This window comes from Garra rufa, chromosome 6 (genome assembly GCF_049309525.1).
Source record: "Garra rufa chromosome 6, GarRuf1.0, whole genome shotgun sequence".
Lineage (NCBI taxonomy): Eukaryota > Metazoa > Chordata > Actinopteri > Cypriniformes > Cyprinidae > Garra > Garra rufa.
The window spans coordinates 28,091,275-28,225,078 of NC_133366.1; the positions used below are offsets into that span (position 1 = coordinate 28,091,275).

A 133,804-nucleotide genomic window follows, 5' to 3' on the forward strand; every position below is an offset into this window, starting at 1 on the left:
CAAAGATGAACAAAGGTCTTACGGGTTTGGATCGACATGAGGGTGAGTAATTCGTTTTGGGGTGAACTATCCCTTTAAAAATGTATTTTTCTGACTGGTTCAGAAATGATTAGCTCATTTAACTGGAAGGCAGAATTTCCATTTCTACTGCCACCATATTGAGTGTCCTGCCATTTTTCCATCTTTTAGTCCATCTCTTTCTCTATATGCAAGACTTATCACATACTTAGCTAAATACATCTACTGTTAGCTTCTTTGGTTTATGAATACAATGAGATGTCTTTGCAATGCTTTAAATAGAAGGACAGAGGTGAATAAGAACTTGATTAAGAAACAGAAAAACAGGAAAAGTCAATTTATCAATAAAAGGAAACATACACATAATGGGTTACAGTTAGCAAAACTGTACATTGCAAAAAGTGGTAACCAGCAATTGTTACTTTAAAGAGATAACTTCCGTCATTACAAACCACTTTTTTTTTTTTACTTCCAAACAGTGGAAGTCAGTGATTACCTTTTTGGCTGTGCCAAAATTCTTTCAAATATCTTTTTTTTAATTTGTCTTATTTTACACATGTACTCACTGTAATAGTTTACATGCAACTAACCTTAAACCAAACTCTAACCCTAATTAAATGTTATTTAATATTGCTCAGTACTTATTTGTTCAGTTACATAGATGTTATTTTTGTAATTACAATGTAAAAAGAACACCTTAAAATAAAGTGTAATCAAATAAAGAATGTCATACAGGTTTGGAATGAGGTGGGTGAGTAAACTATGACAGCATTTTTATTTTTGGGTGAACTATCCCTTTAAGTGCAAGCAATGCAGAGCCAGGTGGAAGATGATGAGGTTTAAACCTTCACAGGCAGATGCAGTGAGACAGGCTTCTGGTCCTACAGGCAGACAGAGTGAGATGAGGATAGACTCTTGCTGGCATATACAGAGTGAGACAGGAGGAGGGGGGAGAGCTGAAGCCCTGCTGCTGTGAGTGTGACCTTGAGTGAAAGAGAAAAAGAGAGAGAAAGTTACTCAACACATTTCTCAGGCTTGCTCAGGCTTAAGGCCAAGTTAATGACCACGCTTATTGCTGTTGGCTACTGTTAGCTTGAGATCTGCAGTTGTATGGTTTATAATGTCATTTCCTCCCTCTATAAAGGTCTCAAATTATTGTATCTGTACTGTTTATCCTGCAGAAAAACGAAACATCTACCAAAAACATAAACATTTGCTTCCACATGAACATTCAGTCTAAACCCACACCAAGGGATAACTCTGTTTGTTTTGACTAGACAAAGTCTTGTTTAGGTTTGGGTTGATATGGAATTGAGCAATCATGAAATTTGGTGCAAATATTTCATGATAATCCTGCTGTTGTTGTCATTATTTAGCATGTTTTTACATTTTTAAGTAGGTTCTGTAATCTGTAGCTTTGTTTCACGTCTATATTACACAATGTTGTACATGCTTCATTTATTTATAATGTTTAATTATATAATGTAAAATAAACATTGTTTATGTGTATTTGGTACATAAACACAAGAAGCATGTCACAAAAGTGAGTACACCCCTTACATTTCAGCAACCATTTTAGTATCTTCTCAAGAGGCAATACTATAGAAATTAAACTTGGATATATTTTAGAGTAGTCAATGTGCAGCTTGTATAGCAGTATAGATTTATTGTCCCCTGAAAATTACTCAACATACAGCCATTATTGTCAAAATAGCTGGCAACAAAAGTGAGTACACCCTCAGTGAACTTGTCAAATATGTCAGTATTTTGTGTTAGCACTATATTGTTATCTGGCACTGCCTTAATCATCCTGGGCATGGAATTGACAAGAGCTTCACAGGTTGTTGCTGGTGTCCTCTTCCACTCTTCACGGAGCTGCTGGACATTACCACCTTCCACCTTACGCTTGAGGATGGCCCACAGGTGCTTAATAGGGTCCAGGTCTGGAGACATACTTGGCCATCCCATCACTTTCTCCTTCAGCTTCCTCAACCACACATGCTGGACACCATCTGAGCCAAACAAGTTTATCTTATACAGAGGTTTTCCAAGATGGCTTCCAGTTGAGTTGAGCACTAGTTCTGTGCGTCAGAACCTGTGCAGAACCTGGCTTCAAAAAACAGATGCATGAGTGCTGCCAGCATTGCTTTAAAGGTTGCAGAAGTAGAAGGCCAGCTTGTCAGTACTCAGACCATACACCGCACACTGCAACAAGTCGGTTTGCATAGGCGTCGTCCCAGAAGGAAGCTTCATCTGAAGCTGGCTCACAAGAAAGTCCCCAAACAGTTTGCTGAAGGCAACCTGTCCAAGAGCATCAATTACTGGAACCATGTCCTGTGGCTTGATGAGACTATATGACCCTGACCACAGAAGTGTAACTCGGTTTCAGGGTGTTACTAAACCTCTAATAGCCTTGGCCATCTTTGTAACAATTCTAATTCTCAATTCCTCAGAGAAGTTTTTGCCATGTTGAACATCCAGTGGTCAGTATGAGAGAACTGTACATAAAGCACCTAATTGTAACTGCTCTAATACAAGATACAGAACTTTGTATGGTCTTGTCAAGCAGACAAAAACATAAACATGATGAATAGGACATGTGGCTTTGCATGGTTAAACAACATACTGCTGTTATCACTTAGGGTGTATTCACTTTTGTTGCCAGCTATTTTGACAATAATGGCTGTATGTTGAGTTATTTTCAGAGGACAGTAAATATATACTGTTATACAAGCTGCACAATGACTACTCTAAAATGTATCCAAGTTTAATTTCTATAGTATTGTCCTTTGAGAAGATATACTAAAATGGTTGTTGAAATGTGAGAGGTGTACTCACTTTTGTGGGATATTGTACATTGCAACATTCACATACATCTCAACATTCAGTTTTGAACCTATACAACAATAAATATACTACACAATCACACATTGTGGTCCACCCGGAACAGTTAATTACCCCAGTAGTAAAAATGTCTACTGATAGCAAAGTTCAGAAAAGGAGGTTGTAGAGCTATAATAAATATATATTAGTCTGAATTCAACTCTTAAAGATTCTCTATTTATTCAAAATGTTTTCTAATTTCAGTACTATAATACTAATCTGTAACAATAAAATGTTGGTGGTTCTGACTCAATACAAGGCAAAAAAGAACAAGTGGCAAATCTTATGTTCTGTAACACTTTTTGTTCTCAAAATGTGCTGGTGTCTCGCCGCCTCCTCAAGATTTCACAACAGTTTGCATGTCTCCTTTTCCCCTCCCTTATCTTTATCTAGTCTGATCAGTGAGTTATTAGACATGACAGAATTAGTTACCCTGCTCTGAGAGTGAAAGAGTGAAATAGGATGAAAAGGAGAGAGAGACTATTTAAACGAGAGGGAGAGAGTGACAGTTAATTCAGATGCTTTTATATGACTGATTTGTGAAAGAAAAAAATAGGATTTGTCACTAATAAACTAAAACATACATACGTGCACACACACAAACACACTCGTATTTGGTATTCCCTACATTATGAGGACCAAATGGGGGACAATAGTAATACCAGTAAATTTTGACTTTGTGGGGACATTTTTGTTCCAAGTTTATAAATCATACAGAATTAAGTGTTTTGAAACTCTAAAAATGCAGAAAGTTTTGTGTGAGGTATAGGGTTAGGGTAAGGAGATGAGAATAATGAAGAAGATAAGAATAATGAAGGTATTTATTTTAAAATGTATTTGTGTTTCAGAATAATTAGAAATGTTAATTGAGCAGCAAATTAGCATATCAGAACGATTTCTGAAGGACCATGTGACACTGAAGGCTAGAGTAATGGCTGCTAATAAAAATTCAGCATTCCATCACATAAATAAGATGTTTAAAATGGATACAGTTTTTTTTTACTGTTAATTGTAGTGATGTTTCACAATTTTCACAATATTACTCACATAAATAAGATGTTTAAAATGGATACAGTTTTTTTTTTTACTGTTATATTGTAGTGATGTTTCACAATATTACTGTTTTATTTGTGATCAAATAAATGCTGCCTTGGTAAGCAGACTTCTTTCAAAAACCAAAAATCATATAAATTGTCTAGCAGATTTGTAGAGGAAGTACGTTTTCCACCTTCATAGTAACAGATTCCCTGTTCGTTGACCTGCCTGAATTTCTTACATAATGTTTCAGTTAATGGGGTTGGGGGATGGGAGGAACAAAAAAGGGAGAAAGAAACAAATCGGAAGAGGGACATATTATGTAATTTCTGCAAACACCTTACACAAACATGCAAAACTGTAACTGTACATTTTCATATAAACAATGGAAAACTCCTGAAGTCATTATATTTCAGCTGATGTAATGAGATGTTTGCCATATTTGGGAGCATGGCAGAAATAGGGAGAAGGGGATATGTGGCCAAATTCCACAGACGGTTTTTATAAAGTTGAGGCTGAATCATGAGAATACCAGCAATGACCTGTGCCTGTTTGAATGTACAAAAGAAAAAGGCAGAGATTTAATTTAAAATTAAAGTGTTTAAAAGAAGCAAAATGTTTCTAAGAAAATAAAACTAAATTATAGAATTAGATTCATTAACTAAACCTAGATTTGTTGTCATATTTTTATCCATGTGCACAAACACGTTATATGAAACAAGTAAATAAAAACATGGTGTTAAGAAATGTCCAACAGCTTGTTAAAAGAAAAAAATATATATTTATCTCGTTAAACTTGACTTGTACATTAGAGATGAGAGCACGTACCAGTTCATTGGTCTTCTTACCCATTGTAAAGAGGCTTTAAACTCACATCAGATCTGAAACTGTTTAACCAAAGGTACACATAATTTTGCATTTCCCTTTTCTAAGAGATGATTGCAGAAGTGCTCAACTCTCAGCAAACCTTGTGACAGAAGGGAACTTGACTCAGTAGAAGAAGAACTCTTTTAGTGCTGTGTGTCTTTCTTCCTCTTCTGTTGCTTCAACTTGGACTGATACAGTACTGACAGTGTTTTCATGTCCACATAATGTAATTTAATAATAGTCATAGGCTGTGGCAATAATATGTCTCTGTTCTGCCAGAAATTTAAAAGTATCATTACAGGAACCAGCGTAACTAAATGATACCAATGTTTTTTGTTACTGAAGTCACAGTTTTAATAAAAAGCAGATCAAGGCTAAAGCCTGACTCAAGTGGGGACTTTTTCTTTAAAATGACATAATACTGATATTAATGCTCTGTGGATAAGCTATTATTAGCATTGTTACACCTTGCCCTTCTCCAGCTCTCTAATCACTAAGGTTTTGTTTGAGAGACATTGTAATGTTGCATTAAGGTAATAAAATCAGTAAGAAAATTGATGAATATTGGAAGTTTTGCTGCATTTGAAGATTAAAAGCCTCGTCACTTAACAAACATTCAGTGGTTTTGGAAGAGTCGATAAGAGGATATGTTCTGTGAAAAACTTCCTCTTCAGAACTAATGACCAAACAACAAATCACATTGTGTATGAGTGGTTTTTCGGGGGCCTGACTTAGATTTGACTACTTTGTAATCACAACCGAAACACATAACATTCTTTTTCTTGAGCTGCACAAAAATGCAAACACACACATACACAAATGCACGCTTGTGTCTGGTTTCCAGCTGTCACATAGAGAAATACCAATAGGGATCTGTTATCAGCAGACTGGGTGAGTGAGTTTGATAAGACTGAATAGGGGAATTTTAGCACAAGAAAAACGTTATGGTTCCTCACATCCTTATATAGCACTGATCTAGCAATGAGGAAAAGACATTACTAATCTAAGGTCACTTTTTGTGAACATGCAGGTTATGAGCATTCAAAGCGGACCTCCCACAACCTCCATTTTTAACTATCCTACTTTCACGTCTCACCATTGAAAGAGCGCAGGGCCCCCAGCAGCATTGTTGAAGAGCCACAATAATGCTGAAAGAACGCTGAGAAGCTGAATGTCTTAAATGCGTGTTCTGTGTGTATAGCCCATCTGTTGCATACTTTGAGTTTTGTGTTTGCCAGGAAAGCGCCAAAAGGAGCTTTGCATTTTTGCCAAGACATTTATAGACATCTGCTCTCTTCAGTCAGTTTTCTTGCTTGTTCACACCTCTCTCTCTCTCTCTCTCTCTCTCTCTCTCTCTCTCTCTCTCTCTCTCTCTCTCTCTCTCTCTCTCTCTCTCTCTCTCTCTCTTCCTTTCTCTTTCTCTCCCCTTAAACATAAATGGACAGAAACACACTTGGACTAGACAGAATTAAGGCAGAATTGGGATGCCAGCAAACTTTAAATATTTGCTTGAACTTACATTAATTTTTGTTTTAATTTACATTCATTTTGACAGTAACACTTTATACTAAAATTTTATTAGTTCACAGTAATTACAGTTAAGCATTAAGTATCATGAGGTCACTATACACAAATTTATCTAGATTAAATTTCCATATATGAAATATATTTTCAAAATAAATTGGCACACAGAACATTTGACACTCTTTAGAAGACATAAAGTAAATAATTACTATTTAAAAGGGAAAAACTTAAGTGAGAACAGAAATACATTTTCCCATTTCCAAAATTATCATTCTAAATGTTGAATTTTGCATGTTTAACAAGAATGTCAGAAAGTGACACTGTAAATACAAGTACTATTTAAAGGGATTGTTCACCCAAAAATGAAAACTGTGTCATTAATTACTCACCCTCATGTCATTCCAAACCCGTAAGACCTTTGTTCATCTTCAGGAATTACGGTTGAACCACTAATGTCACATGGACCATTTTAACAATGTTGTTAAGTTTCTGTGCCTTGACCATGGCAGGACCCTTGCTGAGGGTCTGAGAGCTCCCAGATTTTATCTAAAATATCTTAATTTGTGTTCCGAAAATGAACGAAGGAATTAATGACAGAAATTTCATTTTTGGGTGAACTATCCTTTTAAGGCAGAATTGGGATGCCAAATAACTTTAAGCTTTTGCTTTAACTTACTTTAATTTTGGTAAATGAGTGACCAGTGGTTATGATTTACTATAAGATTCAATTTGTTACAATAAATAAAAATTGTAAAGTATTTATCAATCTAGATTTTAACTTCTAATTGTATTTTGAATAATATATTTATAGCTTAATAATTGCTCATATTATGCTCTTATTATTAGGGCCTCGAGCCCAGAATTCTATATATATATATATATATATATATTTTTTTTTTTTAAACCTTCCGGGCACTTAAGGGGGTCTTAACATGCTCAAAAACTCTTGAAAATTTGCACACACGACGGAACCTGCAGCCATCAGGACGCCACAGAGGCTGGGACCTGGGTGTGGTACAGGGCCTCTACAGCGCCCCCTGGAACACATTTAGAAAACTTGATGTACTGCGCACACATACTTACACGTATTCATATGAAACTCGATACACATATAGATCTCACTGAGCCAAACAACTTTTGTACTCTATATCATGGGCTCCACGCAACAGGAAGTGAGATATTTAGGGCTGTGTAAAAAGCGCATGCTGTGGAATTTGATATATTCCTCCCAGGAATTCCATGGGATTGTCACCAAACTCGGTCAGCATGATCTCAAAATATTGGGGATGCTAAATTGCGAGGGGATTTTTGATATCTCGAACGATTTGGCCGTGGCAAGGCGACAAAGTTATGGCGAGAAATGAGAAAGAGGAAGTGTCTAATAACTGTTGCACACATTGCCTGATTCTGATGAAACTTCACCAGTTTGTTTGTTGTATGATGCCAATTACATAAACGTGACTATTATGTGTCAAAGTTATAGCGCCACCAACTGGCAGCAGGAAGTGTGTCATTTTCAAAATGCTTTGAAATCAGCCTCTTAATTTTACTCGATTTTCTTCAAACTTCATCAAAATAATGTCAAAACATGACCGATGAGAATATGTAAAGGGGTCGATGATAAATCAAATGCTGTTGCCATGGCAACGTGTCAAACTTTAAAATTAGGTTCCTGTCTTTTCGAGGCAGATAAAATGCTTAGAATTTCATGAAACTCAACACACACATCAATATTAATGATAGTTAGACACTGGCAAAAGGCCATAAATGGGTGTGGAGCAGGCACTCTATAGCGCCATCTTCTGACAAAAGTTGGGGGGTTAGCTTTTCCTACAGTCACCAAACTCTGTACATATATTGTTCTCATCAATCTGGACAACTTTCTAAATTAAACTCATTAGCTAAGACCAACAGGAAGCCGGCTATTTTGATTTGAATGTGGATTTTTGGAAAAATCAGGCTGTAAACAAATTCATACTCCTCCTAAGAAGAACAAGCTGTTCACACTAAACTTTTTTAACATGAAGAGAAGATTCTGAAGATGCTAAATTGCGAGCGGATTTGGGATATCTTGAACGGTGTTGACGTGGTGATTTTTTTAAAGATAATAGTAAAAAAGATAAGTGTAATTTTTTTATATATTTAAAGTGCAGCATCCAAACTCTTTAAAACTTTTTTCACACAGAGATCTAATCATTCTGAGCAAGTGCTGTTAATATCAATTTTATACAAGCTTCTATGAATTAAAGAAAATTTTAAAAAAGAAATCAGAAACCTGCTCTCACTCTGCTTGACTGTCTGTGTTGAGACACTACAGAGTGACTGAAGGGGGGAGGGGTGAAAGGGAGAGAGGGAGAGAGAGTGAAACATGCTGTTTTGCAATAGACCATCTTTGAGGAAGAAATGTACATTGATGTAGTGTAATCGACATGAATATGTCTGATCTTTGAAAGTCTGATATTTTAAGAAAATATAAAGGGTCAGTAAGTCTTTCATTGTTTGTATTTTGCAGTTGTTGTTTTTTTATTTATTTTTTACTGAACTGTACCATGAACTTGTCCTATTCAGTCACATAGCAAAAGATTAAGAAAAATACAACTTTTTAGCATGAGCGATTTATCTTCATTGATAGACATTTATTTTCATAGTGTTATTTATTGAATATAAAATTTAAATTAACAATTTCAAGACAAACTTTGACAACAAAACAAACTTTGCTGTTATCTGTTCAAAACATCTGAAAATTTTACCATTTTAAGATGAGTTATATATATATCGCCCCCTTACAATTCTCAACTTGATTTTTAAAGATATTTTGAAAGAATGAAGCGTTTATAGAGCACTTTATTGTGTATTGCTGTACACCCACATGAACTGTGTTCATGTTCATGTTAATTCACAGTACATAAACTAATGTTAAAAGATACTAATTTACCTTTAAACAATATTTTTTTAGGTTAATATTAATTAACATTAATAAATGCTATTTAATTATTGTTCATGTTAACTAATATAGTTAATATTAACAAATGAAACTGGATGGCAAAATTTTATATATTGTGTGTATGTGTCTGTGTGTTGATTTTAAAGTTTAACCCTTTCAATTCTGTAAACTTTAAATCCAAACTGGCAGAGGGTTACTGTGAATGCATGTGCCAACTGGGCACAGTTTTCCTAATTGATTCTTAGTTATGTAGCACTTAAGAGTGATGTCTTATAGCAGGAGTCACCAGCAAAGCAATATCCACACACAAATTGTACAGATAGGTAACGATGACATTTAAGCAGAAATGGTGGACGTAATGCAAGCAATAATAACATTTTGTTATCATCATGAATTACATGTTCTTATCATCATCATCAGAATATAGGGAAAATGTAGCATATTGGTTCACGGTTGGCATTATTTGAAGTCCTTGCAGGGGGTTAGGTTTATAGCAAACTCCTCCTAGAGATTTAATGATATCAACATTATATTTGGTCAGTCTGATCTAGAGGCCTTAGAGATGTTAAATTGTGAAGATCTTGAGTTTTCGTTAAAGGGCGTGTCCATGGCGGTGTGACAAAATTTGATGTTTCGACATAGACATAGAAGTTGTTATAACTCAGCCATAAAATGTCCGATCTGCCTCAAACTTCACAGGTTTGGTAAGAGTCCTGGCCTGAAGACACCAAAAGGACAATATTCAGATATTATCATAGCGCCACCTGTTGGCAGCAGGATATATCATATCTTTCACTAACTCAAACATACCAAGGTCAATCTGCACCAAACTTCATATGTTTGATAATAGTGCTGGCCTGAACACATCTACATGCCAATAATCAGTTATAGGCATAGCGCCACCAGCTGGCAGCGGCACATTTAAATGACTTATGACATATTTCTCCTATATTTACTGTATTAAAAGCATACTGCCCACCGTTTGTAAGTTCATGATACTCAATGTTAATTAATTGACCCCTATTGAAATGTGTTGCTGTTTTCTGTACAGCAGCAAGAAAAAAAAGTACAAAGACATGGAAAATAGTAAGGCTTTAGAAACAGAACAACGTATTTCCATTTAAAAAGACAAGCATATGGGCACAGAATTGCCTACAGGACATAAAGATTATTCACAGACTCTAGTGTATGAGTCCAAATGGCTTTATATTTGTTTGGAAATATCAGCCTAGTTCTACTTGGCATTTTGTTGTAATGAAAGGATTACTGGATGATAATCTGTATAAATATGCATAACACTATGCTGGAGATTTAGTTTTGTGACATAACTTGCACCGAGGATTTTAAGACTCCACTCACACGCTGCCGGGTGAGAACAAGAGAGAAGGTAATAGAGTTGACGTCAGTGGAATCTCTGTCTCTAATATGTAGAACTCACTTGAGGAATGTTTGTAATTATAGTCAGCACTGGCTCCAGCCTCACTTCTGGCTGCTGCTCTGTTTTAGATTTGAACGTTTTGAATGTTTTTTTGCATGATATCTGGGGGCCTCTATTATGTAAGCACAGCTTTGACTGTTGGTTCAGCTTTCATGCCTGCATGCAGTGGTATGTCAGACAGCATCTTTTAAGCCAAACCGATGGGGATCAAGGAATTTTCTGTATGTTGGGAGGACGTGAGTGGTTCCTGTAAGAATGTGTTCCAGCCTAAGTAACAAAAACATTTCCTCTCTAAAAGACATAAGAGGCAAGTAAACATGCTATTGGTTGATTTGACATCAGCATGTGTGTCTGTCAACGTAGTTGTTGATAGATATTTTGTATAAAGATAAAGATGTTTTGGTGTGTAGTAACTCATTGACCAGGTAGTCTTTTTCTCTTTTTCAATCTTTCATTCTTTGGCATGTACTCTATGGCTTAAAACTCTTTTTACAGGCCGTTGTAAAAGTCATGTCAGCAGCGATTTTTCTGGGACAGTGGGTGTATCTATGTTCAGCTCAGTGTGATCTTTGAACCTTTGGCATGTTGATTTTGGGTGAGCCTGCCAGAACAAGATGAGTTTCTTAGTGTTTAAAACATGCATCATTTTTATAGACCTCAATACATGGAGTACTGAAATTCATTCCATGAGTGGATTGACCACACATAACAAGCATATGCTGTATAATTTTACTTTGCATTCTTGGATTAATGTCTATGAGAGAAAAAGCACAAGTGAGTGTTTATGCATTTATTCACAAATTAATGGGTGAAACATATTTTTGGCATAATATAAAAACAATAAAAATTATTTCCCATTTAATTATGATCAGGAATATTTCAATATGTTTCAATATATGTTTATATATATATTTATTTTTTATCATGATTATGGTCAAAACATTTCAGCTTGTGTTTTTTCAAGTGACTTGCAGTGTATTCATTGACAGCATCACAAAAAAAAAAAAACTGACAGCAAGATCTCAAATCTTCAGCTTGCAATGCAGAGACTTTGCATTGGTTTCTTCCTACAGATTTTATTCTGCTATACAGGCATTTTTCTTAATCCACTCATAACCCAGGCTAAACACACCTAATACTGTATAATGCTTGTCTGTGGCGTCAGTTCTGACCTTCTGACAGTCTTTGCAGTACAGTACTATGGCCAATACAGCTCTCAGCATTGCTGGCATTTTTTGCATGTCAAAACAAAGTGGGAGATTACAATGGACAAGTCTGAGCATATTTGTGTGTAGTTTTTGTGGGTGTAAATTCCTGAGCGTCAGTGTGTAGGACTTTAAAAGGGTTTTTTGTTAGTTATTGAATGGAACATTATCACTCTCTGCAGTTTCCTCTCTGTTCTAACCTACAACGTGTTTAGTATTTTCCAAGCAAGTTCTAAACATTTTGCACCAAAATATCTTGTTACATAATAGATTGCAGATCTGGCACTTAAACCACAGAAGACAGATTCAATTGAGCATACATAAATAGTTTAAATGTTATTTTTGAACTTTTTGTTTTGTTCCATTTACAACAATCTGAAAACAATGGTAGATTTACAAGCATAATTTGTCATATACACTGCATAATCTTAAAATTCAAGGTGATTCATGGTTCTTCAGGGTGTTATTTTTAGAGAATAAAACTAGAGAATAAAAACTTTCATTTGCACAGCAGTTTTGGCAATTATTATGGACTCTGGTATTTCCTGTGATTGTAAAGTTTCAAGTGCTCTTTAATAACAGATCCAAAGCTTCCGCATTAAACTGGATTCTCAAGCCTGGACATGAGAAAACTATCTTTCCATCAGTCTTGTTTTTCCTTGCTCTTCTCAGAACTATAGGGGAAATTCTGAGTGCATTTGTTTGAACAAAGAGGTTTGAGCAAAGGTTCATAAATCATATGGTGACATTACTGCATTCATAAATTACCAAATGCATGTATTGGGTCAGTTGTTACATGTTAAAAGCAATGTAATGGGATGAATAGCAAATACCTAGCTCTGTGGTTTCTAGTCTTCCTGAGTGTGTTTATAATCCCACATACAGTAGGTCAACATTTAGATCTGATATACAGTTATTTATAGAGCTTCTTACTGTTCAAAAAAAAAAAATTGACTTTATACTTGCCAAATTGTATAAAAGAATTGCTTGATAAAGGTGGTTGTTCATAAGCACTTAAGTTCCTTCAGTGCATATAAGCTTCTTGCTTTTAACAATAACACACCTATTTTGTGATTGAGTATTTTTAATTACAAATGGTCACATTAGTAAAAATCTGTAAAATCAGTAAAACTACACTGGACATAACTAAAAAGTGTATCAGATGTCATAATTTTCTTTCTTTCTTTCTTTCTTTCTTTCTTTCTTTCTTTCTTTCTTTCTTTTTCTTTTTTTTTTTTTTTTTTTTTCTTTCTTTAAGACTGTCAAATGCAAAATTGCCCCTCTGGGTATAAAATAAGATATTCTGTTATCTCTCTGAAAAGGTTAGAAAGTGGTTTGATATGTTTTGTAATAGCTTGAGTATTTGGTGGGTGTGTGTGTGCTGGCCTGCAAGGTTTTTGAATCTGTTGTGATTATTGCATAACCAAATCATGTCGACCTTAGTCAAGATCTGCAGAACAGGAATGATGGGCCTGGAGGCTCTGCCTCTGCCTGTTTCAGCACAGCACTTTTACGCCAACACGCACACTTCTGCATTCTCACTGTGTGTGATGACAAGATCAAATCAGGATGAAGTGAGAAAGCAGTAAAGCCTATCAGCAGTACTTCTTGTGTGTATTAGTGAATCTATGAAGATGCAGTTCTAAGGAGTGAGATTATCATATTCATCACCATAACTATAGTATATATGTGTAGCCATATAATCTTTCAAGACACCAATAAATGCCAAATCTTTGCTATTACCTTCTTTATACATGGACATGGAAACTTCAGTTAACTTCAGTTTATTTCAAGCTCTGGAATGTAACACTAACTAATCACATTTTCAATAGCCTTTTCACACCTGCATTCAAATTGATTTCAGTCTAATCTAACTTTTTTTCTGTATCTACAACATTACAGCTGATGCATGGCTTAATTTTCTTTTACATTTTGTTATGTTGCTGCCTTATGTTAAACTGCTTTAAATTACTTTTTTCCCCACATCAATCTACAGTCCATACACCATAATGGCAAAGCAAAAAAAAAAACAAAAAAAAAACAAACAAAAAAAAAAGATATTTTTTTTTACATTTTTGCGAATTTAAAAAATAAATAAATAAATAAATCACTCCATTGCAGAAGTATTCATACCCTTGAAATTTATCTCAGGAGCATGTAGATGTTACTACAATTCGAGTGAAGTTAACCTGTTGCAAATTCAATTGAATAGGTATGATTTGGAAAGGCACACACGTCTTAATAAAAGGTCTAACAGCTGAAAATGCACATTAGAGCAAAAACCAAGCCCTGAGGTAAAATTTAAAAAAAAAAACTGCCTGCCTGCTCAGAGACAGAATTGCATCAAGCCACACATTCAGAAAAAAGTTCAGAAAAAAAATCTGCTGGATTGAAGGTTCACAGAAGCATGAAGTCTCTGTTACCCTTAATGGAAGAAGTTTGAAACAAGGGCCTTGGCTAAAGTGCTGACCAAGAACCTCATGGTCACCTAGTTGAGCTCCATGATCATATACGCAGATGGGAAAAAACTTGGTGTGGCAAGACTCAATTCTCTCCTCAGTAAAGAAAACACACTTGGAATTAGCAAAAAAGCACCTAAGGGACCCTCAGACTGTGCGAAACAAGATTCTGTGGTCTGATGAACCTCAATTTCAAACGTCATGTTTGAAGGAAACCAGGCACTGCTCATCACCTGCAGAGTACCATCCCAAAAGTAAAGGGTGCTCGTAGCAGCCTCATGCGGTGGGACTGTATTTCAGGAAAGGAAAGGAAAGGAGGTGACGTGAGGCCAAGTATGGTGACCCATACTCGGAATTTGTGCTCTGCATTTAACCCATCCAAGTGCACACACACAGTAGTGAACACACACACACACACACACACACACACACACCATGAACACACACCCGGAGCAGTGGGCAGCCATATTGCTATTGCTGCGGTGTCCAGGGAGCAGTTGGGGACTCTGTGCTTTGCTCAAGGGACTCACTCCAGTCGTGGTATTGAGGGTGGAGAGAGTGCTGTCAATTCACTCCCCCCACATACAATCCCTGCTGGACCGACCCCTACAAGTCTGAATCTCTAACCATTAGGCCACGGCTGCACCAGTGGTAGAGACTGAGGGACTCGTCAGAGTAGAAGAAAATGCACCAAAATATTGAGATAGCCTTAATGAAAAACCAGTCCAGAGCATTAAGAAACTCAGAATAGGCAGAAGGTTTGAACCTAAGCACACAGCCAGAGTGGCTTATAGACAACTCTGTGAATGTCCTTAAGTGGCCCAGCCAGAGCCTGGGCTTGAATCCAATCAAACATTTCTGTAGAAACCTGAAAATGTCTGCCAGACCCCATCCAAGCTGACAGAGCTTGGCAGATAATTGCCAAATGTTGAAATGTTGCAAATCTGGTTGCATCATACCCAAAAAGACTTGAGGCTGTAAAGGTGCTTCAACTAAGTACTGAGTTAACGGTATGTATACATATGCAATGTAAAAAAAAAAATCTGCTGGATTGAAGGTTCACAGAAGCATGAAGTCTCTGTTACCCTTAATGGAAGAAGTTTGAAACAACCACGACTCTTCCTTCCTAGAGCTGCCCCCCTGGCCAAACTGAGCAACTGATAGAGAAGGGCCTTGGCTAGAGTGCTGACCAAGAACCTCATGGTCACCTAGTTGAGCTCCATGATCATATACGCAGATGGGAAAAAACTTGGTGTGGCAAGACTCAATTCTCTCCTCAGTAAAGAAAACACACTTGGAATTAGCAAAAAAGCACCTAAGGGACCCTCAGGGATTTTTTTTACTTATTTCGTTTTTTTTTTAAATACATTTATGACGTTGTGACAGTTCTGTTTTTGCTTTGTCATTATGGTGCATGGAGTGTAGATTGATGTGGGAAAAAAGTAACTTAAAACAGTTTAACATAGGGCAGCAACATAACAAAACATGAAAAAATGAAGGGCTATGAATACTTTCACAAGGGACTGTATATTTTCTTTAGGCAAAAGTCAAAATGTTACTTAATACAGGTCAGTATAATCATTTTTATAAATAAAAAATATATAAAAAATAACACCATATAAAATATATGTAAAAACACCAGAAAACAACAAAAAAAGCGCACAATAATTTCTGCAGTGTGTAAAGCCAGCCAGTATGTGTGTGTGTATTTGTACCTTTGGCCAGTTTGCTCAGTGGGACTTACCAAGCACTTAACAGTTTTATGAAGAGAACTGTAACATAATGCTTTGCTTTCTGATACTACCATATTCAAGTGCTTTAAAGATCTCAGTATTACATTATGGTGATGTCATGAAGATGTTATGAGTCATTTCCAGAGACAGAGGCTCAGCTTTCAGTATGTCTAGAAAAAAAAAAGAAAGAAAGAAAAACTTACTGACTTGGTGTTGAAAAAGTGGTCAATTTCACTCCAAGTTACATGTATGTATCTAAATTAATGTTGTAATGTTATTTATGCAATGTTTTCATAATAACTAATAACTAAAATATAGTTAAAGATGTGGGGTGTGGCAAATGATCTATAGGTAATTGTAAATAGGAGTTCCCTTATTATAATTTTGCCCCGTAGCAGGACACTAGTGCATGCACTAAATATAATTTGAGTTGTATTGGTGTCACAATCACAAACTCCATTCACCATGCCTGTCACCTTAGCACACTATATCTGCCATAATTCTGCATAATTCTCATAATTCAGACTACCACCTGTCCGCCATCAACCTGATCAGTTCCTCCATATCCACCTTATTTTTCAATGCAGAAGTAAGCTGTTTTCTGGTAATGTGTGAGACCATCATAAGCCGCCATAGGGAAATAACGAGAAGAATAACAAAGTGCAGTAAACTGTAAAACTGTTTGCATAATGAACCATTATGTTTATAATAAAGATAATGTATTAATATAATATGGTAAGACACACCCGTTTGCAGTATCAAGCAGCAAAACAAGCTGTTTTGTACAGCTAAAAATAGCTGGTCGCGGATGAGACCGGAAGCCAGACACATTAAATTTACAAATAAATTTAATGGGAAAAATAAGGCGGATAAGCCAGCACAAAACACACCTGCTTTCATGTCATCTGGTAAAAACCTGCAAACATAAGAGACATTGTTAACACTCATTGCATCTATCAGAAGGTGTGTGTGATGCTACTTACCCCATTGGATTGTCTTTATTATTCACCCACTTAGGTTGTTTATAATTAGTTTCATCAAATTTCATCATATACTGTGTTCCATGACATTTGGAACTTTCCAATACTAATACCTCCAATACTAATAGCACAAAATTATTAAACAAGTTTGCAGATACTCAGAAACAATGCCAGGAAAGAGGTTAACAATTACATCCAATATGTCATGAGTGATGGGAATTTGACCTCATACCACACCCAGCAGTCTATGCAGGTCATTTTAGTGCAGTCTGAAAATTAAAAGATTCACGCATGAGCAGACAAACAAACAAAAACATAAAACTTAACAACAACTGTCAACCACAGGATTGTCAACCATTCCTTTAACATTGTATGGGTGTAACTTTTTGACCCGATTTCCGATGACCTGAATTACATGCAGTATAAATATTATTTTGATACTTTGCTCACCAAGATAAAGTATGAGTCATGTACGGTTATAAACAAATGCCAAGTTGACATATGTCCAACAGAGTAACTGAATGTTATGAAGATTTGTTTTGAAACTTTGTAGATGCTTTGGCCTCTAGTAAAGAGCCTTAAATTTGACCCATGCTGAGGGCAAGAAAGAACGGCTGTAGAGATTTTGGAGAGGGACCACCAGCTCCCTCCCTTACCCTTACTTTCATTTTCTCATAATCCATTGGTATTTCCTTTTTGAGTTTCTGTCTGAGCAAAAAGACTCTGCACTTAGTCTTCAAATGTCCATTTAATCTATCATAAAAGTCATTGCCAGATTGTTTTAAAAACTGTTTTGCCAGAAAACATATACTTTATACACACTTCTTGAATGCAGATAAAAATAAAAATAATCTATTTATAAAACTGCTGTTCTAAATGTACTCAGCTACATTGTGAGTTTATGAACAAAAGTAATGGAAATCCTGGATTCACTGTTGCAGGTAAAGTAAAGAAATACAATCCATTTTATGATGAACTAATGTTTTGTTTAGGTTGTTTTGTTATTCATTTTACATATTAAGCAATCCTTATATATGGTATAAAGGTTTTAAACAGACTTCATCAAAGCAGTTGTGTTTTTTTTAACAAAAATGTAATGAACTGTTACAGGTCAAAGAAAATAAACCTTTTGATCAGTAATACATAAATTATCTTTTTTAAATGAAAACTAAAATTTAATGTAACATTACTGTTAGATAAATTAAAGGAATAGTTGACCCAAAAATGATTATTTGTTGAAAATATCCTCACCCTCAGGCTATCCAGTATGTAAATGAGTTTATTTTTCATGAGAACAGATTTGTAAGAAACAAATCCATCAAGATGTTTTTAACTTTAGTTATAATAACATTTTTTTAAAGCAACAATTGCTGGTATGCAATTTCTTCAAATATGTTCCCCTGAAGAAATGTATCTAAAAATTGGATGGCCTAAGGGTGAGTACATTTTCGGCACATTTTCATTTTTAGGTGAACTATTCATTTAAGATGACAGTTAGGCCCTGGTATTTATAGACACAAATCTGTATATCAGCCATCTTTTACTTGATGAAAGCATAATAGACTGAGCTAGCAAGTAGAATGGGCACACAGCAGAGTTTAGATGCCAGAGCCAGGCATGTGCCAATTGTAGAGAGACAGAAGGCAGGAATAGGCAAAGAACTGGGCGAAGAGCCAGTAAGACTCAAAGCAATGGTGTGTTTACTTCTTTTGATTTTTGGATCAGCCATTCAGAAAGACACACGTGCGGTTAAGAGGCTCTGCTTTGGGGAAAATGAACAATGGACAAAAGGGGACACAAGGCAGAGCTGTGTCCTCATCACCCCAGAAATGTGTGCCAGAAATCTAGTTTTCTCAGTGGGTGAGCAGCTGCTACCGGTGGTTGATTTTTCGTTAGATTATTTTCATAAACCAGCTGCAAAACTGTTTTCATCCTTATTATAGTGTGTGTGTGTGTGTGTGTGTGTGTGTGTGTGTGTGTGTGTGTGTGTGTGTGTGTGTGTGTGTGTGTGTGTGTGTGTACCTGGTATTCATCACGTTGTGGGGACCAAATGTCCCCACAAGGATAGGAATACCAGTAGATTTTGACCTTGTGGGGACATTTCTCAGGTCCCCATGAGGAAACAGGCTTATAGATCATGCACAATGAGTTTTTTTGATGAAGTAAAAGTGTGCACAATCTCCTGTGAGGGCTAGGTTTAGGTGTAGGGTAGGTGTAGGGCGATAGAAAGTACGGTTTGTACAGTATAAAAACCATTACGCCTATGGAATGTCCCCATAAAACATGTAAACCCAATGTGTGTGTGTGTGTGTGTGTGTGTGTGTGTGTGTGTGTGTGTGTGTGTGTGTGTGTGTGTGTTTAAAACATACAGAAAATATGCCCAACTCCTCTATCTAACATGTCTTAATTAAAACCTTGCAGTCCCACACAATTTTATGGGTGAAACAGTTTTACAAACCTCTTTCATCTCGGCCTCACTTTTGATATACAACGTAGCAGGGAGGGCAAAAAATAAGAACAGTAGACTGTTCAGCTGCCAAAGAATGCTCAGAAAAACAGGAAGTGCAATCAATTCACTCCAAGCACACTTCCTGCTTTAAAGGCAACAATAAAAGCCAGGTCTACAAAACGGAGTTGTTTGGAGGGTGATTTCTTATGGCCATCACTGTGCTTAGAGGCTCTTATTTACAAGAAAGTTTAACCTCTGCAGATAAGAACAGTTAGTAGTTTGTATTTAATAGTGGGCATGTTTCATCTTGTTCTACAAAATTAGAGACTGAAGGAGAAGTAAGGAATGAACATACTTTCATTTTGAAAGGGCAGACAAGTTTAGCAGGACTGAAACTAGCTGTTATCCGTACAGCTAACAAAAACGTGTGCCTTTTTGCAGTGAACTGAAATCTGTAAATCAAAACATAAAATAAAATAATAAATAAATGAAAAATGCAAATAATAAATATAACATTTTTTTAAAGATGCATTTCTACATGATTAAACAAAAATTAGTTTTGTTGATATACATTTATGTATTTAGGTTGATTCAATTATTTACATTATAGATAGATTTTTAGGTTAACTGACCTAACCCATATTGTGATGTCTACATTCATATTTGATAACAGTCTAGCAATAGCTATAATTCAGGTTTATTACTGTTTTATTGCATTTGTTTATCTACAGGTTTGAACATGTTAGATTTATTTGTTACCTTTTATTTCTTTTCATAGGCAGAGTTTGTTGATGTCATGTATTTGACCCAGTTCCTATGATTGGCACTTCTGAAAATATGGATCATTGTTTATATGACCTTCACTTGTTGCAGTTCAACTGGAGATCATGTGAGCATGTCACTAATCTCATGATGAGAACGAATGACTACTTCCAATAGACTGGAAGTGTTCTATTTTTACAACTGAACATGCACTGGCTTCTATTGAAAAGATGACACTTGTGATGTTGATGAAATAGGACAAACTCTTGTCAGATTTGTGTTTTATGTAATCACTCATGATTTTGCTAAGATAAGTCTTTAATAACATGCCACTTACTGAAGAATGAATAAAACAATTAGTCTTTAGCTCTTTTATACTGGACTTGACCTCAGAGTTGAGGTCAAACTGGTAATTCTGCCATCAGCTGCCATGGCAACAGCATCCAAGCCAGCCGCCTTGAGGAAGCTAAGACAGTGAGACAAGAGACCACAGCAGGAAAACACAGAAATACTATCAAAGGCACTATTCTGCATTAGAGCCATCTAAACTCTCTGTTCCTCTTTGACCTCTTCTAACAGAGCATCCTTTGAGAAGATAATAAGGCCCAACACACACAAACACAGTCAGTCACTACAATAACACAACTGCAAATGATCAAAGGCAGTTCTATAAAACAGTTACTGTAATACAGAGGAAGTAGATCATGCTATCACTGTTTGTGAAAGACAAGCTAACAGAATTTGAAGATTAAAAAAGCACAAAGCAGTGAAGCTAATTTTACAGCTCACAAGACAATCATAACACTGTAGACTCTTAAAACTAATGGTTCTTTGTTGGCATTGACGCACAGCAAAAAGTGGTAAACTGTAATTGTTACTTTAAAGAGATATTTCTACATGATTTAACCCAAATAAAGTAGTTCTGGTTGTATAAATATATATTCTGGTAGTATAAAAATATTTTTAGATTAATACAACTATAATACATTACATTTTGACTTAAAACCAGTTAATTTAATTTTTATTTTTTTCAGTGCATGAGGAACCTTCCATCATCCATTGAATCTTTCCAATGCACAAACTTCTTTATAGTGGAAAAACTTCTTTTGATTATTCAAATGTTCTTTAAAATTAAAAAAGGTCAAATAAAACCTCCTTTTGAAAACTTTCTTTTGTTGGTGGTTGTTAGTGCACAAGATAAAATGTTTGGACACTCAAAGTAAATCACGGCAGTAGAGTTAATTTTAATGGATTTAAACAACTAATCATTACAACTAAGCACTGCTGTAGGCGTAACATAAAAGTATTTTCTTAACTCCTCCTTGCTTAAGTTCAGATGGAGACAAATGCTAGAGTATGCACTGCTGTGGTGTGTGCAGCTTTGTGACTATTGATGCTTTGGGTGTCAAGACTGTCATTAAGTGTGTCAGTGAGCGAATTCACCCCTTCCTTATACAAAATAACATCTGTGTTCAAATACCTTGCCTGCCCAGACATGTAAATTCAGTTGTGTGTATCTGTGTTTAGAATGTCTTTGTCTATACATGTTTGTCAACTTTCTTGCGTACTTGTACAGTATATTGTAGTGCGTTTATTACTTGATCAGGCGTAGACAAGTGCTACTTAATATTCATATTTTTACACACTTATATGACTTTTAGCTTTACTGAATATTAATAATCAAAACTAAATTTAAATTCAATCTAGCTACAAGTATCCCTTTAATTTTAACAAGGGCAAATTTAGCATGCAGTCCTCAGCCATAGCTGTCTCTGTTGGTGGTCGCCTCATTATGAAGTAATGAGTGCAATAAGAGAGCTTTGGAGCAGTTCCTCTTCCTGTCCTGGTGCCAGACATTAAAAGAAAAACAACACAAGGTGATGAGATTAGCAGACTTTAAATAAGCTTTGCATATAAGCCAAGCTTTCACTCCTAGGCACATATTTATGCCTGAACTCATCGGTTTGTGCATTAAATGTATGTCTGTACTTGACAAATTAGAACGCTCAGTAAAGACTTTTAATCTGATTCATACTTTTGGTTTGTATTTTGACCGACACCTCAGGGCAATTACTAAAGCCTTTACTAAAGCCTGTGATCCTACCTCTCCCACAAGCTTTGATACCTTAATATAAGAAATGAATTATGACCAGTGATGATTAAGACCAGTGACTAGTCTGAAATCAGATTTGCAGACAGATTTGTAGCACGGTCGTTGTCTGGCCTTAACTAGAGATATTGCCATTGTAATGTTTGACTGTGATTCCATGAGCAATCACTTAGTCATCACCTTCTAATTCCAAAGTCAACTCCATCTCCTGGTACTTCTCTTTGTGTTCCTTGTCTTGTCTGCTCCCCAGTGTGTTTGTGTGTCTACCTGGTATTCGGACCAAATGAGGATATTTGTATCTCTGTGCTGCATTTTTAAATAAAGAGTCTAAAACTGATTTTATTGAAATAAACCGATGGAAATGATTAAACCCAGTTCATGTGATAAATAAGTTTTTTCAGTTCAGAAACCTTTTGTATTTTAAACAATACAGAGGGAACTAGCGCAATTAAAACAGGAAGAAATTGCAGTTGCAGTGCTTGAACACTATTAAAACCATTTTGTAATCTATAGTTAAAAGAAGTTTTCTTTGGAAACCTAATATACAGAAATCAAAATGTAATTATAAATCATTGGACTTTCAATCCAGTGATAAGATATGAGCTAAAAGGGGAAGACAGGCTTTTCTCAAAACTATTACACTAAGATGTTCATGTTTAATTTAATGTGTTACTTGCTATTTCTTTGTAATTATCTGCGGGCTATAAGAAAGATATTATGTATTACCATGCATTACTGTATTTAGGCAGACAATTTTAGCAGAGTACAGAGAGACATTAATCTGTAGCAAAATATAATTGCTACCTTCCAGGTGTTGACATCAAGATAAACATGTTTCTGACATGAGTAAATATGGAGCAAATAACAAATCTCGTAGGGGAGTTACTGGCTAGAGATATAAGAACCCCAATTAAGACCAGATAATTTCTTTCTGCCTGGTTGAGAAGCAGGGGCATAAATGAGGAGTTAAGAACTTGACTCATTACCAGAGTTACCGCTGATCTAGGGTCAGCAACACATAGGATGGATCGTAGATGGTGCAGAATGCCTTGTGCTAATTAAAGTCTTCTCAACATGAGACTGGCATGCACCGTTATTAAAAGGCCTGTGGTTAATTAAGCTGCACTCTCTCTTCCTAGACACTTTTTCAATGTAATTAACATGCATTACATTGTGGCTCACACTTTAAAGAGGTCACTGCAAATGTGCTTCAAATATTTTGGTAGACTCAAATACAACAATATTTTGCGAGACAAACATATGAGGATTTCATAATACGTGATGGAATAGCCATAGGCGTGTCTACCTTTTAACAAGTCAAGTCACCTTTATTTTATAGCATGTCATATTGTGTCAAAGCAACTTGTATTGAACAGGATAATAACAGAATCAATGAAGCACTCCATTAAATATGATACAAATTCAGATTCAGGTGTAAAACAGCTCTAAGACAATAGTGTCCTTATTTAGATCAATTCAGATCAGTGTTGTTTCAGTTTAGTTCAATAACGATGTGGAGTTCATGGTTTACTAAATGAATTTAAACACTCATCAAGGGTAACCTGCAATTGTTACTTTAAAAAGATATTTCTAAATGATTTAACCCATATAAAATAGTTTTGGTAAAAGAATATAAATGAATGCATTTAGTTAGATTCAGCAAAATGTAATAATATTTACTTTAACTTTAGATGTTACAATTTTTAGGTTACCATTTTTTTCAACGCAGAAGGAAGGGGCAGTTTAAAAATTGAGAACAGTGCATGTTTGTGTTGTCATGTCACTATGAGGAAGGAGACAGTTGTCTTAGTGGTCAGCAATGAACTGCGTCCTACATGCACTCTCACTCACACGCATTGCACTACAGAGTGAAATTGTAGTTGTTCTAGTAAATGTCATTGCAGCTACTGACTCATGGATTTCTGAGAACTAACAAGTGCTATTACTGCTAATCTTGAGGAGAAGCAATGATGAAGCAACTTTTAATGGTGTGGGATTGAGAAAAGCAGACATACACTTTTGGCCTGTATTTTGCGACTCCATAGTGGGTGAGTCTCTCACCACAGTACTGGCTTTGAGTCTGTCAAAGCAACATTATTGATTAGTCATCCTGACAGTCAGTGCATCAGTTCAATACATTAGTGTCCATTTAACAGCTGCTGCACTGATATATGTTCAGATGGCAGAATTTAAGACACTCTGTTTGTGATGGACTGTATCAGTATTGATCTTACATCTTCACACATAATACCTCAAAGCTTTCTGTGCCTCTCCCATTTTGGGAAACGTGAAGCTGCTTGGCTGGCACATGGTATTAAAAACACACTATGAAGCTGGAGAAAAATTATGTCACTATGACAACAATGACTGGCTGATGTGTCACCTCAAGGACACGCATCATCCCAAGCACTTCACTAGTGACAGTCCTGCCCATTTCATGAGATGTGATTTTGGGAAGCGGGGAGGGGATATTCATTTTGCAAGTTTAATTTTATGATGAAACGGAAGCAGCATCAGATCTTCTGTTCCATGTAATGTATATCTGAGGATTGTTGATTGGCTGTTGAGATGTGGGCGTGGCTCTTAGTAGTGTTTGCAGATGAATATGAGTTTGCAGGGGCAGAGGTGATGAGCATTAAATGATTGAAGAGGTCCTGAAGAGGTCCAGCAAATGTCTCCAGAGAGAAGACTGATATTTTACTGGAAGATCCAGAATAGAAAATCAAGCTTCTGAACAAATTGTATAAGATTTATAATATGCATGCAGAAATTAGGGGTGAATTTTTTGGAACATTCCAAAACAATATACCAAAACAAATACAATCCAGATTCCAGAAAAGTTGGGACGTTTCGTTCAGTGCCATAAAATCAAGAATATGTTATCTGTTTATTCTTAACCTTCATTTAATTGAATAGTACAAAGAAAAAAAATCCAGTGTTTTCAGTGGTCAGATTTGCATATTTTATATACATTATATATATTATATATATATAGATTTTATATATTATGCCTCTGTCCCAACTTTTTTGGAGTGTGTTGCAGCCATGAAAATCAAAATTGGGTTATATTTACAAAAAAAAAGTGAAAGTTGGCCACTTTTTGTACTTTAGTCAATTAAATAAAGGTTAAAGAGAATAAACAGATAACATATTCTTGATTTATATGGCATTTCACAAAACGTCCCAACTTTTCTGTAGTTGGGGTTGTACTATAATATTTGTGATATGTTTGTAAAATATGTTTATTATAAGTTTATTTATGGCATCTACCAGTGGATTACAATGTATTTATGTAATTCCTTTAATCACTAAACCACAAGGTTTTTCTATATACACTCTAACACAAGTCTGTAAAAATATGGGCCAATAAACTGTGTTATGAATGGATTTTGTGTTCATTTTGGCTATATTTTGAATTACGCATTGCGTTGTATTGTGTTTTAGAGTTGAAGGAAATGTCCACAAACTTAACAGAGAAGTTACTAGTCATTTCTTCCAAGGCTTTACCAGTTTTTCTCTTTTACACATAAAAACATTCATGTATAGAACACCAATACACTAACTTTGGATGCTAGTGATTGAGCAAAGTCTCTTGGCTGTGGTTGTGGTCATTATTGCACATATTTTAGAATGTATCTCTTGCCTAAAAGGGAGGCTATAGTAAGCAGAACAAAAGAAACCACAGGAATGATATTGAGGTTATGAAACATGAGCAGTGTAAATGTCATATTAGTCTATTAATTGTATGATTTGTGTAAAAGAATATTGCAGTTTGCTGTGGTGTTTCTAGATCAGATAATAAAAAACAATTGGACATGGAATGTTGCTCAGATATGGAATACTTGAGCTCCAACTACCATGAACTGAAGTGTTATCTTGCTGTTTACAAGCATAGCGATTTGCAATACTAAAACTGTAACCATTGTTAAGACTTTCACAATATTACACAATACTAGTCCAGCACATGAGTCAGGCAGTTAAATAGAAGAATATGGCTGGGAGACTATTATGTTTCATATCTGAGAGGATTCAATTACTGTGAATTCTTACAAAGAAAAGGCAAAGTGACACCAAACATATAGACTCTAAGCACTCTAATGTTTTTCATTCTTTAAAAGTGACTACAATACTGATACTTTCTCATGTAAGTCTGGTTACTGTGGAAACAGCAGCGCAGGCCTCTGTTTACCTCAGCTAATATTGGAAACAACTGTGATCAACAGATGGAACACAGCAGTGATTGGATATGTTACTGTCTCATAATGGCTGTTGAAGATACATTATGGAGCTAACTTAACTATTTATATCTTTATTCTAATTAATAAGAATGATCTGCCATGCAATTGTTAATTTGCCCATTTAAAATTCTGCTATTTAAAACAATGTGAAATCTGAAGGTTTAAAATAATCCCCTTGGAGGTCCCTTTCCAGTCCATTCTTCATTAAGTCATCTAGCATCCCAAAGGCTCAACTTCATTTGTCTGTTTGAGCCAAGCACTGAGACATGAAAGATCACTGAACCACAATTGTATGTGCAACGGCTTGTAAAAAGCTAATTGGCTTCAGTCGGGAGTCGGGACACACTGGAACGATCAATGGGCCAGTCAGGCTTCAGCTTTCTGCTGAGGTCACACAGTGGGGCAGCTTTGAGATGGTGCCTCAACAGATGTCAGTAACATTAAGGCAGACAGTTGGGAGAGAGGAGGCTTGATACAGCATTCCACATGTAAGAACTGTAGGTCTTAATTAATAATATGGATACACATGCAGTTTAAGTAAGTGGTCATGCTTCTCTTGAAAGGTGTCATAACATTCCTAGCATTATACTGTACACTGTTATTATTCTCCTAATCACCTTAACTTTAATGTAAAAATTGCTCTGCTCCTGGTGTCAAACTCTTCTAGTTATCTTAGCTGTACAAAAACAGTCCTCTATGCTGTTTGATATTAAAAACTAGTATTTCTTATATTATTTGAGTTTAATCATGAACACTTTATAGCACAAATATATATATATTTTTTTACAGTTTACTTCTTCTAGTTACCTGGCAGCAAATAAATTAGAAGTCTTCCACATTCACAGAAAATAGCTTCTGCATTACAAAGTCTTGAGTGATCAACAGTGAAACACTTTTTCAGTGGCGTTGGCTCCGGAAGTGTTTTTCCTATTCATTTTTTCTTATGGGGATTTAAAAAAAGTCTTCAAGCCATGAACCAAACCAACCAGCTATGCAGAGAATCACAACATTACAAAAAGACAAAGATGCACATCTGTGACCTTAATGATATTAATAAGGGAAAGAACTGCATTGCAAATGACATAATCAAAATAAAAGCAATGTATAAATATGAAATTATTGATTTAATGATATAGATTTCACTTATATTAAAAAATATACAGTATATTTGACATTTATGGCAAAATATGAGTGTTGCATCTGAAATCTCGTACTTCTCTACTATATAAAGCAAGCAATAAATAAATAACAGTATGTGAAGAGAAGTAGTATGCCCAAATGTACAGCATCCATTAAATAATATGCAAAAAATAGCCAGATGACTAACTACTCAAGACAAGAATCTAAAGTTCATCTGATAAAGAATTTGTGAATGACAGTAAAGCAACACAACTGATGCTGGTACGTCACTTGTCAATGACAACATGATGAATGTAGTATGTCTGGATTACATTCATACTAAACTTAATCACATACTTTTAACAGTCACAAATAGTTATTCATTTAAGTACCTACTCAGAGAGTATGCTATTTTGGATGTAGCCAGACTATATTATGTCATTTTTATGATGTTGTATCACAGTGATTCTTGGGAATGGTATGGGTTCTTTTGTTGTGATTTGCTTGTTTCGATTCTCTAACTGGTGGAGATTTCTTTGCAGAATCATGGGTAATGTTGTTTTTCACATGGAATTCTGCTGTTGAAAACTTGAACTTATTAAAAATAAGTTGAAACAATTCAGACTGATGACTTCAACAAAAATCATATAACATCGATTAAATACCTCTGTGACCAACTTTATAGTAGTTCTGTCTTTAAAAGTTTAAAATCAATTCCACTATATGGGGAAAATGAATGGCATTTTTACTTCAAGAATCCAATTGTTACACTATAAATTACATTCTCACACATTCATGGCAAACATCAGCTTATTAAACAAAGCCCACTTAGGCTTTATTCGACAGAGTCGAATGAATGAACTATAAGTTATGTAACAGAAGCCCTGAGGAACTAGCCATTAATATACTCTGCTCAAACAGCTATTGTCAGATTCTGTGGCATGCCTGAATTTGCACTTCATTTAAGCATCAGCCTTTAGCATTTCTCGTTTTTACTAGGACAGGAATGCTTTTTTATCCTTGTATATGACATGATGTATAATTGATTGGCTAGAATGATCTAATATGTAGCCTAAAGCTCATTTTTGATTAAGATCTTAGAGGGAATGGATACAATGGATTAAGAGAGAGAGAGAGAGAGAGAGAGAGAGAGAGAGAGAGAGAGAGAGAGAGAGAGAGATGGTGAGAGGTGGGGGAAGAATTAGAAAGAGAATTAGGAAGACTTACAGATGTAGAAGAGCTTTATGAATGTATCTGCTTGTCATGTCACTGACATATAATGGACACAAACACGGAAGTCTGTCACTTCCAACCAGTGCTTTTCCTAAGAGATTAATACAGTATTAAGTGTAAATGACTTAACACCAATCCACTTACAAGAACACATGCTAAAATCCTGGTTGTTAGAGTGCTGACCACAGTTCTACTGTAGAGAAAATCACCAGAGAATGAGTTGCTTGTTCTACCAAGGAAGTTGTGGCTATTTTAATTTCACATTAAGAGGAAACACTATGCCCACTGTACTCTTTAATTAGATGCATACTTAGATTGTCCATGAATACAGGAGAGTAATGATAGTAATAACAGTTATGGTGTGGATTAACAAGTCTAAATATTATTGAGACAAGCTGATTGTGATTATTCAATGTCAGATATAGCTAAAATGGTTTCACTTTTGGTTTCACTGATATCTACTGTACTGCATGTACTTTTTACTTGTAACTTTTGAGGTTGGTTTTATACCTATTGATATATGGAATCTGTGTCACCATGCTAATGTAATTAGGTTTCAGAGGCAACACTAATCCATGGTGCAGGAGGCAGCTTTAGAAATCCCCACCACAATAGATCATGATCACAAGCTAATTGCATAGTAAGTGGATGAAGGATGAATATTCACACAATGCATTCTCATTGAACTTGATCTATCTTGCATAAGGCCAAATGACAACAAATTAAGACTAAACACAAGAAAATCCTGATAACAAAGTTTTTTTATTACAACAGTTTCAATTTTCCATTATTGATAAATGGTTTGTGGCAATATAACATGGTTGCTGAGGTTTATTTCTTTTACAAAACCCAAGAAAAAAAACTGATCTACAGCTGAAAGCGATCACATTGAATTTACATTTTGAAAGGTGATAACCGCCATACAACAAGACAACCAAGACAGGGTGCAACACATAGCAACCCCAAAACCACATCAATAAAAAGGGCACAATCAATTAAAATACAACACCAGGTCCTTAGAAGTGTTTTCACATCTAGACTGAATTTGCTTTTTTTTCTTCCTCTTTCTTACCAATTAAAAAAGCATTTCACTGAAGCAGCACTAACAAGAAGGTGTTAATCATTACCGACAAAAAAAACAAAAAACAAAGATTGTGCAGTGTATCCTAAAATTTGAAATAAAAAAATATGATGCCATAACTTTGTGAGCTGGTCACTTGTCGACAAAAAGCCACGCCTCAATCGGATGATGAGAATTTGGGGATATCCGCTAGGCCACGCCCCCTTGTCCTATGGCAACAGTAGAAACCAATGCAAAACAGCCCACGGTGGGCACCAGATGAATCCATGCCACATGCTCCTGGAATTAGAAGCGTTCTGTTCTTCTCATCGCTGGACTGGACAAGGGAGGCGGTCCGGATGCATCTAGGTGTTGCTAGAAGGGTCGGCTCATCCCATCTGACAGTGATGCAGCTTTTTTTTTTCTTTCATATTTTCTTTTTTGACATTTTGGTTACAAAGTTATACTGCTAAAAGAAGTGAATGAAAAGAAGGCAATGCAGGGAAGGGAGTGTGCACAGTGCATGATGGCAGCTTCACGAGGCCGCCTGCTTCTCCTGTTCAATGGCTGCAGACAAAGAAGAAAGAATAGAATTCACTCAGATTCTGTGTAAATTTGATAGCATTCTAGGAGAAAACTACAAATTATAACCTAAGGCCACAGATATCACAGCTTATTGTAGTTACGTAATAACAGACAGAAAAAGTACAGTTTTATGCTGCAATACTTACTTTCTTTAGATGGCAGTGGGTTTTTCTCCTGAGTCTCAGTCTTCTTCAGCTTGCTTTTGTCAAAGCTGGTGACCTCATCAAGGTTTGGTTTGTCAGACATGATTGGTTGTTTTCTCAAGGAACAAAAGAGAATACAAATGTCATTTCTTTTCCCTCTTTTTTGTCTGCAAAAGCATTTATGCAATAGCGAGGGTTGCTCCTCTAAAACACCCGAGGCTCTAGAAATCTATTGTTCATTTAGAGAAGATTTGCATCACATCCCGCTGATGTTCATGACACTGCCACACAGAACTGAACAAAACCGCACCCTTTCTGAATGGCGTCTGAGGCAGCAAAAATTGAATATTTACATAACAATAGCAGTTCCCACGCTGAGGTTACAATATGAATAATTAAACGCGACAGTATTTGTGTTTTTCTTTTAGTTGTATTTTTTCTATACTAAAAATCCTACATACTTTTGCTCATGATTCCATTTCTTTCGAGTGCACGGTCAGGCAAACCATTCAAGGCTGCCTTTTGCAGAATGTGATTGCATTCATGAAAACCACCGCCCTGTACTGACTGCTTTATCACTCTCAGCACACAATGCTGCCGTTTCTTTCAACGCCCTCTTCACCAATCACACGTTATAACACATTAGCCAACTGTGCTTTTGATACAAGGCAGCAAATGTGCCAAGTGACATAACGAGTCACATCCTTATTAATGCATTTGCAGCACAAAGAGGCTTAACAAAGGAAAATAGGTTAACCGCCTTGATCGCCTGAAGGTATCGACTTTAAAGCAACATTTGCCTATTCGTTTTTACTATTTGTAACATTCTAAAGATGTTTGAACACACCGCATTTTCAAATAAGGCATATGCTTTGTATCCCAGTATTATTTGGAAAAGATTTCACGTTCAATAAAAATTGTGATATAACGGTTTGCATTTTTACCAATTGTTAACACTGTACCAACAGCATTATTAAATATGCGTAGCTCTAAAATACATACCTTTGTAGACGGATTAGAGTTTGAAGTCTTACGCTGAATAACGTTGCAGTACTGTGGCGCGCCAATGCGCAAGCATGAAATATATAGAGGGAGATATGCTAATCAAACGCTGACGTCACTTCTCTCGTTCTCTTGGAGAACAGAACAGGGTTCAGGTAAAAGGAATTTAATATTATCCAAAGTATTCGTTTTAATCAGAGACATTCACAAACTGAAAGAAAGAAGTGACGTGGTTTATGGCAAGGAGGTCAATTCATCGATCATTTATTTTTATTTTTGAGTTTTGAGTTTTGCGTTGAAATGATTTCAGTATCGTGCCGACACCATCTGGTGGACATGTTGGACTGTAACTTTTAATTTCATGCAAACTCTTTATTTATTTATTTATTTATTTAGTTAGTTAGTTAGTTAGTTGTCAGATAGCAAAATAAGTTGCATCGCGTTAGATATGTGTATACGCGTTTTTTAATAAATAAAAAAGTAGTTACTTAGCGTCTACAAATGATATATTAAAATTAGGAGTGAAATTCATGTTCCATATGCAATGTAAACATTGAATCTTTATTTTTTTGTCCACCGTTTGTACTTATTTTCTCAATATTTTTATTTTATACCTTTCGCAATAACTTTGGGGAGATTTTTATGTGCCGATGCTGGGTGCTTTTAATTTGGTATTGACCCGGAAGTGTTTTTGAACCCATGTGCGTTCATGTATTTAGAATTGTTCACGTGTGGAACGATGGATTTGTGATGTTATTGGATATTTTGTAATATAGCATCTCAGAAAACATGAAGTTTGCATACAAGGTACTACAGACACTATTTTACTTTTGATGCTATTCTCGTGAATAATTGTATTTTTTGTTAGACATTTATGTGAGACCTTACCTGCTGGTTATCATATAAGCAAATAAACCTGATCGTTTGTTTGTGAATATTTTAATTTAACGTGTTCGTGTTTTCTTCTAGTTTTCCAACTTATTAGGGGCATTTTATCGCCATGGGAACCTTTGTTTCTCTAAAGATGGGAATTCTGTCATTAGTCCTGTTGGCAACCGCATCTCCGTATTTGATCTGAAAAAGTGAGTATAAGGCCATTTCATAATAACACTGATTTAATTGCCAGGCTAACTACGTTTGTACGTTGAAAATGCTCACTGAGTTAAAAATCTCATTCGCAAATTTTACTGTTTTAACTGACGAAATGTTGTGTTTTGTATTTCTTCAGTAACAGATCAGAAACCTTACCAGTGTCCACCACAAAAAACATCAGCTGTTTGGGAATCTCTCCTGATGGGAATCTTGCCATACTTATAGATGAAGGTATGGAAAAGTCCACCATTCTCCATTGCATATTTTTTTCTGTCATAAATACTTGGAGACCATTTTAAAAATAATTGAATCTAATTTAAAGAGTTAAATGTTGTGATGTAAAATCTTAATCACAACAACAGAAATGATAATTGTTGATAAGTGGAGTAATTTTTCATTATGAATTCTCACCAACAGTGACATTTCAGGCCATATGGCTCTTCTTCAGACAATAAAAATATTAAAAAGTAGGCACATAAATGCATCATTTTATGTGATTGTTTTTTGTGGTTAAGCTCCCTCATTGAGCTTTTTTTGCCTGCTGAATGTGCACACTTTTTGTCTCATTTTTGCTAATGCAAATTCAATTTCATATTACAGATCCCATACCTTTTCTGTGTCAACTTTGTGACACATGCCATTTTAACTTTGTACAGAAGATCAGATTTCCTTGCTTCCAGTGAAGCACACTTTGCTGTATTAAGATGATGGCACTACTGTCTTCTGTAAAGCTGCTTTATAGCTGAATCAAATTTTTGCAACATCAGCACTGTTATTGAACTTAATTAAGCTAACACTGAATATTGACACTGTTGCTTTTAGAGCTGCTTTACAGCAAAATTTGAACTGTTTCCGTTGATGAATTTCCATAATTAATTCTGCTATTTTCCTGTTTATCACTGTGAAGATTGCTTTGACACAATCTGTATTGTATACAGCATATAGCAATAAAGATGACTTTTTTTTTGGAACATGCTGGATATCATGGGTCCGCAGTTTTTTTCACAAACTTGTGGCTTTGAAATGTTGTTTAAGTAAATGCTAATGGGAGATTTTGAATTTAATGTTAATATTTTAATTCAACTTTCATCTGTAAAGGAAAACAGATAATGAAATAATAAATGACAATAAATGAGAAAACAGAAAGATTTTACAAGTGGATTTTTGAACCTCACTTTTTAAATTGCTATTTTTTTTTTTTTTTTTTTGCTGAGAGAGTTTTAGATTTAACACTGTTAAATAAATGTGTTTCAGATGGAGCAGCCATACTGGTCAGTTTGGTCACTCGGGCAGTACTTCACCATCATCACTTCCACAGTCCTGTTCACAGCGTGTCCTTCTCCCCTGATGGAAGGTCAGCTATTACACACAGCACTTATTATCTTTGTAATATGATTTTATTACAGCTCTTATTACATTTTCCCTGGTCTTGTTTCTTTGTTTTTAAAGGAAATTTGTGATAACAAAGGAAAACGTGGCTCTAATGTATCATGCACCTGGAAGAAACCGAGAGTTTAATGCATTTGCATTAGACAAGAGTTATTATGGACCATTTGACGAGACAACATGTATCGACTGGACAGATGATTCCAAGTGCGTAACAGCTTTTTTCCTCTATCATTTGATGTATGAATGCTGCTAAAAAGAGCATTCTCTTTTTTAACAGCATACTGTGAATTTTAGACTTCCTTGGACTCTTAAAGGAATAGCTCAGCCAAAAATGAAAATTTGCTGAAAATGTATTCACCCTCAGGCTGTCCAAGATGTAGATGAGCTTTGTTTCTTCATTGGACACATTTGGAAAAATTTAACCTTAGATCACTTACTGGATCCTCTGCAGTGAACGGGTACCATCAAGAGTCCAACCAGCTGATTGTAAAGTAAAAAGCTGTATGTTTGAAAAAAAAATGCATCCATCATTTGATGTTTTAACTTTAAATTGTTGCTTATGGCCAAGTCCATCATAAATTCATCTTAAATAATAAAGCTTCCTTCAGTGTTTTCCTCTCATATTAAAATCCACCACATATTTGTTTAGAACTGTTGTACCTTGTAAGCAGTGCTTGATCTGTGCATATTTCTTTCCTGATTAAGATGAGGCATCTTTTTCACTGGAGAAAGTAATGTTATAATAAGATGACTGGAAATAATGGTTAAATGTTAAAATGTCTTAATGATGGATGTTTCTTAAGCTTCACAAGATGTAAATTCATTGACCATGTGGATTGCTTGTGGATTATTGTGATGTTTTTATCAGCCGTTTGGACACTCATTCTGATGCCACCCATTCACTGCAGAGGATATATTAGTGAGCAAGTGTTGTAATGCTAAATTCTCCAAATGTGTCCAATGAAGAAACACAACTAATGTACATCTTGGATGGCCTGAACTGTTCCTGTTAGGGATCTTCATAGAGCATGTATAAAAATTTGTTTAATGTATTAATATAAACAAATCACATGTTCAGTGTTTGTTCATTTTTAATACTGATTTCCCACATAATGCTTTAGCCCTGATTTTTCTGTGAATTTCTGTAGTAATGTGTTTGAAATTTAATGAACTGCAAACAGTGCAGATGGAAATAATTAAAACATTTATCGGACCATTTTTTACTACTATGTGACTGATTAAACTCTCGCTCTGCTGATAACTAGGTGCTTTGCTGTGGGTAGTAAGGACATGACAACCTGGATCTTTGGAGCAGAAAGATGGGCGAATCTCATCTACTACTCGCTTGGTGGTCATAAGGACATCATAGTGGGCTGTTTCTTTGAGAAGGACAGCTTAGATGTACGTACACATTTATGTAGCTCGGGTGAATGTTTTTGCATTGCTGTAATGACATACCTGTGCTCACATATGCCACCTGTAAGCTGTTTCCTTTGTTTTCACAGATGTACACAGTGAGCCAGGATGGCACTTTGTGTGTATGGGAAAGTGACACTAAGCTTGAGGAGTTAGTTAAGGGCCCAAAATACTCTGAGAGAAAGAAGATGGAGGAGGAGAAAAAAGGGAGAGAAGAAAGAGACGGAAATGAAAATGATGATGTTGAAGATATTGTAGGGGAAGATGAAGAGACCAGAGGAGATGTGATTAAAGGAAGTGCAGATACACCCAAACAAGTGGAAGGCATCAAAAATGCCCGCTATTCACAGAGCAGCAAGTGAGTTTTTTCCTCTCTGAAACCATCCTTATTTCTTCTATCTATAGGACTATTCTTAAGACTTGTTCACACCAAGATCATTATTCTTGTTATGAAACATGGCAAACGCTCTTATGTCTCTGTAATTAAATTTAAAAGCTGTCTTTTACTGCAGACACTATTTTAACAAGGAGGGTGATTTCAACAAGTTGACAGCTGCAGCTTTCCACAAGAAAACACACATCCTTGTGACAGGTTTTGCATCTGGAGCATTCCACCTGCATGAGCTGCCAGAATTTGACCTCATTCACTCACTCAGGTTTGTCGCATATTTCCAGTGAATCTTGTATTTGTCAAAAATCTCCAACAGGGCTGGGAGTCAAAGCTATTTTTTTGTGAATCAGACTTCACTGTTTACAGTGTATGTTATTGTGTGCAGCCTGTGAGGTTTTATGTCTTTTATATAGAGTGAAAGATCTTGGGAGTTGTAATTGTAAAACATTCAGATGAAGATTGCTACATTTTTGCCTAGCCCTAACAAGCAGAGTATTGTGTATTTAATGTATCTTCAGTCTTAGTAACAAGTTTTTGTAACTACATTGCTGTGGCTTTATTCCATGCTGAATATTGAATTGTAATGTAGCATAATATCGAATCTAGTATTTCAGATCAGAGGATTTCTGCCATTGCTATGAATCCCACTGGTGACTGGATTGGCTTTGGCTGCTCAGGTATTGTTCTCAACTAGGTTTGTTCCACAGAGCACAACAGCATGCTGCCCTTACTGTAATGCTTTGTTTCTGTCCTGTATTAAAGGTCTGGGCCAGCTGCTGGTCTGGGAATGGCAGAGTGAGTCCTATGTGTTCAAACAGCAGGGACACTTCAACAACATGAACTCTTTGGCTTATTCACCTGATGGTCAGTATCTTGTTACTGGAGGAGATGATGGGAAGGTAAGTGTTCTAACACTAGGTTTTTGTCTAAGGAATAAAGAAGAGAGATATAGTTAAACTGTTGCTTTCCAGGTTAAAGTGTGGAACACCAACAGTGGACTGTGTTTTGTGACGTTCACTGAACACTCCAGCAGTGTCACCAATGTTGTCTTCACCTCCAGTGGCTTTGTGGTGGTCAGCGCCTCACTAGATGGCACTGTTAGAGCATTTGACCTGCACAGGTATCAGCTGTTATCCATTTTAAACTATGTACTCATGGTTGCACAATACTTCATGCTTGAGTTTCCTCTGTAATGTTTATTACTTCAGCCCATATTCTTTTGTCCTTCTCCTATGCCATATTATAAATATAATCTAAAAGTATAAATATAAATGTTACTATAAATAAGATAAATATGATTGTTTAATTAACTATTAAATAAATTGTATTCTCAAGTTTGGTATTGGTCCAAATGAAAACTTGTTTCAGTTTAAATGTTTAAAAAATGTCTATTTTATTCATCACTAAAAAAAAAAAAAAAAAGTCAGCCTGGTTTTGTTATTCAGCCTATGTTCACAAATTAGGTGTTGAATCTATTCATTGTGAGTCAAAGTAGGCTGCTCAAAAAATGATTTGCCAATTTCTCTAGTTAATAGCTCTCTTTACTTGTACACTTATGCTTGTAGAGATATAGCTTGAAGTGAATGTTTTGTATGCAAATTTTGCATTGCTAAACACCGTTCTATCTTTATTCTTACTTTGTTCTCATTCTCAGGTACCGGAACTTCCGTACCATGACGTCTCCACGTCCGGCTCAGTTCTCCTCTTTGGCAGTGGATAGTAGTGGGGATTTGGTGTGTGCAGGTTCTCAGGACTCTTTTGAGATCTTCCTATGGTCCATGCAGACTGGACGACTGCTAGAGGTCAGATACCACCTAATTAATGTCCTCGTTTTTGATCATGTGACAAGTGCACTTAATTGTTTTTTTTTTGTTTTTTTTTTGTCAATAAACAGAATACTAGAAATTACAGTTATTGACGAACTTAAAGGTAGATTTAGTATTTAGGATTTTCTTAAGGTTTGGCTTTTGGCCCAGTTGGTCTATAATTTTCCATTTCAGCCAAGAATAATCATTACAGTGCAGTTGTCATTGCTGAGCCTTAAAGTTGATATGTAATTGAGTTCTTTGTCAATCTTTACTGTTGGAGCAGGTGCTCAGTGGTCATGAGGGTCCTGTCAGCAGTTTGTGCTTCAGTCCAGTCAAGTCTGTGCTCGCCAGTGCGTCATGGGACAAAACAGTCCGTCTGTGGGATATGCTGGACAGTTGGCAGACCAAAGAGACCTTGCGGCTCACCTCTGATGGCAAGTTCACAAAGTGACCGTTTATGTAAAACTGTTTAGAGAGAAATGGAGCAGGTGGTTTGGAAAGAAAAGGATGTGTTATTTAAAGATGTCTTGCACCTGTTTTTATTCAGGACTTGCTGTAGCATATCGTCCTGATGGTCAGGAGTTGGCAGTTGCCTCTCTGAATGGTGAGATCACATTCTGGAACCCTCAGAGTGGAGGACAAGCTGGCTCTATTGCTGGGCGTCATGACCTGCAGATGGGTCGTAAAGAAACTGAAAAGATCACTGCTAAACAGTCTGCCAAGGGAAAGTAAGTTACAGCACAGATAGCTATATATACACTGCCGCTCAAAAGTTTGGGATCTGTACGATGTGTACGTATGTTTTTTAAAAAGGTATCTTATGCTCATCAAAGTTCCATTTATTTGATCAAAAATAATACTGAAAAAAAGTAATGTTATGAAATATTATTGCAATTCAAAATAATAGTTTTTTTATTTATTTTAATATACTTTAAAATATCATTTATTTCTGAGGTGCAAAGCTGAATTTTCGTCAGAAATCATTCTAATATACTGAGTTCTTACTGTTACTGTCAGTGTTGGAAACAGTTTTGCTGCTTAATATTTTTTGAAACCTATAATATTTTTTTCAGGATTCTTTGATAATTAAGATGTTAAGAAGAACAGCATTTATTAAAAATAGAAATCTTTTCTAACAATAAGTCTTTACTATCACTTTTTGTCAGTTTAACCCATCCTTGCTGAATTAAAATATTAATTTCTTTCAAAGAGAAAGAAAGAAAAAATGTACTGACCCTAAACTTTTTACGTTACTTCCAGTAAGCCTAATTTACCCTACTGAACCTAGATGTGTATGAAACCGACATTAATCACTTATTTCCTCCAACTGATTTGTAGGTCCTTCACCTCCTTGTGCTACTCAGCAGATGGTGAATCAATCCTTGCAGGTGGGCAGTCAAAGTTTGTGTGCATTTATAACATCAAGGAACAAGTTCTGATGAAGAAATTTGAGATCTCCTGTAACCTCTCTCTGGACGCAATGGAGGTACATACACTCATATTAAGCAAACTTATTTGTTTGTATTCACTGCAGACATAATAAATCTATAACGCAAAACTTACCATTTTGATAATGTTAAGACTATTTCTTCATAGCATATTCTAATTATTTACTTATTAAAAGGGTTATGAACTCATTATGTGACATATAATAGAAACATACTATACATTTCAGAACTCACAACATCCTCATTAGTCCAAAAACTTTAGCTTTTACTGAAACCAAGCTTCCTAAATGACTGATTTAGTAATTTGAGTTTTTATTACGATAAAGAGGTAACACAAATCAACATCTAAATCCTACTAACATTGTACGTGCACCTAAGGAAACATAAAAATGAGAAAACTCTAGCTTAAGTAATTCTGCCATGTTCTTTTTTCAGGAGTTCCTTGACAGGCGTAAGATGACTGAGTTTGGTAGTCTCTCTTTAGTGGATGAAGGCGCAGGGGATGGAGACGGAGTGGAGCTCAGTCTTCCTGGAGTCAAGAGAGGTGAGTCCACATCTGCCAATCAGTATAGCTGAGCATTTTGTTTTTAAAAGAATTGAATGAATTATTAGCTAATGTATACTGGCTTTTGGATGCAACTCTCATGCCTGTCTCTCCTCATCTATAAGGTGATATGAGCTCCAGACACTTCAAACCAGAGATCCGTGTTAGCTCTCTCCGCTTTTCTCCTACTGGTAGAGTTTTTGTCTTTACAGCACAACACACTGATAGAGATTTCAGTATATTGAACTATTCTGAATCATGTTTATCCAGACTTCCTAATATTTTCATTCAATACGGAGCGGAATGATGATGTTTTGGCCTACTTCTCCATTCAGGACGCAGTTGGGCGGCAACTTCCACTGAAGGGTTGTTGGTCTACTCTCTTGATGCCTCGCTGGTGTTTGACCCCTATGATCTAGACATGGATGTCACGCCGGCAAGCATACGGCACCAGGTGAAGAAAAAAGAGTGGGCATCGGCCATTTTGCTGTCTTTTCGGCTAAATGAAATGCCACTCATAAAAGAGGTTCTGGAGGCAGTTCCTTATGACCAAAGTATGTTCCCTCCTAAACTTGTCAATACATATTCAAAATACATAATTTTGTTGTCATTCCTTTCATGTTATTGTTTGATATTTCAGTTACAGTTATATGTAGCTCACTGCCAGATGTGTATGTGGATAAGCTTCTGAACTTTGTGGCCTCAACATTGGAAAAGTCCAACCACCTACAGTTCTACCTCAGCTGGGCGCAGTGTCTGCTTACCTTACATGGACAAAAGCTCAAGAACCGGTCAGCACCATAACTTTTTTTCAGAATGAGTGTACAATAGTTTTGAGTTATTGAAATTATACTATATTTGCTGTCTTTAAATTGCCCATTTTTGCACTTAAAGGGATAGTTCACCAAAAAATGGAAATTCTGTCATTAATTACTCACCCTCATGTCGTTCCAAACCTGTAAGACCTTCGTTCGTCAGAACACACATTAATGGCGCTTTTCCACTACACAGTACCAGCTCGACTCGACTCGGTTTGGTTTTCCACTGTGTAAAAGTTGTACCTGGTTGTCATAGCGACGCTGCAAGAAACTGCCGTGATGTAATCTTCTACGCGACACACACCCGCTGTCTGCACCTCCTCGTTTGACCACGGCGTATTCTTCCGAGTTGCCATAATATGTAATGGATTGGATATGTCACGCAATCTCTGGCCAAACAGCAGTCTGCTGTGTTTTCACGTCACATTTTAGTATCGCCTTAGCTCGCCTCAGCTCGCTTGGAACCTCGCCGGAGGTGGTACGAAAAAAAGTACCTGGAAGCCGGTACAGGTACAATTTTTACACAGTGGAAAACCAAACAGAGCCGAGGCGAGCTGGTACTGTGTAGTGGAAAAGCGCCAAAAGATGCTTTTGATGAAATCTGAGAGCTCTCTGGCCTTCCATAGACAGCAAGGGTCCTACCATGTTCAAGGTCCAGAAATGTACCAAAAACATTGACAAAGTAGTCCGTGTGATATCAGTGGTTCAACCGTAATTTTATAAAGCTACGAGAATGCTTTTTGTGCGCAGAAAAACTAAAATAACAGCTTTATTCAACAATACTTAAACGTATATGTGTGGTGCTGCTGATGTATAACATGAATGCGCTGCGCCTTGTTTGCGTTCAGAGGAATGTTTGAATAAATTTGTTATTTTAGTTTTTTTCCCATGCAGAAATGTGAGGAGAAATGGTTCATGCCCTATTTTGCAGTGTTTTAACTGTTGTTGAGCACTGTTAGACTGTTAATGTGTCTCATTTTCAGATCTGGAGCTGTATTGCCTACTGTACAGCAGCTGCTGAAGAGCATCCAAAGACACAGTGATGATCTGTCCAAACTGTAAGCTTTACATAATTCTATAAAGAAAGCAATGTTAGTTTTTCTTTATGGGTCAAGTTTAAATATAACTTTTGCTTTCTTCCTAGTTGTGACTGGAACATTTACAACATTCGTTACGCCGCTGCGCTGTCTAAACAGAGAGGGATGAAAAGAGCAGCAGCAGAATCCCTTAGTGATGAAGAGGAGGAGGAGGAGGCAATGGATTCTGGAGGTGATGAGGAGAATATATCGGATGAGTCTTTAATTGTGGAAAACTGATCATGAACACTTCAACTGAAACATAACAGCCACTTTAGGGCTTGGACAAGCAGTTATTGTGCAGATTTATGTATTTTGTCAGTGTAAACATGGACAGACAGCATTTACAAACTTGTAAAACATGATATGAAACAGTTTAGATTTTTATATGTAACAAATAAACATTGGCTCAACTATTGATAAACGTGTTGTTGATACTTTTTTTATTCTTGTTTGATGAATGATGTGGAAGCTAGTTTCTGCCGCGGAGTGAAAAAACAAATAAGGTAATTGCAGCATGTTTGAAAATTCTGACTTTTTGTCCTGGCAATTCTGAATTATGTCACGGTTAGTTCTGTTTTAGTTTATAATTGCAAGGAAAATGTCTCAGTTTTGAAAACTTGCAATTACCATTTTATTATTTTTTGTTTTATCTCTGTTTTTAATTGTGGTGGAAATAAGCGTATATAGAAAGAAACGATTTTTGTCTTATTATAGAGAAACTGTTGATTGAAATATAGAAAGAGTGTTCACAGGGTTTGTTTTGTTGGATTGTTTTCAAATATGAATAGGCCACCGCAGCTTCTTTACATGCCTAATAATGAGCACAGTGTCTCCCAAATTATTTATGTCCCATTTAGCTGTAGCTGTGATGGCAGACTGACCATAACATTTGCATAGAATTGTATGCACAGTATTGTTTCCATAATGTATGCTTAAAATTTTCGGTGTAACAGTATAGTGCTTGAAACATCAATCCTTTCCACAACCATTCCACATTCATGAGGACTGCTGATGGTGAAGTCTCTATCAGTGGTTTTTTTTACATTAGTCTTTTATAAGGGCTGCACAGTTAGGGAAGAGTAGGGTAAGTTGTGCCACTAGGCACAGAGAATAAACCGCTAACCCCCAAACCATACTATGAGTTACTGTGAATACTATGGAATCAGTTAATCTCTTTATGATTTTAAGTGTTAAAGGGATAGTTCAAAATTTTATGTTTATCTGCTTACCTCCAGGCATCCAAGATTTAGGCGAGTTTGTTTCTTCAGTAGTACACAAACAAAATTTTTTAACTCAAACCGTTGCAGTCTGTTAGTCATACCAAATTTTGAGAGTAAAAAAACAGACAGAACCAAATTAATCCCTGTGGCTCGTGACGATACATTGAGGTGTGTGACGTAGTGATTCTAGATAGGCCTGTAACCCCAATCACGCTTCACAGAACAATACAAATATACAAATACAAAATAAGCTCACTTTTACAATTGAAAAATTTCTTTTTTAATTTAACTCAAAATGGGGACTTGTTTCTTTTTTTCCTATAGCTTGCTTATTCAAAGCATATCAAAGTGCAAAATCAATTACAAGAACAAAAAAAATTATCTTATGACATAATCATCATATGAGCAATCATTAGATCACAATCATCTTTTTTCAGAACAGATAGAAGAATTTACGAGTCTTCAAAGATAAATGACTAGAGATCAAAATAATGTTGGTCAATATTCAGACAAAATGCTTATCCAGAAGTCCTTTTTAGTTCAAAGTCCATAATGGAAGCAAACCAAACAATGCATTTGAAAGTTTGTGTTCTTAAGCAAAGGGTTCAAGAGAAGGATGTTTGTGGGCTTGTGTAGATGTGTGTGAATGTGCTGTGTGTAGTATGGGATAAAAGTCCGCTAAACCCATCTTTTCCAAGAGTCAGTGGTGATTTAAGGCTCCATTTAGGAGCGAGGATGAACTGTTCAAGGCCTACCTGAAGTCCAACGTACAATCAGAATATCTGCGGCCTGTCCGAGACTAGACGAAACTCACTCACGGTCACAGCATTTCAACCCCATGTAGTTCAAAACACAGCTGATAAACGAATGGCATCGCGAACATCCGAACACTCGTTCACTGTGTAGCTGGCGTAAGCCTTGTGACCCGAAAACCTTCAGTCTCGTTGATTCATGATCAGCATCATACTTCACAGTGCTTACTGTCTGTTGATTAAGCATTTGTGTATCTCAAACACTGCTATGGAAAGGAGCAGCTTGCTGGAACCTTGATAGTCGACACACTCTTCCGCAGTGCAGCAAACAAAGCTTTTAAAACACAGTAATATCAAATCTTGTCTAAATTCTGGCACATTTTAAACGTCTAAAGACTCCAGGCAGTTCAAACTGTTTCAACTTTGGCACTTGGTGTAGTGGAAAGAAGCCTTCAACCACATGCACACACACACCTGCATCTAAATTAACCTGATTCCATTTCCTTCTGGTTGCTGACTCCTCCTACTTGTTGCAGTGCATTATGGGTTCTGTAGTTTTTTTCCGTCACAGGTGTTAAGACACAAAACGATCGGTCTGTACAAGAAACGTACTCGGTTACTAACGTAACCTCGGTTCTCTCAGAGAGGGAACGAGTACTGCGTAAGCGTAAGCTTACGCTTGGGGAAAATCCTTTCCGCGAGAGATATTGAAGCCAAAAAATTATCCTTAATTTTGTATTAATGTAAAACGCGTTGCCGCAGTGAGCAGACATAGGCGAGGCGTATTGTGTGCCTATTGGCTGCTCTGCAGCAACTGCAGCACCTATCGAGCGAGGCTTGGCGCGAAACCAGCTCCAATGAGGGCATTTTGCGCCTAATACGTCATCTCCCGCCGAAAGTGGCGTGATCCAAGCCTATAAATATCGCTCGAAGGCAGCTACACTCTGGTTTTTTCATCATAAAAGCGCCCAGAGCACGCGCTTGCACGGCAAGGTACGCAGTACTCGTTCCCTCTCTGAGAGAACCGAGGTTACGTTAGTAACCGAGTACGTTCTCTTACGAGAGGTCTCTCGTACTGCGTAAGCGTAAGCATGCCAAGATCTGATACCATAGACCCGAGGGCGATAGCCCGGGGTTCATATAGTGCTTGAACGTGCTTGAACGTATAAGGGGATTAGGACCCTAGAAACACTGGCTCCTGGTGTATCCGGGCAGGTAAACGACCTGGATAAACTTGGAACATGGGTCTAGATATCTGTTAATATCTAGACCGATAGCAACTTGGCCTGTAGGGCGGGAACCTCCAAGTTGTAGAATCTTATGAATGTAGACGGAGAGGCCCAGCCTGCCGCCGTACAAATGTCTCGTACGCCAGTGCAATAGCATCCACTATCCATCTGGATAAAGTCTGTTTTGACGCAGCCATTCCTTTAGAATGCCCGTAAAACGAGACAAACAGCTGTTCTGTCTGTCTAAAAGCAGACGTGCGAGACACATAGACTCTTAGCGCTCTCACTGGACATAAGAGTCTCGCGTCAGCCTCTTCATCCACAACCGGCAGAGCAGACAGTGCGATGACCTGTGCTCAAAACGGTGTGTTAATAGACTTTGGCACATATCCATGCTTGGGTTTGAGTATAACTTTAGAGTCGTTAGGTCCAAACTCCATGCATGTCGCGCCCACGGAGAGCGCGTGCAAGTCTCCTACGCGCTTCACTGAAGCGAGCGCTAGGAGGAATATAGCCTAAAGAGACAGATATTTTAATTCAGCCGCCTGTAGTGGTTCGAATGGTCCGCCCTTCATAGCGTCCAGCACCACAGAAAGGTCCCACGTTGGGACTGAAGGCGGTCTGGGTGGATTTAATCTCTTAGCTCCTCTAAGGAAGCGTATGATTAAATCGTTCCTCCCTATTGACTGACCTAGCGTTGTCCTCGAGAACGCTGCTATGGCCGCCACATAAACTTTGAGCGTGGACGGGGACCTGCCCTTGTCCAGCAGCTCTTGTAGGAAGGAAAGTACATCTGTCACTCCACAGTCTGTGGGTGAAGATCCGCGGGCTGTGCACCAGTCCGCAAATATCGACCACTTCGAGACATAGAGCCGTCTAGTAGATGGAGCCCTAGCCTGTGTGATCGTTGATATCACTCCTGTGGGGAGTTCATCATATATTCCCTGGTGACCCATACATGAAGGGACCACAGCTCGGGGTGAGGGTGCCAAATCGCGCCGCCCGCCTGCGAGAGGAGGTCTCTCCTCACAGGTATTGGCCACGGTGCGATGCTCGTCATCTGCATCAGCGCTGGGAACCAAGGCTGGTTCCCCCAAAACGGCGCTATTAGCAGTATTGCACACCCTTCCTCCTTCACCCTCTCTATCACCTGAGGTAGGAGAGAGACTGGGGGAAAAGCATAAAGAGGACGGCGGGGCCACGCATGGGCTAGCGCTTCCTTGGCTTTGGAAAAGAATTCTAGACAATGAGCGTTGTCCTGAGATGTGAATAGATCTATCTCCGCTCTGCCGAATGTTTTCCATAATAGTTGCACCGTCTGAGGGTGCAGCGACCATTCGCCCGCCGGAACATTGTTCCTAGACAGTCTGTCTGGTCCTACATTTAGGGTCCCCCGCACGTGCGCTGCCCTCAGCGAGCGCAGGTTGCGATGAGCCCATACCAGAAGGCGTTCTGCAAGTGCATGTAGTTTTCTGGACCTGAGACCGCCCTGGCGATTTATGTAAGCCACTACCGATATGTTGTCGGAGCGGACTAATACATGATTTCCCTTCAATAAGGGAAGAAAATATGTCAGCGCATTCTCCACTGCCATCATTTCGAGGCAGTTGATATGCAGCGATTTCTCGCGTTCTGACCACTGGCCGAACGACGGTCTGCCGTCTAGCAGCGCTCCCCATCCCGAGGTGGACGCGTCCGTGGACACTACTTTCACCTTCGAGGGTCTCTCTAGAGTGACACCTGTTTGGTACCAGCCGGCTGTTCTCCACGGCATCAGGGCTGTAACGCATCTCTGATTGATCGTGAGACGGAGTCGACTGGACGCCCACGCTCGGCGCGGCACTCGCGCTCTCAGCCAGAACTGCAGTGGGCGCATGCAGAGCATCCCTAACTGTAGAACTGATGATGCTGAGGCCATAAGACCTAACACTCTTTGAAAGGTCTTGAGCGGGGCAGACTTGCTGCGGCAGAGCGCGCTCACTGCGCTCTGAACGTTCAGCGCGCACACTGACGAAAGCTTCGCTGTCATTGCCAGCGAGTCCACTTCTATGCCCAGGAAGGAGATATTCTGGCTGGGGTTCAGCGAGCTTTTCTCCCAATTGACTTTCAAACCCAAGTTCTCGAGGTGATCGAGTAACATGGTCGTGTGTTCCCTGAGCATTGAGTGAGATTGCGCTAAAATCAGCCAATCGTCCAAATAATTCAGTATTCGCACGCCTTTCTGTCTGAGCGGGGCGAGCGCTGCGTCCATGCACTTCGTAGATGTACGGGGTGCTAGGGACAAACCGAATGGCAGGACTGTGTACTGATAAGCTTGGCCCTCGAAGGCGAATCTCAAAAATCGCCTGTGACGCGACGCTATCTGTATTTGAAAATACGCGTCTTTCAGATCCACTGACACAAACCAGTCTCCTCGGCACACTTGTGCGAGGATTTTCTTGGTTGTGAGCATTCTGAACTTTCGCTTCACTAGCGCTTTGTTCAGTTGCCTTAGATCTAGTGGTCACTTCGGCTCGTAGCAGGTGTGCTGCATCTGCCTTTATCGTGGTCTCGACGCGCGCCGTGTAACGGCGAGGTCGTCGTCGAAACTGGAGCGAATAGCCTCTCTTTATAATGTCCAGCACCCATTTTGAGACCCCTGGGAGTTTTTCCCCTGCATCTATCATGTAATGCGAGGGGGTGGGTGCGAAGCGCGCTCCGATCTGTTACTAACGGAGCCGCTTCGGTGTCTGTGACATGCAAGGCTCGGGGTACGCTGACCGCGGGGACCGCTTTCTCTGTGTGTATATGTGGTTGCGTGGTAACGGCACATTTAACACACTCGATGCAGCTTTAAGCCGCGTAGACTGGGCGTCGTCCGGTTTACAGAGACCGTAAGACCTGCCTGATGTAATATCCCAGCAAACATTTGGACGTCCGATTACCGTTGAAAAGACGTCCCTCCGTCACGTCCCGTCATGGTTGAAAAATAGTTCCAAAATGAAAATCCAACCGACGTCTTTGACGTCATCTGACCGTGAATCACACGTCTTTTCTGCACGGTCCGTGCACGTCTAAAAATGTCCTCTTCTGGACGTTAATATGAGTCTCTGCTTAATTCAGGGGTTATATTCACCTAAACGTGCCTATACAACAGCCTAGTTTGTACAGTTGTAATAGGCAATTATTAAGGTTCTTAAAAGAGACAAATTCGCTCCAGTCGGACCTGAACGTCTTTATAACGTTGTCATGACGTCTAATTATAACAATGACACTTTTGTAATAATTTTTATTTTGCAAATCCCATGCAAACAGTACTGTAACCAATAAACACAAACAAAATTTAAAATAGTGAAAAAAATATCATTTTTTAAAATATATTGTGCAAAAACAATGCAAACAATATTACAATGTTTTAAACAACAATGTTAACCAAAATAATTTACAAGTAGTGAAATTTATTTATATATATATATATATATATATATATATATATATTAATTATTTTTATATTCCCCCCCCCCCTCCCCAGCTCTCTGTAAAGGTAATGCTCTCCCCTGCCAAGACTGGCTCCGCTGACCCATCGGACTCAGAGCTGCTATCTTCAGTCAAGGCATCAACTCTTGATCTTTGTCGTCTCCACTTCCTTTGACACTCAGACGAGATGTTAACAAATCTAAAAGTACAAAATACTTTAACATTTATATAAACTTACACGTCAAACATAATTTGCAGACCACAGCACGTTTATGAGATTCACCACTTAACTATTAAAAAAATAATAAAAACAGTAAGTACAAAATATGTTTTTGATGCTTTGTAAATATAATTGTATTTACATTACACTGGTTTAAATGTTAAATAGAGGTTTACATTCTATATGTGGACATGTATGGACAAATACATAAGACCAGAACAAATTTACAAACAAAAATTTGTATCAGCATAACTAATGCATTTCTGCAAAAGACGCTTGACGAGCAAATTTGTGGATTTATGGATTTTTATTTTTACTTTATTAAGAGATATTTCTGAGGCAGTGAACATGCATATGCCCACTTAATATTATAAAAAGTTCCATTAGGAAATGGAGTAAGAATTAGCAGTAACAAAGTTAAAAACTTAAGACCTGATTTTTGGATTGAATTTTTACTAAGTAAAACAGCTGTGGATTCAGGGCTAGACTGTGGCAAAGTAGTTTGTTTGTAAAACAAAGCAAAAGGCTAACTTGTAGCCAAACAGCTAAAATTTAGCCCAACCAATGTTTTAAAACTCTAAATTTGCCGATAATAATGCGCACATAAAGTTGTTTTATGCCAACAAATCTAAGTTTAAAAAACTCAAGCATAATAATACTGAAACTGTACTTACGCAATGGCAACTTTTTGCGTCCTTCTCTCCAGTCTCCTCGTGGTTGTGAAAAAAGAGGCTATGTCTTCATCTTGTGCTTTTTGGCGAACAGGTAAACCGAAAGGTAAATTTCCGCCACCTAGTGATCTGGAGTGAAATATGCTCGGTGTGAAGTCGGTGAAACTGTAGCGAATAGCCTCCTTTAATAATGTCCAGCACCCATTGTGAAACCCCTGGGAGCTTTTCCCATGCATTTACCTGTAACGCAAGGGGGTAGGTGCGAAGCGCGCTCCGATCTGTCAATAACGGAGTCGCTTCGGTGCGTTGTGACGCACGAGTGACTGTGACATTCGAGGCTCGGGGTACACTGACCACGGGGACTGCTATCTTTGTGTGTATATGTGGTTGCGTAGTAACGGGCACATTCAACACACTCAGCGCAGCCTTTAGCCGTGTAGACGGGGCGTCGTCCGGTTCGTTTTTACAGAAACCGTAAGACCTGCCTGATGTGATATGTGTGGGCACTCTGGGGTGGGCACATTTATCACATGTGAAGCGCAGCCGATTCGGGTCGACTTTATGTGCGCGGGTTTTGTATGACAGGATGTGCTCATGTGTATGTGCATGCGAGCTACACACAAAACACCTTCGGCTATGGCCGGAACACCCGAAAATACACTCCTTTGAGGATTTAATTGGGTAGCCGTGAGAACGGCTCTTGAGTGCAGACAAGCAGGCTGCAGCGCCGGCTTGATGACTGCGGATAACGCTGGAACAGCCACATTTCTTGGAGCTGAGCGAGCGAATACTTTCGGTGGGAGTCTGGCAGCCGCGGGACTCGCGCACCGGCGTTCAACACTCCAAACAGCGTTCGCCTGCATAGAGCGAACGCACTCCTGGTTTCGTTTTTACAGAAACCGGTTGACGTGCATAATGAGGTGTCTGTGAGCACTGTGAAGCGGGCACATTTAACACTCCAAAACAACGTTCGCCTGCATAGAGCGAATGCACTGCATAGAGTTAATGCACTGTTGGTTTCGTTTTTACAGAAACCAACAGTGCATAATGTGGTGTCTGTGGGCACTGTGAAGCGGGCACATTTACCACGTGTGACGCGCAATCGATCTGAGTCGATTTTATGTGCGCTGTGCTTGTGTGTAGAGATGAGCACTGGTTAGTGGGCATTCTTATGACACATGAAACACCAGCGGCCGTGGCCGGGACACCAGACAATACACTTTATTGGGGGTTTATCTGTGTAGCCGTGGGAATGACTTTTGTGTGCAGGCAAACGGGCGACGGAGCCGGTTTGTTGGCTGCAGAAAACACTGGAACAGTCACATTTCCTGGAACTGGACGAGCGAATAACTTTGGTGGGGGTCCGGCAACCGCGGGACTCGTACACCGTCGTTTTCCCAGTTGTGCTAGGACGATTTCGGAGGCTCAGGTTTCAACTCAATCCTGGGCCGCGGGCCGCGTCTGGCGGGGCGGCGGCCAGACGAGAAAAACGTCAGAAAGCGTTAACCACGGGTGCCTCTCAGCAACGGTGAGAGACCATGTTACGCAGCGCTGACGCGGCTAGGCGGCGGCGAAAGCGCGGCGAAGCAGGTTTGACGTCTGACGGCAAGCTTTAGAGGGGAGGGCCGACTTAGCACGCCGTCCAGCGGAGGGCAGACATAAGTGGGCTGCTATCGCCTCTTCTGAGCAGCATGCGCGTTCCCGCTTTGGCGGGAAACGGAAATCCTCTTCCTCCTTCATGGCCCCCCTCGTCAGCGGCGTCGATGGAAGCGGTGGCATACAGCGGCCGCTTTACGTCCGGAACAGAGGCTGACGAGGTCGATGAAGCAGGCGGGCGAACCGGCGAGCTTTGTCGGCTGGAGGAAGGGTCCGGGGCCCGCTGGGCACAGCGCTTTTTACGGCGCGACACCGCGCGGGCGGGGGAGCAGTCTCAGTGAAGAAGGCAAGGCAAGTCCTCAGAGTCGCCATTGGCATCTGCACGAGCCGTATGAAAGCATCTTTAAAAAGACACTTTGCTCTCTTAGAGAAACAGTGTGTATCGCAGCGGCGACACACACTGTAGATTAAAAAGGATTATAAAGGATATAGGCGCCGGAAAGCGCAGCAGGAAAGCACGGAAGCTCGTCCCGCTGAGATGCTTGCAGTCGACGGCGGCTTCTTCTCCGGCTCCAGCGATGCGTGAGCTTCGCTTGAAGGATGAAAAAATCAGAGTGTAGCTGCCTTCGAGCGATATTTATAGGCTTGGATCACGCCACTTTCGGCGGGAGATGACGTATTAGGCGCAAAATGCCCTCATTGGAGCTGGTTTCGCGCCAAGCCTCGCTCGATAGGTGCTGCAGTTGCTGCAGAGCAGCCAATAGGCACACAATACGCCTCGCCTATGTCTGCTCACTGCGGCAACGCGTTTTACATTAATACAAAATTAAGGATAATTTTTTGGCTTCAATATCTCTCGCGGAAAGGATTTTCCCCAAGCGTAAGCTTACGCTTACGCAGTACGAGAGACCTCTCGTAAGAGAACTGAACAGTATTTATATAATTTTTTTACCTTCTGATCCATGTCAACATTCAGCTGTATTGAGTGCGTTCACAACAGCCGGCGTGTGACGCGGCAACGTGATCTGCCATGGTAGATGTGTGCGTGGAAGTGATCTGTCTCGTGTAGACATTACTTGTGCTTATCCTGATTCTAGCAACTGATTAAAAACTAAAAGATTACGTTTCCTTGTGCAAACTCATCCAGGAGTGTTGACTTTTCACCAACTACATTGCCAGAGCACGTTGCTCAATACAGTTCAATGTTCCGGTGGATCAGAGGTAAATAATGATATAAATACTATTCCGTTTCTTGCACAGATCATTTTGTGTCTTAAGTTTACACCTCAGTGTATCACCACAAGCCGCATGGTTTTATTTGGTTTTGTCTGTGTATGTTTTTTTTTACTCTCAAAGATTTGGTGTCCATTGACTGCCATTATATGACAGGTCAGACTGCAACAGCGAATTTTTGCTTGTGTTCTACTGAAGAAACAAAGTCACCTACATTTGGGGGTAAGCATTTTTGGGTGAACTATCCCTTTAAGATAAAATCTACAAGACACGTCTTCAGAATGTTTGAATCTGTACTGAAAAGTTGAATCTCTTTAAGATCTCTTTTGTATGCACAAAACTTCAGCAGGTTTCTGTATTTACTGTATGAACTAACACCTTATCTATCTGTGATATCAAGCCATCAGAGTGTGAAGATGTTTTTGAGTGACTTTACAAGTCTCTTTAAAGGGATAGTTCACCTAAAAATGAAAATGTAATTATTTACTCAACCTCATTGTTCTTAAAGCCCATATGGAACATGAAATGTGAGCTTTTGAACCAATTTTTTGGCCACCAGTTTCAATATTTGTTAAAATAAACATATTTAAGCTGAAAATGGTTTGTAATTAGAGAAGTAGTGATTAAGTCAGGTGATGGAATTCAAAAAAACAGCCTAAATGAAGATGCAAAACCTTCCTTTTTTAAAAGGAAGTTAAAATGGACAGTAATCAATTGATCTGTAATATATAATGGAAAGAAGCAGGCTATGAAGTATTATCATCAATGAATGTCTATTTGAAATCTATGAGAGTCACGAATTTCTGCTAGAGAGCAAGAACCAGTCAGTTCATGATTTAATTGTACGTTTGGAACACTTATTCTGATGTAAAGCAGACTGTATCATTCAATTCAATTCAGTTTCATTTATAAAGCACATTTAAAATCAATGTAGTTGGTCAAAGCGCTGTACATAAAGTTGCAATTGAAATTATTCCACCCCCCAGAGACTGCATGGCTTTCATGTTGGGGCATCTTGCCGAATGAAGAACATAAAACGCTGACTTGATTATACTAAAATGAATTTAGATAGATAGATAGAGAATAAAAAGAAAATGAATGTTTTGTGTTTTGTGATGTGACCAAACTGAAACTTTTTGGACCCATGGATCAGCAGTATGTCTGGTGCAATAAAGGGCAAAACTTATGAGCAAATGAACACCATCTCCAAAGTCAAACATTGAGGTGGACCAATTCTGTTATATGGTTGTTTTACTGTAGCAAAATTTGGAAATCCTGACTGTATGAAGGACATCATACATTTTTTTTAAGTATCCGGCCATTTTGGCAAGAATTGTGATGCCTTTAGTGAAAGACTGAAGCTAATAATCAATGGACTTTCCTGCAGGACAAGTATACATCCAAATCTACGAATGCTTGGTTCAGGGATCAGTCATAGAATATTCTTAAGTGGCACGTTCAGACTCCTAATTTAATTCTCATTGAAAATATTTGATTGAATTTGAAGAAAGCAGTGGGCAAAGTGAAAACCAAAGATGATTTTCAGGTGAGGAATGGCCAAGATTGCAGTAGAGAGGTGTCAGAAGCTTCTAAGTGCTTCTAAGCAGTGTTTATTGGCGGTTTTAAAGAATAAAAGATTTTTCACCAAATTTGGGGGTTGAATAATTTTGGACATGAACGTTTAGAACTAATTCGATTTTTTTGTTATTATTATTCATCAACTAGCGTTTTCAGAATTACTCAAATGTGTATTAAACTTTCTCTAATAGTGTACTGATGCCTTTGTTGAATGGTTTGTACAAAATGTTGTTCTCTGCCACAAAATGCCTTGCAGGTCAAGGGGGTTGAATAATTTTGATGGCAACTGTAAAAGTGAAAAGCAAAATTAAAGCATGAAAACATAAACAAGTACAAATGATTAAAAAGCAAACGAAAAACCATGCGTTTTTAACATGGATTTGAATTCAGCTAACATAGAAGCAGTTTTGAAAGGTAATAATGCAAAGACTTGTTTCCCCAGTGTTGCAGGCGAGATTGTGGTACCAACAAAAGATGCCTATGACCTGGAGTCAATACTGTACAGTACAATACAATACAAGCTTGGTCTTGGTTTATTTCCAAGATACTTATACTTGGTTTATTTTCTTTGTGGTGTTAGTTGTATTGTTGTGGCTTTCAGTTATTAAAATTGTTTAGAGAGGAATGTTTGGATGAATTTAATATTGCCCAAGTGTACAGACAAAGCTCTCTTTTGTATTATTTGTGTAAAGAACAAATATCATGAAATAGATTGCATAGTAGTGTTTATTACTTAGAAAAATGTATTCATTAGTACATTTTAAAAAAAGCAAACATTTTAAACAAAATCAATGTTATGATCCCTCTTTTTAAAAGCCTTACATGATAAAACACAATAAAAGTTTTAAGAGTTATGCACTCAAAACTAATCTAAAATGCCAAATCTTCTACAGTGGATTTATTAATAAGCAGAAAAATCATAGGCTATAAAAAGGAATTTATTTTGGTGTGCTCTAGCTTTAAATACAACTGTTTTGTTGTATTATATAAATCTCTCTGTTTGCTTTCTCACTCAGAGGGTTTTCTCGCTACAAGATGAAAAACGGCCTCAAAGTCAGACACAGCGTTGTTCTGCCTGTCTTCTGCAGGCAGTATAGTAAACTCGTTGATTGAGAAGCCTAAACCACTGAGCACTTCCTTAATATTATCCTGACTCAGTCTAAGACAAGAAAAGAGCTGTTCATCCACCTTGTAGAAGCTTTCACCCAGAACACCTATCATGACCAAAAGTCCACCAGGACGCAGAAGTTTGGTCAGCCCATGTAAAGCACGACAGTATGTTTGGATGTCTTTACACGCTGCTTCCAGACACAGAGATGTAATGACACAGTCAGCTTGTTCCAGTGTGTGAGGATAGAATGGATTTTCCAACCGGACATCACATTGTAACACTTTTTTGATTCGTTTCTTCAGTGTAGCCTCCAATTCAGACGGGCTGCCATAAAATAAATAAATTAGAACAAAATACGAAAAAGTTTTAGGAACTTGGTGTGTAAAAATGTAGGCTCTCATATTTATAAATAGGTGTTTCTTTACACAGTTTTACTAGTGGAATTAGTTTAGTAGTGGAATTAGTTAGTAACTTGGTTATACAGTGCTATTAATCAATTAAGATGTTTTGAGAGTGAGTGTTTTTCTAAAAAAAAAAAAACAAGGCCAACATAGTTTGGAAGTCCATTTCTGCCACAAAAAAATTCCTAAGTATAATTCTGAGAAACTTTATATAAATATAAGATTTATAATGCAAGAAACTCTAATAAAACAATCAGAGAAAGGTAAGTTTGTATTGTGAGATGTAATTGTGAGGAAAACTGTAAACTTAGAATTCAGAAGAAAAAAGAAAAAAAAAGTTAAAATTGCAACACGTTATGTTAAACTCAGAATTCTAAGGGGAAACGTGAGAAAATGTGCAATTACCCTTTTAAAATGTGTTTGTTTGATTTATTATTGGTATTATTCTTATTATTTATCCTATGGCGGAAACGGGCTTCCATACCATAGCCTACTTTAAGAAACACCCAATATACCTGTCACGTATCTGTTCTATCCTGTCATCATGAACTCTTGCACCACACTTCATGGACTTCATTCCCCACAAGCCACTGCACTAATCACTGCATTCACCTGCTCTCACTTTACTGATTACCGCTCACAGCTGCACCTCATCACACTGACTGCATTTAAGCTTCTCACACACACAGCCACTCTGCGAAGTCTTATTGTTCCATCTGGTCATTATTTCCGAGCGTTTATTCCCGTGTTTGATTTCCTGTGTTTTTGATTCCTGGACTCCTTCCCGTGTTTTGATTCTCGCTGCCAGCCCCGACCTTTCTGCCTGTTTTGACCACGATTTCTGCCTGCCCCTTTGTGTTTGTTTGTTTTGTGTTACCTATTAAATGCTGCAACTGGATCCGCATGTCTCTGACCCTCCTTGTGACAGAAGACTTCGCCGCTACAAGGATCCAGCAGCTATTGTGGAGTTATCCGGTTCCAGCACGAACCCCACTGTACAGATCATGCGTCTCAAGCAGGGTGAGCGGACTATTGAGGAGTATACGATGGACTTCATCGAATTGGCTAATCAGTCTACTATGGATGATGGATGCCTAATGATCTTTTTCTGTGGAGGACTCTTAGAGCCATGGGCTTCACTCATGCCCATGATTGAACCTAACTGGACCTTGCAATATTATATGGATCTTGCTCTTTTGTTGTGTGGCTCTCCTTTTACTGTGGGAATTGTGGAGGAGGACCATCTTCCCACAGTAAGTTCCAGCTCAGAGCCACAGCATAAGATGTCTGCCAACCCAGAGCCTGTTCACAAGATGGCCGCCCTTCCTGAGCCTGTTGCCAGGATGGCTTCTGTTCCTGAGTTCCCGGCCAAGATGGCTGCCTCGCATGAGTCTGTAAGCAAGATGGCCTCCCTTCTAGAGTCTTTTCACAAGATGACCTCCCTTCTAGAGTCTGTTCGCAAAATGGCTGCCCTTCCAGAGTCTGCTCTCAAGATGGTCACCCTTCCAGAGCCATTGCACAAGATGGCTGCCCTTCCAGAGCCTCCGCTGGTTCAGCCCAGCCTTCCAGAGCCTCCGCTGGTTCCGCCCGGCCTTCCAGAGCCTCCGCTGGTCCCGCCCGGCCTTCCAGAGTCTCTGCTGGTCCCTCCCGGCCTTCCAGAGTCTCCGCTGGTTCCGCCCGGCCTTCCAGAGCCTCCGCTGGTTCCGCCCGGCCTTCCAGAGCCTCCGCTGGTTCCGCCCGGCCTTCCAGAGTCTCCGCTGGTCCCGCCCGGCCTTCCAGAGCCTCCGCTGGTTCCGCCCGGCCTTCCAGAGCCTCCGCTGGTTCCGCCCGGCCTTCCAGAGCCTCCGCTGGTTCCGCCCGGCCTTCCAGAGTCTCCGCTGGTTCCGCCCGGCCTTCCAGAGCCTCCGCTGGTCCCGCCCGGCCTTCCAGAGTCTCCGCTGGTTCCGCCCGGCCTTCCAGAGCCTCCGCTGGTTCCGCCCGGCCTTCCAGAGTCTCCGCTGGTTCAGCCCGGCCTTCCAGAGCCTCCGCTGGTTCCATCCAGTCGTCCTGAGATTCCTGTCTGCCCGGTTCTGGTCACGGAGCTCATGCATGGACTGTTCCCACCCACCCTCCCTGCTGCTCCAGTCCCGCCACCTCTGTCTCCTGACAGTCCCTCTGCTCACCCACATCCCACCTTCGGTGCAGAGGACTTGCCGTAGGACTGCCAGTCTCCATCGGTGTCCAGACTGAAGGACCCCTCACCATCACCTCCAGTCTCAGAGTCCTGGACTCCACCTCGGCCCTCCGACCCTGCGGCTCCACCCCGGCTCTGTGCTCCCTCGTCTCCGTTGTCGGCCGTCGGCCCACCAGCTCCTCCGGGCTCCGCTGCGTACCTCCGGACCTCCATCTCCGCCGGGGTCGCCAGAGCCTTGGGTTCCGCCTTGGTCCTCCGGATCCTCTGTGTCGCCCAGGACCATCGACTCTCCAGTTTCGCCTCGGGCTCCACCGGCGCCACCTCCGTCGGTCGGCCCCAGGCAGGAGCCAACCCTTCCTCCACCATGGCTTCTCCCTCCGTCGGCTCCGCCTCAGTTCGTGGTTCCAGTACCCCTACATGGACCTGGCCCTCCATCCCTCCCCCTGTTCCGCCTCCGCTCCACCACCCTCCTGGTTGTATTAGGTGGTTAGAGTGTCTGGAAGCCGCTCCTTGGGGAGGGGCTCTGTCACGTATCTGGTCTATCCTGTCATCATGAACTCTTGCACCACACTTCATGGACTTCATTCCCCACAAGCCACTGCACTAATCACTGCATTCACCTGCTCTCACTTTACTGATTACCGCTCACAGCTGCACCTCATCACACTGACTGCATTTAAGCTTCTCACACACACAGCCACTCTGCGAAGTCTTATTGTTCCATCTGGTCATTATTTCCGAGCGTTTATTCCCGTGTTTGATTTCCTGTGTTTTTGATTCCTGGACTCCTTCCCGTGTTTTGATTCTTGCTGCCAGCCCCGACCTTTCTGCCTGTTTTGACCACGATTTCTGCCTGCCCCTTTGTGTTTGTTTGTTTTGTGTTACCTATTAAATGCTGCAACTGGATCCGCACGTCTCTGACCCTCCTTGTGACAATACCAAGGATGTAGAACATGTCCCTACCAATAATGCGATCGCAACTTTAACTTAATGCTGTTAACCCTCAAGCATCCTTTGTAAAACAGCCCTTAATTGGTCTTCCGTAGACAAATTTGGACACAAAGGTCTCAGGAGTGTTCCCAAAAATGTCACATCACTGTCTTCGGTCAAATAAAAACTATCAATTTATGCAATTTTGGGGTGATTTTTGGTGCTTTTATTTTATTTATTTACCTCTTAAAATTTTATGTAAAAAAATGTTTTATTTTATTTTTTATTTAATATTTATTTTACTTAAGTAAAATTAATGAATTAATAATAATAAAAAAAAAATCTTTCCAGTAAGTTCAGACAGCCAATACCTACAAATCTTTTGACTTTGGTGACATTTGATGACATATGATGGCATAAAAATATCAAAAATATAATTTACTCCATGGCTGCATATAGGCTAGAAATCTATAAACCATTGTTGTAACAAACTTAACATCCTAAGTTTTAGAGTTTAAAAGTTTAAAATTGTAGAGTAAAAAAAAAAAACATTTGTTTTGGGTGAGACTATATACAAAGATGCCAAAATATGCTTTCCATGCTATAAGGAAAAGACAAAGTAGGAGACAGAGAAATTAATAAGAAAGTAAAATGGTACCAAATGTTACCAAACAGGTAAAATAAACAATAAACCTAGCAAGTAGCATTTTTTTACATGTTTTATCTTGTGGTAGGACTTCTTTGTTTCTGTATGTGCGAGTGACTTGGATTGAAAATCTTTCCAGTAAGTTCAGACAGCCAAAACCTACAAATCTTTTGACTTTGGTGACATTTGATGACATATGATGGCATAAAAATATCAAAAATATAATTTACTCCATGATTTACTGATTTACTCCATGGCTGCATATAGGCTAGAAATCTATAAACCATTGTTGTAACAAACTTAACATCCTAAGTTTTAGAGTTTAAAAGTTTAAAATTGTAGAGTAAAAAAAAAAAAAAAAAAAAAAAAAAAAAAACATTTGTTTTGGGTGAGACTATATACAAAGATGCCAAAATATGCTTTCCATGCTATAAGGAAAAGACAAAGTAGGAGACAGAGAAATTAATAAGAAAGTAAAATGGTACCAAATGTTACCAAACAGGTAAAATAAACAATAAACCTAGCAAGTAACATTTTTTTACATGTTTTATCTTGTGGTAGGACTTCTTTGTTTCTGTATGTGCGAGTGACTTGGATTGAATTTGTTTTAATTTTTATAAAACTCTCTATTATCTATTATTAGGCTCATTCAATGCTTTGTTTGTATGTGTAGTGTTTGCTCCATTGACAATATTGTATAGACTAACCCCTTTATTTATTTGTATGTATGATCTGCATTGTGTTGGATTTATTTTTACTGGACAAATTAAAAAAAAAATGCTCTAAATTATAGTATTTCCCATTAATTTTATAAAGGTGCACACTTTTGTCCATGGAGAAATTAAGTTTTAATTTAATTAAAATATATATATATTTTTTTTCAACCACATTCTTGCACCGCTCAGATTAAGGAAACTATTCAAAATAAAACTAAAAATGGTTTTGCCCAAATTTGTCCCGAAGGATTCTTGAGGATTAAACTGAATGTACAAAGCAAACAGTTAGCTGAAAAATCTAAAAATAAAAAAAAATAAAAAAAAAAGGTCAGTTCAGTCAGTCAGATTGTCATGTATCTGGTCTGTCTTCTCATCATGAACTCTTGCACACACATTCTGGACTGCAATCTCCATAAGCCACTGCACCAATCACTGCACACAGCTGCTCCTTGTTTCCCACTGAACTGATTGCTGCACACACCTGTTTCACATTTACCCACATGCATTTAAGCCACAGACGCACACACTTCCTTGCGAGGTCTTATCGTTCCATATGGTCGTAATTCTAAGCGTTTTTCTCTGTGTTGGATTATCTGTGTATGACTCTGGACTGTGTACCCCGTTGACGATTCCTGCTTCCTGCCATTGCGACCATTCCCTGTCTATCGAACTGTTTCCCGGTGATTATTCTGGCCTGTTGACGATTCTAAATAAATGCTGCAAATGGATCCGCACGTCTCAGTCTGACCCTCCTTGTGACAGAAGACCTCGCCACTACAAGGATCCAGCAGCTTTACTCTCCAGCATCACAATATGGACCCGCATGAGTCTGTAAGCAAGATGGCCTCCCTTCTAGAGTCTCTTGACAAGATGACCTCCCTTCTAGACTCTGTTTGCAAAATGGCTGCCCTTCCAGAGTCTGCTCTCAAGATGGGCCCCCTTCCAGAGCCATTGCACAAGATGGCTGCTCTTCCAGAGTCTCCGCTGGAGACGCCCAGCCCTCCTGAGTCTCCGCTGGGGTCGTCCAGTTCTCCAGAGCCTCCGCTGGTTCAGCCCGTCCTTCCAGAGCCTCCGCTGGTTCAGCCCAGCTTTCCAGAGCCTCCGCTGGTTCAGCCCAGCCTTCCGGAGCCTCCGCTGGTTCAGCCCGTCCTTCCAGAGCCTCCGCTGGTTCAGCCCAGCTTTCCAGAGCCTCCGCTGGTTCAGCCCAGCCTTCCGGAGCCTCCGCTGGTCCCGCCCGGCCTTCCAGAGCCTCCGCTGGTCCCGCCCGGCCTTCCAGAGCCTCCGCTGGTCCCGCCCGGCCTTCCAGAGCCTCCGCTGGTTCAGCCCGGCCTTCCAGAGCCTCCGCTGGTTCAGCCCGGCCTTCCAGAGCCTCCGCTGGTTCAGCCCGGCCTTCCAGAGCCTCCGCTGGTTCAGCCCGGCCTTCCAGAGCCTCCGCTGGTTCCGCCCGGCCTTCCAGAGACTCCGCTGGTTCCGCCCAGCCTTCCAGAGACTCCGCTGGTTCCGCTCAGCCTTCCAGAGACTCCGCTGGTTCCGCCCAGTCTTCCAGAGACTCCGCTGGTTCAGCCCTGCCTTCCAGAGACTCCGCTGGTTCAGCTCTGCCTTCCAGAGCCTCCGCTGGTTCCGCCCAGCCTTCCAGAGACTCCGCTGGTTCCATCCAGTCGTCCTGAGATTCCTGTCTGCCCAGTTCTGGTCACGGAGCTCATGCATGGACTGTTCCCACCCACCCTCCCTGCTGCTCCAGTTCCGCCACCTCTGTCTCCTGACAGTCCCTCTGCTCACCCACATCCCACCTTCGGTGCAGAGGACTTGCCGTGGGACTGCCAGTCTCCATCGGTGTCCAGACTGAAGGACCCCTCACCATCACCTCCAGTCTCAGAGTCCTGGACTCCACCTCGGCCCTCCGACCCTGCGGCTCCACCCCGGCTCTGTGCTCCCTCGTCTCCGTTGTCGGCCGTCGGCCCACCAGCTCCTCCGGACTCCATCGTCTCTCCGGCTGCGCCTCGTCACTCCGTCCTGCCGGCTCTGTGGACCTCCTCCCTCCCGTGGGCACAGCCTCGATCCTCTGTCACTCCGGCTCCGCTGCGTACCTCCGGACCTCCATCTCCGCCGGGGTCGCCAGAGCCTTGGGTTCCGCCTTGGCCCTCCGGATCCTCTGTGTCGCCCAGGACCATCGACTCTCCGGTTCCGCCTCGGGCTCCACCGGCTCCACCTCCGTCGGTCGGCCCCATGCAGGAGCCAACCCTTCCTCCATCATGGCTTCTCCCTCTGTCGGCTCCGCCTCAGTTCGGGGTTCCAGTACCCCTACATGGACCTGGCCCTCCATCCCTCCCCCTGTTCCGCCTCCGCTCCACCACCCTCCAGGTTGTATTATGTGGTTCGAGCGTCTGGAAGCCGCTCCTTGGGGAGGGGCTCTGTCATGTATCTGGTCTGTCTTCTCATCATGAACTCTTGCACACACATTCTGGACTGCAATCCCCATAAGCCACTGCACCAATCACTGCACACAGCTGCTCCTTGTTTCCCACTGAACTGATTGCTGCACACACCTGTTTCACATTTACCCACATGCATTTAAGCCACAGACACACACACTTCCTTGCGAGGTCTTATCGTTCCATATGGTCGTAATTCTAAGCGTTTTTCTCTGTGTTGGATTATCTGTGTATGACTCTGGACTGTGTACCCCGTTGACGATTCCTGCTTCCTGCCATTGCGACCATTCCCTGTCTATCGAACTGTTTCCCGGATTACCTACGTTGTTCCTGTTTTCTGGTGATTATTCTGGCCTGTTGACGATTCTAAATAAATGCTGCAAATGGATCCGCACGTCTCAGTCTGACCCTCCTTGTGACACAGATACTGTTCGTTACAGCAACAGTAGTGTTTTCTTTCAGAATTATCCTGGGTCCAGTTCGATTTATATTAAAATAAAGTAATTTTAATTTATTAATGAGACACCCAGCGCTCTGATGCTGCTGTAAAGTTGTTGGTTTATAAAATCAAAATTGTGCAATTACCCAGCAAACATTGGTCCGACGGCGACGTCCTGTCCCTGGCCAAAAATAGTCGCGGTAGGACGACAAAATATGCAAAAAAATTTAACACAAAATATTTCTTAAAAATGCATTCAGATGCATTTGTACATGTCTACAATTATATGTGGTTGCATGTAAAGTTGTTACTTTGACTTTTAGCTGAGTGTAGTTCAAAATATACCCGGTTGTGAAAGGACGTCCAGCAGGTGACGTCTTTTACACGTGTATTTATAGTCCATCGTCAACCTCTTTAAAATCCTTATGAAATATGCAAAAGCAATTGTGCTTACATTCACATTGGCATACTACAGTAATTAATTTAAGTGCCCAAAGTAGTTTCTTAAGAGGTTGTTAATAGACGTCCACTGACGTCCTTTAAACGTTTAGTAAGACCCATGCAAACCAGCACGGAAATCTTTATTTAAAAAACTTCCATTTGTTTTACATCTTGTTTTATGTCAAATTCTATTCACAAATTGCTTGTAGTTAAGTGTGAAATCACTGCATTTAGGCTACCCATTATTCCACCAGTTTCCCATACATTGCAATATGATTTAATTATTTCGTTTTTAATTATTAAATATATATAGGCTATATACATAAGTTATTCATAAAGTCACAATTTAAAGTCTGAGCTGGATGCAAAAACTGCTGCCAAGATGTTGTTACAAATCTCCCGATATGGTGTCTCTATAGCAGATTATCTCGAGATATGACAGCTTGTATACTCAAAATTCCAGATCAATAGGTGGCGGTAATGCATCTTTTTATGCTGGTTTGGCAAAATCGCCAAAAACACCAGAAGAAGAGGAGTGAGCCGTAAACGTACAGGAGGAGAGAGTTTTTTGAGTTTACAAATCATTAAAAATTCATCGATGGGTGAGTACATTTTGAGGTATTTTATTAATGTATTTTATTTTTACTTGTTTTACTCGGAGGAACCAAAAGCAAGTATAAGCACACTGTCAAGTTAAATTAAGTTGGGCTAAAGTTAGCTAGTATGCTAAAAGGTAATGTTTAATGCTATGGTCTTTTTTAACCCTAAAAAGAAACTCATCTGTGGCAAAATAAAAAGTTTATGAAATTTAAAAGTTGAAGTAGCCAGCTTTCGAATATTTTTAAGTTTTCTCAATTTGTTGTTTTATGTGTAAGCATTATCACAGAATGTTAAAGTGTGTTTGTGTTAATGACTTGTATGAGATATATTAAAAATTATATATTCAGTATACTATATGCATTGACACACACACACACACACACACACACATATATATATATATATATTTTTTTTTTTTCTTTATTATTAGGCAAGCTAAAGGAAAAAAAAACAATAGTTAAATGTATATATGTACTTTGATATCAATGACATGCAGCACATAAGAGCACATCGGTTGATTAAACATGTTTAAAGATTAAATTAAAAAGTACTACTCAGATGTAGCATTCTGAAAGTTTATTTCTGAAAATAAATGCAATGGAAAAACTGTGATATGTTAAAACTGTAGGAGGAGCTCAGGAATAATTCACTGAAATCTGTAAATTAATTTGAGCATGGCTGACTTCAATAAGTGCTTTAAAAGTATTTTGTAATTTCAGATTTGCTAAACATGTCCTCTGACTATCAAAGAAAGTGGAGATGTCGAAAGGCACGATTTGATGCCTTAGCGGAAGAGGACAGCAGCTCAGAATCCGAGGGTACAGTGGAGCCTGCCTTGGTGTTTTACAATTTCAAATAGGTGGAACCAGATAATTACCCCATGCCATCAGAAAGTAAGGAATATTATATGGTGTTTGAAACGCAGGTCATTTATGGGAAATTCATTAAAGCAAAGTTTGCAAACAGTCAGTTTGTAAATCTTTTATTAGAGGTACAAGTAGTTGTTTATCGATAATCTAATGCCAATATCGATACCATTGTTTTTGTTTGCTGTCAATTCTGTCTTGCTCTTGAGTTTTCAAAACATTATTACATTATTTTGATTGTGGTGTCACTTTTAGGTTCAGCAACTGTCCAGAGTTGGCCGAATGTCAGTCAGAGACTGTGTATGAACAGGTATGTATTTACCTAGCATTGTTTGTGTGTTTTGCTGTGTCGTATCTCAGAAAAAAATGACAATAGTAACAGTATCCACAATAATAACCTCAACCTTTGGTAATACTATAATTCTGTCACACACTATATCTACTTATATAATTGCCTGTTTTTGTGTTGAAGTTGTAATGTCTGTGCTAAATCAGGTTGTTCGTAGGACTTAAAACAAGATATAAAAACATAATGTTAGTGTAAGAAATGAATGAGTCATTACTTGTCACAAAAACTTTGGATAGGGATAGAGCACTTATTACATGATAGAGAGTGGTTGTGAAAGTGTATGTTTTAACACTGCATGCAATTGGCAAGCTGCACAGTACTGCTAATTTGTAATACTGATCTTACAATGCATTTTAATATTATGACTGAATCGTTTATTTCGCAGAATCATGTCAAATGCCTTAATGGCAAAATTCAACATGCAGGGTGGTGGCCAGCTGGAAAAGGCTGCATTCAAGGCTACACCTTTATATAATATAATACAAGGTAATTTGTGACACATCGTATGTTCCTTGTGTCTTATTTAAAAGACCTGTTTTTATCAGGAATGTCCAAACGCATAATTAACATGTTTTAGTCCCGGTGTTCTCATATGTGGACATGTATGAAATCAACATCCTGCATCACGAATTAAGTCGTCACTTTGTTTTGAAATGCATAACATTTTTGAGATGTTGATTCATGACACACAGTTTAAAAATTAGACAAATTTAAATAATTACAAATTATCTTATTTCCATAAGAGTGTCACTACATTACTTTTAGACTTTTTGAAGACTAAGAAGAGGGAGTGATCCTGGTGAAACATTCAATCATTTGGTATCTCAGAGAAGCTCTCAATACTGTGACATGTAGAGTGTCAGAGAAATCCACTAAAATATAATGTTCTCATGTTACTCATATCACAGGTTAATGTGTTCATGAAATGGATGGGAAAAGTCTTGTTCGACTGCATTGTACAATTAGTTTGATAGATAAAAACACTTTCAAAATAAGTGCTTGTTTAACTTTTTGCTTTTTACATTCATATTTTCTTCCCTCAGATGCTGTGAAGAGGTGGAACCCCAATTCAACGGAATCGGAAATTGATGGCGCTATGGCTGAACATCTAAAACATGCTCCAGGAAGAGCAGGGGGTGGGGGTTATAAAAAATAAGTTTTCGGGTGAAAAAGATGTGGGAGATATTTGTGACAGCTCAATTCCTTAAATTTAGTTATGAAACTGAATTTGTTTCGTGATGAACATGTTAATTTTTCCTGTTTCCCTGGTGAATTTGTATTAAAACCATAAAATAAATGTGATAAATAAATTGTGACTTTAGTTCATCCCGTTATCTTTGATCATTTGTAATGAACTACTAAAATGTTAATAATATAACACTTTATTTTACAGTGACCTTGTTACATGTAGTTACTGTAATAACTATAAATTATGCATAATTGCATGTATCAAACCTTAACCTTATATTCAGATGCAGTTAATTATATTAAGTACTTAAATGTATAAGTAAATAATGTGTTGTTTGATCTACACGTGATTATAACGTGTTATATCTAGACGTTTCGGTATGACTGGGCCGATTTTGGCCCTTTTTAGAACCTTTGTCAAGTTTAGATGTGTAAACGTCAAAATCGCCTGTTTACGATTTAACACAATTAGTGTATGATTATTTTATAAGCAGGCTTATATGCCTACACTTATGCATAAACACACCATATAAACATCCAGAAGAAGACTAATTCTGACGTCCAGGGACGCGCTGAAGAGACGTGGAATTCACGGCCAGAAGAGACGTGGAATTCACGGCCAGAAAAGACGTCGGTTCAACTTCCATTTTGGAACTATTTTTCAACCATGACGGGACGTGTCGGACGGACGTCTTTTCAACGGTCATTACACGTCCAAATGTTTGCTGGGTACTGTCTGTTAAACATATTAACATTAGAAAAACTCTGTTAATGGAGTATGAATATGTTGGCTACCATAAGCTTTAAATAAAGACTTTTAATGACATGAAACTGCGGTCAAAGTTCAATCATAAATGCTAAAATAATTGGGTGGTTGGGCGCTGGGTGTCCACGCCAATGTCAAAAGCAATAATATAGAAATATACCTTTTCCTCTCCAGTTCACAGACGTACTGCAGCACAGGTTTCCAATCTAAACTGTCTTCTTGATTTTTTAGCCACTTTTCAATTTCTCTGCAATTGGCACTTGAGAAATCAGACAGCACGATCTCGTCATAATGGTCACACGCACTTAGGACGCTGTGGATAGATGGACCACTGCCCACATCGACCAGCAGCTTGCCTTTATGTTCTCCTTCAAAACAAACATTTGTGCCCAAATTATTTAGGAAAAATAGAACATCTAGACATAGAACATAGTGTGTTATTGATTGATAGGGATTGCTTACCCGCTGAGAAAACTCTGCTAAGGCATCTCAAAACGAAAGTAAGTAAATTATTCTCGTCAGCGTGACCGCTTGAGCAGGAATAAAAATTCTTCACATACGCTCGCGAGTCAAAATGCACCTCATAGAACTCTCCCTCAGTGAAGGTCGTGAATTTACTCATAATTAGCCAACAACACGTATTATATGAATATAACTTTAAATAAACTACGACTGTGCTGTAAATATTGTAAGAGCAAACTATCCTGTTGTTACTGGAACAGCGAAGGCGCAAATATGGTTTCCAGCCTTGCGCAACCGGTAATCATCGGTGTTCAAGCAAGAAACGGTCATTCACTGCTAAAGATTAGGTAATACGATTTGAATCTTATCTTAAAAGAAACATAGTTTCTTGAATTTAACTGGGCAATAGGCCTATATCATATTTGGCATGTTGACAGACTAAACAGGCTTTTCTTTTAATCCTCAGAAGCATTTTAAAGACAGTGAAGTACTAAAAGTAAGAAATAGACATTTTATTGATGTAAATTTACTGGAAAATCCTTGGGAAAAACTGAAATGCAAGATGTGCTAATGAACATCAAAGCATCACTCATGTAATTTGTGAAAGCATGCATTTTGATATCTTGATTGTTGAACAAGCATTCAAAATAAAAACCACATACAATGAAGAAAACGAATTACTTAAGTTTAATACTGGCTACTTATGTAAAACATTTTTTAAACATCATTTTGTGCATTTCAAGTATTCATGTACACAAATCAAAGACAAATCAAGGAAGTACCATTCAGAGTTCATGACACAAATGCTTGGCTTTTAAAAATGCAAACTTATGCATTAAAGAAGACCACTAAATTGGCAATTGTATTATTAAAATTAGCAAAAAAAAAAATCTGTTTATGTTTACATCTGTTCACAAATTGTTCATTGTCATGGAACTTGTGACACTTCATTACACAGACATCAATATGATAGAAAACCAGGTGCCAACTATTTCCTTTTAAATTTAAGTTAGATATTTGAACAGAAATCAGTTTGTGGAACTGAAAGGAAATACTTTTATCAAATTAATTTTATATTTTAACATCATTGTTTCCTTGAGCTGCACAGTAATGTAATTTACACGCACATTTTCAAAAATGAAATTACAGTGACTTGACCAAAAATAAGACAAAACAGTGCTCTACAATTGATAACAAAACAGTATGTTTGTTCAAATATAATTACACAGACATTCTCAGTAATTTTTCAGATGTTGACTCAATACTACTCAAGTGACATCCCAATTAATGGTCTCTCTTACAGGAGGCAGAAGCAATGCAGTAGTGCAACTTCTATCAGGAGGGCCACAGTGTTTTTGGACTGGTTAACTTGGTTTCTATGCACAGTTTTTTTGTCAACAAAACGACAAACATTTCCAACAGGCATATGAAATTGTAAAAGAGGAGGAAAAACATCACAACATTATGTACATGAGATTGTTCAGCTCCCTTGCTGTTACACATAACAGCATAATACATTATAAAGTGCACTAAAACTTTTCCTGAATAAGTTTGAGAAGTAACTAAATTGTACTTATAGTACATCTTGCTATTTTAAACTTCACCACCATACACAGATACTCATCTGTTGATGTCTGACCATTAGTGCCATTAAAAAAAAAATTAAATTGACAATAACTGATTTGCACAGCCGAGTTGCTTTGACAATTCCATTACAATGTACCGTACATGCAAAATACCAGAAACACCAAGCCACAGCAGCTTCAGCACCGGTATGTAGTATGGATCCAAGTATGGAGCTCCTTCTAGAGAATAGTGTGTGAAAACTACAGTAATGAGGATGTGAGAAATAATGATGTCATCATACCAGATATGGTCAATAAAACTTCCTGCTGCCAGAAAGGTCTTAATCTATCATTTTGAGGTACCATGTCTGCAGAATGCATTAACAACTTTCAGTTGGAATGTCTTTTGCCAAGGGCACTCTAGCACATCTTGAGTTTGAAGGGGTAAGCCATGGACCTTCTAAAGACTTCATCTCCCATCTTCTGAAATGCAGAAAGGTTCGCCTCTACTTCTGCCCTGCTGTAGTGAGGGGAAAATAGAAATGTTAGAAAAATGTTACAATAGCAAAAATGACATGTTTGGTCAACCGATAAGCAGAGAAGTTTTCAGCATGCACACAAATGTTTAAGATAGCGTGACACTGGATGGAAAGAGAATAATGAAAACTATGAAGAATGGAAAACCAACACTGAATAGAAGTGACAGCAAAGGCTTGGGACAGACAGGGAGATTCTTAGAACAGGTACCTTTCCCCCCCCCCCATCAAATTCATCAAACCAAGCCACAAAATTGCGAACTGTGGATTTTTTTGTTGTTGAGTATATCCCATCACACATGAGCAGGTCCTGTTCTATAATTTCCTCTTTACAGACTCACATAGAATGCTATTCTACGCCATTCATTCACACTGCTACAAGACATCCACTAAAAGAAAGCTAATGCGTGGTGGTTACCCTGTGAGCACACTCATGTTCACCACTCTCTCAGGCCGATGGACTTTAAGCAGGACACATACAAAAACATGCATCTGTCTCTTTCACCATCTCTCATTCTCTTGCTCTCACACTGACCTGCAATGTACTTTGCTCCAATTAACATAAACATGCTACCCAGAATGTAAAAGCCCAAGGGAACACTACTGAAGATACTAGTCTCCTCTGTTGATTGTCCAGAACACAGGTCCATGTCACGCAAGACAGTAGAAAGAAAGAGAAAACAAGTGGGACAATTAAGAAACTACTGATTTTGTCAAACCAAAAATACTTTATTCTTCGCCTGGATATTTATTTTACTACAGTTATGTTTTACCTGAACCAGATAATAAATAACTTATATAACTTATATAAATAGATATCAAGAAAAAGGACTTTGTACCACTGCTTAAAAAAAAAAAAAAAAACACTTGCAAAACATCCCTTCCCCCTGACTTTGGACATTCTGGGTCAATACCTTTGGTTATTGATTACAACAAACCTACATCAATCTTTGACTACAGTTGTGGGCCTGTTTTTTTGTTTAGTTTTTTGGGGGGAAATGAAACAAACTAATTTAAGCAAAAAAGATTATTTTTTTCCAGATTAAAAAAAAAAATTAAATATAAAACAAGAACATAATTACATGTAATGTTTTGTTGTTTATTGCATTTGTATAAGCTGGTATAAGAGGTATTGCTCTGATTAGCTGATTAATTGGTCAATTGAGTCAAATCAAACAAACAAAAAACAACACACCATTTCCATTGTTGACTGGCTCTGTGGTTTCCCAGTTCATAGCCCTCTGAACAGCTTTCTTCCAGCGAGCATATCGCAGTTCACTCTCTGCACAGAGGAAAAAAACTGTCACATTTAATCTGCAACTAGAGTGCTAAACAATGGCCAGTTTTTGGGATTTAGAAGTTTTAACTTGATTAAAGTCATCGGATGCAAAATTTACTTTTACTTGTTTGAACAATGCCATTTAGTTTTAGTCATATTTTAGTTATCTGAATAGTTTTACTTCTGTGTCTAGTTTTAGTCGACTAAATATCATTCTACAGTAGATTTAGTCGGCTAAAATCTAATGGGTTTATTTACAGTGTAATGGCTTTATTAAGCATTACCCTAAAATTGTCAAATGCTTTGTATAGATTTGAAGTTAAGGTTTTATCATGATAGGCACAGATGCAACATGCCTTTATTCTAAAATTACATGAAACCACTTCTCATAAAGAAACAAGAAATACAAAAAAGACTGTAAATTGACTATGATGCATTTGCTGTTTTGGCCCAGCTCAAAAGAATCAAACTACACACCCTTAGTTATGAACACAATGTTATGGCCTGACAGAATCTGAAAGTTTGTCAGTATTACACTGAAACATGTTGCAAATTTAATAATCTCAGCAAGTGTTAAGCAAAACAAATATACTGTACATACAATTTACATTAGTTATGAATTGGAGTGTGGTGCACTTTAGATTCTTTTACCCTCTGGGTTAATCTGGGGTTCAAATTTTTCTGAAGTGACTTCTGTGAGATCTTCTGGGTTCAGGCTCCACACACTGACCCCCTCAGCTGCCCCTGCTGCCATGGCAGCACCCAGAGCTGTGGTCTCAGGCATGGACGGCTTTACTGAAAATAAATACAAATTACATCACATTTCTGCCCATCTACAAACACCAGTAAAAATACATTTATGTGCATCTTACCGACTGGGATACACAGTATGTCGGCCTGCAGTTGCATCAGTAACCGGTTGGACGTCATGCCTCCATCAACCTGGAGCTGGGACAGATGAATACCACTGTCTTGGTTCATTGCATCCAGAATCTGAAACAAATTTGAACATCCTTTAGCATTTTACAATTTTTGCTTGTGACATACTCAAATTTAGAAAGCACCTCTATCCTTAAGAATGTAAAAATAAATTAAGGGATAATATACAGTGAACTGACCCTGCAAAGTAACCTCAACAGGGCAATCAGTAAATTAACTGGACTGTATATTATCCTGCTTATTAAACATCTATTTATAAAACAAATGAACATAAAATTAAGATTTGAGTAGAAATGATGTATTCGTTTGCAGAGACCACAGATGCTATGTAGAACACAGAAACATTTCCTTCAACAACAGAGCCATGTAATAAGAACTTATAATCATGCAGAGGCCAATTCATGAAGGTATACCTCTCGTGTCTGGAAACAGACAGCTTCAAGTGCTGCGAAAGCCAAATGACTCTTATTAGTGAACTGTGTTAGACCGCAGATGATTCTGTTGTAAGCAAGAGACAGAGGTTCATTGTTGTATATTTCACATGTAATAACTCAAAAAGTGCAAATGGACTTCACATAATAATTGAAAATTATTATGAAATTCACAATAGAATCTTATAAAACTCTACTGCCTTTTACTAATGTGATGCTCACTCTTCTCAAGCTTTAGAGTTTATACATGGCTTACATCAAACAAAAATGATTTTAAATGGATGTGTCAGTCACTAACCCTCTAGCACTTGGTTCCCAGTACGGCGCATATAATCCAGAGAATGCAGGGACAAAATAACAGCCATATGATGTGCCAACATCAGCAGCTAGTTTCTCTGGGATGAAAAGTGAAATGTTTAAAATGAAATATTCCAAACTCGGATAAATGCACTTGTATCAGGGTATAAATATACATTTTACACAAACACACCTAGTTCTGTAGAGGTTTGGATAATTCCGAGATTATCCTTTAGCCAACGCACAACTGCTCCTGCAATGGCAACAGAACCCTAGGAGAAAAAAGAAAAAAGAAAAAAAAAAACGCCAGATGAGCAAGGGTGAAAGATTGGCTACATCACTCCAATTTACAAAGTAATTATGAGAACACTCTTCATGTTTTGGAAAGATGGAATAGCTGCCACATGAACAAAACACAAACATTGCTTTGGTAAGAAATGCTCTGTCAGGAACATGCAATAAGCAATGTCAACATTCAACAACATTACCTCTAGTGCATAGCAGGCTGGCTTGTCACGCCCTAGTTTATATGCGACTGTTGTCAGAAGTCCATGGTCCGACATTACAGGCTTCAAGATACAAAAAAGACAATATAGATTAAATAAAAAAATAAAAAATACAAAAAATATTTTGAGGCTATATGCATGTTGAATACCTTTGTTCCTACATTCTTAAGCAAGAAACAACCGGTCCCATAACTGTAATTAAAACACTTAAGTTACACATTGTAATCAAATACACAAATCACAACATCCTCATTTAGTCGAAGTATACATTTTTGCATGTTGACAACTTAGGCTATGTGGAGAACAGCAGAATACGCTCAGTGATACTACTGCATATGAACTGAGAAGACAGATTAACAAAACAAAATCATACGTATTTTTGGCTTGTCCGTCCTTGAAACACATCTGTCCCACCAGCGCAGCAGACTGGTCACCAAGACACTGTAAACAGAAGTAAAGGTACTTTAAAGACATCAGAAAGTATTTGTGAATTTCTGTATTATATTTAATGATCTGAAGACATTATATTTCATGTTCATTATAGTCAATTTAATTGTCCAACTCAACAAATTAACTCAATGACACAATGTATTATATACACATACAACTAAAAGTTAGCTAAATAGGAGCAAGACAGAAAAAAAAAACGTAGTCATTCTAATAATAATCTAATGATCTTACCCCTGATATGGGGACACCAGTTAAAGGGCCAGATTTCTGTAAGAAAACAAATAAATATTAAAAAGTAAAACATTAGGGGAAGAATTTAATAATATACAAATAAATGGAATAATTAACATGCATTATACAGCCCCCTGCTTAAAGCCAAAACTTAAACACTTGAGTCAGATTAATAATTATCAAGTCTAATATTTTAGTGGACATGAGCATCTTTGGCAAATTATCTGCTGCGGTATGCTGCAAGTATTTGCTTCCACAGAAAGGAAGAATCAATGACTCTACATGTTTGAAAAAAAGCTGGTTCATCTTTACAAATCAAGATGGTGCGGCTTCAGCCATAGTGAATAAATACAAACGAAAAAAGGCAACAAAGAAAAGGACCATAGCCATAAAATAAAATAAAAAAGTTTAAGAACTTTAAGAACTGTTGGGAAGAACAGGCAGTGCATCGGGTGTCAAGCCAAAACACAATGAAAAACAAAGACAAGATCACCCTCCGGTACATTTCCAATAAGACCTTAACTCAAGAATATATAAAATGCACTTACAACCAAAATATCAAAAACATGTTTGCCCCATATTGGAAATGTACCTATTTCTGTGATGACAGCATGACACAGCAAGGTTTTCCCAGACATGACACTATGGACAGCTAGAGATACTCACCAGATTAGAGCTGATTTTCTAGCAGTTAGCCCAAAGAGATCACAGGACACAAAATATAATCAAGATAAAGAGGGACACACTAAAAATCTCCAAATGGTGTAATGACTGCTCCACAGTAAATTTAACTTTAGATGGAAAGATGTTATTGGGGATTTTGTGTATGTACTGTTAAAGAATAAACAGTTACTGTTTAACAGGCTCTGCTCTGGAGCAAAGATCATTTCTCTCTTGCCGTGCATTCAAAGTAATACTTATATTGCACACTGAATACGACACATTAACAGCAATGTGAAAATTTACCACAACAGAATCCTACCAATGCATTATGTAACACAAGTACAAAAAGCAATTCTCTCTTTGCAGTAAAACACTTACCATTAAACCATAAATCTCTGAAGAACTTCTCACTTTTGGCAGAATTTCCATTGGTATATCAAAATATCTGTTTAGGAAATATATGTTATAATAAATATATCTTTAAAAACAGTAAAGGCTAGAATACACTACAAAATGATAGACACAGACAAGACTTTTTAGCATCAGACTACTTCACAGAGTCAGGGGATGTCTAACTAATGTATGACGTTTGACATTTTGGGCAAATTTTAGAACAATATTGTTTTCATTTGTCAGGCGTCTCCTAGCTATAAGGTGCATGCTTCTGCAGGAATTTATTATGACCTAAAAAAAAAGTCTGGTAGTGTTTGATAGTCATTTAGTGTATGATGGTCAGTTTTTTTCTGTAACCATTTACAAATTGGCAAGTGTGTAATGTGTAGCATAGATTTAAAAGTCAAGAAGCATATTCAGGTCTTAAAGAGATACTTTATATCCAAAATGAAAATCATCTCATAATTTACTTACTATCCCTGCCGTTCCCAATGTATGAAAAGTAAATTTCAAAAACCACACACACAAAAAAACATGGTCAATATGTCCCTAGTTTATGTCTTCTGAAACAAAACAAAAGATTTATACAAGAAAAATATAAAATTTTAAACATTTGTTTCTGTTTCAGAAGGAAAAACGTCATTTAGATTTAGGACGGCATTAGGGTGAGTAAATGATAACAGAATATTTTTTTTCGGGAGGAGTATCCTACATTCTTTTTCATATTTGAATATGCCAATAAACATTGGTCCAGAAAAAAATATATAAAAAAAAATGTATGTATGCACATTAGTACTTACGTGCAGAGCTCTGGATCCCAGTCCATTGTGTGAATATTAAAGAGCATTGTTCGGCTGGCATTGGTCACATCTGTGCAATGAACACCTCCCTTCTTCCCGCCCGTCAGGCACTAAAATGTAGTGGTTATCATAGATCATTTAAACAAGTTAAAATGTTTACATCATGATCACTTCATACTGAAGACAGCAGTGGTTTCCAACCACATTCCTGGAGCCCCCTCAACAATGCACATTTTTCATGTCTTCTTTGTGTGACACATCCATTTCAGGTCTTAGAATCTCTACTAAGATGATGAGCTGAATCAGAAATGCTTTATTAAAAATACATGCAAAATGTGCAGTACTGGGGGGCTTCAGGAATGTGGTTGAGGCCCACTGGATTAGAGCATCTGAAATCAATCCATGACCAAGTGAATGAGTTTATTTTGCAGTATCTGCAAGCATTAGTGTTATCATTAAGCAGTCTGACAATCTTGGATTGCCCCCAATCCATGCACTGATTTCTTCTTTTCCCCTTAAACCTCAAAAAACGTATACACAAACTCTATAGAGACGCAAAAGTGAAATCACACTGGCACTGCTCTTACCCAGATAAGCCAGGAGTCCACTGTTCCAAACATGGCCCTGTGAGAAAGCACAGCTTCATGGACCTTTTCCACATTATCCATCAGCCAGCGTAACTTCACTGCGCTGAAGTACGTGCTGATGGGTAGGCCAGTCTTGTGCTGTTTGAAGCAAGAAAAGTAAAAAATATGATTCACTTTTGACAACTTTAAAATAACAGAAATAAAAATACCTTAATACAGTTAGAAATGGCTTGATAAGTGCCGATTTTCTCATTGTTTAAAACCAAAATATATCAAAACAAGAAATCAGGGTGGGACAGGGCTAAAATAGCCAGACTTCAGCCGAAACATCAATTTTGATTTCATGGGGATTTAAAAAAACTTCCTGTCAGACATAACTTTTTAACAAACTAATGGATTATGGATGTAACTGTTCAAGACAATTTCAGTCTTATTTACAAAAAGTCACTCTCACCTTGAGGTGGTTTTTGTTTCTGCCTGGAGTTTTGTTGATTAGCCTTTCCACTGTTGACTGGGTCCGCAGATCAAGCCAAACTAAACGCAACCAAACAAATCAGGAATTTTTTGATTATTTTATTCCAGACTTTAAAGCAGTAGATTTGATTACTCATATACAAAATTATGGTCATATACAGGGGTTGGACTTGGACTAACTGAAATGTTGCATAGAGCTTTTTTTGTTTTATCTGAAATAAAAAAAAGCTTAATAACATGAATGACTGACATTATTTTTTTTAATTATAATTTAATAATACATGCCAAATAAAATAATTTGTACACAGCTCATTTCTATACAGGGTCACTAAAGTTGAATTACACTATAAAATCAGCCCATATAACAAAATGCTCTTGTATGGTTTCAGAAGATTATGAATTGAATAAAGTGCAGAAGTCATGTGGACTGTCTTTATAGTGCCTTTCTAGAGGTTACATTTGTTCTTTTTGAAGCTTGACAGTCCCTGCTCACTATTTCCTATGGAACAGAGAGAATTATTTTTTTTATTTTATAAAAAAACTGCCACATGTGTTTGAAATTATGTAGGGTAAGTAAATGTTGACAGATTTATCATTTATAGGTGAATTAACCCCTTAACTGGAGGTTTCCTTTCAAGTACAGACCTGAAAAGGACAAACCCAAAATAAAATTGCTGCAGTTCATGAACCCTGGTCTTTTCTCAAAGAAGATACTTGAATTTATTTGGTCCAAAATAGAGACAATAGAGTAAATAAATACAGTAAATAGTTGAAGAACACTTATTTACAATAAAATAATGCATTTGAACAATTTGCAAATATTTTTTTTTATTTTAATATATGACTGTCCAAAGAACAACAAGCTTGAGCGAAAGCCACAAGTTTCCAAGTTTAAAGATGATAACTCTCCCACTTTGAGTTCTATGAATAGTTTCCTTAGACAAGTGAAATCACCAAAAGGCTACCACAAAAGCCAAATAACATTCACAATATGCAAACATTCACTCTTTATCTTACACCTGATATGCTGAAAATGGCTATGACTCTGTTATTGCTCATTACACACAATTAAGAATTACACAGTGTGATAATTAACATTAATGACATTAAAATTGGAAAAATCTGCCAAAGGTAAACAACATTAGTTTGCATCCCTGGATATTACTCTTGGTTTAACATTTTTTATCGTAATCAGTCAGCCAATATTTCTAGATTTAGCCTCATTATATTCAGCTGCTTACTGTTCTGGAATTCCTGCTCTGTTTATATGAACAATGTCAATCCCACCTTCTTTAATTTGTTTGGCCATCTCAATCATTTTCACATTGACAAGCACTGTTTCACTGCTGCACTGAGCCTGAGCATGCTAAATAGATAAATAATTTTAATTTAAGTGTGGTGTGCGGGCATTTGCCTGGGTCAACTAAGGATACGTAAATGTATTCCAATTTATTCTTTATGCATTTGCGTAGCACGGGACAGCTCACATTGTCTAGCAGCCCACCAGGAAAACTCCCAGTTGCTTCCTGGAAGAAGGTAATGTTACTTACCTATAGCATTATAAAGTGGTTCTCCTGTTTCCTTGTCCCAAACAAGGGTGGTTTCCCTCTGATTGGTCACACCAACAGCTGTAGACAGATTAAAACACGTGAAAAGAAAAGAATGAAAAGAAACAACAAGCAAGTAATAGAAGGTGAATGAAGAAATAATCAGTTGTCTTGATACCTTTTATATTTGAGATGTCAATGTTGAGCTGGGTCAGTTTCTCACAGGTTCTGTCCATGCACTCATACACAGACTGAAGAATCTCTTTTGGATCCTCCTCCACCCAGCTGAGGGAAGACAATAAATTTGATACTTTTATATAATTTTATTTTATAAAATATTTCTTATTTTCATTTTCTTTTACCTTAACCTACTAAAAAACTAACTAAAAATTAATAAAAACAACAGACAATGACAACAACAAAAAAATCTAAGAAACTTAACAAAAAATTCAAATTCAAATTCAAAAATTCAAACTATTAATAAAAACCATAACAGTATCTCAATGATACTAAAACAACACTGGTTCCCACTCCAACCAGCCACATGAAATTCGCATGATTCTTAAATATAGCACACTGTGCATAACTGAACACAGCTGACATCTTTGCAATCAATGTGAATGGAAGAAATCCAACTCAGCTATGAACATTATGAACTTGTGAGTTGAATCACAAGTTGTACTCTTACTTTATTGCACAATGCATTGCCCCATTGAACCGGCGTGTCAACACAAAGGACATAATACTCACCCTTCTTTAGGAAAGCTCTGTTTGATCTCAACCTGATGGTGACTGAGAAGCTCTGCTGTTTTTGCATTGAAAACCTATAATTAAAAGCACAAAGAACTTTTAAGTTATCAAAAAAGTTTACGTTTTTCATAATATAAGAGTCAGTTATTTGTTTTTTCCACCCAATCTGCTTCTGTTCAATGTACAGTATTAGAATACCAGAAATCACAGGTATAAAAAAAAAACAGGAGTTGTGTTTCTTTGACTTGTACCTGCGGCATATCAGCATAGTACTGCAGTGAAATGTCAGTGATGTTGAAAACTGGAATTTCCATAAATTACTTACAAAGGAATTAACCAATGTTTGACATCATTCTGAGCTTTTTTGTTGAGTAACAATTCTGTCTGCAACATTTTAACAATATCAGGAATGTTTGTCAGGCCCTGGAATTACAAGCACACCCTCTTTTAACACAAACATGCATTCTTATATGCATTTTGTCTTCCTATTGGACACACAAACAGAAGATATTGAATTGTGTTGTCCACTGTTAGAGGCACAACCTTGTCAGATCTAAAACATACGACCCACAGTAGCCAACAGTGACATTTCTAACAGAGCATCACAAGCAGGATTTCTGCAGGTTTTATGAAGGTAAACATCTCAGACCTTCTTAAGAAAGTTTAAGGAACACACATTGTATTAGCAATGCTTCAAGGTTTGAAAACACAACTTCCTAGAGATCTCCACTACTATTTTTAAAATCATTTTACAAAAGAATATATTAAGGCTTGAATAGCTCTGCTACCAAATACTAGAATATGGAAATAAATTTACTGTACCTTCTGATCACACTGCAAAAAAGTTCTTGCTTAAGTAACCTATTTCTGTCCTGTTTAATTTGTGGAATGGCAAATTAAAACTTTTTTTTAAGCAGCAGAAACACACACTAGACAAGAATAGAATCACAACACCTACTCCCTACCTGGACAATGTATTTTACACTGTATGGAGAAACTGTCATTTAAAAAGTTCCAGTGTTCACAACAAACATCAAATAGCAAACATTTGAACTTTGTAATGCTGCTCAAATCCAAACATTGTGTAACTAGGTAAAACAAAGATTATTCGTGTTCACTCGCCTAGTGTCAAAAACAGCCCGTAACTACAATATCACGTCCGGTATATTAAAATAAACCTTGCATATATAGATATTCTGAGACACAAGCACTGAGTAAATAGAAAGCTACCTATAAGGATTAGTTTAGCGTTCAACTGTCAACGTGCAAACAAGCAGAATCAGAAACTAAAAGTAATGCACGTGGGTAACTTGTATGACAACTCCAGCTTAACCGGCTTCGATATATTTACCCGCACATGTTGGCAAGGGCACGGAGGACTCTCCAATCATTGTCTGAATGAGAGCCACTTAAGCTCCGCCACAACACGATGACATGTCTTCAAGATGCGACTTACCAGAAAACGTGTGGAACTCGTGCCTTGGTCGATAGCAGCTACGAGGGGGCCCAGCATGATCCTGTTCGACGATGCAGCCATTGTACCGTTCATTGAATCAGTGAATGACCACAGCAGCCAGATATATACGACTGGACACTGGCCTCACCGCTCTGCGCTCCGCCCTTACTCCCGCTTCAGACGTCTGCGAGTGCGCGGCACTGACGGCACGTGATGACGTAAACACACGCCCCGCTGCAGTAGGAGGGTTTTCCCAAGAAACATCATGGGAGTACGCTATTCCAAGTACTGCTCACTGCAGAGCCAAATGGCATCCAGCTCCACCTCTCTTGATGTCCAGCTCCACCTCTGATTGAACAAATGGGTGGAGTTAAGGTTAGGGATAGGGTAAGGGGTAGGGTTAGGGTGTGGTTAGGTGTCTATCTCAACCCCTTACCTCCAGCGAGCGCTATTCACCAGAAGTAGGCTATCACACGTTGGAATCTAACCTTTGGAGTTTAAACTTTTTTATTATAGAGAAATGTAATAAAGTTTGTAATCAAAATCTACAGATGCAATAAATTATGTAATGTGATGTTATGATGGGTATTATGTTTTCGTGATTAGTAACACAACGTTTTATTATCATTTGCTCATATTTTTAAATTCTAAATTAGGTATCATAATTTATGTTTTATTTTATTGTTGAATATAAGATAATGTTGGATTAGTATTGGTTCTACATAATCTATGGTTAATCATTTTATTAATACATTTATTTAATATTTGGACCAATGATGATTCTGAAATAAATTCTGAAAGAAAAAAAAAGCACCATTTTCACTGCATAATTTAGAAACGCCCACTTTTGTTCTGCAAAAACTTCATACCCTTACGAAAATTAACAATGGTTTTACTACAAATAAGTCAAAAAAACATGGTTACTATAGTTGAACCATGGTAATCACAAACTGACCATGGTTTTGCTACACTAACCATAGTTTAACCATGGTATTTGTAGTAAAACTGTGGTTATACAAAAGGTAATCAATAGCCTACCCTAAAACATGGTTACTACACCTTTACTGTGTTTAAAACCATGGTTAATTTTAGAACTGTATCTTCATATTTACAAGTAAAGCTTCAGAATATTACGAATGCCCGTCCTTAGCAGGGTCACTGTAGTCACCTGGATCAAGTCCGTATCCAGATCAGCACCTAGATATGACCACAACAGCCCTGAATGTCAGCGGAGGCCACAACAACTAGGTGAACCCCAGAGACAGATCCCGTGCAAAGACCTTGTCAGTCATTGGCACAAATCCAGACTATGAAAACCAGAAGAGTCCTTTGCAGTCTGACTTGTGTTGCAGCCACACCATGCTGGTTTTGTCTAGCCATAGGAGAACATAGGAGTTTCTCCAAAGGTTTTTTCTCCATTTTTGTCACCGATATATTTTGGTCCCTTGCCACTGTCAACTTTGGTTTGCTTAGTTGGCAACAACTAATTGTTGTTGACTTGATTCCAAAGAACTGAACTGCTGGATGATGACATCACTGAATCAGCAATGAACTGACTTGACTATTGTCCTCTTTTTAGAACTGCTCTACAACAGAATTGAATTTTGTTTGCATTATTGACACTATTTTCTTGTTTAACACTGTAAAGCTCCTTTGACAAAATCTGTGTTGTATAAAGCGCTATATAAAAAACTGCAACTTAAGTTGACTTGACGTGTCTTCAGCTACTATTTCAAAGTTGTTCTGGCCTCAGCAGTTTGGGTGAAGGTTGGAAGAGCATTCCAACATAGAGGAACAATGAAGGTTTTGGAAAGTGACTTTTTGCCTCATTGTGTAGGAACATCTAGACGCCGCTTATTCAGTGACCTGAAGTGACAGGAGGAAGAATATGCTTGAAGTAGTAATTGAGGTAGGGAGGTGCTGTTCTAGTGGCAGTCCTGAAAGGCAGTGTCAAAACTGTATTTATTTATTTATTTAAATTCTGGTCACAACTGGCAGCCAGTGGAGTGAGATCAGAAGGGGTGTGACTTGGGTTCTATTTGGCAAAAAAATACCAGTTGTGTTGCTGCATACTGGAGTGAAAATATAAGCTTATTTGACTGAACTGCTGAGAGGCCAGAGGGAGTTGGTTGTTATCAGTCTCATTTTTGCCTATAGAAAGCAGAGCAACAACAGGTTTCTAATTTCTAACTGATTCTGATGTTGGATTCAAGGGCATCTCTTCCATCCATGTTGTCAATGACAATATGAGCACCTTCTTATAGTTGGATTCCATTACTGTTTTTGACTCGCTACAGTATTTCATTCACTCAGATGAGAATGGAACATTACTTCCTGCTGAGGTCATTTTGTGTAAAAGCTGCGATTCACAATTTGTACTCATGGTGTTGCTATTGGTCTACCACAGTAATTACAGCGATAGCGGCACATGGAGCACTGAGGAGTGTTGTCTGTGCTGTCAATTACTTTTTTTAAGTAGTGCTGTTGGGCATGTTCTCACTAAATGATTCGGTTTGACTGGAATAACGAGTAATATGAGTAATATTTCACAAGCATTCAACATTTCCCGTCAATCAGATGGCTACATAAATCCATCTAATATCCACTTGAATGTATAAATGCACTGCACTGGTTAATCAAATAATGTTTCTTGCTTGAGCCAGTAATGAAAAACTTACTGGTGCATCAAATTTGGCTGTAAACTTCATAGTATATATTTCACATAAATCAGTCAATATTCACAGCCATTTTTATTACTGGGTTCATTTATTCTTGCCTGCTGTTTGCCAAAAGTTAACTACCTTATCTGGTATGAATGAGGAATAGTAGGCTGTTTGTTACTGTCTCTTGGCTCTTTAAATCTGTCTTACATTCCAGAGTGTTCTAAGCATTACTGTACATCAGAGAGAGACCCAGCTGTTGTCACATCTTGTTTACAGAGGAGATCTAACCCAGCAGCTGACAAGCTCAAGGCATCATCCCTGCTCAATATGCTGTATTGTCAAAAAGTAATTTTACAACTATCCTCCTCGTGACAACATCAAACCTCAGTGAGTAGTTATACAGTTTTTGTCTTTGCAGGTCTAAAAAAAGTTTGTAATTTGTGCTTAAGGCCTTATAAAGGTCTTAAATCAGAGCAGAAAGCCGTAAATTCATGACATTAAATGTTGCATGCATTGCAAAAAATCTTGCTCAGTGTTTTGTTTGCTTTCCAATACAAATACCCAAAGGTCCAAGATACATATCCACCATTTTCCCCGAACGCAAAGTCACATCTACCTCATAACAGAAAGATGCTTTACATTTCTGGTCTCTGGTGTTTCTAGTCAAATTAATGCACAGCTTAACCTTAAAAAGTTTTAGTTTGATCAATTCAGTAAATCTTTTTACCTCGTTTTAACATGGCTTTCTATGGAGGCCAGAACATGAGAGCACCCAAACGGAAGTTAGAATCCATCATGGGGGCTCTCATCATTTCCCTTTCAGGAAAAAGGTGGATACGAGGTCTTGTTTTCTGATAAAATAAACAAAACCGAGTTTATGCTTAAGAAAAGAACAAATATCTGTCAATGGGAATGGGAAATGAAAACTTTTCAAAGTTTTCCTCTTGAACCAAGTAGATTTTTCTGACCCCATATGCAGATATTTGTTCTTGTTAATCTCAAACGTACTTAATTTTGATCAATTTCTTATAAAACAAGGCTTATTTAACAATTTTGCTTTACAAGTAAAAAATCTTGATGTAAGAAACTTTTTTTGCAGTGTAATCTGAAGGTACAGTTTTTTCCATATCCTAATGTTTGGGAGCGGAGTTATTTACGTCTACTGCATACTGTTATTTATCAAAAAAAAGTTAGGAAAAAAGAAATATTCTCTCACTTTCAACTGCTTTTATTTCCAGCAAATTTCTTAGCACATGTAAAACACTTGTCTTAACATAATATGTTAAATAACTGTACTTCCTGTCTCTCTGTAGCCCTGCCTTAGGTGTCATACATTACAGACATTGCAGTTTATTGCAGTAAATTAAAATACAGTATCATAAAAAAAATGGATGTTTCTTTTTTCACTGAGTTTATTTGGCACTGATATTTTACATTGGTAACAACATTTGTTTTCTTGTAAATGTGTGTAATCCAAATACTTTATCAGCTTCATCAATTTTTTGCAGGTTTTAAAATAATTAGGGATATGCACATAACATTTGCATTTGAAAATAAATATTACACTGATAATGATAGTGATTGACACAAATACTGGGAGCAGGTACCAGGAATTTTAAACATAGAACAAATAGAACATCCTAGAAAGATCATAGTCAGAATGTTCAGCAAGAGGATGAATTTTCAAGTCTCTTATGTTACTGGTTGTCAGAGCTCTTGGTTGCACCTTTCTCATTCCTAGGTTGACTGAGCAGCTCCTCTATTCGTTGAAGATCATTATCAGTGTCCTGATGTTTCTCACACTTCATTTCTCCAATGAAATCATCTGTAAGCTTGAGACGAGCATTCCTGTAATGGAGACAACAGCTCAATTTTCTGTTCAAAGTGACCAGTTTATCAATTTTGTCCAAGTACGAAAATAATCTATTTTGCTGGTTAAACTAACCATTCAGCGACTCTCAGCTCATGTAGTTCTCGTCTTTCCCGTTGTCTCTTGTCATGCAAGGTCTCGCCTCCCAGCTTCTGCAGACCAACAATTAAAACTCCAGCCGGCAGCCTGTTATAACATCACATAAACTGCTGTGAATATCAGCACAGACATATAGTAAATATCAGGAAAGATGTAAACACAATGTGCACAGGTAATCACAGTCATGCTGATATTCAGAACAACAGCAAAAATTATTTTTCTTTTGTTCCTTAATTTACATTAATGACTCAAGACAACAGCAGGTATAATATCTGGTATATCTGCTGTCACTTTAAAGAGCAAATGCGTGGATCACATATTTTCTTCCAACTGTTCATGTTGATTTTAATATTAATTTTAACTTAGTTACAAATGTGCTTACAAGGATACTTACCAAAAAAATGGGTATTTTTACTTAATTTTGTACATATGTCCTTTATACAACACAAAAGAGAACTTTGAACAGAAAACAGACCAAATAATAATTATCTTTCATGTCGTCTTATGCTTGAATGATTTCAACTCATCTGAATGCTCAAACATTCTTGCTGTTTAAAGTGATACTCTACCCAAACATGAAATTTCTCTCATCATTTACTTACCCTCATGCAGTCCCAGATGTATGTGACTTTATTTTTTCAGATGAACATTTTTTTTGTTTATACAATGTAAGTGTAACTACACAAAGTGAACACTACTGTAAAGTTTAAAATATTTAAATATTTTTCTTACACATGCCTATAATTTCACTTAAAACATCGATTAACCAAGAGGGGTCGTATGGGTTACCGTTGTGTTTACTTTGTGTAATTTTAGAGGTGTCATCTTTGGGTGTTCTGTACACTTGCATTAAACTTTGTATCCATCATATACATATGGAACGGCATGAGGGTGTAAAGGATGGAGTATTCCTTTAAGGCCAGGCGTTTTTCTGTTCCACTGTGCTAGATAGATGTTTTTGACCTTTGCCATTGCATTTCATTTTGCTCTTACCCTTTAACCAAACCTTTGCACTTTTTTGTATTTTACTTGGTATTGAGAAGATGATTCAACATGATGAAACAAAAATCTACTTAATTTTTGCTAGAAATTTTTTAAATACTTGTACTTTTTACTTATACTCAAGCATGTTTTTGGCCAGATACTTGTATTTTATGCAAGTAAAATTTTCCATTCAGTACTGTACTCTAACTTAAAGTGCACATACTGAGTATACAACTATATACTAGCTGAGCAACAACAGGTTAGCTGAGGTAAGGCAAAAAAGGCATAATTTAGTCTGGCTTTAATACAGAATTGAGTCTAAGCAGGCACAGAGCAGCTTTAACTGTTGAGTCTGCAGCCTATTCAATCAAATTAGACTGTTGTAAATACAAATTCAATATGACTCATTATTATTAGTAGTAGTAGTAGTAGTATTGTTTGTGTGTTGTGTTCATTAATAAATTGGCAAACTTCTAAAACATGTAGCCAGTAATAGGTTTGGAATCATTAAAACTTAATGTATGTTTTCAGTTTGTTTGTTTTTTTTTAGATTAAAATCAATAAAACTGATTAATTGCTTCATGGTCTTTTACAGAACCATTTTAAGTCCAATTATAGTGAGCATGTTAGCGTGTAACAATCTTCACACTATGTAGAGCATAATGTACTATAGCCTTTTTTCACTTTGTTGCACCTGACTGAGGCATTAGGGTCTGTCTGCAGGCACACTGTGAGCTCCAGGTGTGTGTTAAAAAGCCATGTGAGGCTCTTCTAACTTATGCATCTCTGCTAATGAGGGGAAGAGAAAGTAGCAAAAAGAAAAAGAAACTGAACAGGAAAATTGAAAAATAAGTAAATAAAAAGAAAAAAGGAAGAAAAAAAAAACAGCACAGCTGATAGTTCTTCAGATCAAAGACCTCTGTTCAGCATATGGGTACCTCTGGTAATGAGTAAGGAAGAGAGAAAAGAGGAGGAATGGAGGAGCAAAAGGGGGGAAGGGAGTTGTTTTGGCTGGGGGATGCAGATGTAAGACAGAGGGTTACAGGGAAGGCCACAGCTGACTGACAGAATGCCCTAAGAGAGGGAGGGAGATGGTAGTGTGAGGGGGCAAAGAGTGCAGTGTTGCTCCAGGGTAGACACATCTCTCCAGAGATAGTAACGGCACTGATACTGACTGACTGAGATGTGTGCGCACACACACAGACACACTCTCTCTCTTTCTCTCTCTCTCTCTCTGTTCTACTCACCCCAGTGCAGCTCCTATGGCTGTGCCAGCCAGCAGCCCTCTTAATCCCAGATTCAGCCGGAACACTCCTCCTGTGAGAGCTGAACACAGTCACATGTGAATATTGTCGTTCTTTCCTGTCATCTTAGTATGACAAGCAAAAATGCTTTTAAAATCACAGGCCGACTAAAGTACCATCATCCATAGACCCAAAGGATAAGGAGTTTGTGAACTTACCTCCTGCAACAGCAAAATGGCTCATAGCATGTTTGTCTCTGTACACTGTCAATCCAGTACTTACAGTGCTGTAAAAAAACAGCATAAAGTGTTTTTTCATAATTGGGGGAACTGACAGGCTATTAACTCTTCTGCAGCAAATCCTAGTACTGTACTTCAAATGTGCTGCTCAAATAATGCTGCTCACTGGAAAGGTGTAGTTTGTAATTTGCAAACTAGCAATATCTAAAGAAATTGCAAAATAATGACTGTTTCCAAATAGGTTTCCCAAAACAGTTCTACCACCCTTTTCAGCTTTTCCTAAAATCACACCATTGGGTGAATCAGTAGTGGCTTTCAAAAGGAGGAAAAAAATAGAGAGAGACTGATATCGGCAGTCACTCCCATAGACACTGTATTAGAAACACCCGTACAGCAGCATATTTTTTGTAATTTCATGCAAAGATAATTATAATACAAAGTGCTATAGATGTACATAAGTTATTTAAAATGAAAATATAAAAATTACCTAAATTGTAACATTATAGAAATAGTTCACCCAAAACTAACATTTGAGAATGTCCTGATGAGTTTGTTTCTTCAAATGAAATTTAGCATTAGATCACTTCACAGCAGTGAACTGGTGCCATCAGAAAGAGAGTCCAAAAGACTGTTAAAAACATTACAATAATCCACAAGTCACACAACTTACATGACAATCTTTCAAATAACGTCTTGTGAAGTGAAAAGCTGCATGTTTGTAAGAAACAAATCCATCAATAATTTTAAATTGTCACTTTTGGCTAAAATAAGATTCCAAAATCTATAATATTTTTTCTCTAGTGACAAAGTCAATCCCCTGTTGTCCTCTCAGATCAAAACCCATCAACATATTTGTTTAGATTTGTTTTGGCTTAACAGAGCTTGATCTGTGCACATTTCTCTCCTTGTTCAGACAAGGTACCCTTTTCACTGCAGAAAGCAATATTATGGACAAAATGTAAGACAAAACAGTCCAGAACAGTTCTAAACAAATATGTGGGTGGATTTTAAAATGAGAAGGCAACAAGGGATGGACTGGAGGAAGCAATATTATGAAATATGGGTTTGTATTTTAGCTGGAAGCAATGGTTTAAAGTTAAAAAAGTCTTAATGATAGATTTGTTTCTTACAAACCATTAGCTTTGCTCTTTACAAAAAGTTAATTGATGGACTGCAGCCATGTGGAATACTTGTGGATTACTGAATCAGTAGTTTGGACTCTCATTCTGACGGCACCCAGTCACTGCAGAGGAGGCATTGGTGAGTATATGATGTAATTTTAAATTTCTCCAAATCTGTTCTGATGAAAAAACAAACTAATCTACATCTTGAATTTGATGAGGGTAAGTACATTTTCAACAAATTTCCATTTTTAGGTGAACTATATAAGACAAGTTTATTGAAACATGTAATTAAACGTTTCTCAAATTAAAACTTCACATATCTAAACTTACTTAAACATGGTCACAAAAGCTGCTATCCTCCAGCTCCACCTCCAGCCAAAGCGCACAAACCCACGAATAGCTGCATTGTGAGCGGAGCGCTGGAGAGGCAAAATACACAAAGCATCACTGTATACACTTTTCTCAGCTATATGAAATGTAAAAACAAAAGCAATTCCAGCATCAAAAAACATGTTTACAGTTGAGACAATGAGAGCAGATGTCTGTGCACTTGTCTACAGAACAGACATATATGATACTGATATTTTCAGCCTCTGTCCTTTCTGTCTTACCACTGCATCCACTCTGTTTTGGTAAATTTCAGCCTGGTTGAGCTGGATGAATCTCTCACGGGCATGTCTTGCTCCTGGTAGGCCTCCATAGACCATCCCAACCATGGCTGCAGCAATGCCACTTTTCACTATATTTCTTAACTCCTCTGAGTACATCTGACCCTCGCTGTGTGGAGAGCAGAGCAAAGTCAAAAAGAGGCAAATGCACCATGACCACAAATATTTCATTAGTTAAGTGTCTTTGATATTGTGTTTTACAAATATGGCATATCATGTAGCCGTGGTTAGTTTATTGTTAAATAAATGTATGTGTATCAAACAAGACCAGTGAATAGTTAAGAAAGACATATTTAAAGCTTAATTACAACTGCAGAGCAACACAACAATGTGTTGTGCATTCCAGACACATCACTGATACTTACCCCCTGTAGAAAAGATCTTTGATACGATCCCATCCTGTGTCAGGGAACTCTGGTTTGCTTAGGTGCTGTGGTAAGGGCTGTGTGGAGGTGCTATCAGATGCATGGACACTAGGAAGACTGCACCCCAGAAGACTCAGATGTGAGCCCTCAAGTCTATGTGCATCTGTCCCCCCACATGTGGGTGATGAATCTTGCCGGCCTGCAGTACGCATCAACAAGCTGTTCAATCACAGAAACACAAGGCCAGAGGTATAAGAGCGTGTTTATGCATGTTCATCCACACTGACACGCATGCCCTATGGTTAAACGACAGAATCATACAGACAGGCTGTATTTAACACCTGAAGCAACACAGCTGTCAAAAAGAGTTTCTGCATCACAGATGAATAAATTATGGAAGCTTGTTTCCGCCACGGGATAAAAAAAAAAAGTTTATATATTACAATTCAGAGTTTATTTCTCACAATTCTGAGAAAAGGAGTAAAATAAAAAAATATATATATTTTTTTACCTTTTTCCTTGCAATTATAAGTTTACACAGTGCCGATCCTAGACTTCTGGTTTAGTGTCAAGCCAGAGACTATACGACATTATGATTTGACTGATTTTTACACAGAAAAGGCGAGAGCGCACCGCATAAAAAGAAATGAACATGAATGTTTTCATAACCGCTGGCCAAATTCAAAAACTAAACTAAAATTATACCCCCCCCCCCCCCCCGATATTTCGGGGGCCCTACGCAGCTTGCGTATTTTGCATATAGGGAGGATCAGCTCTGAGTTTACATCATAAAAAAATTATAGAAATTGCGAACCTCCCTGGTGAAAAAAAATACAAAAAAATATTTTAGATATATATATGTATGTGCATCTCAGAACAGAGTGGCTTTACATGTGTGGAGCGTCTCAAACTCTATCTCTGCACAGTGCTGAGTCTTGGTTTCTTACAATGTACTTCTGGGAACTACTTTTTAAAGGCTATTGTTCGCTTAGATTAATCAATTAATCGATTATTCAGAATAATCGACCTATTACTAAAAAAACAACTGGTATACTTAAAGAGAAATTTTACTAATTACTTACTAATTTTGTGCTTAATGCACTTTAATTGTGCAGAAGTAGTGCTGAGGTCCAACTAAAGATATACATAGGTATATTTGATTGTTTTAAAGTGAAACTATTGCAAGCATACTTCACACTTTATATATCTTGCATTATAAGACTGATATTATAGAAATCATACATTAAAACACATTTTAGGCATATTATTAAGAAATGTTTATTGTGCAATAAAGAAATACTCCAAATAAAATTTTATTATAATTTTATATCAGTAAATCTTAAGTGATATCAATACATATGTTAATGGATTTAAAGTAAACTTAGTATAAAATAAATGTATTTTAAATCAATTATACCATACCTTTTTTATTTTTATTACTAGGGTTTTTATCTCACAATTCTCTTTTTCTCAGAACTGCGAGAATTGTCAAACACAAAGTAGAATTCAACATATTTTAAACAAGTGCAGAGAAGCATGTTTAACGAAGCACAATATAACAATATTCTCCATTCGAAACAAGCACTAAATAGAATTCTAGTCGTACGTACTCTAAATTACTGAGCATATTTTGACATCGCTTGATAATTTAGGGTCATTTGTAAATTCCAGAAAGAGTAACGTTAGATTTTCTTACTGTAAATGACAGTATATATACAGCAGCCAAACGTAGCATAAATCTATACGGACTAACTCACAAACTCCAACATATCTCACCTGCTTTCATTCAATGCTCCTTCAACGACCATTACAATGTCAACATGTTCACTTCCTTACACAATGGCCCAGTTGCGCCATCTAGTGGTGGAGGACCCATCTAATTGTTAAATCAGATATATTTTTAAATCAGATCTTACCTGATTGTTTAAAAGCTTAAAATTAATAGAAAAAAAAACGTGTTTTAAATTAAAGTGTGTAATGTCTTCATTGCTTGTGTCGTTGCATTTGAAGACACTCAACAACATTAAGTCTTGGATCTTCCTTCCTATTTCTTGAAAGTTTTGTTTATCAAAATATGGAGGAAAAAGATAACATTTTCAAGGTTTAAAAAAAACTTTTATTTATTGAAACAACTGACTAGTTTGAGGTCATAAAAAATGATTGTGAGAAATTTTTAAATCTACAGACACAGTGACAATTATCTATTGGAATACTAGAACATATTCAACACCTCAGTATATCAATTCAGCTCTGCTTACATTCAAATGTTTCTCTAATGGCACTTAAGTGTGCAATGAAAATTAACAATCAATACTTCAGTACTAATACTGTTTTACTGAGGTTTTGCTGGTAATAGTGACAGAGATTACATGTAAAAAAAAAAAAAAAAATGTTATGAGCTCATCCAAATTCACAAATCAGCAACCAGATCCAGAGATTTTTACGACAAAATTCCACATTGTGTACTCTATCAAAGTAATATACTGACATTGTTTCACATAAATGTAATGAATGTGGTCTTACAGCATAGATGGCTGAGCTGGCTCCAATTTTGCCTCTTTAAATAACTAGTCTTAACTATTCAACTGAAATATCACCATACATCTGCAAAAGGAAGAATGTCTACATACAAAATATTTGACAGGAGAAAAAAAAATAGTGTTGCTTAAACAGTAACAACTCCACCATTCATTATTAAAAAATGTTTTTTTTTGACAGGACATTATCTGTTGTTTTACAATAAATTCTTTTTACAGTGTGTTACACCTGCATCAGATTTAACATCACACTTCAGATTGACTTCTTATGACTTTAAGAGTTTGTTGTTAATTCTTATGAATTAAGAATGTTGAGACTGATGAATGCTATGAAGAAACCAAGCATATTTTAGCTGTGTAATATTTCTGACATCCAGAAGATGAGGGTCTGGACAGGTCTTTTTTTATTTATGCAGATTGCTACATGGTAACTTAACTGATTTTAAAACATTCCTTGAGTCTCAGGATGGAAGCAATATAGACAGTCTTAGAGACATTTGGCATTTGGATTCACTGGATTAACCACACAGAGCTGCCTTTAAATGCTCTTTTCAGCTAGTTAAGATCAGTTTACAGAGCAACTGAATGAAAAGCAAGAATAAAGGCAAACAAAAACGAGGAAGATCTTCCCCAGTATGATGTCCTCAAGTCAGAGTTCAGTTCTGCTGGCTTTGTGGATGATCTGATTGTAATTTGATTTTCTCTGGGGTTTGTATTTGAGCAGCTTGCTGAAGTCAGTGAGAAGCCTCTCCCAGTAACAAGACACATCCTCCATACGGAGATGATCCAGAATAAAGTTTTGGCCCCTAAGGAAGTACAGAACCATAAATATCAGCATTATCACAGACATTGTCTTAAAGGTATAGTTCAGCCAAAAATAGAAATTCTATGATCATTTACTCACACTGAAGTTGTTACAAACCTATTTGTATTTTTTTCTTCTGCAGAACAAAATAAGCTTGTCTAAACAATACTGGCAATCAAACAGTTTGGTTTACCATTGACTTGTATTATATGAACAAGATAAACACTAATTTTTTTTTTTTTTAAATATCTTATTTTATGTTCGAGAGAATAAAAAGTCATACAGGTTTGGAACAACATGTGTGAGTGAACCATGACAGAAATGTATTTTTTTTCTCTTTCTCTCTTTAAATTTGTATATACCTTACACACTAGAATAAAGGATAAACTCATTAAAAGACAGAACAATGTGTTACCTTATAGCAATTTCTTCTGCAACAGCATCATTTTCTTTCACAAACTGAAGCAACTCTCTAATAAAAAGAAAAACGGTTTAGATACAGTTTTTCTGTTCAGTTCTTACTTACATTTCTATGAACACATTTCACTTGTTTGATGATAATTACTTTAACAGGTCTAGAACAATATGAGGGTGAGTAAACAATGACAACATTTAAGCTGAAGATATCACACAGATCATGTACATCCCCCTAATTGTTAACATTTCCTTTTCCCCTTTTGTTGTATATGTAAGAATGAAATTGGTACTTTGATTGCTCATGGTCATGTCATTTCATATAAAAACACAGATATAACATACTTTGTGAAATTCAAATGATTTTTAGCACAAACTTAGATTTGAACCCGTACCAGGCCCATTGATAAAGCTTGGCCAAACTGTTAATGGAGATTAATGGAGACATCCAATTTTAGTGAAGTATGTATAGGTTTAATCATAAACAAACAAACAAAAAAACCTTAACCTCCAACTGCTAATATATTTCTGAATGTAAAACACTTTGACCGTAAAGTCACAACAGGGTACACAGGGAAACTGTGTGCACAGGGTGGATATCAGATAGCCAGAAAAAAAATATTAAAAGCTACCTGAGATCAGACAAATCCTGTTTGACAGGAATGTAGTGAACCCAGGGCTTGAGCTGAGGGTAGAAGAACTCAAGCCAGTCCTCGCCGACATGAAAAACCAGCGATCCACACAGGAACAGATGCTTCAAACGGAAACTAGCAGCTACACCTCTAAAGTTAAAAAGGTATCTGGGAGATACAGAGAACAGACAATCTTAATACAAAATGTCTTAATGCTGGTTCACTGATGGACATCTGTTTCAGTATTATGGCTCATGCAAAAGCAGAAATGAGACAGATCTTACTTGTATTCACAGTGGTCAACTAGGGGGATTTCTTTGGCTGGGGGTCTACCCAGAGTGTCCTGAGAAAAAAATAAATAAATAACTGTAGTTCTGATATGACAAAGTCTAGAGCAGAAAGATGAAAAAAAAAAGATTTGCTGAAAATATTAAAGCACCTCTAGCTTAGTGTTTCCCAAGCCTGTCCTTGTATGTCCCTCAAACTTCAAGCAATCACGATACATACACTCGGAAATACGTCACGATACAGAAGAAAAGATCTGATGCTATATCATGCTTTGTCAAGCCTTTGTCGAGTCAAATTACATTTATTTCTATAGCACTTTATACAAAACAGATTGTTTTAAAGCAGCTTCACAATAACAAACAAGAAATAGCAGAATCAATTATGCAAGCTTTATTAAGGAGACATTTCAGATTCTTCCATAAAGCACAACAGTGACAGAGACAACTGTGCTATTACTTAGCTCCAGTCAGTTCAGTGCTGCTTCAGTTCAGTCCATCAATTAGGAAACAAATTTAATTTTGAATGAATGATGAGATACTGATCGAGGATGCCTTTTATATGTTAAATAAGAATAAACAAACCTTCTCTGACTTCCACGCCTGGTTCTTGGTGTACTCGGCATCCACAAGGTCTGGGGCTTCTCTTGAGAGAAGAATCAGTGGGTCCCTTTCTGAACTGGTCCTACAAATGTTGGCAAAACTAATCAGCTTAGGCTAAAATCAACACTGCATTTAAATGTATGTTGGAGACACAACTGACCTAGAGCCTCTAAAGTATCCTTTTGGACTTTTTTTCTTCCATGGCCATCGAGCAGCTGATCTAAAGAGTGTCAACTAAACATTAGAATATATCTAACAGCCTGAAATGGACTGTAATGCAGTTAAGCCTCTGTATAATCTCTAGTATTTTTAAATCTTTGTTACCCACTTTTTCAGGTCATCCCTCATGAGGTCCCATCGGCCCAGTCCAGTGGGGTAAATGGGCCATACAGCAGGACCTCCCTCCCAAAACGTCCATGCAGGGTACATGATGTCCTGGTAGTCTGCCGTCTAAACAAAAGTAAAACTATGTTAATAGACATTAATACAACTGGAGCCCTACTAATATTCATTTTGTTGTGGAAATAAATAAACCAAGCTATGGGATCAGTCAGTGTTAGTAATCTGAAGGCAGAGGCACAAGTAATGTCAAGTGCCCTAATATTAATTAAGCATGATAAACCACATACTACTGATATACCATAAAATTTATTAGCAAATTGCTCAGTGGCGCTAAACTGGGGTGTGGTTGTACATACCTTACTGAAAGAAAGTACAGGCAAGACTGGTTGAGCCCATCCAGGAACCTGTGGATAGTCACGCACATTAATCACAACCTCCAAATCTGGCAACCGGTTAATCACTTTTAGGATGAAGTGCTCAACACCACTGCATCTGCAAATAAAGAATAAATGTATGATATTCAACATCCACATGCACACAATAGGATCATGATTTTACAAAAAAAAACAAAAAAAACAAACATGTAACACTTCATCAACCTTGCTGGAAACATGCAGCTTTGTTCTCTGTACAACTTGTTTCCGATGATCTGGTAGTGTGTACCAACACCTTTGTGGACTGTGTCTGCCATCAACCCCTCAGATATCCCATTTTTAAATGGCCTAAGGTCATCTTTCAAGACACTGCAATCAAAAGAGCGATGGAGGAAAGTCTACATTACACAGCTGCATGCATCCGCAATGTGTGTATTCTTTGGTAAGATCTGCTATGAACAAAAAGCTACTTTATATTTGTGAAGCTGACCTGAGATGACAACTGCAGTACTCCTGAGTGCATTGCTGGTAATTATTTGTGCCTTCTGTGATCTCCGTGATGAACGACTGCCAGCGTTTGGCTGATGTAAAGATAGAGAAAAAAAAATCTGTTCAAAACACTCTCTGTTCATTAAATATTTATTCTAAACACAAATCATTGACTGTAACAGTAAGACATGCTGTATTTTCAAAACAGGGTGTTTGCAGGTTTTATGAAGGTAAATTTAAGACTAGGAAAAAATATTTAAGAAATAAATTAAATGGAACACAATACATCAACAGGGTCCCTAAATGCAAATGTCATAAACAATACTTACAATTTTTCTGATCACACTGCAAAAAAGCAACGCTCTTCCTCAGTATTTCTTTCTTGTTTTTCAGTGCAAATGTCTAAATCATGACCTATTTACTTGAGAAGCAAAAAGGCAAAAGATATTAAGTCTTGTTTTTTGAGTAACTGATCAAAATGAAGTGAGCTTATGATTAACACAAAAATATTTGACAGTGGTCTAAAAAAATCAACCTAATTCAAAGTAAAAACAAGTTTTCTTTCCTCATTAAAATATATTTATTGTTTTAAGCATAAACTAATTTCTTAAACTTCATTTCACATCTGTACCTTCATTTATGCATGACTTTTTACTGCAAAACAAGACAAAAATACTAAGAAAGATATTCTCTCTTTTTTTGCAGTGCATAAAACAAGTAATGCTATGACTTTATAAATTTAGTAATTCCCAAACATCAGTAACGTTAGATTTGCTGTCTAAACTTCGCTAATGCTAAAGACACAGGTACAGAAACCTACAGTATTAAGATTCAGATGTGAAAATTAACAAATTAAAACGCGACCGACCAAGGACAGATAACTCCCAGCATCAAACCAAAATTCTGTAAGTTCTTACCGTTTTCTGAGAGACACAATTCAACTCCATTCAGCAAAAGGATAAAAGACGGCATGAGCAGCCATAGCAGCTCCATTTTTCTGCATCAATTAAACTCGACTGGCTCGATTCTTCTTCTTCTTCTTCTTCTTGTTTTACGGCGGTTCGCAGACTTATAAGTGCATTACCGCCTCCTATCTCTCATATGGACCATTGACACTCTAACTACAAACTTTCCCAAGTAAACTTTCCTAACTTCCATACCAACCCACATGCAATCCCCCTCGAATCTTATACCCGTTCAGAGTCTTCATAGAGCTTCATTCGGCGCTGCGTGTTCAGCTCCTCCGTCCACCCTCAGCCCTCTTAGCGGTATTTAGATTAGAAAAAAAAGAAAAAAAACCCCACTTATACTCGCTTGTGCAATTCAGTACTTGCCAAATATTGTAATAATAATGATTTAATACTTATATCTGAATTTAATAAATTCTTAATTGAAAACTGCTCTCCCTTATTCTCTATTTCGTCCTTTATTTTATTTCTTTCAACATATATTTCCTGCAGTACAGTATAACATGTTCGACTGTTTCATTAACGTCACATACCTCACAAAGCCCTGTTGGATGTTTGCCTATTAAGTGCATTGTACTATTCAATCTTGTATGCCCCAATCGTAACCTTGTGATTATGTTCTCCTCAGCTCTGCTCCATCCTGTTACTCTTCCCTTACCCGCTGTTGACTGTATTTGGTATAAATGCCTTCCTTTGGTATCAGTGTCCCAATACTGCTGCCATACTGCCAAAATGTTCTTCTTGATAATTGATTTAATTTCTGACCAACTAAAAGGAATCTGGATATCAACTTTTTCTCGTTCTATGGCTTTTTTTGCTAAGTTATCTGCCTCTTCATCCCCTCTCAACCCAATACGTGCCGGAACCCACAAAAACTGTAGCTACTTCTATACTGTTTTGCTTAAGTGCATATAATTCCTAAATAATCTCTATTATCTTTCTTTTTCAGAAAGATTTAACAATCTTCTTCAAATCTTTAAAAATTATGAATCATAAAAAGCCCTTAAACTGTGTAATCTCTTGAAGGTATTTTTTGATGGTTAAGCCTCTTCTATTGTATTTTAGTTTTGTATTTATTTATGTTTGTATTTATTTTTGTCTCTGGATTTTTCTAATGTATATTATTTTTATTATGCTGCTATTTGGACTTCTTGACGTGTATTAAGATCTTTCTTATTGTTGTTTATTTGGTATTTTGTATGTTCTCTAAGCAAATAAAAAAAATTCTTATTCACTTTTAACTTGGGTATTACAAATGCAGAGCCCACATGACTTGTTATTGGATCTTTTGAAGCATCTGTGAATATGTGCAAATACTCTCCATACTTTGACCCCATGTATTCCCTTACATCATATACTTCTTTTTCATATGGCCCTTCCTTTTGTCTTCGTTCTAATGAGCTTAGATCAACTTTTGGCTGAGGCATAACCCACAATGGCACTGGTGATAGAGGAATTATTGGAGCATGTTCAACCTCTTCCAGTCTCATATCTCTTATTAATTTCCCCACTCTCCATCCAAAACTATTGCACTCTTTCTTCTCATGTTCCCAGCTAGGTTTCAGAACTTTTTTATTAGGGTGATTTTCCCTCTGACCTCTTAAATTTGCCCAATAGGAAATTATTAATTGTTGTCTTCTTATTTGTAGTGGCATTTCTCCCATCTCTACTTGAAGAGCTGAGACTGGAGAGGTTAGACATGCCCCACAGCTAATTCTTAGAGCTTGAGACTGAATTCTATCCAATTTAACTAAATTTGATTTGTTCGAAGAGCAATATACTAGACAACCATAATCCAATATAGATCTTATCATGGATATATAGTTTTTAAAGCCAATCTATCTGCTCCCCATTCCTGACCCGATACACACCTCATCACATTCACTACTCGCTTACATCTTCCCACCACCTTTTCTATATGTTCTCTCCATGTTAATCGACTGTCAAACCATACTCCTAGAAATCTTACTATATTTACACGTTCTAGTTCTTCTTTATATAATTTTAACTTAATATTTACATTCCTCTTCATTTTTGTAAAAAGTATTATTTTTGTCTTTTCCACTGAAAACTTAAAACCATTTCCCTTTGACCATTTTTCTACCTCATTTAATGCACATTGCATTTTCTTTATATTATACTCCATATTCTTTCCTTTAAACCAAAGAGCCCCATCATCAGCAAACAATGATTTCCCCAGACTTGTATGTACTTTTGAGAAAACATCATTAATCATGATGATAAATAACAGTGGGCTTATTACACTGCCCTGTGGTGTTCCATTATCGATTGCTCCTCTGGAGGATATCTCTCCACCCACTTTCACCCTAATACTTCTTCCAATTAAAAACTCCTTAATCCAATTGTACATTCTTCCTTTTATATTCAACTTTTCTAATTTAATTAATAATCCTTCTTTCCACAACATATCATACGTCTTTTCTATATCGAAGAAAACAGCGATGACACTCTCCTTATTTATGAATGCTTTCCTTATTTCATCTTCTAAAGATACTAATGAATCCAACGTCCCTCTTCCGCACCTAAACCCACTTTGATAAGGAGAAAACCAGTTTCTTTTTTCCAAATTATATGTCAGTCTATCAGTTATCATTCTCTCCATTACTTTACAAAATTAGAAGTTAAAGCTATTGGACGATAATTCATAGGATTACTTGGATCTTTCACAGGCTTTTTAATCGGTATAATTAATGCTTCCTTCCACCCTTGAGGAAGTATACCTTCAAGACTGGCTCGATTTGAGGAGAAGTCGATGAATGTACTAGATTAAAAGTCCCCCACTTTGACATTGTATTTTAGTGGATCTCTAAACATTGGAATAACTTGGGAATTTTAGTAAAGTAATCATGCTGCATTTAAATGGACGCGCAAAGTGTTCCTCAGGGGCTCAAATGTAAACAAAAAAATAGGCATTTATCACTACGGAGAAATCCCAATATAGCTTAGCAGTTACTATATATAATTTGAATTGTTCCATTATTAACATAAAAATTATAATTTAATAAAGCCATTTTACGTCATGATCTCGTTTGTTCTTGCCCCCTACACTTCACATCAGACAAAAAAAAAAAAAAAATAGGCCTGTAGGTGGCACTTGGGCTCCATTCATGGGTGGTTTTTATCAAACTGTAAATCCATATGCAATGAAGTAAATAAGTAGTAATTGTGGGCCGTTATTATTAGACAATAAGACACATGCACGTGTGCATTAAACTACGAGGTCAAAACGCTTCACCTCATTATTTTTTAAAATTTTCATTACCACATTAGTACCATGCCCCAAGTTGCCCCACATTACCATGCCTTGGTTTACAGTGAATTTAGAACAGCTAATGTAGTTAGAACCCCTTTAGTTGTTCTAAATGACTTTAATTAATAATAAAAAACTTTTTTGAATGCTTTAATGCTATGAATTATTTGAATGCTATAAAACTATCTACATGTTATATCTTACTCCCATTGTTTTTGCCATCTGCTCTTCATTTCTTGTTTAATTATGCTCTTATTATATGTAACATTTATGTATATATCTTTTTTCTTTGCAAAGTGCATCTCTGTACTCCATTTGCTATCGTCTTCCATTTTACTCTAAGCTGGCACCCACCATCTAAATTCTTTATACAGTATGACCTTTATAATATTTCATTCAAGATGTCAGTTCTTCTGCCAGTTTGTTCCCAGGGTTAACCCTATATTCTTGTTATACGCTCAGAAAAAAACTAGGATGGTACCTTTTTGAAAGGTACAAATATGCACACTTCTGCACATTTTAGGGTAAATAAGATACAAATGTGTAGCAGAGACAGCTTTTGGTACCTTTTTTTTTCTGAGAGTGTACCCTAACTATAGGTACATAGGACTCTTTGTCAAGTGGTCAGGTGACCTATATTTTAATTTTTTTTTCTCCACAATGATTATCATCTACATGTTGAGAGACTTGTACTGTCATTCCCTATGGTCTGTCCTCCTTTTCTTCAGATCATGATTTAATTTTAGCTTTTAAATGACTGGGTCACTAAAAGAGGCCTAAATTCACCAGGGGAATACTCATTGGAATGTCTATCAAATGTCTTATCCTATCATGTCTTTGCCTAATTGTTGGGAAGAGGAAATGTGGTAGAGTGAGGAAGAGAGCATACAATGTTTTTTTAGTGCTGAAGAATTACACATTGAGTCTCAGTGTCCTGCAGGATCTTACCTGGACTCTTTCCATCAGACATTTCTTTTCATTCACCTGTTTAATCATTGCTATTATGCTGTCCATCTGGCTTATTTTGGTTTCTTGCATGTATTTTCTCCGGTACTCTTTTGCAGAGGAGGGTCTGGAATTTCCCAGTTTTGATGGCAAGGACAGAGTTCTTAATATCAATGAGAGGAACTATAAGAAGGCATTAAAGAAGTATGACATGATGTGTTTGCTGTTTCACGAACCCCTGCCTTCAGATAAGGAGCTCCAGCAGCATTTTCAAATGAGGGAGATGGTTCTGGAGGTAAGAAATCATTGGGAGAAAGAGGCGACTGAGGAATTTATTACATACTTTTTGAACAGACCATCAAATGTATTATAATGAACATTTTTCTGGTGGGAGGAGGTCTCACATTGTACTCACAGCATTTGAAAACTGGCAGGATTTTTTATTATTAATTTTAAATCCATTTTAGATTTAAAATAAATGCTTGAGCCTTAATTATTTATTGATTTGATGATTTGATTTAATATATAAAACAGTAAATTAGAGAAGACCCCTGAATACCATCTGTGTCGAAGTCAAGAAGTATCTTAAAATATCTTGTAGTTTCAAATTTTCTGACATGACAAAGTTAGTTCAGGTTAGTTCAATATTTTTACCTTTTTAAAAAATATATAGCAAAACTCAGAATGGTTCAAATGTGTTTTCAAGGTGTATGAAAAATATGTATCAGTTTTTACTTGATGGTCATGTAAGGTACATAACTTAATTATATTTTTATTTAAAACTATACTAGTTTTTAGTATGATACAAACATTACATTTATACCAACTTGGCACATGCATTTACAGTGCATTTTTAAATATTTTATCTTCTTTTTTTTTGGACACTAACTGTTTGTCATTGACCCAGTTTTAGTTTATTAACACCCTTTTTTTTAAACCTAAGTGATCTCTGCAACCTGCATAAGTACCCCCTGGTTGGAAATCATTAACTTAAAAAATATGCTTGAAAATACTAGATCTTCAGGATAAGCAACTGAGTGAAATACTATAACCTAAAAATTTAAAAAATGGTTTTATATGTTTGCTCCATAAAATTTAGTATAGAGTTACAATTGACTGCATCACAGTGTCAGAGTGTACATCTGCTTTCTGTGTCTAGACAGTACCTGATGTGCAATTTAGTGTAAAGACTGACCTGATTTGGGGGCTGACAAAGGCTCCACAAATAATTCTGGGTCTGCTAATGATAACAGAGTTGACCAAATATAGATTTGACTAAGCAGATATCGGCCATATATTATATGGAACTCCTTAGATATAATGTGGAAGTGTTGTTCTAGACTGAATTACTGACTATTAAACCTGTTAGATCCTTATATAAACAAACACTAAAGGTTTTGGATAAGAAACCAACCAGATGGCATCACTGTAATATTTTACAAAAACATAGTTTGCTTAGTTTTGAAAATTGTATAAATTCATCTCTTATTAAAATGTTTTTTAAATGTTTAAATAATCTTGCGCCAAAAGTTATATGCACATTAATATCAAAACAGAGTAGTAAGGGGATCACTACAAGAGGTGCAACTACACAGAACTGTATAGCACCACAGAGAAAAACTAAATTTGCACAATTTACATTTTCAGTTCAAGGTACATTGTTATGGAAATTGCAGACACAGTGGAATATTTTTCAAACAAAACTGAAAAAGTGGTTCAAACAAAAGCAGATGTGTGAACACTGATGGTTGTACAGAGTCTCAGCTGTTTATTCCATTTTATTTTATTTGGTTTTGTATTATATGTATATTTTATCAGGGCTAAGCCTAACCAGGGACTGGGGCTGCAAATTAGCCTTTGGCTAGAAGCCTATATGTAGACCATCGGCTGCATGAAATTGTAGCAATGTTATACTGCATTGTCCCTGTTAAATAAACTAATAAAATAAAATAAAAATATTATAGACAACAGTTTTGTATATATTCCTCACACTATTAATGTACTGATGTGTCTCTTTCATGCATCACCAGCTTGCTGCTCAAGTTCTTGAAGACAAGGATATTGGTTTTGGATTGGTAGACTCACATAAAGATGCTAAGGTTGCCAAAAAGCTTGGTAAGTGGTTTTGTTCCAATGGGTCATTGTGCTAATTAATTGCTTTTTAGAAAATAAAGTTTTCTTACATTATGTTTCAATAACAAACAACTAATATGTTATGGTATTGTTTTGAGATTTGACACACAACATCCTCACTGAAACATTTGATGTTTGTCTATTAGGTCTGGAGGAGGAAGGAAGCATCTATGTGTTTAAGGATGAAAGAGTGATTGAGTTTGATGGAGAGCTCTCTGCAGATACATTGGTTGAATTTCTGCTGGATGTGAGTGAAATTTGCTGGGCTGGATAAGTGTCGGCTCTGGCAGCAGCTGACTTTTGTGATTTCTTAGCAGAGATCATACTTCTTCAAAAACAGCACAAATGTATAATAAGATTTAAGTTCTGGAACAGTATTATTGTATTTTAAAGTTACTTATTGCATGAATATAATTTTAAACAAAGTTTAGGCTAAACAATTTTGTGCATATACTGTGGTTGTGCTTTCTGATATGTTTTACTGTTTAAAAATCTTTGAGTTTATGGATCCTACTAACATGGCTCTCTCACTGCAAAAGTGTTAACCTGCAATTGTTACTTTAAAGAGTCATTTCTACACAATTACCTTATATGATTAGTTTTAGTAAATGAATGTATTAAAGCTGATTAAGCAATATTAAATACAATTACATTTTTATTTCATTTATGTTATATATTTTTACATATAAATAATATTTTGGGCTTCATTTTGTAGTTAATTTTCCATGCTGTGTGTGTTTCACATCATCCTTTAGCTGCTGGAGGACCCAGTGGAGCTGATCAGTAATCCCATGGAACAACGTGCCTTTGAGCGAATGGATGAAGACATACGACTTATTGGCTACTTTAAGGGCGAAGAGTCTGAACGTAAGTGGTCTTTTTGCTTCCGAATAAATGCTGCATGTAAAATTATGATTTTGTGGCTATGCTCTAATTAGTAGTGTGTTTAGGCACCACGCAAACCAGTGCATTGGGCCCCACAGTCCATTGTGGCCCCCCGGAATGCGAAAAATCGAACAAAGAAAAAAGGAAAGTGTAAAAAACCAACTCAAAATCCAACTCAAACTTAGACCAAAATGTGATTTACTGTGACATCACCCCCCCCCCCCCCCCATAAAAGGCGTGTCCACTTGATTTTAACATAAGTCCAACAGAGGCGGGAAGCCAAGGGTGAGCCAAAGGGTCAGAGGACCAAGGTGGTGTCCAGGGCTAGGAGACCTGAGGTGTAGCCAGGGGACAGAGCTGGAGACCTGGAAACGTTTGATACTGGGCCCAAACAAAATTTTATTGAAGATCATTTTTTTAAGCTTAAAAAAAAAGAAAAAGAAAAAAAGAAGACCATTTTTTTGAGATCAACCTCAAATTTGAAGCACAACACAAACACTTAAACACAAACACACATTTATGGCTTTGGTTTTCTTGCAGTTTCAGAGTAAAACATGTTTTGTTATATACATAAATATCTCATAAAATATGTATATTCTTTTACATTTTTCATAACAATAAACGGTAACGCTTTAGATTACAAAACTGAATTTATGGTGTATGTTTTTGTAGTTATAGTGTACCTACATAGAACGAACATGTAGGTATAAGGGAACAATATGTTAAATTTGGTTAATAAGGGGGTAACAACCCAGATATGCAACCTGCAAAGAACTACATAAGCATACTGAAATTACGATGTACGTTTCTGTAATTATAGTGTACTTATTAAAGAACTTACTTGTAGGTATAAGAGAACATGTTACGTTTTGGTAATTAGGCATAACAACCAGATATGCAACCTGCAAAAAACTGCGTAAGCAAACCAGTTACGGTGTTATTGCTGTGCTGTGCCAGGCTTAAATCGTACGTTTGGCGTATCTATAAAGTATACTCTTGTTTCATATAATTACAGGGTAAGTGCGACATCTGCGGGTTGTAAATTAAAGTGGCGATTGTTACCCTCTTGTTCAACGAAATTACAGGGTAGGTACAATACAGCAACGTGACCTCATTATTCGTATGTATTTTACGTCAAATGTGGTTCTACAAAACGTACATTTACTTAAGTTTTTACAGACACTGACGTATTTACATCATCTAACGTTTAACGTTTACCTATTATGAAATTATAACATTTCATTTTGTTCTGTGATTTCTGCTGCCAGCTCTTTTCCAAGAATAGGTCTACATAATGTTATCAAGACTACACTTTAAATCTTAAAATAAACATTTCTGCAATCGTTTAGCCATTCAAGTAAGTTAATATTAACGTTACAAAAGGCGTTTTCTCTGACATGCTGTGACTAACAAGCATCCATACGATTTGCCAGGACCAGACCCAAATTCAAGCCTTTATCCGGCGATCTTCATCTCCATCCCGAACAGCGATGCTGCGTCCCAATTCGCATACTATCCGTCCTAAATAGTATTCGAAAATAGACGTTCCAAATCGTAGTATGTTCAAAAAAGTATTCCAAAGAGTCCCGGATGGTCTACTACTTAACTTCGGAATTCGAAGTGCGGATCAATGCACACTCTAACGGCTAAAATCTTGCGCCGGTGAACCATAGATATATATACGTAGATGCCTCATTAGTGACTGTTTCAATGGGCCTTTATACGTAAGCCGTCCGCCATTTTGCAGCGGTCCACTTGACGTCATTCACCCATAGATCTATGTAAATCACCATAGTAATCACTGAATATTTGAAATGCCACAGTCCTGAACAGCAGTTGGTCTGCGAACCTATGGTGAATGAAGTCAAGTGGACCGTTCCAAAATGGCGGACGCATCTACGTGCTTGGAGCGGTCCAATGGGGTATCTACGTATATATATCTATGCGGTGAACGAGGATTCGATTAGAACTACAAACACGCATAAAAAGTGTTAAAAAACTACAAACATGGAGGATATGCTCGACCAACGGACAGGTAGAGAGAAAGAGGTTTGAGTGATAAATTATCAATGTGTAACCTGATGAAAGATTTTTTTTATGTTATCCGCGTTATATTTCATGTGCAGCAACATTATGAACTTTTATAATGATAGGTTTGGTCATTAACGTTTAAATGCATAATTATGCAAACGCAAAAGCATGAAAGACTCGTGAAAGAACGTGCCTCTTCATTTCTCTCTAATACGTTAGGAAATTAAATTAAACGAAATGTAGATAATGTTAACTGTGATGATTGACATTGCAGTTTAAACAGTGACAAGATTCAGGTAAGTTAACTAATGCTGCGTTCCAGGCAGGTTTTTTAACTGGTAAATCACCACTTCAAACCACGACTCACGACTTTGTAGCGTTCCAGGCAAGTCACGCCAAACTGCCTGGGCACATTTATGAATTATTATTATTATTATTTATTTGATTGCAACGTTATATTGTCCTAAGCTCTATTTTTCCACCGTGTGCCACTTGCATAAACACCGCACCCATTAGGGCTGACTTTGTTGTTTCGCGGGCTATGTTACGTCAGAACTCGTAACTGGGAGTACATTGATCTAGTACGAGTTCACGAGTGGGAAGTCACGGGTTTGACTGCCGTTCCAGTGCACTTTCACTGGTAGAAGGTCGGAAAAACACGGGTTACGGGTTGTCTGGAACGCAGCATAAGCAACAGAGCATCCGTTAAAGACAGTTATGACAAAGTAGTATGTCCCAAAACTTGCCTACTATTCTGCTACATACTCAAAAGTATGTACTTTTTCGTCACAAAAAGAGCACATACTTTTAGGGCATAGTATAAGTAGGCGCGAGTCCAGCAGCAACAGCCATAAACCCATGGTAAAGTGCATTTTGCGACAGGAAAATCGGACGTTGGGCAAATTCCAAATGGAAGTGCGCATCCCTACGCCCTACTCCCTCCGAAGGGCAGATCCCTCTGAAGTGAGTTCTTTTAAGGGAGTAGGGCATTTCTGTCTCTTTTAACCATTTGGAACTCCCTTGGCGAAGGGAATGACTGACGAAATGTTACCTTGACAACGCTGCGCAAACGTGATCACTAACGGAAATCACTTCCGTGAAGTGACCATGGAATGTTCCCTTCGCTAACGGCCTTCTGGAAGGGCCCTTCGTGAAGGGATTAAGTTACTCACTTTCGTTTGGAACGTCCCTACAAATGGCGTCCCCTTCTAGAAGTGCCCTTGAAGGGCGCAAAATAGCCGTTTGGAATTCGCCCGTTGGCTCTCGCCTGCATTCGTCACAGATTACGACATGCCGTGTTTCTGGTGAGATATGTTGGAATGATGCGCGGGCGCCTTCGAGGAGTGGATCGACAATAATCTGGATGATATTTTCAGCGATTAACAGTTTAAATTCTGCTCTCATCCTACTGCACCTCAAACCACTGTATTCCGCCAGAGAGGAATGCGGCTGCAAACGCATTGTCATTTGAATTACTTTTTGGTTACTTACGGCTGTTGGCATTTTTGCAATAAATAAATGATTGTGATTGCACTTTCCTGTCTTTCATATTTTTATTACTGTACAGAGATAGTTAGGTTTAGAGGTATGAGTGGGATTAGCGACTATAAAATATTTTTATATATTGCAAATGTATTTTGAAATAGGTTGTTTTTTTAAATAAAGGTTTCAGAGTCAAGGATATCAGATTGTGTGTTTATGTATTGTACCTACCCTGTAACTTCGTTGAACAAGGGGGTAACAATCACCACTTTAATTTACAACCCGCAGATGGCACACTTACCCTGTAACTACATGGAACAAGAGTATATTTTCCCAGTAATTTTAAAAATCTTACGTATAGATACACAAAACGTACGATTTAATAGAATAGGTACTTGTTAAGTTTTTAAGTAATTCCATTATAAATTATTTGTATATCCGCTTGCTATATTGTTCCCTTATACTTACACGTAGATACAATATAAATACAAAACAAACACCGTAACGCAATTCTTTGCAGGTTACATATCTGGTTGTTACCCCGAATAACCAAAATGTAACAGCCTATTGTTCTCTTATACCTACACATACGTACTTTAATAGGTACACTATAATTACAGAAACGTACACCGTAAATTCAGTATACTTATGTAGTTCTTCGCAGGTTGCATACCTGGTTTGTTACCCCCCCATATTTAACATATTGTTCCCATATACCTACATGTTTGTTCTATATAGGTAGACTATAATTACAGAAACATATACCGTAAATTCAGTTTACTTACGTAGTTATTTGCGGATTGTAATCTAAAGTGTTACCCAATAAACTTATATAGCTTTCTTTCACTAAAAGTGTCTTCCAATTGTCTTCTTTAAAAAGAGACCAAATTGTTGGCACCAATAGCCTTGTGGGCAGCACGCCAACATATGGCCCTCTCTATGTCCCACTAGCTTCCTGTCAAATCTACACTGATCCTGGCACTTCCAAACTTTATAATGGCATGGGCAGGTGTTTCTCTGTAACAGTCCAAAACAAGTCCAATAAAAAACATCCATCCATAATAAAAAGTGCCTCACATGGCACCGGGGGATGAATAAAGGCCTCCTGTAGCGAATCGACGCGGTTGTGTAAGAAAAATATTCATATTCAAAACGTAATAATCACTTTAATCTAGTTTTCGGCAACTGGCTGGATGACATAATATTTCGAACCAAGAGGAGACTGGTTTTCCTTTGCTAATATGTGACCCTGGACCACAAAACCAGTCATAAGGTTACTTCATATGAAAGCTCAATAAATAAGCTTTTTATTGATGTATGGTTTGTTAGGATTGGACAATATTTGGCTGAGATACATCTATTTGAAAATCTGGAATCTGAGGATGCAAAAAAATCAAAATACTGAGAAAATCACCTTTAAAGTTGTCCAAATTAGGTTCTTAACAATGCATATTACTAATCAAAAATTACATTTTGATATGTTTACAGTAGGAATTTTACAAAAAATATTCATGGAACATGATCTTTACTTAATTTCCTAATGATTTTTGGCATAAAAGAAAAATCAATAATTTTGACCCATGCAATGTATTTTTGGCTATTGCTACAAACATACCCCAGCGACTTAAGACTGGTTTTGTGCTCCAGGGTCACATATAAGAAAACTTTGCATCTTTCCTCCTGTAAACGAACATTGTTTTTTGCGAGACTCATTGGCACAAGCTTGACGCTAACGTCCTATGTCATACACCCGGAATGGTTTCCTTGTACGACCAGTTGGCGCAAGCTATTAAAGTGATGTTTTAAATATGGATATTTTTCTTACACAAACGCATCGATTCACTACAGGAGGAGGATGCCTTTATTCACCCCTGGAGCCGTGTGAGGCACTTTTTATTATGGAGGGATGCACTTTATTGCACTTGTTTTGGACTATTGAAACACTTGCCAATGCTATTACAAAGCTCGGAAGTGCCAGGATCATTTTTAATAAGTCCGATTATATTCATCTGAAAGAAGGAAATCATGTACACCAAGAATGCCTGGAGAATGAGTAAATAATGGTCTAATTTAAATTTTTGGGTGAACTAACCCTGTAAGTCGGAAATTTCATTTTCAGGTCTAGGCTCAAAAAGTGGTTAACGGGTAATAAATTAATTACTATTCCATAAAAATTATTTAGTACCCTAAAAAATACAAAATATGGAAAAAAAAAACACATTATCAGTCTAAAATATAGGCTATATTCATTTAATTGGAGAAAAAAATGGGGGAGTGTTAACCATGTGCTGGGATAACCCCACTAACTATTAAATGCTGCCTAATTGGTCTAAGATTTTTCTTACTTTCTTTTTATTTCTCAGATTATAAGGCCTTTCAGGTGACCGCAGAGAAGTTCCAACCTTATGTGAAGTTTTTTGCCACTTTTGACAAAGGGGTGCGTACAGTCTATTCCTTTATGATAACAAGAATGAAACCATGAGATATGTTATTTTGGTATACAAGAATGTGTATTTATAAGCACAAGAGTGAGAGGATACTTGTGTGTTCTCTGTCTTTGCTAAAAAATTATTATGAATTGGCTGCATTTTGTAACTGTTCATGCTGCAGGTGGCTAAACAGCTGACTCTAAAAATGAATGAAATTGATTTCTATGAGCCCTTCATGGATGAGCCTGTTACCATTCCTGGCAAACCCAACTCAGAGGATGAGATAGTGGATTTTGTCAATCAACACAGAAGGTGATATTAGTGGAATCCTCAGAACTTTGCCATTGCCAATGATGCAATTTTTATTCTAAAAACAGAGTGTTTGATCTTCACTCAGGCCCACTCTGAGAAAGCTTCGCGCTGAGGACATGTTTGAAACTTGGGTGAGCAAGACTGGACTGTGGGAATGTCTGTAGGCCTATTGAATGTTAACTGTCAGTTAAATGACAGCTGGTTTGCTTCAAGTGATCTGTCTCTGTTCAATCAACAGGAGGATGACATGGATGGAATCCACATTGTTGCCTTTGCTGAGGAGGAGGATCCAGGTTTTCAATTCCTTACAACAGAAAACAAGCAGCTGAAAATTCTTACTGCATCACCAAGATTAGATTTAGTATAGCGCAGAAGGATTGTCTTAATAGCATTTAATTTGTGCTTATTTCTTTTTCATTTCATAGACGGTTATGAATTCCTGGAAATTCTAAAGGAGGTTGCAAGGGACAATACTAAAAACCCAGATCTCAGCATAGTTTGGATTGATCCTGATGAATTTCCTCTGGTGAGACAATATTCCACCAATTGCTACACAGTGTTTCTATGTCTGAATTGAAACACTTTAACAATGTTGTAATGGTTAATTTTTCTGCAGTTAACTACATACTGGGAGAAAACCTTTAAGGTGGACCTTTTCAGACCCCAGATTGGTGTGGTGAATGTGACTGATGTAAGATGGTTGTGATGTTATTCTATTCTTTCTATCCTCACTTTCATCACTTTGTTAAAACACTTTCATTTAAAAGAATATCTTTATACTACATTGAGATGTATGTTACATCACACCCTTTTAAGTGAAAGCTTCAAATAACCATTTCATCACGTTTAAGCATTTTTTTTTTTACTTTTACAATAAAATAATATACAGAATAACATTGCTACACAAATTTGTGTGTGTGCTCTAACCAGGCTGACAGTGTGTGGTTGAACATGCCTAATGATGAAGCCCTACCATCAGCAGAGGAGCTGGAGGACTGGATAGAGGATGTTCTCTCTGGAAAGGTCAACACTGAGGATGATGATGATGATGATGATGACGATGATGATGACGACGACAACGACGACGATGATATTGATGATGATGATAGTAGCGATGAAGACCATTATGGTGATGATGATGATGATTAAGTGGTATACAGAAAAAACTATAACCACAGATCTTTCCAGAGTTTGTATTGATTTTATTCATTTTAATGACTGATGGTTTATTAATTGCAGAGTTTACTTGATTTACTATAGAACTGTCGGCATTGCCAGCAAGAGAAGTGATAATGCAAAATGCAAAAACACATAATGACCTATTATAATTCTGGTGCTGGAACTGTATATGAGTGGAACTGTAATATGGCTGCAAGAAATAGGGTGTTCTGTATTATTACTTGTGTTTTTTTTTGGGACACTTAAGATGTATCAACATGTTCAATAAAGAACACAAAATATTATACTGTTATATAGTCAGTTTGTATTAACATTGGTTTATACCTGTATACTTAATTATGTTTGAGGGACATACACTACCGGTCAAAAGTTTGGGGTCAGTAAATTTTTCTTCTTCTTCTTTTTTTTTGAAAGAAATTAATACTTTTATTCACCAAGGGTGTGTTAAATTGATTAAAAAAGTGATAGCAAATACTTACATTGTTAGAAAATATTTATATTTTGAATAAATGCTGTTCTTTTGAGCAGATCTTTTGAGTTCTTTCTTTTTTTTATTCATCAAAGAGAAAAAATATCACAATTTCTAAATAAATACTTTGCAGGGCAACTGTTGCAATATATAATACAATATAGGTCCAATATAGATCATTCTAATAATAAATCAGTATATTAGAATGATTTCTGAAGGATCATGTGACACTTAAGACTGAAGCAATGGCTGATGAAAATTCAGCTTTGCATCACAGGAATACATTAAATTTTAAAGTGTATTACAATAGAAACCATTATTTTATATTGTAATAATATTTCGCAATATTACAGTTTTTTTTCTATATTTTTGATTAAATGAATGCAGCACTGATGAGCATAAGAGACTTTCTTTAAAAACATTACAACTCTTACTGACCCCAAACTTTTGACCGGTAGTGTATATCTAGAAGTGATCTTAATGTGATTACATTTCCTTTTGGTGGCATCCAGCATTTACCCTAATTTGTAAAAACAATATATACAAATACAGGACGTTTTCTGTTTGGATTAAATTATAGTATTAATAGCTATGTATAAAAATATCAGAAGACTATGAATCGTCTCTATTTAGATACAGTTGTGCTCAAAAGTTTACATACCCTTTGCAGAATTTAAAAAATATGTTAATAATTTTATCAAAATAAAAGGGAACATGATAATTGCATTTTTTTTTTACTTAGTACTGTACTGAATATAGGCTATTTCATACATGAGATGTTTATATATAATCTACAAAATAATAACTGAATTTATAAAAATGACCCTGTTCAAAAGTTTACACCCTTGAATCCGACTTGAATGTGACTACATTGTTGTTGTGTAAACTTAGCCTTAATACTGTGTGTAATTTCCTGGATGATCCACGACTGTTTTCATGTTTTGTGATGGTTGTTCATGAGTCCCTTGTTTGTCCTGAGCAGTTCAACTGTCATTTTTCTTCAGAAAAATCCTCTAGTTCCTGCACATTCTTCAGTTTTCCAGCATCTTCTGCATATTTGAACCCTTCCCAGAACCCAGTGTACTCACCCCCTTGTTATCCAAGATGTTCATGTCTTTCTTTCTTCAGTCATAAAGAAATTATATTTTTTGAGGAAAACATTTTAGGATTTTTCTCCATATAGTGGACTTCTATGGTGCCCTGAGTTTGAACTTCCAAAATGCTGTTTAAATGCGGCTTCAAACGATGCCAAATGCGGTTGTAAACGATCCCAGCGGAGGAAGAAGGGTCTTATTATTTTTTTTTTTTAAATTACAATTTATTTACTTTTTAACCTCAAGTGCTTGTATTTTCTTTGCTTTGCCTGAACTCTGTTTTTTCCAGTTCACGACAGTTAGGGTATGTTGAAACACTCCCATCTTATTTTCTCCCTCAACTTCAAAAATAATTTCAAAATTATCCTACATCGCTGCAGAAGTACCAACCCAGTGTTTGCAAAGTGAACATGCAAAGAAGATCAAACACCCTTAACAAAAAAGGTAAAACAACGATGCAGGTTTATTTTGAAGTTGAGGGAGAAAATGAGATGGGAGTTTTCAACATATCCTAACTGTGTTGAACTGGAAGAAACAGAGCTCAGGCAGAGTAAGACAAGACGAGCGTTTGAGGTTAAAAATGATATACATTGTAAGTAAAAAAAATTGCTAGATAAGACCCTTCTTCTTCGGCTGTGATCGTTTACATCCGCGTTTGGGATTGTTTGAAGACGCATTTAAACGTTCAAAAAGCCCCCCAGTTCTTTATGTATTGTATTGTGTTGCCTTCTTAAGTATCAGTAAATGTTTTTTATCTTTTGTAATAGTTATGAGTTCCTCATTTGTCCTCAGTGTGAAAAGATGGATCTCAAAATCATACACTCACTTTTGGAAAGAGTTCAAATATACAGAAGATGCTGGAAAACCAAAGAATATGCATGAGCTGGAGGATTTTTCTGAAGAACAACAGGCAGTTGCTGTTGACTGCTCAAGACTAACAAGGGACTCATGACCAACTATCACAAAACACAAAAACACTTGTGGATCATCCAGGAAACAACACATAGTATTAAGATACAAGGGTATGTAAACTTGAGTCATTTTTTATAAATTCAGTTATTGTGTCTTGTGGAGTATATATAAACATCTGTTATGTGAAACAGCTGATTCAGGACAGTACTAACTAACAAATTGCATGCTTACATGCAGTACTAACTAACAAATTAAATACTTTTTAATTTGTTAAAATATTAAAATTCTGCAAGGGGTATGTAAACTTATGAGCACAACTGTAGCTATGTTAAAGTGTTTACGTAGCTACACATTTATGTCTAACTTATTTAACATCATTAACTCAGCAGTATATAAACAGTGGCGGAACAGACAGAGCCACATCTACAGACAGAGCCACAAAGTAATTTAATTCAGTAAGAACTACATCTGTGCACCATCAGACTAAGCGATTAAACTGGAATGCAGAACACTCACACTCGTCCTCAATTACCTTCACCTCAATATGGATGCTCTTTCCAACCAGATTTATGACATGATCCAGATGCCGCCCATATGACTCATACCCATATGACTCGCCCATTTGAACCAGACCAACCACATGACTGATGTGACCTTTGAGGGCAGCCAATCTCTAGCAAAGCTAAGGTGAAAATCCAGTGTGGCAAGTTTCAAACTGCAGCTTTACCTCTGTACCTCATTGAAAGGCTTCTTGAGTAATTTACTGCCATGGCATGTGTTTGCACATACTGTACAGTGTCTCACAGGATTAGAAGTACACTCTAAATTTAGAGCGTGACATTGCTGATTGGTTTACACTTTCATTATTCGCAATCAGAAGGAATGAATATTTATAATCTGGCCCACATGAGCAATAAGCTCATGAACTAGTTCAGAACAAAAGATCAAAGTATAGTTGTTGTCATGTGATCAAAAATGCATATAGTTTAACAACCTCAACAAGTACTTAGCAGTAAGAAAAGTTACAGATGAATTTCAGTGTTATTAAAAATGTCTGTTTTATTCAAATGTTTGATGTGAGCTTTGAAGCATGTGTTATAGCAAAATCAGGCATACAAACAGTGGCCTTCGGCAAGTGAGATGTGAGTTGTAAATTGTGAATGACTTAATACATACATACACACTGTGTAAAAGCAGAGGCACAGTCACATTATGAGTGGTTTATATAAAGTAACTCAGTCCACATCATTGTCTTAAAAAACGTCTTATTATAAAAGTTTTAGCAAAAAAATAGCATTTGATAACATTGGAATATAGAATAAGGGACAAGTGAAGACTAATAATAACCCATGATAAAAACCCACAATAAAAAGTGTAACTTTAAATGCCAGTCTACATGAAAAAACAAAACAAAAAAACAGGTCAATGACAATGTTAACACATCCATTTTCCCCCTCAAGAGGGTGCTGTGATGGTTCATTCTTCCAATGACAGAAAAATGTAAAGTGAAGAAAAATTACATCCTTTCATCAAACTTGTATGAACAGACTTTCTTCTGTGTACCACAAAAGAAGATATTTGGAGAAATTTTTCAGTGTTTCTGTTACGCATATAATGGAAGTCAATGGAAACCAAAACTGTTTGGTCACAAACACTGCTTCACATACCTTTTGTATGTTTGTTCTTTAGAAAAAAGAAAGTCAAACAAGTTTGAAATTTAGATTTTTGGGTAAATTATCTCTTTAACTGATATAGATTTCAAGCAGTCTTATGTTTCAAAATAAAAGAAAATACAATTTCTATTTGTTATGCATAAATATGACATGTTACTTGAACACTTTATCTTGTGATAATTCCCCACTCTGAAAAAAACCCCATTTTTGTTTAAAACCAATTTTGCTGTCCTTAACAAGGGCTGACAGCAACAACATTCTAAATCCAGGTAAAATAACCAATGGTCATAACCAGTCAGTTGTTTCTCAGCAGTATCTCAACATTGGTATACAAAACATCCCAGTTCTCTGAGGGGACATTCTTTAATTTCATAGACCTAAATGACATTCTCATGAGCCGTTCATGACAGTTTTTATAGCTACACTGCTGTGAGGCATAGAAAAAGAAACAGGACAGGACACAAGAGATCACACATCATCTCTACTCATCTGAACAGCTCAAATTGAGTCCATGTCCAATTACAACTCCCTACAGTCTGCCGTAAAGAGCACCTCCTAAAATATATGACATGCAGGGTACAGGCCAAGCACCTCTTTATTCAAAGAGATCTGGGATTTAGGCATATGGTTTTAGTGATCATATTTCTGATTGCCATGAGGAAAAAAATACATAAATAAATAAAAGAAGAATTGTGCCACAAAGCAAAGTCATAACAGTACGCTTAAGCATCATTAGCTTAACTGTATTCTTATCCATTATATCTCACCAAAGCTTTTCATGCCATAATTATTAATTTTAACTTAATTTATTTCCTCATAATTTCATTTCATAATATATTTTTTAAATCTCATAATTATGACTTTTTATCTTATAATTAGAAATCACAATTATGAGATTAAAAAGTTTGACATACTTTTTCATAATTTTGACTTTTTAGAAATGAGGGCCAGTTCTTTGACATTTACTAAACAGTATGCATAATTTTATAGTGTGCTATAAAATGTGTCTAGTTTGAACATTTACCTTAATGCTTAAGAAAAGATTGTGATTTTTGTTGTTTTTGTTAATTTGTCATCTCTCATCCAAAAACGATACAATCTTCACAAGTCCAACATTGGCTAATGAGAGAAATGATTATGTAAAAGCATTACGTCTGATCAAAAAATTGAACAAAATTTGTACGTGGATCACTGTATTGATTGAGCAATGTCTCTCTCTCTCTCTCTCTCTCTCTCTCTCTCTCTCTCTCTCACACACACACACACACACACACACACACACACACACACTCTTTATATCATCAGACATTAGAAAACAAAGACTTATAAGCAGAAAAAGTTTGTTAAAAATGTGCACTGGAAAGTTCTGATGTGCATTTACAGTAGTAGAAGGTCATTTGGCTGAGATGATGTGCTTGTGAACCTTACAACGTGAAAACCTGTTGCCATAATGATACAGTAATTGGCAATGTTTCTCAAAGTCTCATCTGTGCAGCTCCAACTGCACTATGGTGGATCTTGCAGAAAGTCTGAAGATTACATTCCTAGAGTCTTTATAAAGAGTAGTGAGGCAGAGAAAATGTGCCCATTTGAGTCCATCCATCTCTCTGTGGTCCATTGAAAAATATTTAATTGCACCCACTATCCTCCATCCTCTGCTGTTTTTGTATTTTACAAACATTGATAAGTAGTCTTCAATAATTGTATTCAACCTCCATAACCTCCACTTATCTAATATAGGTTTGACTGCAAATGTGTTAACATGTAAGCACAAACAAAACAAACTGATAAAGCAAAAAGGAATATACTGAAATATTTGATATATATATATATATTATTTGAAAGTCAAATAAAAATACATCCCAGAGGAAAATAAGTTTTTGCTGAGAAAAAATTGAAAAAAAGAAAATGAAGAAAAAAAAAATCTTTAAACTGAAGTCTCAGACTGCAGTCGAAGGACAAACTTGTGTGACTTTGGGTCGATGAATTCTTCAGCAAGCTGAATATATGGTATCTTTTTGGTAGTGACCACTAGGTTAAAGTCAATGCATTTGAGCAGAAAAACGGTCCCATCTTTCAGACCACTGGTAACTGACGCTTCACTGATAAGGGTCCATTGTCTGGCAAGCCAGCGGTCCTTTCCATACTGCAATGTAGGACCTGTGGTCAGATAACTCTCCAGAAATGCCTGAGAAACAAAAAAACAAAATATACAGCACCTAGCATTACTTGCATTCAGTTAAGGAGAGCTTGATAATGAGTCAAGCAAACATTTAACTAACATACAACAACACTGAAACACTCCATTAAAAGTTCCACTGACTTGTTCTGAAACCTAGCACATTATATCAGTCTTAATCAAAACATTTTGCATCCTAGATTCTGCTCAATCATGGCATAGTGCTATCGAATATTTCTGCATTATATGAGCAAAGCTGTATATTTTTCTAGTTTTAAGTCTCTTGTAGCACTCACATAATAATTAAATACACTTAATGTCTATAACTGGATCTAAAAGGTTTGGCGATAAATTTCGGACACCATCTTTATTTATATGTTCAACTGTTAAGGGAAAGAATGCGCAGTATTGTGGGAGATCATAGACTGCGAAGGACACATTAATGCTGCCTTCAAAAATCGATCAGATGAAAGCATCTCATAAAGGATATGACACATTCGGATATGCCTGGCTGCCTTCCTACCAGTCTTTATTGTAAAATAAACTGCTTAGAGATTATACATGATCACCCTGACTGCAAATATTTTGCGATAAAAAGCACTTTTTTCACTTTTATTCTCACTGTCAGTGGCCTCTCACCTTGGGTGTCATGTTATTTGTGATGCAGAAGGCCAAGTGCTGCTGTATGCTCTCCATGCTGTGGAGGTGCTGTTGTCTGGTGGTGCGGAGGTATTTCTGCAGTGCTCGGGCCATGGAAGGGAAGATGGCTTGAGCTGCTTCACGTGGGTCCATCACATCACTAGGTGCCGTCTTCTGCTCCTCCTCTTGCATGCGACGGATGTGTGTAAATGCCTCCTCCACTGCCACCACCAGCCTGTGAAGGAAAGAGTGTCGTCACACAGTCCAGATCTAACATTTTTCATTTCACAATCTTTCAGTTCTCTAGAGCAGTGGTTCCCAAAGTGTGGGGCACTGTAAACTGAAGAATGCTTACACTTTACACAGTAAAATAAAAAATTCATTGTAATTATTTGTAAAAAATATATTAGCAATTTCTGAATTTAAATATTTCAAAATTAATCTTACATCAGTTTTTTTTAGTGTAGTTCTTAAATCATGTTCACATTTAAATAATTAGTTCACAAAATTAGAACAAAAATTTACAGATAATGTACTCACCCCCTTGTCATCCAAGATGTTCATGTCTTTCTTCAGTCATCAATTTGTTTAGAAAATAACAGATCGTTTCACTAGATAAGACCCTTCTTCCTCGGCTGCGATTGTTTAGAGCCCTTTGAAGCTGTATTTAAACTGCATTTTGGAAGTTCAAACTTGGGGGCACCATACATATCCATTATATGGAGAGAAATTCTGAAATGTTTTCCTCAAAAAACATAATTTCTTCATGACTAAAGAAAGACATGAACATCTTGGTTGACAAGGGGGTGAGTACATTATCTGTAAATTTTTGTTCTGAAAGTGAACTAATCAGTGTGCGAATTATACCTTGACAATCGGGGGGGGGGGGGTCAGCTTTTTATAGTTGATTTTGTACGTATGTAACGTTACGCTTCAGTGAACCAAATTCGTGTTTAATTATATTACATAAAGCGCTGGGTAAGAAGTTCACATCCCTATTTGACTGATAGATTGATGATTATGAAAGATCGCGTTTACTCTCACTGTTTAACTTCCGAGCATAGACGATATAGTCTATTACAAATACAAAACATAAGTGATGGGTGGTCTAATTTTATTTTACTTTTAGGCAATGTTTGAAAAGTATAGAATATATAGTAGGCCTATATAAACTCGTATTACAAGAAAAGGTGTCTTGAACACTCACCGTGTCTATCGGTAGGCTTCCTATACAGCAGACTGAATTTTCCCGCTTAGGCTGCTGGGGCGATTGGTATGAACCATTATAGGGGTGGTCAAAGGTTAATTTTATATTTATATTAATTTACTATTTTTACTATGAGTAATATTTAAGATACAGATCAGTGCGAACTATTTACCACTATTTAAAAGGAAGACCCCCCCTACATCTTGTGTTTATGTCCTTCAGGGGGGATAAAGCATTAATTAGGGGGGTCAGACACCCCCAAACCCCCCCGTAATTCGCACCCTGGAACTAATCCTTTAAATCTAGTGTTGACAATATATGTGGGAATGATTGTGCAGTTTATTCTACTCAATCTTCTTCCCGTTATGTTAAGTGCTTATGCAAACTCACATTCTCATGTGCGTCAGATTCGAACAGGGGGACAAAAATGTACTGCTCTTCTACTAGTAGAATGTAGAACCATCAAACATACGAGAACCTCTGCTCTAGAGACTGTGTAATCCAATCTTTTGTCTTAATCCCTATTAGAAATGATCCCATTTCATGCTGAGAATCTATTTCTATGATGATTCATTTGTGCATATTTCAAGTTTCTACTGAATGTCATATTAAGCTTATCTCTCCATCTTAAATTGCTCAAAAAGGTTCAACCTTTACAGATAATTTATTCTGTTAGCAGTTTATTTTGAGGACCAATTTCCACTACTATTTGCTTATTAACATACATATTACTAGCATATTTGCTGTTTATTAGTATTTATTTTAGTTTATAAAGCATGCATTAATGCCTTATTACCCAATACTTAAATTTAACAACTATCTTAATAAGCAGCAAATTAGCAGTTTACTGAGGGAAAACTTTTAGTTAATAGTGAACATGTGTTCCCTATTTTAAAGTATTATTGTTATTCCTTACAAGTAAAATTATTTGCAAAATATATTTTTAAATCTCTAAACCAAAGTTCTCTCACCTCGCCCTGCGTTTGCGTACACGTCTCTCATGCTCTGCCTCCTCGTAGTAGAGTTCGTTATGACTGCTGTCTCTGCGGCGGGCAGCAGCAGCAATCATTGCTCGAGACTGAGACTGGGCTATACCAGCAGCTGCATTATTCCCTCCTGGACCTGGTCATGATGGGATACACATGCATTCAGATTGTTTAGTCAAGTCACCTTGATTAGTATAGTGCTACATTTACAGATTGTGCCAAAGCAGCTTCACAGTGATGAACAAGAAAAAACTGCAGAATAATTTATGAAAATTCAACTATGGAAACAGCAGTTCTAAAGACAACAGAGTTAAAGGAGTAGTTCACTTTCAGAACAAAAATTTACAGATAATGTACTCAACCCCTTTGTCATCCAAGATGTTCATTTCTTTCTTTCTTCAGTCGTAAGGAAATTATGTTTTTTGAGGAAAACATTTCAGGATTTCTCTCCATATAATGGACTTCTATGGTGCCCCCCGAGTTTGAACTTCCAAAATGCAGCAGGGCTCTAAACGATACCAGCAGAGGAATAAGGGTTTTATCTAGCAAAACAATTGGTTATTTTCTAAAAAATAAAATACAATTTATATACTTTTTAACCTTAAATGCTCGTCTTGTCTAGCTCTGGGTGTATTCTGTGTAAAGATAAAAAATTATATAAATTGTAGGGCTGTCAATCGATTAAAAAATTTAATCGCGATTAATCGCATGGTTGTCTTGAGTTAACTCGCGATTAATCGCACATTTTTATCTGTTCTAAATGTACCTTAAATTAACACCTTTTAATGTTTTTAATACTCTAATCAACATTGGCATGGACAAATATGGTTGCTTTAAGCAAATATGTGTTTATTATCAGTGAAACCATACTTGACTAGACTAACTTGTTTCAAAGGTAGATGTTTTTCAAATAACTTGTTTATGTCTATTAGACACATGAAAAAAAAAAGAACATAGAAACACCAGGTTCCCATTACTTCTCGTTCTTAGCACTAAGCAATTTACTTACACAAGCCTGTTTACATTATTTGCAGGACAGGGCAGCTCACTTCTTCTGAACATGCAAAATCTACATTTATTATTACATTTGTTTGCCTCTAGGTGTCCACATACTGTCATTTGATGCAGCCAAGTTCTCAACAAAACTGTTTCCATTGTTTTGATTTAATATTTCTGTTATCAGACAACCAAAGTAATATGAAATAATAACTGAAAAAAATCCTAAATTATGATCATTATTCAATCACTGAAAAGAATCACTTACCGGCATCTGGACATAAGTCACTATTCCCTGCATTATTATCGTTGTTTTTAACTTCCTGTTTGAATGCCTTCAGGATCCTTTGACTTTTTAGGAGTTTAGTCATTTAAAGTTATTTGATCCCAAAAACCTGCTTCTTTTATGTTTTAATGTATTGTTTTGGTTATAATGTACTGATTGGAGAGCCTGGTCTCATGCAAATGCGCACTAGCACGACTTTCTGTTTCTATTTGGCGTGCTATTAACAAGCTGAAATTAACTTTGGCGTGCATATGATATGCAATTATGCATGTGTTTGACGTGCATTTAATACGCCGTTTTCGCGTGCATACTCGTATGTGGCTTTACGCATCAACACCACAGCACCAATCCTAACGTAGCCCGACTCCTTTTGCATTTATTTAAATATGCCAGAAGTGCCGGTGTACGCAAAAGGATAAAATACAGAAGTACCTGCGTACCGGCCCACTTCAAGCACTGGAATGAACATAACATCAGTTTAAACTGAAAGCGCTGCTCCACTGCCGCTCACTGAACAGAGCAGACGCAGATATAAAGAGAGGGAGGTGCGCGCGCATTGGGAGACCTCACGCACGTTCAGCAAAACCGAAGAGCCTCAGAAACTATATTAGGTTTGTCCAATTATGTGTTTATGTATTGTTGCTAGACACTTTTCGCTAGGTTGGCAGCACTGTGCATTCATTTCTTTAACTATGGGCTGCTAGGTAGTGGGTCAAACAGAAAATGCGCGCTGCGTTAATCGTGCGTTAATAAAATTAGTGCCGTTAAAATTCATTTGCGTTAACGCGCTATTAACGCGTTAATTTTGACAGCCCTAATAAATTGTAAATATTTTTAGAAAATAACCAATCGTTTCGCTAGATAAGACCCTTCTTCCTTGGCTGGAATCATTTAGAACCCTTTAAAGCTGCATTTAAACTGCATTTTGGAAGTTCAAACTCAGGGGCACCATAGAAGTCCACTATATGGAGAAAAATCCTAAAATGTTTTCCTCAAAAAAAAAATTTCTTTATGACTGAAGAAAGAAAGACATGAACATCTTGGATGACAAGGGAGTGAGTACATTATCTATAAATTGTTGTTCTGAAAGTGAACTACTCCTTTAACTGTTGGTTCAGTTGAAATCAATAACAGTATGAATTTGTGAATTTCATAAAAGTCAGTAATATCATTATTCAGCTTTAGTCAGATCAATGTTGATTCAGCTCAGTTCAATAAAAGTGTCGATGTTGCAAGATGTGATTCAGATGTGGAGCAGCTCCACAGAAGACAACATTTCAGCTTGATTCAATACAAGTGCTTGTTCTTGTCTGGTGGTGTCAGTTTAATAGGTTTATGCTGAATCACATAGTCTGTATGAGAAGTTACTGCGTAGAGAGGTGTGTATAATGGGTGCAACTTAAATTATCATAATAGATGAGATTATGATCCAGAAAATGAGTAATGAGAGAAACATCTGAGATGTACTGCATGAAATCTAAAACGAATAGTTCACCTAAAAATGCAAAGCCGTCTTTTACTCTTGCGTAATATGGTTACATAAGTTTCTTTTTGTGCACATCGGCACTCTGATGTCAAGTAAAAATGCTATTTAAACAAAAGGTTTTAACCAGAAACTATGATTTTTGACTAGAACAATATAAAAGTGCACTTTAAATAAAATACAAAGTCATTTCACTCTTTTCAGTGCACTGGGAATACTGATACTGAGTAACAAGGTTTGTGTCAGTATTGATAAGTGCAGATTGATAAAGTGTAGACTGTACTTTTGGGACATTTACCAGTCAAGCAGTGAAATATGTTTTGCCTTGTAATATATGGCCAGTTTTCATGCCTGGCAGCAGGTCACTGACATGTTTCCCCCCATTTTTTTAATGCTCAAAGTTTCAATGCTTTTGGGATGCTTTTGATTCACAAAACTGGTATGAATGATTTATTCACGATTTTAGTTTGTTCTGCACACAAATCTTTGATACTGCTTTCAAAGTCTTGAAATACGGAGCACAAGTTGCCTGGATTACTTTACAGTGCTTTTGCATACTTGTTAAAGCTTAAAAGCTTCACCACCATTCGTTGTAACTGCATGAAAAAATGCTACCGGTAAACTTCTTCCTTTGTATTCCACAAAATCACCTTACCCACTATTTTAAGGTATTCAAATTCAGCCTCTCCTGTGTCTAGTCTGTTCCTATATTCATCTATAGAAACTTCAAAGATAATATTTTTTTTGCATGTAATAAATATGCAGCTGGTTAATATGCAGCAGAATCTGTGTCTACCAGGAACTGCTGTCAGTGTGTGTTGATAGTGGGCTGGATGGTGAATAAGTCATGAAGAAGTTCAGAATTCATCTGTTTCTTTATTCATTCAGGATAGCATCCTCCTCCAAATCATCATGATAAATTGTTGATTATGGGTGGGAATCTTTTGGAATCTCACAGTTTCATTTAAATCTATTATTGGGGTCATGATTTGATTAAAAATCGAATTTAATTTAATTGAAATGAAATTAATTGTCCTTTACTGAACCCTTAACAGACACGGGTGATATGAAACTGTGGATCTATTAAAGATTTATTAAATACAACTCATAAGTGTAATTAAATGTTAATTAAAGTGTTGAATTATTGTTTTTCAGTGTCACGTTATTGTTTTACTTATTATTATCTAGGCTAAATATTTTATCCTGAACTATTTTTAATCATAATAAATCATATAACTTTTTAATTTCGTAGGTTATTGGTAACACTAGTTACATTGTTTAGATTTATTCCACTGGTACAGTCCCTGGTACATTCCCATTTAACAATGGCTCTGAGGATTGTATCTCAGTACCCAACAGCAGTAAGGGCTTGCTAGCACACTGAGGACTGTTTAACTGATTTGGTATTATACTGTGCTATTTACACCAATCAGACATAACATTATGACCACGTTCCTATATTGTGTTGGTTCTCCTTTTGCTGGCAAAACAGCCCTGACTTGTCGAGCCATGGACTCCACTAGACCCCTGAAGGTGTGATGTGATATCTGGCACCAATATGTTAGCAGCAGATCCTTTAAGCCCTGTAAGTTGCGAGGTGGGACCTCCATGGATCGGATTTGTTTGTTCAGAAAATCCCACAGATGCTTGATTGGACTGAGATCTGGGGAATTTGGAGGCCAAGTCAACACCTCAAACTCATTATTGTGTTCCAACTATTCCTGAACCATTTTTGCTTTGTGGCAGGGCACAGGCCACAGCCACCAAAGAATACCATTTCCATGAAAGAGTGTACATGGTCTGGAACAGTGCTTAGGGGTAGGTGGTACGTGTCAAAGTAACATCCACATTGATGGCAGGACCCAAGGTCTCCCAGCAGAACCTTGCCCAAAGCATCACACTGCCTCCACTGGCTTGCCTTCTTTCCATAGTGCATCCTGGTGCCATGTGTTCCCTAGCCAAGTGACGCAAACATTCCAGGCCATCCACGTGATGTAAAAGAAAATGTGATTCATCAGATCAGACCACCTTCTTCCATTGCTCCGTTGTCCATTTCTAATGCTTACGTGCCCACTGCTGGCACTTTCGATGGTGAACAGGTGGCAGCACTGGTCTGCGGCTATGCAGCCCTATGTGCAAAAAACTGCAATGCACTGTGTATTCTGACACCTTTCCATCAGAAACCGCATTAATTTCTTGAGCAATTTGAGCTACAGTAGCTTGTCTGTTGGATCGGACCACAAAAGCGGATGTTCTAGTGCGTGCCAGGGCCAGACGCGTTTCCACTGTCACTTCTGGGACTTGATCGTGCTTCGTCAGGGCTTCCTTGGGGCCAACGTCTGTTTTTTTTTGGCCCCGTCAAAAATCTTGGGCCAAATCAGGCCAGCTCTTTCTCTGCGTTTGAAGAGCATCAGCGCTGCGGATCATTTCATATAGTTAACAGCTATAACACCAACATTAAAAACTGTTAAAATAATTTTAGCTGAAAACTCACTTTCAGACAGCAGCGAGTGTATGAAATAACTTCTGTTTGAGATACAATGTGGCATAGGATACCTATAAGGCAGTTAAATATTTATAAGCGATGCAAAATACTGCACGCTAGCCATTACCATAGTAAACATGCTAAATACATCACTTATTATTGTAAAACGCCTTGTTCCTCGAGGGAACAAGACGCTGCGTCGGAACGCTTTGGGAACGCCCCCAGCGTGACCACGCTCTGATCACGTGTATAATCCGTCCAATAGGAAAGCGCGTGTGACGTCACGGACGGGGTGACGTCAGGAACCAGGAAGCTATAAAGCACATGCGGTGAATGCAGCCAGCAGCTTCTGCCACCAGGAGCGCTGCAGGGATGCCGGAATTGTGGTAGGTGACGCAGCGTCTCGTTCCCTCGAGGAACTAGGGTTTCATACGAAACCCGAGGCGTTCCCCTTCGGGAACGTCGAGCTGCGTCGGAACGCTTTGGGAACGATATACCCACGCCGCCAGAATTCCAAATCCCTGCTCTGTGTGAAGCAGGAGGAAAGAATAAGGGCAAAAGTAGCCCGAGTGAAACGAGTGGCCTCAGCCCACTCGTGGAAGGGCGAAAGTAGCCCAAAGTGATTGCTGCTATTCAAGCAGGAAAGTGCGGCCTCAGCCGTCTTATAAAAGGGGCGAAAGTAGCCCGAGTGCAACGAGTGGCCTCAGCCAACTCGTGGAAGGGGAAAGTAGCCCAGAGTGATTGCTGCTATTCAAGCAGGAAAGTGCGGCCTCAGCCGTCTTATAAGAAGGGCGAAAGTAGCCCGGATAAAACGAGCGGCCTCAGCCCACTCGTTAGGTTAGAAAGTCCCACTAGAGGTGGGAGCATCAGAACTGAGGGCGTGAGAGCCCGGAGTATGTGGGAGGTCTAACTCATAGAACCTCATGAAAGTAAGTGGCGTGGACCATCCCGCAGCGTTACAAATATCCTGCAGGGACACCCCTGCCAGGAAAGCCTTGGACGCCGCAACTTTGCGGGTAGAGTGAGCCTTGGCTTCCATCGGGGAGGGAAGACCAGAGGACTCATAGGAAATGGTAATGGCATCCAAAATCCACCGACTTAGTGTCTGCTTAGAAGCTGGAAGACCTCTGTTATGGGGACCGAAACACACAAATAATTGGTCTGTCTTCCTCCACAGGGCAGCTCTGTGGACGTATGTGTCCAGTGCTCGCACTGTTGTCCCGGTTCCTTGAAAGGAGGAGGACAAAAGGCCTGGAGCACTACGGGCCGTGGTACTACTGAGGGCACCTTGGGTACGTAACCCGATTTAGGGTGCAAGAAAGCTTTGACTAGCCCGGGGGCAAAGTCTAAGTAAGAAGTGGCCACAGAAAGGGCCTGTAAGTCACCGACTCTCTTTAGAGAGGAGATAGCCAAAACAAAGGCTGTTTTGAAGGACAAGAGTCTGTCCGAGATTTCCTCAATAGGCTCGAAAGGTGGATTACACAGAGCCTGAAGTACCACAGCCAGGTCCCACGTGGGGACGCGGGAGCCTCAGCCTCAACGCACCGCGGAGGAAACGTGACACCAGGGGAAGTCTCCCGAGGGAGGTAGCACCAAAGGGAGCATGGAAGGCATCTATGGCCGCCACGAAGCCCTTCAGCGTAGAGTGTGCGTTACCGGCCGTAAGGCGGGCTTGCAAAAAGTCCAGCACTGAACTTACTGGGCAGTGAACTGGGTCAATCTGGTGCTGATTACACCAAAGGACAAACATATTCCACTTCCCGGTGTACAGTTTCCTCGTAGAGGGAGCTCTGGATTGGAGGATGGTCTCAACAACCTCGGTTGAGAGACCGGAAGCTAGGAGATGTGCCCCCTCAGGGGCCACACCCATAACTTCCACAACTCCGGGCGGGGGTGCAGGATCGCACCTCCTGCCTGTGAGAGGAGATTTCTCCTGACGGGAATTTCCCATGGAGGGCCGTCTAGGAGAGAAATCAGGTCTGAGAACCACACTCGACCTGGCCAGCACGGAGCCACTAGCAAAAGGCAAATTCCATCCTGGCGCACTCTCTCCAGAACTCCCGGGAGCAGAGCGATCGGGGGAAAGGTGTACAGACGAAGCCTCGGCCACATCTGTACCATAGCATCCAGTCCCAGGGGAGTTGGATGACTGAGAGAGAACCAAAGGGGACATTGAGTGGTCTCCTGGCTCGCAAAAAGGTCTACTTGGGCTCTTCCAAATTTGCTCCATATGACTTCCACCACCTCGGGGTGGAGTCTCCATTCCCCGGGCCTCAGCCCCTGCCTCGACAGGACGTCTGCTCCCACATTGAGATGTCCAGGTATATAAACTGCTCTTAACGAGAGGAATTTCCCCTGGGACCACACAAGGATGTGGTGTGCCAGCTTGTTCAAGGGGCACGACCGCAGACCTCCTTGGTGGTTGATGTAAGCGACCACCGCTGTGTTGACGGTGCGAACCAACACATGGTGATCTCTCAGGTCTGGGAGGAAGTGTTTCAAAGCAAGAAACATGGCCTGCATTTCCAGGCAATTGATGTGCCACGTAAGATGGCATCCGCTCCACAGACCCTGGGCTGAGCAGCCACTCATGACCGCTCCCCATCCGATGAGGGAGGAGTCTGTCGTAAGTGTAACACGACGACAAGGAGCCCCCAACATCGGACTTTGAGACAGGAACCGAGGTTTCCTCCACATATCTAAGGCACGAAGGCAGCGCCGCGTGACCTTGATCATGTGGAGTGGGTTGCCCCTCGGGGAAAACCCCTTGGTCCTGAGCCACCACTGTAAAGGTCTCATGTACAGCAGGCCAAAAGGAATCACGTTGGACGCAGCTGCCATGAGACCTAGCAGAACTTGAAACTGCTTTACAGTGAGTGATCGGCCTATCTTGACTCTCTTGACTGCGTTGAGAATCGACGCTATCCGAGCGGGAGTCATGTGAGCCCGCATCGTGATCGAATCCCAAACTACTCCTAGATAAGTGGTTCTCTGAGATGGAGAAAGAACACTTTTCTTGGAATTTAGTCTTAACCCCAGAACTTTCATATGGGCAAGAACGACATCTCGATGTCGAACTGCCATTTCTCTGGACTGAGCCAGTATAAGCCAGTCGTCTTTGTAGTTTAGTATGCGGATGCCCTGGAGTCGCAGAGGAGCCAGCGCAGCATCCACACACTTGGTGAAAGTTCGGGGTGAGAGTGCCAGACCGAAAGGAAGAACCCTGTATTGGTAAGCTTTGCCCCCAAAAGCGAACCTGAGGAACTTCCTGTGTTGTGGAAGGATGGAGATATGAAAATAAGCTATCCTTGAGATCTATCGTGACAAACCAGTCCTCTGACTTGATTTGAGACACGACCTGCTTGACAGTAAGCATTCTGAATCGGAGTCTCAGCACTGCGCGATTGAGCAGACCCCTCCATCCTTCTTGGGAACTGTGAAGTAGCGGCTGTAGAACCCGCACTCCATAAGATGAGGAGGGACCACCTCGATGGCCTCCTTCCTCAAGAGGGTTTCTACCTCTTGTTCCATAATCAGAGCCTGCTGAGGGGCCACCACAGTGGCGACAACCCCTTGAAAAGATGGCGGAGGGGCGCCAAACTGAATCTTGTAACCTCTTTCTACAGTCTGCAGGACCCATTGAGATACATTTGGCAGAAGCTTCCACGCTGCCAAATGATCTACTAAGGGAATCAGCCTCTCGAGGCTGATCTCTGATGGATTTTGAGGTGGCGAACCCCTCTGCACCGCAACGCGCACGGGCGGATGCAGAAAGGGGGATTCGCGAGAGACCACTGCGCCCTGAAGCACCGGAGGTGGCAGGGTTAGCAGCCTGGTCTCTCGAGGGCACTGGGGTACTGATGGTATACCCCCAGGGGGGCCTGCCCTCAGAAGCCCTGAGCCATGATTGTCAGAGCTTCTTTATCGAAGACTTCTTCGCCTGAAGGACGGCCCTCAGGTCACCCTTCGGCTTAGAAGCCCCCGATTTGGAGCGCCTACGGGACCCCCGCTCTCTCTGGGGAGGAGCCCGAGTGGCGACGCTCCGCTTTTGCTCTTCGCGGTACGAGGAGTGGGTACTCGGGTGGGGCTGCTCCCGTCCAGCAGCCCCAGGGCTAGAGCGGCGAGGAAGATATCTCTGGAACGCTGCCGCCTGCTGTCGTGCCTGCCTGAACCTGTCGACGACGGATGGAACAGCGTCGCTGAACAGGCCAGACGGCTCAAGCGGGGCGTCTAACAGATCTTTAATGCCCGACAGGGTCAGCCAGAGATGTCTCTCTGCGACCACCATGGCTGCCAATGGCACGGGCGGTCTCCTTGGTGGCACGCAGAGCAAGGTCGGCAGTACGGCGCAGCTCACTGACATCGACTGCCGCCCCGTCCTCGCCTTCATCAAGCTCTTTCAGCAGGTCGGCCTGGTAAGCTTGCAAGATGGACATTGTGTGTAAGCAAGCTCCGGCCTGACCTGCTGCCGAGTACCCTTTCCACAGCAACGCAGATGTAGTTCTGAGCGGTTTGCTGGGGAGTGCCGAAGCCTTTAGGGACGATGCCGAGCTAGGGGACAGATAGCTCGAAAGCGTCTGTTCCACCTGCGGCATCGCCCCATAACCGTGTTCACGAGCCCCGACCACATTGCAATAGATGGCGGCGGAAGGGGAGTGAACACGCGCCGAGAATGGTTTCACCCACGATCTCGACACCTCAGTGTGGAGATCGGGGAAAAATGGCAGGCCTCGGCGTGGAGGTGTGTTTTTGGGGAGCTTAGTTGCGGTTTTCTGCTCCCCAGTCACAACGTCCGGCCAACTGATATTGAGTTTGGCAACGGCACGAATGACCACCTCCACTAACTCCTCGTACTCAACAGGCTGGGAGGGCGGGGGACCAGCCTCCTCGACCATCTCCGTTTCCTCCTCCTCAGAGGAAGAAAGACGGAGGGACGAGTGCTCCTCCTGGTGGGAAGAAACCGCAAAACGGGCTTCCACACCAGAGAGGGGCAAGGATCTGCCAGAGGAGGATGGAGAAAGGGGCTCGCCCATCTCCAAACTCGATAGCAGATCCATCTGCGATCCCCACGAATGCAAACACCGCTCTGCCTCAGCAGAAGCGGGGCCCGATCCGCGGGGAACGCTAGTGAGGGCTCCTTCCTCAAAAAGAGCCCTCCGTGAGCGAAGTGTGCGGAGAGGAAGCCACAAACAATGCACACAGTCAGCCTCCTCAAAGGCTGACTGGGCATGCCTCGCTCCCAAACAAGCAACACATAGCGAGTGTGTGTCCTCTGCCGTGATGTATCTTTGGCAGGGAGGAACACACTGTTTGTACTGCTTGCGATCGCCCATTTTTATTTCTTTCCTATATAACTATTAGCTCAACCCGACAGTGGAAAAGCAGCTAATGAGCCCTGTTCGCCCATGACCCTGTCGCTTGTTCACCACCGTTTCTTTCCTTGGAACACTTTTGATAGATACTGACCACTGCAGACTAAACAACCCACAAGAGCCGCAGTTTTGGAGATGCTCTGACCCTGTCTTGTCAAACTTGCTTAAATCCTTACACTTGCACTACATTTTTCTTGCTGCCTAATATATCCTACTGAATAACAGGTGCCGTGATGAAGAGATACTCAGTGTTATCAAAGTCCCTTTAAGACAAGTCATTTCACTCGTCCACCATCGTTAACCATTCTTAAAGATTAAATGAGGAAAGGTATATTTGTGAGGAAAAAACCCTTTCCTAAAATGTTATGTAGGCTCTGTATGTTTCTACTTCAACAAATATAAACATCTGTTAAAATGTCCATAAAGTCCTCACAGCAGAATATGCAATGGCTACAGTAGTTATGTTATAAAAGCAGCAACACAAATAATGTACAGATGACTTTAGCCCTATTTGGATGGTAACTGTTTCTCATGTGGACATCTGTAAAATAAATTTACATGGCACCTCAGTGATAAAACTCACAGATGCGGATGGCAATTTATTCACAGTGGAGAAGCGAGTTCTGTTATCCTACGAACCCTTATTCCAAGCATATTTTATAATATATAATCCTATTTATTATTTTCTTGTTTAAATCTCCTGTTTAAAAATAGGAAAATAGATGCCCTATAGTTATTTATAATTATATGTGATATAGATGTATATAACTGTATATAATACACATCTTAAAATCATATTGCATACCTGCTGCTGCCATTTTGAATGTTTTGAATGTGCTTTCTTCTCCTGCTCCCACAGTTATAAAATATTGTTCTTGTAAATACTTTCCATTATAGCGAAGTACAACAGTTACAGTACCGTATGGTGTTTGACAATGGTTAAAAAGGATTTAAACATTAAATTCTGAATCAATTTCTTCTTGTAAACTCAGAGATGTGGACTAGAATGACAATTAAATTACATCTGACCTTGGTGTTTGTCAAAAAACAGTAGGTAATTCGGCCAAGGATTTTTACGCTGGTGGTGAGAGATAAACACAGACATTCTGGATTTGGACAGCAATAAACACACCGAATAACCCCTTTAAATGGTAAAAATAACTTACGTCCCCATGAAAAACAATTACCGTCCGAATAGGGCTTATTACTACGAAAAGTAACATTAACATTAATTAACATTAAGTAATATTAATTGTCTGTTAATTTTGTTAACATTAATCTGATATAAAATCAACTTTCTTTTACTTTGTTAAAACAAGTAACATTTTAGCTTGTAAATTCCATACTTTAGTTTCTCTGAACAATCTCTGCATGGACAGGGGAGAGAGAGACTTTTCAGTGCAGATGTGATGTCTTTTTCCAGTGTCCTGCTCTGAACTACAACATCAAAGCAGTGAGATGATTAAGTCAATAAAGTAAGACAAAAGACTGTTGTTGTACTTTACTGCTGCAGATTTAAGGCCGTGACACATAAAACAACACAGAACTGGCGGTGACAAAAGCCGACTGTGTTGTCACCATGCACCACATGCATCTGGGATAAAAAGTTGTTTAAACACACTGCAAAGACTACAACTAAAGGCCAACTAGCGTGTACATTTTGCACATGTGTGAGAGGAAATAACTGTCTATCTCAGCAGGTGGCAGTAGTCTGTATTCGTCATTCAAAAAGAGAAAGAAAAACTATGGCTGCAGATGTACAAACCCTCACCAAAGCAGCATTTGCATACCATTTTGACTATGAATTACGTTGATCACTTTTTTTTTCATTCCAGACGGCCATGTTGTTATGAAAATATACACAAATTCATATACTCAGGAAAGATGGAGTAAAATTAGAAGAGCTTCTGTGTGCATCCTCTTGACTTTATTTGCTTATTTTTGCTCAATACGAATTCGACCATGCTGAATTGGCTAGTAAATCCTCTATGACAGCTGACTGTCAGCTTGGTATGTCACGGTCTTTATCAGATGCCAGGATGAAGTTTCACTAAATGTCTATTACCATGAACAACTCTGCAAACTATTGACAGCACAACCATCCATTTCCAATGCAGGACAGAGTATAGGGCTGGGCGATATGGCCTAAAAATAAAATCCCCGTTTTTTTCACAAAAAAATCTGATTTACGATTTAAATCGGTTTCCCCCCCCCTACTTCTTTTAGCATGTAAAGAAACCCCAGCTTTTCCACAATATATATGGGCACCATATATTTTGCAATATACATTGCAACTGCATCAGTGATCGCTTTCCACCAGGCCCCATTCTTATCATACCAGACACAGTAAATGTTTGTAAGACAAATAAATATGAGATGGGAGGAAAATATATATTGCCATGCTTTTCTCTTGCACTTATATCGTATACAAAAATATAAAATTTTGAACACAGAAATATTAAATGATTTAAAAAACTGAAAATATCTGCCAGCAGGTGGTG

At 38.0% G+C, this 133,804-nt stretch overlaps 8 protein-coding genes and 1 long non-coding RNA gene across 13 annotated transcripts; 3 read left to right on the forward strand and 6 right to left on the reverse strand.

The window, feature by feature from the left end:
- Positions 1-29,740: 29,740 nt before the first annotated feature.
- On the reverse strand, positions 29,741-31,928 carry LOC141337377 (thymosin beta-11-like). The gene is made up of 3 exons (XM_073843190.1): positions 31,788-31,928; positions 30,789-30,901; positions 29,741-30,624 (listed from the first exon to the last, which is right to left on the reverse strand). Exons 2-3 carry the CDS (start codon positions 30,886-30,888, stop codon positions 30,593-30,595), a joined length of 132 nt encoding a protein of 43 aa, XP_073699291.1. The 5' UTR covers positions 30,889-30,901; positions 31,788-31,928; the 3' UTR covers positions 29,741-30,592.
- A 544-nt stretch (positions 31,929-32,472) lies between these two features.
- pwp2h (PWP2 small subunit processome component) lies at positions 32,473-42,193 on the forward strand. The gene is made up of 21 exons (XM_073843154.1): positions 32,473-32,594; positions 32,757-32,869; positions 33,016-33,110; positions 34,134-34,233; positions 34,329-34,472; positions 35,534-35,669; positions 35,774-36,042; positions 36,197-36,340; positions 36,682-36,752; positions 36,838-36,974; positions 37,047-37,195; positions 37,730-37,877; positions 38,167-38,317; positions 38,431-38,611; positions 39,222-39,369; positions 39,767-39,875; positions 40,001-40,066; positions 40,211-40,429; positions 40,516-40,666; positions 41,677-41,751; positions 41,838-42,193. The coding sequence occupies exons 1-21, from the start codon at positions 32,577-32,579 to the stop codon at positions 42,007-42,009; spliced, it is 2,796 nt and encodes a 931-aa protein (XP_073699255.1). The 5' UTR covers positions 32,473-32,576; the 3' UTR covers positions 42,010-42,193.
- A 12,251-nt stretch (positions 42,194-54,444) lies between these two features.
- Positions 54,445-67,525, reverse strand: LOC141337368 (nicotinamide N-methyltransferase-like). Its single transcript, XM_073843177.1, has 3 exons — positions 67,248-67,525; positions 66,946-67,153; positions 54,445-55,162 (listed from the first exon to the last, which is right to left on the reverse strand). The coding sequence occupies exons 1-3, from the start codon at positions 67,405-67,407 to the stop codon at positions 54,736-54,738; spliced, it is 795 nt and encodes a 264-aa protein (XP_073699278.1). The 5' UTR covers positions 67,408-67,525; the 3' UTR covers positions 54,445-54,735.
- Positions 64,116-66,157, forward strand: LOC141337379 (uncharacterized). The gene is made up of 3 exons (XR_012355744.1): positions 64,116-64,792; positions 65,217-65,317; positions 65,875-66,157. It is a non-coding gene; the product is annotated as an uncharacterized lncRNA (long non-coding RNA).
- A 381-nt stretch (positions 67,526-67,906) lies between the features above and the next one.
- Positions 67,907-80,321, reverse strand: LOC141337360 (glycerol kinase). Of its 4 annotated transcripts, XM_073843161.1 has the most exons (21): positions 80,152-80,321; positions 78,696-78,769; positions 78,124-78,230; positions 77,949-78,026; positions 76,379-76,458; positions 75,925-76,062; positions 75,338-75,447; positions 74,523-74,589; positions 74,148-74,165; positions 73,482-73,517; positions 73,174-73,241; positions 72,950-72,992; positions 72,783-72,863; positions 72,488-72,566; positions 72,296-72,392; positions 71,980-72,064; positions 71,500-71,620; positions 71,279-71,422; positions 70,544-70,630; positions 69,884-69,970; positions 67,907-69,332 (listed from the first exon to the last, which is right to left on the reverse strand). In XM_073843161.1, exons 1-21 carry the CDS (start codon positions 80,242-80,244, stop codon positions 69,319-69,321), a joined length of 1,707 nt encoding a protein of 568 aa, XP_073699262.1. In that variant the 5' UTR covers positions 80,245-80,321; the 3' UTR covers positions 67,907-69,318. The 4 variants fall into 4 exon arrangements, with proteins under 4 accessions (XP_073699262.1, XP_073699263.1, XP_073699265.1 ...); XM_073843162.1 differs by lacking the exon at positions 74,148-74,165; XM_073843164.1 differs by lacking the exon at positions 69,884-69,970 and having other exon boundaries at positions 67,907-69,329.
- Positions 80,322-84,208: 3,887 nt separating this feature from the next.
- Positions 84,209-91,235, reverse strand: timmdc1 (translocase of inner mitochondrial membrane domain containing 1). The gene is made up of 8 exons (XM_073843171.1): positions 91,184-91,235; positions 89,408-89,626; positions 88,986-89,151; positions 88,705-88,793; positions 87,230-87,297; positions 87,015-87,093; positions 84,760-84,870; positions 84,209-84,662 (listed from the first exon to the last, which is right to left on the reverse strand). The coding sequence occupies exons 1-8, from the start codon at positions 91,213-91,215 to the stop codon at positions 84,512-84,514; spliced, it is 915 nt and encodes a 304-aa protein (XP_073699272.1). The 5' UTR covers positions 91,216-91,235; the 3' UTR covers positions 84,209-84,511.
- Positions 91,236-91,500: 265 nt separating this feature from the next.
- Positions 91,501-96,899, reverse strand: poglut1 (protein O-glucosyltransferase 1). Of its 2 annotated transcripts, none has more exons than XM_073843168.1 (11): positions 96,805-96,899; positions 95,889-95,979; positions 95,624-95,767; positions 95,381-95,516; positions 95,011-95,132; positions 94,843-94,902; positions 94,665-94,764; positions 94,080-94,138; positions 93,796-93,963; positions 93,165-93,221; positions 91,501-92,750 (listed from the first exon to the last, which is right to left on the reverse strand). In XM_073843168.1, exons 1-11 carry the CDS (start codon positions 96,878-96,880, stop codon positions 92,594-92,596), a joined length of 1,170 nt encoding a protein of 389 aa, XP_073699269.1. In that variant the 5' UTR covers positions 96,881-96,899; the 3' UTR covers positions 91,501-92,593. The 2 variants fall into 2 exon arrangements, with proteins under 2 accessions (XP_073699269.1, XP_073699270.1); XM_073843169.1 differs by having other exon boundaries at positions 96,217-96,888.
- A 4,104-nt stretch (positions 96,900-101,003) lies between these two features.
- LOC141337361 (calsequestrin-2-like) lies at positions 101,004-112,051 on the forward strand. The gene is made up of 11 exons (XM_073843166.1): positions 101,004-101,366; positions 103,102-103,186; positions 103,351-103,451; positions 103,960-104,071; positions 109,966-110,039; positions 110,213-110,343; positions 110,429-110,474; positions 110,582-110,636; positions 110,769-110,869; positions 110,960-111,034; positions 111,274-112,051. Exons 1-11 carry the CDS (start codon positions 101,130-101,132, stop codon positions 111,490-111,492), a joined length of 1,236 nt encoding a protein of 411 aa, XP_073699267.1. The 5' UTR covers positions 101,004-101,129; the 3' UTR covers positions 111,493-112,051.
- A 5,490-nt stretch (positions 112,052-117,541) lies between these two features.
- LOC141337373 (vang-like protein 1) lies at positions 117,542-121,103 on the reverse strand. The gene is made up of 3 exons (XM_073843183.1): positions 120,667-121,103; positions 118,489-118,723; positions 117,542-117,858 (listed from the first exon to the last, which is right to left on the reverse strand). The coding sequence occupies exons 1-3, from the start codon at positions 120,762-120,764 to the stop codon at positions 117,598-117,600; spliced, it is 594 nt and encodes a 197-aa protein (XP_073699284.1). The 5' UTR covers positions 120,765-121,103; the 3' UTR covers positions 117,542-117,597.
- Between the last annotated feature and the right edge of the window lie 12,701 nt (positions 121,104-133,804).

What these genes read in the sequence shown, in the direction of transcription:
- LOC141337360 (XM_073843161.1), bottom strand. Translation starts at nt 80,244, where the DNA reads ATGAACGGTACAATGGCTGCATCGTCGAACAGGATCATGCTGGGCCCC. An exon ending in CATACTGTGTATCCCAGTCG is followed by an intron (nt 71,423 to 71,499) that starts GTAAGATGCACA and finishes ATTTATTTTCAG; the next exon opens with TAAAGCCGTCCATGCCTGAG. An exon ending in ACCCCAGATTAACCCAGAGG is followed by an intron (nt 70,631 to 71,278) that starts GTAAAAGAATCT and finishes TCCTCTGTGCAG; the next exon opens with AGAGTGAACTGCGATATGCT.
- poglut1 (XM_073843168.1), bottom strand. Translation starts at nt 96,880, where the DNA reads ATGGAGCTGCTATGGCTGCTCATGCCGTCTTTTATCCTTTTGCTGAAT. An exon ending in ATTGTGTCTCTCAGAAAACG is followed by an intron (nt 95,980 to 96,804) that starts GTAAGAACTTAC and finishes TCTTTACATCAG; the next exon opens with CCAAACGCTGGCAGTCGTTC. An exon ending in AGCTGCATGTTTCCAGCAAG is followed by an intron (nt 95,517 to 95,623) that starts GTTGATGAAGTG and finishes CTTTATTTGCAG; the next exon opens with ATGCAGTGGTGTTGAGCACT.
- pwp2h (XM_073843154.1), top strand. An exon ending in AGAGCATTTGACCTGCACAG is followed by an intron (nt 37,196 to 37,729) that starts GTATCAGCTGTT and finishes TCTCATTCTCAG; the next exon opens with GTACCGGAACTTCCGTACCA. An exon ending in GGACAAAAGCTCAAGAACCG is followed by an intron (nt 40,667 to 41,676) that starts GTCAGCACCATA and finishes TCTCATTTTCAG; the next exon opens with ATCTGGAGCTGTATTGCCTA.
- LOC141337361 (XM_073843166.1), top strand. Translation starts at nt 101,130, where the DNA reads ATGCTGTCCATCTGGCTTATTTTGGTTTCTTGCATGTATTTTCTCCGG. An exon ending in AGGACATGTTTGAAACTTGG is followed by an intron (nt 110,475 to 110,581) that starts GTGAGCAAGACT and finishes TTCAATCAACAG; the next exon opens with GAGGATGACATGGATGGAAT. An exon ending in ATCCTGATGAATTTCCTCTG is followed by an intron (nt 110,870 to 110,959) that starts GTGAGACAATAT and finishes ATTTTTCTGCAG; the next exon opens with TTAACTACATACTGGGAGAA.
- LOC141337373 (XM_073843183.1), bottom strand. Translation starts at nt 120,764, where the DNA reads ATGATTGCTGCTGCTGCCCGCCGCAGAGACAGCAGTCATAACGAACTC. An exon ending in GTACGCAAACGCAGGGCGAG is followed by an intron (nt 118,724 to 120,666) that starts GTGAGAGAACTT and finishes TTTCCTTCACAG; the next exon opens with GCTGGTGGTGGCAGTGGAGG. An exon ending in CAAATAACATGACACCCAAG is followed by an intron (nt 117,859 to 118,488) that starts GTGAGAGGCCAC and finishes TTTGTTTCTCAG; the next exon opens with GCATTTCTGGAGAGTTATCT.
- LOC141337377 (XM_073843190.1), bottom strand. Translation starts at nt 30,888, where the DNA reads ATGTCTGACAAACCAAACCTTGATGAGGTCACCAGCTTTGACAAAAGC. An exon ending in CCCACTGCCATCTAAAGAAA is followed by an intron (nt 30,625 to 30,788) that starts GTAAGTATTGCA and finishes CTTTGTCTGCAG; the next exon opens with CCATTGAACAGGAGAAGCAG.
- timmdc1 (XM_073843171.1), bottom strand. Translation starts at nt 91,215, where the DNA reads ATGGTCGTTGAAGGAGCATTGAATGAAAGCAG. An exon ending in GGAGCATTGAATGAAAGCAG is followed by an intron (nt 89,627 to 91,183) that starts GTGAGATATGTT and finishes GTGATTGAACAG; the next exon opens with CTTGTTGATGCGTACTGCAG. An exon ending in CCATTTTGCTGTTGCAGGAG is followed by an intron (nt 87,094 to 87,229) that starts GTAAGTTCACAA and finishes GACTGTGTTCAG; the next exon opens with CTCTCACAGGAGGAGTGTTC.
- LOC141337368 (XM_073843177.1), bottom strand. Translation starts at nt 67,407, where the DNA reads ATGAGTAAATTCACGACCTTCACTGAGGGAGAGTTCTATGAGGTGCAT. An exon ending in TAGCAGAGTTTTCTCAGCGG is followed by an intron (nt 67,154 to 67,247) that starts GTAAGCAATCCC and finishes TTTGTTTTGAAG; the next exon opens with GAGAACATAAAGGCAAGCTG. An exon ending in TGTGAACTGGAGAGGAAAAG is followed by an intron (nt 55,163 to 66,945) that starts GTATATTTCTAT and finishes ATTTTATGGCAG; the next exon opens with CCCGTCTGAATTGGAGGCTA.